Source organism: Manis pentadactyla, chromosome 7, assembly GCF_030020395.1.
Source record: "Manis pentadactyla isolate mManPen7 chromosome 7, mManPen7.hap1, whole genome shotgun sequence".
NCBI classification, from domain to species: Eukaryota; Metazoa; Chordata; class Mammalia; order Pholidota; family Manidae; genus Manis; species Manis pentadactyla.
Window position 1 is genome coordinate 125,625,361 of NC_080025.1, and position 144,179 is coordinate 125,769,539.

The window sequence follows — 144,179 nt, forward strand, 5'->3', positions numbered from 1 at the left end:
TTCCCTCTTATCCCCAGAGCAGTAAGCCTCAAGGCTCAGCTTCAAATGTGGAAGACGATAGAACTCATGATTTAGAGAAAATTAAAAATGTATGGATTTTAATGATTGCTAACTATAAGTGTCTTAAGCAGGGTAGGGGGTAACATAATCATATTTGGGTTCTATCAACTCCAACTGCTGTACAGATAATTGACTACAAGAGGCTCATGTATTGACTCGAGAGAAACACAGCATCCCTTCTGGTTTTCTCTGAAATCTAGAGCAAATGTGACTGGCATTCCCCCTAACTCCCCCAGGGGGGCAGGTATCATTAAATTAATCCTTTGTCACTAAAATTCATCTGGGACCTTAAGGGATTAACAGCATAATAGTATAATACCAAGACATGAAACACATAATGGACAAGTGGCTTAATGATGTTAAGAATCTAACGCCCTTACATTCTAACTTCGTGTATTGATTATCTCCAAATAATGCAGTTAACGCAGCTGAGGCCTGGGGCTCTACAGCTTCCAGCTAATAAAGGCAGGTCTCAGAATGGGAGCCCAGTTGCTGCTGCAAGAACTAGAAAGTAGGGAGGCTTCATGCATTCTTGCTTTCTCAATCTGAATCCTCCCATTTTATTTTAGCTATAATATGATTTAATGAAGTTGAATTAGATTCAATATCAAGACATTTCTATATAACCATCACATGGCATTATAGCAATGAGTCACACTGGTTCATTGTATTATTTAATGAACATTAAATTACTGATCCAGCCACCAATATGGCTATGACATTTCAGAATAGATATAAGGAAAGAGTCATAACTACCTCAAATTATTCTGGGGAGGAGGTGGGTATAAATCATAAATGATGAAATACCTAAGTCAAGATGGACAAGAAGAAAAGATTTCTGAGAAGGATTATAGAATATTTTCATGGGAACTATTCCATAAGAAAAATATATATCTATTTCTATTGTAATAGATATATATTTTTCAGATAGAAGATTCTGTGATTCATTAAGAATTGTTAACTATAATAAAACTATTTAAGGTTTCTTTGATGATTTGCTAGCTGATTACTTGATTCAAATTGCTGGTTCACTCTGTGTACCTTAGTAACACATGCTTTCTGTTTTTTTTGTCTTGTTTGAAGAAAAGACCCACACTTCTTAATAAAATGGAGAACCTTTATGAAATATGACTTCTGACCTCATGGATTCAGGAATCCTCTCACTCACTGGATTAGTTTTCTAGGGCTGCCATACCAAGCGCCACACACTGAGTGAACTTCAACAACAGAACTTCATTATCTCATAGTTCTGGAAGCCAGAAGTACAAGATCAGTTGTCAGCCAGGACTCTTGGCTCCTCTGAAGGTGCTACAGAAGGATCTGTTTCAGCATAACAGTCTCCACGTGGCATTCTCCCTGTGCACACGTCTCTGTGTCTGATTTTCCCCTTTTTATAAGGAAGCCAGCGATATGGGATTAGGGACCCGCCCTACTCCAGTGTGACTTTTATCTCAACCAATTAGTCCACAGAAACCCTATTTCCAAATAAAGCCACATTCTAAAGCACTAGGACTTCAACATATAACTTTCTGCAGGTGGGGGGATACAATCCAACCCATAACATTTACCTTTTTGCTTCAAGCAATAATGCTTTGTCTGATATTATGGCTGTGAGAAAGGAAGTAAAATAGTGGTTTTGAATAGTGGTATGGTAACCACGACTTCTAGTTTCAATTTCTAGTCCTCCTGCTTATTTTTCTTCTTGATTTTGAGGAAGACAAGTATCAGAAGTCTTAGATGATTAAAAGCATCCATAAGTACCGCTGAGTATGAGACAATATAATAGCAATAGAGATAACAACTACTTGTCATAGAAGAATATGTAAAATTACCAGCCAACCTTCAAATCATCAAGAAGTTGTAACTCTAAGCATTTAAACACCTTGGCTTCCTGCTGCTGTTTTCCAAGATTAAAAATCTTCAAAGCAAAATTATGAGGTTAAGGAGAACTGCCTTTTTGCTGTTTCCTTCTCTTCCTTCTCTTGCATAGTCTGCCTCGGGCCCTTCACTGTGTCCTATTTGTCTTTCACAGCCAGGATCCTCTGGGTCCTGCAGACATTCAGCCTGAGTCTGTCAACCTTGTTGTTTGGCCCATCCTGCCACTACCTCTCAGGATTTGTTATTATGAATTTACTGGCAGAAATCTGCCAGTTCTGGATATCCCCAGGTTCAGACTTTCTAAGATGTGATCTTTGATCATAATTTGCAAAACTAAAGAATTTGATCCATGATAATGTGAAAGACAGAGGATCTTTCCATCTCTTATAGGTAAATAAGTGTTGGAAGGAAAAAAGAAAACTTCTGAAACAATGGCAGATGCCTCTGTTGGATAATTCAGCAGTGGTGGCTTTTACTAGGATTCTCAGGCTAGGATAGATCCATAATTTGCAGGGTCCAGTGCAAAACAAAAATGCAGGGCCCTGGAACCAGTGCCCCAACCCACAGGAGTGGGCAACCCCCAAAGGACTGAAACCCCCATGCCAGTACACACTTAGTGCCTGGACTGGGGATGTTCAAGAGGGGCCCCTCTGAGTCAGCTGCCAAATGTGTAGGGGTGTTGCCACCCTGAGACAACATAGGGCATGCCCCTGTCTCTGACCCTCCTTGCACCTGCACCAGGTCCATTGCCAGGGACAAAAGGAGGCAACAGAATGTGAGTTTCTCCCCTTTACTGAAGCAACCTGGTTGCTGGGCCAGGCAGAGGGTGGCAGTGGTCTTAGGGCAAGAGTGGGGAGGAGGAAGCAAGGCAGTCCCACGGGACCAGGGACAGATGGCAGGCAGCCAAGAGCCTGTCTAGGGAACAGGGGTGAGGGTGGCCCTGCATGTGAACCAAGGCTCCAAGTCCCCAGAGAAAGCTCCATTGTCCCATCAGACTTCGCTTACAAAACATAAATTCAAAGATAAAATTATTGAGTTTCAAGACAGTAGTCACAGAACATTAAACCCCAAGCGCAGTGGCCCCATAGAAAAGAGAGCAATATTTTCATGCAAGAAGATCCCTGTAGTGTAGTGGTCCTTCAATCACATGGCAAAGAACACCAAGATATAGTGCAGATCTTACTACGCTGATGGACAGTGACTGTAATGGGGTACGTGGTGGGGACTTGATGATGGGGGGAGTCTAGTAACCATAATGTTACTCATGTAATTGATATAGTGCAGACTGTGTAGGATTTGGAACAAGAAGATCCAGACTTGTGCCCCAAGTTTCTAATTCACTAATAAATGATGCTATCATTAAACTTTACAAAACCATGCTTTGATCAGTTATGATGGCATCATAGAAGGTGGTATCCTACAAGGGATACCTTAAATCAAATTAGGTTAGTGTGCCAGAGACTGCAAGGTAGCACCAAAATCCACTCACTTCCTCTTTGGGTACACAGCCAGCCTATGCTTCCTTGTCTTTCTTACATATGACTTACAGATGGAGCCATGTGACTAAGTTCTCTCCCATAGAATGTGAGCAGAAGTGACATATGCCAGTTCCAGAAAAGGCCCACAAAAATCTTCTGCAGCTGTTTCTCTATTCCATTCCCTTCTGCATTTTAGCTGTAAATAATAATGAGGCTCTAGAAACAGGAATCCTTAATTTGGGGTACATGGAGCCCCAAAGGACCTATGGGTAGAATTCAGGGAGTCTGTGATTTAGATGAGGAAAACCTTCAAATCTTAATTTTCATTAACCTCTATTTGAACTGTTGCATTTCCTTTAATTATTAATGTAGGCAACAAAACACAGTTCTATGAGCCATAACTGACTCTTTCACCAATAAAAACTACCAATATTGTCATATTTTATTACAGTTGTTATGGACATCTCAAAATACAATGTATGTTCATCACTAAGGCATTAATAAAAAGCACATATATTATTAGATCACAAATTAGCTCTTTTAAAACTTTAAAAACTATATTTCTACACAATTCGTTTATAAACATTATTCTACAAAAGAAGTTTAGAGGCTCAACCAGACTCCTAAGTGGCCATGACACAAAAAGTTTAGGACCCCTGGTAGGATTATGCTAAGAAGAAAAAAAAAAATCTAGCCACAAAAGGCTGTTATCTATACGATCCCATCTCTATGACATTCTGGAAATAGCAGACTTATAGGGACAGAAATCATTGTGGGAGGGAAGGAGACTGGCTGCCGAGGGGCACAAGGATATTCTTTGGGCTGATAGAAATGTTCTGTATCTCAAGTATGAAGGTGGTTACACAATTATACATATTCATCAAAATTCATTGATCTGTAGACCTAAAAAGGGAGAACTTCACTATATGTCATATTATATCTAAATGAACCTGACTTCTTAAAAAAAACACAAAACCCTGCTAAGGGTTAGCAGAGTCAGAAGAAAGAAGCCTGCCTGACGACATGGAGGAAATCCACCCACTGACCAGAAGAACTGCCTGGGCTGTTGTTATGTGAGAGAGAAATACTGAATGACATCCAGGCTTGGGCCTGTTTGTTACCATGCTGTAGACCACCCTAACCCATTTAGGAAAATGTAAAGCATAATATAAATGTTGGAATGAGAATGTTCATGTTCATGTCTTGACGTGGTTATTTTGGAGGTTTACCTAATTTGAACAACCATTTAACTTCTCTGAACTTCAATTCCTCAACCATAGAGTGATTGAAATTGATAATACTCCCTCACAATATGTTACCAAGATGAGAAATTCTATAATAATCTCAGGCTAAAGCACCCAATAAATAAAGAACTGTTTTTTTTAAGGAGTCACCTACTCTGATGGTATTTGGGGCATTGCCTCATGCATTTGTCATCCCCACCCTCTACAATGTAGTACTACACTTCCTTACCAAAACTAGTTCTTGAGATGTAAGCCTCCTTTATCAAGTGACTTTCAAATCTTATAGTGAGATAGGATATTCAAGACCGTATAACCTAACCTTTCATTTTCTATTTCTGCTTAGGGGAACCAAACTAAAGCAATAGTATGGCTTTAGGTTCTGAGTGACAGAATTGGCAACTAGGACCCAGAGATGAAAGAAAATCCCCACATTCTGTGTCAAAGCCACAGCTGCTGAGGGCAAGCCACCATCCCCTGGGCTTGTGGAGAGCTGCCATCCTGGAAGACCAAAGGAGGGAAGACCTGGAAGAGAAGAGGTCACAGTTTGGAAGGCTGGTTTTATTCAAAGAGGCTATTCTCTTCCTTGAAAGCCAAAGATAGGTAATCAGAAAGATTAAGGAATTCCCAGCTTTCTCCCTTAATTAACCTGGGGGCTAGAGATAAGTATTTTATTTAAGAGTAGATATAGGACTAGGTTGGCTAAGTGCCTGATGCCCCTTCAAAGAACGGTGATAGATCTGAGAGATTTGCCTGAGAGAGGCAACCTCCATTTCCACTATTTGAAGCAACAAGAATTCTTGTGTGTCTGTGGGTCAAAATGACATTGCTGAAGGAGTCCATGAGCTTGAGCCATCTTACTTTCACTGCACTGAGCAATCACCCAACAGCTGATGGAACTCCAAGTGGCAGGGACTTTGGAGCCCAAACCAAATCCCCCATATTAGGTAAGTCCTATTAGCACCCTGTAGAGAACCAACAAATACACCTCAGAGAGAAGAGCATTTGGTTGTCACCATAAAATGCAGATGTACAAACGCCAGTCACAATCCACAGAGTAGTGTAACTGCTGCTTCACTAGACACCATTCTATAGGAGACCTCTGCCTTTCCTACTTGCTCCCCATACCAGCCAAAGAGGAAGCAGTGAAAAGGCAGGGGGAAGGAGAGGTGCCTTGGATAGTGTCCACTATTCTGTCCCCACTCCAGTCAGCCAGGCCACCATCGCCTTTATCACCAGCACCGACCCCACCACCACCATTCCCCATGCCCCCTCCCTGCCCACCACCACTACCTTCACTCTCAGTACAAAGCAGCTGGAGCAAAGTTCTGGCCTGTCTGGACAGGAGGATGGATGAGGATCCGGCCAAGTGTGAGTTTAATATCTTTAAAGGAACAGTACTGAGCCTTAAAATATGGTTGAGAAACTATTTTAAAAACTGTACACCTTCAGAATTGTGGAACTATACTGCCTTGAAAAAGCCCATTACCCAAGAGCACAGTATAAGTTGAGAAAATAAAATCATTTCATGTTTATACCTACAATGAATTGAGACTTTTTGATAGAGTGACTAATAAATTGGCATTCATTGAGCACCAAGTACATCCCAAGCACTAAGCTTGGCACTTATTTAAACATGATCTCTTTCACACCTAGAAGAACTTCCTCAGTGAAATAGCTCCTGAGCCAAGGTAAGCTGCTGTATTATTTCCAACTCCAATGGCAAAAGTATTGGTTTTCCAATAGATTGTTTAAATACATCTTAACAGGTACACTTACTAGTCTGGAAATCATTAGTACCTCATGAATGAAGAGCATGAGGCAGAAACAAGAGGTCCAGTGGATCTCAGGGCCTTCCAAGCAACTGCACACAAGGGCATTTTCTTGTTGGTTAATGGTTACCCACATAGCAGAAAATGTGGATGTGCAAATCGTCACTTGGCACTGGTATATTTAATGTATGGATGATCAGTAGTCATTTGCAGAAAGTGAGGACTGCAGTTTGAGACATATTATTACTACCGAAAACATAGTCACAACTAATATTAACACCACTGAAAAAGCCAGATTTTATGGGGCCTTGCAGTAATTCTTAGAGAACAAGACATGATTACATAAATCTGTTAGCACTTAAAGTATATGTGCTGAAGTCAAATGGTGGTTTCATTATTATTTTGTTTGACATTATTGAGGCCACAACTTTCTTCTGGGATTGGTTGGTTTTTATTTTTGGCTAGTCAAAGGTTCACTGTGAAATGACTTATCAAAACAGAACTGAAAACCCATAATTCTTCAGTAGGATAAAAAAGCAAAGGCTCAAATTGCATGCTTAGCCATTGTTATGAGCTGAATTGTGTCCCCTCAAAATTCATATATTGATAGGCAAAAATCTCTTGAATATAAACATGAGCAACTTTTTCCTGAACACATCTCCTCGGACAAGGGAAACAAAAACAAAAATGAACAAATGGGACTACATCAAATTAAAAAGCTACTGTACAGCAAAGGAAACCATCAGCAGAACAATACGGGAGAATATATTCATAAATGGCATATCTGATAAGGGGTTAACATCCAAAATATATAAAGAGTTCAAATTCCTCAACACCCAAAAAACAAATAACCCAATTAAAAAATGGGCAGAGGATCTGAACAGACATTTCTCCAAAGAAGAAATTCTGATGGCCAACAGGCATGCTCCACACATCACTAATTATGAGGGAAATGCAAATTAAAACCACAAAGAGATATCACCTCACACCTGTTAGGATGGCCAACATCTGAAAGACAAGAAAAAAACAAATGCTGGTGAGGATGTGGAGAAAGGGGAGCCCTCCTACACTGCTGGTGGGAATGTAAGCTAGTTCAACCATTGTGGAAAGCAGTATGGAGGTTCCTCAAAAAACTAAAATTAGAAATACCATTTGACCCAGGAATTCCACTCCTAGGAATTTACCCTTAGAAAACAAAAGCCCAGATTCAAAAAGACATATGCACCACCTCTATGTAGAGAAGACAATGACTCTATAGCATCTTACTACGCTGATGGACAGTGACTGCAATGGGGAGGGTGAGTGCTTGATAATATGGGTTCATGTTGAAACCACAATGTTGTTCATGTGAAACCTCCATAAGATCGTATATCAGTGATACCTTAGTTTAAAAAAATTCATATGTTGAGGCCCCACCCCCAATACCTCAGAATGTGACTGTATTTGGAGACATGATCTTTAAAGAGGTAATTAAATTAAAATGAGGCCCCCCCTAGGGTGGGTCCTAACCCAACGTGACTGGTTTCCTTATAAGAAGAGAATATTTGGATGCAAATGCACACAGAGAAAAAGCCATGTGAAGACACAGAGAGAGGATGGCCATCTACAAAACAAAGACAGAGGCCTCAGAAGAAACCAACACCACTGACAACCCTGATCTTGAACTTGTGGCCTCCAGAACTGTGAGAAAATTAATTTTTGTTGTTGAAGCCACCCAGTCTGGGCTACTTTGTTATGGCAGCCGTACAGATTAACTCAGCCATCATTATTCTTTAAGACTCTATTTCACTTAAAAGCATAGCTCTGTAAAGCTGGGACATGCACAAGCATTAATTATCCAGCCCAATCCTGTCACTTTACATATAGTAACAATAACCAGCAGTACAGACTGCCTACTGTGTGGCAGACACCTTGAGGGGCATATTCTCATGTTTACATTAACCCTTCTGTTAATTGTCACTAGTCCCATTATTACGGAGTCCCAGAGCCAGTGAGTACCAGAAGCTGAGATGCAAGCCCAGGTCTCCTAGACACCAACATGCTGAACTCCTGAGCACCACAGCAGGTGGAGTTAGGCCATGTGTCTGAATCTAATAACTGAGTCACAGCAGAACTAGAGTTGGAATGGAGGTCACCTGACTCCCAAACCAGAATTCTGATTCAACGGCTGTGAAGATGTTTTGAAATACAAAGTTTCAGACTTCCTGCACTGGTATGTGGTTGCCTGGCAAAGGTCTGAGACCTGCTGGAACTCATTCCTGTCTTATGCTCTACAGACTTTTTAATAAAGCATGAGAGGACTTGCATACTTTAGGAAATGTGTGAGGCTTCTGGACAAGAAACATTCGATAGGTAAGAGAAGAGGAAGAATTCATGCTGATAAGGTTGAGGGTTTCAGAAGGAAAACTCACATGGTAGGGTTTAAACCATGAGAAACAGAAGTTCTCACCATACATGCAGATTCATAAGGTGGCACACACCCTAAATGTTTTTATAGACAATCTGAACATAAATAGGAAATTCTAGGATTTAGGAGGTTTTCTTTTGAAGGATTTGCTTTTCCTCTCTCATGTCTATAAAGAGTTCAATTGAACTCATAATTTATACTTGTTTCTGACATCCTCATTAAAATCAGACTACAAAGTCTCATTTAAAAAATCCTAAATAAAACCTAGAGCTCATCACTGTGATGTGAAATATCCCAAATGGAAGATGCATGTTTGGGGAAATTGCCTCTTGTAAGCTGCCTTCATAGAATTATGCCCTATATTAGTGGTTCTCAAAATGTGGTCTCTAGGCCATCTGCACTAGCTGAGGATGGGGACTTCTTAGAAATGCAGTCCCAAGCCCCATGCAGACATACTCAATGAGAAACTCAGCGATTTGTGTTATAATAAGCTCCCCAGGTGATTTGGGCACATAGGTTTTTTTCAGTTCTTTGTATTGAGATACATAAAATAAAATGCACAAATCTTAGTGTACAGCTTGGTGCATTTGACATGTCTATACACTCATGTAACCAACACCCAGATCAAGATAGCAAACTTTTTAATTTTTTTCCCCCTTCACCTATTTCACCCCTCCCCTCCACCCCCTTCTTTATGGCAACCACCAGTCTGTTCTCTATCATTATGAGTATATTTCAGTATAGTTTGTTTGTTTTGTTTTTTTAGAATCCACATAAAAGTGAAATCATATGGTAGTTGTCTTTCTCTGGCTTATTTCACTTAGTATGATATGCTCTAGGTCCATCCATGTTGCAAATTTAGAACCAATGCCTTAAAATAAATATTTTTAAAATTTTGAAAAGTCTTTAAATACTGTACTCCAAAATCTTGAATAAGTAAAATGATTTGAAAAGGTAAGTTGTCAGAATGACCCAAGCCAATTACTAAATCATGTTTTGTCAAAGAATCAATACCACACGCCAAATGGATCCCTGTATTTTGGCCTCTTGGGTACCTTTCACTACCCAAGCATCTCCTGAGTGTTGAAAGAGAACAATCTCCTGACTGAATAATTGTGTAATTACAAATAATTGGCACTTTAATTTTTCTAAAGTTTCTATTTTCCATTCTCCTTTTTTAAAAAGTGCCATTTCTAGGAAAATATCCTGAAGCATGGCTACATTTAGCATACCAAAATCTAAATAAAGAATATACCAAAATGTTAACGGTGATTAGTTATGGCCAGAATTGTGGATGAATTTTATTCCTGTCTTTACATTTTTGTAATACTTTTTGTCTTAAAAATATTAAAGTAAGGTTAGATAAGCACAGAGTTTCCATTAAACTCAAAAGAATTTTATCATTCATAATTACTATAGCCAGACTCACCATTCAGAAGAGAAGATAGGTTTTTTTAAATAAATTAACTTAGGAAACACTGTCAATAAACAAGATGGAGCAAACTTTTCTCCCCCGTTATTTTTCTTTTACTTCTAACATATCACAGATGAACTGTGGGAATTAGAGAGGAAACATTCTAGGAATGAAGTTCAAATAGATTTTAATTATAACAGAGTTTTTTTAAATGTTGAAATGTTACCTACTGTAAACAAAGCATACACTTTGGAATCTACAGAAAAATTATTTTTATAATAAAACACACAGTCATTGTATGTAACCCCTGTCATACCTAATCGTCCTTAATTCTATGGGCTGTTATTCTCTTTGGTTGATTGGCAGTTACATTGTAATGAAAAGGGATTCATATTTTAGCTAAACACTCTTTATTGTAGTAACTGAAATTGAAATTTTATTTCCTGACTTTGATTCTTTAAGATGTATTTCATTCACATAGATCTACTGTTTTCATTTTTAAATGTTTTTCATTTAGATTTCCTTTCGGAATCCTCTCTGAATTTTATGGGCCTCCATCTGATTATTGCTGTAGCTGTCATTTCTAAATTCAGTGACGTATAGCCCTTTACAGAATTGGCTTGTACAAATCTAGGAGCTAGCAGAAATTTTGGCTTTCTATTTCTCTGCAATTTCCTACCCAAACATGACTCTGTGTGTAATGTTGTTAGACTAATTTTTGAAATCTTAAATGTGATCTATTTTTGTTATCTTCATTTTTATCATGTCCCATATACTATGCTATTGTCTTTGCAGTATGGTTTAGTAAAGGAAACACAGAGCTAGAGTCAGAAGCCCTGGATTAAGTCTTTTTGCCACTTACTCATTCTAAGAATCACTTAACTTCTTTGAACTCCACTTTTTTCAGTTGTAAAATGGGAGTAATATTAAGTACATCACAGGGGTTATAAAAAAGAAATAATATCGTAGTGAGGCCATAAAATTTTATAATAATTGCTTTTATTGTTTTCTATTCTGACTCAAGTGCCTCAGGTAGCATGCAGAAACTAAAGATGGAAATGGAAAGAGTGTAATTCAAAGGAATAAAAATTTTCCTTCAGAATTAAGTCTAGAACTTGCCCTTGTCACATTCTCTCTGCTATATACACACCCTCCACTGACATATCCCACGTCGTCAGCTCACAATTTTTTTCAGGTGGTATGACTATGAAGGTTTTTAACCAGGGCCAGGAGTTTCTGGATTGAAAGAGTTTCTATGGTGGGGTTGGAGTCTTGTATTAAAAAAAAAAAAAATCCTATAATGAAACAAAATGTAAATACTCCCCTAGCACTTCAAACATCTGTTCAACCCATACAGTTTCCCTCCAGAAATCACTGCCATATCCTTCCCTTCAGGCAATCTAAGGAAAGATAGGGGCTCTGAGACAGAGATTTGAAAAAGCTGGATAGCTGTGCAGGTGTGCACTACAGTGTATACAGGGTCACTTCACTTCACAGGCCTGCATGGAATGCGGGAAGGGAAGGAAGACAAAGACTTTGTGGTATGGATGAAGTGCAGTTCCAGAGAAGCTAGAGGAGTCTGACAAGTCAGACAGGACCATCTGCAGGGAGGTCTGAATCTTAGGGTGACTAGAGAAGGGAAACAAAAGTCATAGCGCCAGGCCACTGATATTTGAAAAGCAACACTAATGCACTGGTTGATGATATGTAGAAACACAAGAAGGATTGCCATTTAGTGTTTAATCTCTCTTATTTCACTGTGCTTCTTGCTCTGTTAAAATATTTGTCCAATTAAAATGAAAGCAAAGGATTGGCTTAAAGATGGCGGCATGGGAGGTGAGACAGAAACCTCCTCCCCAAACCACAGATAATATGAAAATATAGCAAATACAACTAATCCTGAAAGAGCAACAGGAAAGAAGGCTGCTACAGATTGCCTCCATGTGGGGAAAAGAACAGACCTCACAGAAAAGGGTAAAGTACCAAAGCCGTGACCCAGCAGGACCCAAGCCCTTCCCCTGCCCCAGCTCACCAGCAGGAGGAAGAGAAATGGAGCAGGGGAGGGGGTATAAGCCTAGGACTGCTGGATACCCAGCCCTGGAGGTCTGCTCTGGGAGCACGAACCTACATTACAGGGTTCTCTGGAGATTAGTAGGGTTGAAAAGCTAAGACAGGCAGAATACTTGGAGAGACTGAGATTCCAGCAGCTTGTGGAGAACAGGTACCCACAAACAGCCACTCTGGGACAAAAGAAAGGCAGGCACTCTGAGAGACTTCCTAACAGCAAGGGGGCCGCTAAAAGGACCAGGATTGCACAGAGCTTGCTGCTAAGGAGAAAGGACAGGTGGACAAAGTTGTCCCAGCACACTGGGAATTTTCAGGAGCTTCAGGCACTCCATCCCCCTCACTGGCAATGCAACTGTGAGCATCCCAATGTGATACGAAGCCTACCACTCCTTCCTCCTGGCTGGCACCAGTTCATAAACCTCCTACTCCCGCCTTGCATGAGGCTGGCCACAGAGTGGCCTGGTCCACAGCAGATACAAGGATGTAGCATAGAGGCTACTCCCTGCCTGCTCTACCCACTGGCTCTGGCAGTGGAGGCAGGACCTGTAGCTGGGAAGCAGGAAAGAGCTCTTTATTCCTGGAAGGCACCAGCACCAGTTGCCTGAAAACCGTGCCATCGCTCCAGGGGCTGAGCAGCTCCAGAGAGTAGAGGTTCTGAGCAATAGAGGGCACAGCCTACAAAAAACTTATAAACATGAAACATCAAAAGAACCTGGTACAAACTAAAATTCCAAAAACACCAGAAAGAGGTTCAAGTGAAACTGAACTCACCAATCCCCCAGAAAGAGATTCCAAAATAAAAACCATAAACATGCCCATGGAGCTACAGAAAAATACTCAGGGACAAATTCAAGAAAGAGATAGAAACTTTGAAAAATACAGTATCTGAAAAGAAATATACAATGGAGATAATTAAAAGCATATTAAATGAAGTAGAGGAGACAGTAAATAAAATAGAACAGGAATACAAAGAAGCTGAGGCACAGAGAGAAAAAGGATCTCGAGGAATGAAAGAATATTAAGAGAACTGTGTGACCAATCCAAATGGACCAATATTAACATTATAGGGGTACCAGAAAAAGAAGAAGAGAGAAAAAGGAATAGAAAGTGTCTTTGAGGAGGTAATTGTTGAAAACTTCCCCAATCTGGGGAAGAAGATAGTTGCTTGAGCCGTGGAGGTGCACATATTTCCCAACACAAGGGACCAAGGAAGACAACACCAGGACGTAATAATTAAAATGGCAAAGATGAAGGATAAGGACAAACTATTAAAAAGAGCCAGAGAGAGAAAAAAGATCACATACAAAGGAAAACCCATCAGGCTTCTCAACAGAAACATTACAGCCTGAAGGGAGTGGCATGATATATTTACTGCAATGAAACACAAGGACCACAAACCAAGAAAACTCTACCCAGCAAGATTATCATTTAAATTTGAAAGAGGGATTAAACAACTTCCAGATAAGCAAAAGTTAAGAAAATTTACCTCCCACAAACCATCTCTACAGTGTATTTTGGAGGTACTGTTATAGGAGGAAGTGTTCCTAAGGCTAAATAACTGTCACCAGAGAAGACAAAACCAAATTAAAGGAAGTAGAACAATTAATTAATAAGAAAATTAATTAATAAGCCAAGGTCAGTCAAGGGATACACAAAGAGTACAGAATATGATTAATATATAAAGAATGGTGGAGGATGAAGGAAAATGAGGAAAAAAGAAAACAAACTTTGAATTGTGTTTATAATAGTGAGGTAAGTCATACTGTTAGATAGAAAGAAGCTACCCATGAACCTTTGGTAACCATGAATCTAAAGCCTGCAATGGCAGTAAGTACATATCCATTGATAATCACCCTAAATGTAAATGGTATGAATGCACCAATCAAAAGACATACAGTCACTAAATAGATTAAAAAACAAGACTTTTCTATATGCTACCTGCAAGAGACTCACTTCAAACCCAAAGACACACACAGACTGAAAGTGAAGGGATGGAAAAAGATATTTCATGCAACTACTGGGAGAAAAAAACAGGAGTTGCAGTACTTGTATCAGATAAAACAGACTTCAAAACAAAGAAAGTAATAAGAGACAAAGAAGGACATTATATAATGATAAAGAGGTCATTCCAACAAGAGGATATGATCACTATGAATATATATGCATCCAACACAGCAGTACCTACATATGTGAAACAAATATGAATAGAATTAAAGGGAAAAATAGAATGCACTGCATTCATTTTAGGAGACTTCAACTTACCACTCACTCCAGAGGACAAATCAACTGGATAGAAAGTAAGTAAGGAGACAGAAACACTGAAAAACACATTAGAACAGATGGACCTAACAGACATCTACAGAACACTCTACCCAAAAGCAGCAGGATACACATTCTTCTCAAGTGCACATGGAATATTTTCAAGAATAGATCATATAGTAGGCCACAAAAAGAGCCTCAGTGAATTCAGAAGGATTGAAATTATCCCAACCAGCTTCTCAGACCACAAAGGTATGAAACTAGAAATGAATTATGCAAAGAAAACATAAAAGCCCACAAACACATGGAGGCTTAACAATATGCTCGTAAAATAATCAATGGATCAATGACCAAATAAAAACAGAGATCAAGCAATATATGGAGACAAATAAAAACAATAACTCAACACCACAAAAAAAAAATCTGTGGGACGCAGTGAAGGCCGTGCTAAGAGGGAAGTATATTGCAATACACACTTATCTTAAGAAAGAAGAACAACCCCATATGAACAGTCTAAGCTCACAATTAATGAAACTAGAAAAAGAAGAACAAATGAGGCCCAAAGTCAGTAGAAGGAGAGCTATAATAAATATCAGAGCAGAAATAAATAGAATCGAGAAGAATAAAACAATAAAAAGAATCAATGAAAGCAGGAGCTGGTTCTCCAAGACAAAATAGATAAACCACTAGCCAGACTTATGAGAAAAAAAGAAAGTCTACACACATAAACAAAATCAGAAATGAGAAAGGAAAAATCACTACAGACATTACAGCAATACAAAGAATTATTAGAGAATACTATGAAAAATTGTATGCTAACAAACTGGATAACCTAGAAGAAATGGACAACTTTCTAGAAAAATACAACCTTCTAAGACTGAGGCAGGGAGAAACATAAAATCTGAACAGGCCAATTACCAGCAACAAAATTGAATTGCTAATAAAAAAACTTCCTAAGAACAAAACACCTGTACCAGATGGCTTCACCACTGAATTTTACCAAACATTTAGTGAGGACCTAGTAGCCAGCCTCCTTCAAGATTTTCAGGAAGTAGAAGAGGAGGAAGTACTTCCACACTCATTCTATGAGGCCAGCATCACTCTAATACCAAAACTAGGCAATGACACCAAAAAAAGGAAACTACAGACCAATATCACCGATGAATAAATACACTGATGAATAAATAGATGCAAAAATACTCAACAAAATATTAGCAAACCAAATTCGAAAATACATCAAAAAGGTCATCCATCATGATCAAGTAGGATTTATTCCAGGGATGCAAGGATGGTACAACATTTGAAAATCCATCAACATCATCCACCACATCAATAAAAAGAAGGACAAAAACCACATGATCATCTCCATAGATGCTGAAAGAGCATTTGACAAAATTAAACATCCACTCATAAAGAAAACTCTCAACAAAATGGGTACAGAAGGCAAAAACCTCAACTTAATAAAGACCATATATGACAAACCCACAGCCAACATCATACTTAATAGCAAAAGGCTGAAAGCTTTTCCTTTAAGACTGGTAACAAGACAAGGATGCCCACTCTCTCAAGTTATTCAACATAGTACTGGAGATCCTAGCCATGGCAATCAGACAACACAAAGAAATAAAAGGCATCCAGACTGGTAAGGAAGAAGTGAAATTGTCACTGTTTGCAGATGGCATGATATTGGACATTAAAACCCCAAACTAGGAGGGGCGGAAGATGGCGGCGTGAGTAGAGCAGCGGAAATCTCCTCCCAAAATCACATATATCTATGAAAATATAACAAAGACAACCCTTCCTAGAATAAAGACCAGAGGACACAGGACAATACCCAGACAACATCCGCACCTGAGAGAACCCAGCGCCTCGCGAAGGGGGTAAGATACAAGCCCCGGCCCGGCGGGAGCCGAGCACCCATCCCCCCAACTCCATGTGGGAGAAGAACAGGCAGAGCGGGAGGGAGACGGAGCCCAGGGCTGCCGAGCACCCAGCCCCAGCCATCCGGGCCAGAGAGCAGGGCGCTCGATACTAGGAAAACAGGGCAGCAAGAACAGTGAGCGGGCACCGGAGGCCGGGCGCCTGAGGACATAAGAAAAGCGCGCGACCAATTTTTTTCTTTTTTTCTTTTCTGTTTTGTTTTGGCGAGCGCTTTTTGGAAGTCTTAAAGGGATAGGGACCCCAATACTAGGGAAACAGGGCAGCAAGACCGGTGAGCAGATGCCTGAGGCTGGCGCTGGAGAATAAAGAAAAACGAGCGGCCAACTTTTTTTTTTTTTTTGGTGGTCGTTGTTTTGTTTTGGCAGGTGCTTTTTGGAAGTCTTAAAGGGGCAGGGTGGGACACTTAATCCAGAGGTAGGGAATCCGGGGATCTCTGGGCACCCTAAACCCTGGGCTGCAGGGAGCAGGAAGGCCCCTTATGGAGATAAATAGCCTCCCAGCCGCTCCCCCTCCAACGCGACTCCACCACTTTGGAGTAGCTGCCCAAGCCAGGCCACGCCCACAGCAACAGCGGAGATAAACTCCATAGCAGCCGGGCAGGAAGCAGAAACCCTGTCTGCGCGCAGCTGCGCAGCACAAGCCACTAGAGGTCACTGTTCTCCCAGGAGAGGAGGGCCACAAACCAACAAGAAGGGAAATTCTTCCAGCCGTCACTCGTCCCAGTTCTGCAGACTATTCCTATCACCATGAAAAGGCAAAGCTACAGGCAGACAAAGATCACAGAGACAACACCAGAGAAGGAGACAGACCTAACCAGTCTTCCTGAAAAAGAATTCAAAATAAGAATCATAAACATGCTGACAGAGATGCAGAGAAATACGCAAGAGAAATGGGATGAAGTCCAGAGGGAGATCACAGAAGCCAGAAAGGAGATCACAGAAATGAAACAAACTCTGGAAGGGTTTATAAGCAGAATGGATAGAATGCAAGAGGCCATTGATGGTATTGAAACCAGAGAACAGGAACTCATAGAAGCTGACATAGAGAGAGATAAAAGGATCTCCAGGAATGAAACAATATTAAGAGAACTGTGTGACCAATCAAAAAGGAACAATATCCATATTATAGGGGTTCCAGAAGAAGAAGAGAGAGGAAAAGAGATGGAAAGTATCTTAGAAGAAATGATTGCTGAAAACTTCCCCAAACTGGGGGAGGAAATAATCGAACAGACCACGGAAATACACAGAACCCCCAACAGAAAGGATCCAAGAAGGACAACACCAAGACACATAATAATTAAAATGGGAAAGATCAAGGACAAGGAAAGAGTTTTAAAGGCAGCTAGAGAGAAAAAGGCCACCTATAAAGGAAAACCCATCAGGCTAACATCAGATTTCTCGACAGAAACCCTACAGGCCAGAAGAGAATGGCATGATATATTTAATACAATGAAACAGAAGGGCCTTGAACCAAGGATACTGTATCCAGCACGACTATCATTCAAATATGACGGTGGGATTAAACAATTCCCAGAGAAGCAAAAGCTGAGGGAATTTTGCTTCCCACAAACCACCTCTACAGAACATCTTACAGGGACTGCTCTAGATGGAAGCACTCCTAGAAAGAGCACAGCACAAAACACCCAACATATGAAGAATCGAGGAGGAGGAATAAGAAGGGAGAGAAGAAAAGAATCTCCAGACAGTGTATATAACAGCTCAATAAGCGAGCTAAGTTAGGCAGTAAGATACTAAAGAGGCTAACCTTGAACCTTTGGTAACCATGAATTTAAAGCCTGCAATGGCAATAACTACATATCTTTCAATAGTCACCCTAAATGTTAATGGGCTGAATGCACCAATCAAAAGACACAGAGTAACAGAATGGATAAAAAAGCAAGACCCATCTATATGCTGCTTACAAGAAACTCACCTCAAACCCAAAGACATGTACAGACTAAAACTCAAGGGATAGAAAAACATATTTCAAGCAAACAACAACGAGAAGAAAGCAGGGGTTGCAGTACTAATATCAGACAAAATAGACTTCAAAACAAAGAAAGTAACAAGAGATAAAGAAGGACACTACATAATGATAAAGGGCTCAGTCCAACAAGAGGATATGACCATTCTAAATATATATGCACCCAACACAGGAGCACCAGCATATGTGAAACAAATACTAACAGAACTAAAGGGGGAAATAGACTGCAATGCATTCATTCTAGGAGACTTCAACACACCACTCACCCCAAAGGATAGATCCAATGGGCAGAAAATAAGTAAGGACACGGAAGCAGTGAATAACACAGTAAAGCAGATGGACCTAATAGACATCTATAGAACTATACATCCAAAAGCAACAGGATATACATTGTTCTCAAGTGCACATGGAACATTCTCCAGAATAGACCACATACTAGGACACAAAAAGAGCCTCAGAAAATTCCAAAAGATTGAAATCCTACCAACCAACTTTTCAGACCACAAAGGCATAAAACTAGAAATAAACTGTACAAAGAAAGAAAAGAGGCTCACAAACACATGGAGGCTTAACAACACGCTCCTAAATAATCAATGGATCAATGACCAAATCAAAATGGAGATCCAGCAATATATGGAAACAAATGACAACAACAACACTAAGCCCCAACTTCTGTGGGACACAGCAAAAGCAGTCTTAAGAGGAAACTATATAGCAATCCAAGCATATTTAAAAAAGGAAGAGCAATCCCAAATGAATGGTCTAATGTCACAATTATCGAAATTGGAAAAAGAAGAACAGATGAGGCCTAAGGTCAGCAGAAGGAGGGACATAATAAAGATCAGAGAAGAAATAAATAAAATTGAGAAGAATAAAACAATAGCAAAAATCAATGAAACCAAGAGCTGGTTCTTTGAGAAAATAAACAAAATAGATAAGCCTCTAGCCAGACTTATTAAAAAGAAAAGAGAATCAACACAAATCAACAGTACCAGAAACGAGAAAGGAAAAATCACGACGGACTCTACAGAAATACAAAGAATTATTAGAGAATACTATGAAAATCTATATGCTATCAAGCTGGGAAACCTAGGAGAAATGGACAACTTCCTAGAAAAATACAACCTTCCAAGATTGACCCAGAAAGAAACAGAAAATCTAAACAGACCAATTACCAGCAATGAAATTGAAGCGGTAATCAAAAAACTACCAAAGAACAAAACCCCCGGGCCAGATGGATTTACCTCGGAATTTTATCAGACACACAGGGAAGACATAATACCCATTCTCCTTAAAGTTTTCCAAAAAATAGAGGATGAGGGGATACTCCCTAACTCATTCTATGAAGCTAACATCACCCTAAAGGATAATACCAAAACCAGGCAAAGACCCCACCAAAAAAGAAAACTACAGACCAATATCCCTGATGAACGTAGATGCAAAAATACTCAACAAAATACTAGCAAACCGAATTCAAAAATACATCAAAAGGATCATACACCATGACCAAGTGGGATTCATCCCAGGGATGCAAGGATGGTACAACATTCGAAAATCCATCAACATCATCCACCACATCAACAAAAAGAAAGACAAAAACCACATGATCATCTCCATAGATGCTGAAAAAGCATTTGATAAAATTCAACATCCATTCATGATAAAAACTCTCAACAAAATGGGTATAGAGGGCAAGTACCTCAACATAATAAAGGCCATATATGATAAACCCACAGCCAACATCATACTGAACAGCGAGAAGCTGAAAGCTTTCCCTCTGCGATCGGGAACAAGACAGGGATGCCCACTCTCCCCACTGTTATTCAACATAGTACTGGAGGTCCTAGCCACAGCAATTAGACAAAACAAAGAAATACAAGGAATCCAGATTGGTAAAGAAGAAGTTAAACTGTCACTATTTGCAGATGACATGATATTGTACATAAAAAACCCTAAAGACTCTGAAACTACTAGAGCTAATATCAGAATTCAGCAAAGTTGCAGGATACAAAATCAACACACAGAAATCTGTGGCTTTCCTATACACTAACAATGAACCAACAGAAAGAGAAATCAGGTAAACAACTCCATTCACAATTGCATCAAAAAAAATAAAATACCTAGGAATAAACCTAACCAAAGAAGTGAAAGACTTATACTCTGAAAACTACAAGTCACTCTTAAGAGAAATTAAAGGGGACACTAAAAGATGGAAACTCATCCCATGCTCGTGGCTAGGAAGAATGAATATCGTCAAAATGGCTTTCCTGCCCGAAGCAATATACAGATTTGATGCAATCCCTATGACACTACCAGCAACATTCTTCAATGAACTGGAATAAATAATTCAAAAATTCATATGGAAACACCAAAAACCCCAAATAGCCAAAGCAATCCTGAGAAAGAAGAATAAAGTAGGGGGAATCTCACTCCCCAACTTCAAGCTCTACTATAAAGCCATAGTAATCAAGACAATCTGGTACTGGCACAAGAACAGAGCCACAGACCAATGGAACAGATTAGAGACTCCAGACATTAACCCAGACATATATGGTCAATTAATATTTGATAAAGGAGCCATGGACATACAATGGCGAAATGACAGTCTCTTCAACAGATGGTGCTGGCAAAACTGGACAGCTACATGTAGGAGAATGAAACTGGACCATTGTCTAACCCCATATACAAAAGTAAACTCAAAATGGATCAAAGACCTGAATGTAAGTCATGAAACCATTAAACTCTTGGAAGAAAACATAGGCAAAAACCTCTTAGACATAAACATGAGTGAACTCTTCCTGAACATATCTCCCCGGGCAAGGAAAACAACACCAAAAATGAGTAAGTGGGACTATATAAAGCTGAAAAGCTTCTGTACAGCAAAAGACACCATCAATAGAACAAAAAGGAACCCTACAGTATGGGAGAATATATTTGAAAATGACACATCCGATAAAGGCTTCATGTCCAGAATATATAAAGAGCTCACATGCCTCAACAAACAAAAAACAAATAACCCAATTAAAAAATGGGCAGAGGAACTGAACAGACAGTTCTCCATAAAAGAAATACAGATGGCCAACAGACACATGAAAAGATGCTCCACATCACTAATTATCAGAGAAATGCAAATTAAAACTACAGTGAGGTATCACCTCACACCAGTAAGGATGGCTGCCATCCAAAAGACAAACAACAACAAATGTTGGTGAGGCTGTGGAGAAAGGGGAACCCTCCTACACTGCTGGTGGGAATGTAAGTTAGTTCAACCATTGTGGAAAGCAGTATGGAGGTACATCAAAATGCTCAAAACAGACTTACCATTTGACCCAGGAATTGCACTCCTAGGAATTTACCCTAAGAATGCAGCAATCAAGTATGAGAAAGATCAGTGCACCCCTATGTTTATCACAGCACTATTTACAATAGCCAAGAATTGGAAGCAACCTAAATGTCCATCAATAGATGAATGGATAAAGAAGATGTGGTACATATACACAATGGAATACTACTCAGCCATAAGAAAAGGGCAAATCCAACCATTTGCAGCAACATGGATGGAGCTAGAGAGTATTATGCTCAGTGAAACAAGCCAAGCAGAGAAAGAGAAATACCAAATGATTTCACTCATCTGTGGAATATAAGAACAAAGGAAAAACTGACGGAACAAAACAGCAGCAGAATCACAGAACTCAAGAATGGACTAACAGGTACCAAAGGGAAAGGGACTGGGGAGGGTGGGTGGGTAGGGAGGGATAAGGGGGGGCAGAAAAAGAGGGGTATTAAGATTAGCATCCATAGCGGGGTGGGAGAAAGGGGAGGGCTGTACAACACAGAGAAGCCAAGTAGTGATTCTACAACATTTTGCTATGCTGATGGACAGTGACTGTAAAGGGGTTTATAGGGGAGACCTGGTATAGGGGAGAGCCTAGTAAACATAATATTCGTCATGTAAGTGTAGATTAGTGATACCAAAATCGAAACAAAACAAAAAAAAAAGGGCAGTTCCTGTGTGGTAACCTCCAATGAGTTCTACACAAGGGTATAAAGGGCATATAAAAGTATAGGCAAAGGGTCTGTTTGTGTTTATACAGAGGATCAAAGCCTAATTGGGCTACCCCAAAAATGAACTAAGATATGATATGAAAAAGAACTTCCAACATCAGCACTCTCTGGAAGACTCATGACAGAAGATGATCATCAAAAAACCCCAACAAAGATCCACGCACTGCTACAGCTGTAGATGCACTCATCCCACCAGTTCCTGGACTTGCCATGGGAATGAGGAAGGAGATATCTAAGCTGGCCTGTGCATACAGTAAAACAACAAATTTGACTGGATCTATACTGTTGGAACTCAATCAAGAATTAGGAGAAGTGCAAATTGCAGCGCTCCAAAATCTTACAACTACAGACTATTTACTGTTAAAAGAACATAAGGGATGTGAACATTCCCCAGGAATGGGTTGTTTTAATTTGTCTGATTTCTCTCAGACTGTTCAAGTTCAGTTGGACAATATCCACCATGTCATAGATAAGTTTTCACAAATGCCTAAGGTGCCTAACTGGTTTTCTTGGTTTCACTGGAGATGGCTGGTAATTACAGATATGCTTTGGTTATGTGACTATACTCCTATTATGTTAATGTGTGTCACAATTTAAGTAGTAGCTTAAAACCTATACATGCTGAAGTTACTCTACAAGAAGATATGTCAAAGAAATAATCAATCTTCCCATGTTTTCTGCCACCTTCTACTTCTATAGCTTTTCTTCTTCCTTCCTAATTACAACCCTTAAATAGAATTCGTGCCTCATATCAAATTTACTGAGTATCATAATTCTTCCAAGTGGTAAAGATATCTCAAGACAAATGCTGGGCATAGAAGCTACAGGGCATAAATATGCAAAGAAATAAAAAGCTAACCATTTCAAACAATAAGGCTTCTCTCTCACTTACCAACTTCACATTTCCCTGTATGGCCCCGGAAGATGACTGGTTAGCCAGAGACGGGTAAGATTCCTCAAGGGAGGAACAACCTAAGACAGGCACAGTCACAGGGGGGCCATCAGGTGAGAAATTGGGGATCAACAGAGTTGAGGCTTAGAACCTTACCCCCCCTGTTCTGAGAGAAATCTTCTGCATACGTGGATGTTTTATTGCCCTTGTCTAGCTTGGATTAACACATAGTCTACAGGCACACACCTGATGTCTACATTTGCTCCCTTACAACACTAAACTATGTTTTCTACCTTTATCTTGTATCTACGTACCACTTCAGCATTTTATTAAAAATAATAATAATAAAGAGAGAAATGTGGTATCCACATATAAATCAAGTATAAAAATCAAATGAGTATTCATATTTGAACTGACTGTTTATAGTTCATAATGTATGAGCAAATCCGAAAGTTTCTGTGATGACTGCCCTTGTCCTGTTCAGTATGTAACTTATTCACTATGTAAGAATTTGTTCTCCATGTAAGAACTTGTTTGTTATGCCTCAGAAGATTGGAGACTGACGAAAATTAGGCTTGGCGTGGATTAATGATTGTGCATTGAGCATTGACTCCCCTATACAGAATGTTATTGTTGTTAACAACCATTTGATCAATAAATATGAGAGATGCCCTCACACACAAAAAAAAAGTACATACTTCCAATGGTAAAATTAATAAGTAACCGGGATGTAATGTATAGCATAAGGAATATAGTCAAGATATTGTAACAGCTTGGTATGGTGATAGCTGGTACCTAGAATTGTTGTGTATATAAATGTTGAATCACTATGTTGTACACCTGAAACTAATGTAATGTAATACTGTGTGTCAACTACCCTTCAATAAAAAATAATTATCTACAAAAAAAAAAAACCCAAACTACTAGAACTAGTATCTGAATTCAGCAAAGTTGCAGTATACAAAATTAATACACAGAAATCTGTTGCATTTCTATATACTAATGATGAACTAGCAGAAAGAGAAATCAGGAAAACAATTCCATTCACAATTGCATCAAAATGAATAAAATACCTAGGAATAAACCTAACCAAGGAGGTGAAAGACCTATACCCTGAAAACTACAAGACACTCATGAGAGAAATTAAAGAAGACAGCAATAAATGGAAATATATCCCATGCTCATGGATAGGAAGAATTAATATTGTCAAAATGGCCATCTGGCCTAAAGCAATCTACACATTCAATGCAATCTCTATCAAAATACAAATGGCATTATTCAATGACTAAGACAAATAGTTCTAAAATTCATATGGAACCACAAAAGACCCTGAATAGCCAAAGCAATCCTGAGAAGGAAGAATAAAGCTGGGGGGATTATGCTCCCCTACTTCAAGTTTTACACAAAGCCATAGTAATCAAGACAATTTGGTACTGGCACAAGAACAGACTCATAGACCAATGAAACAGAATTGAGAGACCAGATATAAACCCACACGTATATGGCCAATTAATATACAATGGATATACAATGGAATAATGACAGCCTCTTCAACAACTGGTGTTGGCAAAACTGGACAGCTACATCTAAGAGAATGAAACTGGATTATTGTCCAACTCCATAAACAAAAGTAAACTTGAAATAAATCAAAGACCTGAATGTAAGTCATGAAACCATAAAACTCTTAGAAGAAAACATAGGCAAAAATCTCTTGAATATAAACATGAGCAACTTTGTCCTGAACACATCTCCTCAGGCAAGGGAAACAAAAGCAAAAATGAACAAATGGGACTACATCAAACTAAAATGTTTCTGTACAGCAATGGATACCATCAACAGAACACAAAGGCATCCTACAGTGTAGGAGAATATATTTGTAAACAACATATCCAACAAGGGTTAACATCCAAAATATATAAAGAACTCACACACCTGAACACCCATAAAGAAAGCAACCTGATTAAAAAATGAGCAGAGAACCTGAACAGACAATTCTCTGAAGAAGAAATTCTGATGGGCAACAGGCACATGAAACGATGCTCCACATCATTAATTATCAGGGAAATGCAAATTAAAATCACAATGAGGTATCACCTCACATCAGTCAGGATGGCCAACATCCAAAAGACAGGGAACAACAAATGCTGGCGAGGATGCGGAGAACAGGCAACCCTCCTATGCTGTTGGTGAGAATATAAATTAGTTCAACCATTGTTGAAAGCAATATGGATGTACCTCAAAAAAACCTAAAAATAGAAATACCATTTCATCCTGGATTTCCACTCCTAGGAATTTACCTAAAGAAAACAAGATCCCAGATTCAAAAAGACATATGCACCCTTATGTTTATCACAGCACTATTTATCATAGCTGAGAAATGGAAGCAAGCTAAGTGTCCATCAGTGGATGAATAGATAAAGAAGATGTGGTACATATACACAACGGAATATTAATCAACATAAGAAGGAACCAAATCCTACCATTTGCAACAACATGGATGGAGCTAGAGGGTATTATGCTCAGTGAAATAAGCCAGGCGGAGAAAGACAAGTGCCAAATGACTTCACTCATTTGTGGAGTATAGCAATGAAGCAAAACAAGGAACAAAACAGCAGCAGATTCACAGACTCCAAAAATGGACTAGTGGTTACCAAAGGGGATGGGTGGGGAAGGGTGGGTGGGAAGGGAGGGAGAAGGGGATTTAGGGGTATTATGACTGGCACACATGGTGTAGAGGGGGTCACAGAGAAGACGGTGTAGCTCAGAGAAGGCAAGTAGTGGCTCTGTGGCATCTTCCTACACTGATGGACAGTGACTGCAATGGAGTATGGGGGGGACTTGATAATATGGGTGAATGTAGTGACCACAATGTTTTTCATGTGAAACCTTCATAAGTGTATATCAATGATACCTTAATAAAACTAAAATAAAATAAAATAAAGAGGTTTTCATAAATCATTATCAGTATGACATCATGGTCACTCTAGTATTCTAGCATACAACTAAAAAGTATAGACACTGTATATGCATTGTGATCTCAACTTTGTACCTTAAAAAACTAGGAAATATTACACAAATAGTTTACTCTGAAAATTAGTAAATAAAGGGAAATTACAGAACATTTACCTTGCTTTTTACAGAGGAACCAAAGTTTATGAAGCAAAGCTCTTCTTTACAGAATACTCCTAGTTAATAAATATGGAAGGAATAGAATTAGAAAATCATTCTGCAACACCCAATAAAAGTATTTATTCAGGCAAGCATCTCATGAATGCCAAAACCATTAGGTGAAATGATGATGAAGGACTAGATATTCGAAAGTGCTAGAATTTTATACCACAGATTATTTGCCACTCACAAAGGGGAAAAAATGGAGGGATGTGGCTGGGCCACTTTAGTCAGGGAAGCAAACAGCACCACTCCTAGTGAGATGACCTGATATTCCATGCCTCTTGACATGAACCAGTACGAACTTCACAGCACCACCTATGAAATACTCTTGCCAAAAATGTTAGCCTAAATCTACCCAGGGTCTAAGATCTAACTTCCAGTGTGTTGGAAACACAGGGAAAGAACAAGTCAAATGCCACTTTAAGGAAACAATCATCCACCAGAATGTCAGACATTCTACAAGACTAGTGTCTTCAAAACACAACATCATGAAAAGGAGCTGAAGAAACTTAGTTATCCAATAGCCATCCTTCATTCTACCCTGGCTTGAAAAAACAAGCAATTATAAGACATTTGGGGGACATTAAGGACATTTCAGACATAAAATGAGTATCAAGTTATATTTGGGAGTTATTAACTTTGCTGAATAATATTATCACTCTAACGCAAGAGAATGTCTCATTTTGGGAAAAGTAAAGAGGCATGGCTCCCTCTCCTAAAATAGAGACAGAGACAGAGAAAGACAAACTGAGACAGAAGAAATGAGAAAGATGAATCATCTTGCAAAATCCTAGTAACTGCTGCATCTAGGTGGTAGGTATATGAGAATTCCTAATTCCGGTCTTTCAATTTGTCTAACATATTTAAATTTTTTATCATTATAAAAGCTTGAATATATACATATATAGAAAAAAGATTAAGAAGAAACATACCAAAATATTGACTGTAGTTATATCAGCATAATTATAGGACCATTCCACATGGTTTCTCCAGAAGAGTAGTTAGACTTCTTATTTCATGGCTGACTTATGATCAGAGCGTCAAAGGGCAAAGGAGAAAGCTATCAGACCTCTTAAAGTGTAGGCCCAGACCTGACAGTGTGCCACTTACACTGTGCTCTATTGATCAAAGCAATCCAGGCCACCTGACTCAAGGGCAGGAGAAATGGGCCTGTCGATGGGAGGCGTGTCAAAGAACTTGAGGTGATCTTTAATCCACCACAGATGCCCTTGGAAAACTGTCAGGAATGGAAAAATATCCCTGTCTGCTTTAAGGAAAGCCAGAAAGGAATTTTCCTGGATTAAGTGTTTATTCAATAAAAAAGATAAATAATTCTATATTTCTCAGTATTCCTGCTCTTAGCCAAACAGAATATTCTCAATCACATATGGAAGGGTTTTGTTCCTCAGTTTGCTTGTGTGTGGGTGTGTATAAAATATTGTATCATATTGTATAGGCATTCATCAAATGACATTATTGAAAAGCTGAGGTTGTTCTAGATAACATGATAGAGAATGTATGTCTTCATCTTTAATTTCCTTTAAAAGTCTTAAATTATGAGACCATATAATATATAATATAAATATATAAGAATTATAAGAATAGCACTAATAATAATGGTTACTGGTGCTAAGATGTGAAAGCATCCTTTAATATATTTCATCATTTAATCATTACAAGAACTTGCAAGATGATATTGTTAGCACAAGTTCATATGCCATAACTGATTTGAACCCAGGTTCACTATAGCACTAAAGCTTATAGTCACATTACAAATGTAGTAGAGAAATAACAAGTGTTGGCAAAGATGTGACAATAAGAATTTTCATCACAGCTGGTGGGACTGTAAGTTGTCACAGTTATTTCAGCCAATTAAGAAAACACTTACTTGAAAGCATATATTGTGTGACCCAATATTCCCACCACTAGTTAAATTCCCTAGAGAAACTCATGGACTTGTATATGAGGAGGCTTACTTTATGGCCTTACTGTTAGTAATGTCAAAGAATCAGTAAACAACACAAGTGTCAACCAATAGTAGAACAGATAGCTAAGTGGTCATGTGTTCATCTCATGGAAAAATGCACTAGTGAAAATGAATGGCCTGGAGTAAGGTACATCAACAAGGATGAATCTCAGAAATCTAAAACTCAGGCAAAGGAGCAAGTCAAAGATAAATACCTATGTATGATTCCATCTGTATAAAGCAGAAAACACTGCACAATATGTTTGTTAAGATCACAGAGAGAGGTAAAACTATGATCAAATAAGGCAATACTGCACAAAATTCAGCTAGGAGGGAGAGGAATATGATCTGACAAGAACACACAAGGGGCATCTGTTTATAATATGGCAAAGTTTATTTCTTGGCCTGGGTAGGAGTTCATTTTGTTATTTATCTTTTAACTAAAATGCATTCTTTACACATCTAGCCATATCAGTTGTCCTCCTACACATTCCAGTACCTGAAGCTAGTTTGCCACACTGCAGTTATCTGTTGACAGCTTTTCTATCATCCATCCCAACATGAATGGGCAAGGTGAACTAAGCTAATTGATACACCTGCCCCCACACTGACCAGCTAACAGTAAAGCCCGCTGGTACACCTAGGCAATTGCTTTATTTTTTTCAAATGGTTTATCATCAAATTTCCTTTTATTTTTTTTAATTGAGGTACATATAGTAAAATGCACAAATTCTAGTATATGGCTCAATGAATTTTGTTATGTGTATACAATTGTGTAACCATCTCCCAGATCAAGATATTGAGCATTCTCACTAATTTTCCCATTTCATCTATTTCATCAATTTCCCCTCCACTATGGCAAACACCAGCCTGTTCTCTATGAATCTACTTCTGTTTTTTGTGTTGGTTCATTTGTTTTTTGTTTTAGATTCTACATATAAGTGAAATCGTATGGTATTTGTCTTTCTCTGACTTATTTCGCTTAGCATAATACCCTCTAGGTCCAGCCATGTTGTCACAAATGGTAAGGTTTCATTCTTTTTCCTGACTAATTAATATTCCTTATATATATGTACCACCACTTTTTTTTAATGTGAAAAATCTGTTACACAAAATAGAGATTATTGCTTTTCTAACAAATTTATGTGAAACAACATTTTTTAACCTATTAAGGTGAAATATGTGAGTCTCCAGTTTTCCTTTGCATTTCATTTTTTAAATCACCCCCACAGATCAACTATACAGTATAGTGCCTATTGTTAACAATATTGTATTGTATATTTAAAAATTTGCTATAAGGGTATATTTATATTAAGTGTTCCTATAAAAAAATAATAACTATATAAATAAGTAGAATAGGAGGAAAATTTGGAGGTGATAGATAAGTTTATGGCATAGATTCTGGCAATGGATTCATATTTATCCCCAAACCCATCAAGTTGTATACATTAAATACATACAGCTTTTTGTATATTAATCACACCCCAATAAAGTGGCTCCTCAAAAATCACCAGCACATGCCACTGTGAGATATATTGCTTTAGAAGCAGAAGACTCATTATATCTGTATAAAAAGGGTAACCATAGTTTCTATTATGAGCAAATTTGTCTATATTTGTTGTGCACAAAGGACAGCAAAAATGTGTTTGTAGCTTCATAATGAAGATAGATGTAATGAAAAGGAAGGAAAATGTCCTTGCTCCAGTATAAAAAGATGAAATCATTAGAAAAGTAAACAGTGTTTATATGCAATATATTCTATTTTGTAATATAGATATTCTAGAGTAGAAGGGAATCAAAATTTTTTTAATTATCAAAGTTTTCCACCTTCACAAAAAATAAATAAATACAATAATAAAAATCTGAGTGAAATATATTTCATTTCTACCTGTTGGCATAAATGTAAAGCAGAAAAACCTCTTAGGGTTTTTTGTTTCCTTTAACAATAGGTTAACGTCAAAAAGTAACTAAAGAAAAAGAATGTCAAGTTATAATCCTTTCTCCCTCATATCAAAGCAAAGGTTTTACTCCCAGTTATTTTAACAGATAACATATTAAGTCAAAACAAAGCAAATTAAAATTCATTCTCTAGAGGGTACATTTTTACAGATTAAAATGAGACAGTAAGTTATGCATCAGGTAAGAAAAATCATGCTTTCAGGGCAATTTGAAAGGGAAATATTTTTCACCAGTTGTGAGACTTTATAACTATTCATTTTAAAAATTGCTAGTTTGACATATTCTATTTCTTTTCAATTTTATGAGTAATACACTCCAGAATCATGTGATCTTCTATTACAGATGCTTAAAATAACTATCTTCAAGGCAAAGAATGAAATTAAGATTATACAACATGGGTTCATGTTTGCTTTTAGTAATATTAATAGGAATTCCTAGTAACACTCATTATCAAAATTAATATAATACTAGATTCCCTAAATCTTTCCTGGGCAAGAATAAAAATAAGTAATAAAAAGTCAATTCTACCATCTTTGTGTCAAGCATCAAATATTATCTCTAATCCTTACAATATCCATGCAAGTTGTTTTTATTCCCATCTTATACAGGAGGACAGCAAGGCTTGGAGAAGTTGAGCCACTTGTGCAGCCCTGCATTACTGGTAAATGGCCAAATGTAGGTTGGCATCTAGATCTTCCAATACTTCCATATTACTATGCATATTTATACTCATGTCAGTTAAAATATGGCCTTTGGATTACAACTTTAATACAGCAATATCTACTATGAAATGGAAAGTTTGTCATGTTCCCAAAACACTAGGATTTTTAAAAGGGAGTGGTTTTCTGTATTTGAAACTTAATTAGAACATAAATTAATTCTGAATTATATAGGTACTATCCTCACATTATTCAAAGGTTGTTAGAAGTGAATGTTCTGTAATAGCAGGCACTTAAAAATATTATTGTTTATAATTAGCTGGAAATGAAGTATTCAATAAAGATATTATATTCATTAGGAGTCAAAGCAATCTTGAAAAAGAAAAACAAGGCTGGAGACATCACACTTCCTGATTTCAAACTATATTTCAAAGTTACAGTAATAAAAGTATGATGTTGGCATAAAAACAGAAACATGGATCAATGGAACACAATAGACAGCCCAGAAATAAACCCATGAATAAATGATCAATTATCACAGCAAAAGAGCCAAAAATATCCAATGGGGAAAAGATAGTCTCTTTAATAAATGGTGTTGGGAAAACTGAACAGCTACATGCAAAGGAATGAAACTCGACACCTCTCTTACGCCACATGCAAAAATCAAGTCAAAATGGATTAAACACCTAAACAAAAACCCAAAACCATAAAACTGCTAGAGGAAAATGTAGGAGGTATACTCCTTGACACTGGTCTTGGCAATGATTTTTTAGATTTGACAGCAAAAGTTAAAGCAAAAATAAACACATGGGACTATATCAGTTACATCAAAAGGCTCTGCTCAGCAAAGAAAACCATTGACAAAATGAAAAGGCTACCAATGTAATGGGAGAAAACATTTGTGAACCACATATAAGAACTTATTACCTAAAATATATAAGGAACTCATACAACTCAATAGCAAAAAAACAAGTTAAAAAATTTTTGAAAACCCAATTTAAAAATGGACAAAGGAAATCAATAGACATTTTTCCAAAAAAGATATACAAATGGCCCAAAAGTATTGAAAAGATGCTTAACATTCCTAATCACCAGGGAAATGCAAATCAAGACCACAGTGAAATAATACTTCATACCTGTTAGGATGGCTATTATCAAAATAATAAATGCTAGTAGGATGTGGAAAAAGAGAACCCTTATACACTGTTGGTGGGAATGTAAACTGATATAGCCACCATGGAAAATAGCATGAAAGTTCCTAAAGAAATAAAAATAGAACTACCATATGATCCAGCAATCCCACCACTTCTGGGCATTTACCCAAAGGAAATGAAACCATTACCTCAAAGAGATATCTGTACTCCCATTTTCATTGCAGCATTATTCACAATAGCCAAGATATGGAAACCATATACACATAATGGAATATTACTCAGCCTTTAAAAAGAGGGAAATCCTGTCATTGGTGACAACGTGGATGAACAGGAGGGCATTATGCTAAGTGAAGTAAGTCAGAGAAAGACAGACTTTATGTTGTGCCTTAGTTGTGGAATCTAAAAAAAAAAAAAATTTGAACTCATAGAACTCACAAAATAAAGAAGTGGTTGCCAGGGGATTGGGGTGGGGGAAATAGGGGGAGAGATTGGTACAATGGTACAAACTTTCAGTATGATCCATAAAAGGATATGATACATAACATAGTGACTATAGCTGATAACACTGTCTTGTATCATCAAAATTTGCTAAGAAAGTGAAAGTTAAATGTTCTCACCAAAAAAAAGGTGGGGAATAAACATATGAGGTGATGGATGTGTTAATTAACTAGATGGGGACATTCTTACACAGTTATATCAAATCTTTACATTGTACACTTTAAATATCTTACAATTTTATTTGTTAATCATACCTCAATAAAGCTAAGAAAAATATATAAACTGATCTCTGCTTGGTGAGTTTAAACCCCATCAGATCCTATGTCAAAGAGATATCTTTGGGAACTGAGAGGACCATTTATGTTCTCTCAAATAGATCAGCACACTGCAGTTTGAAATTCTGAATTGCATTCAAATTCTCAGTCATAATATAAATTAGTCTCAGGGATGAAAGTATATCATAGAGAATATAGTCAATAATTCTGTAACATCTTTCTCTGTTGACAGATAGTAACTACAGTAGCTGGGAAGAGCATTTAGTAATAGATACAACTATTGAATCACTATGTCGTAAATTGAAACCAACATTGTATATCAACTATACTTCAATAAAAAATTATAAATAAGTAAATAAAATTTAAACCCTGCATCAACAAAACTCACTAGCTCCAGGAAATAACAAGCTTAGGATTTTGTTCATGCTGCACTTCTCATAGCAGCAGCAGAGGAAGGAGAAGTAAATAGAGAAAAAGGATAAAGGACAAAGAGGGAAAAGAAGAGAAAAAGTAAGAAGGAAGGAGAAGAGGAGAAGACATACAAGGAAGGAGAAGGAAAATAAAGAGGAAGAGGTGAAGGAAGGAGAGGAAAAGGGAAGGGAGGAGGAAGAGGCTCTGCTACAATATTCTAACTCCAGATCATTATTTGAAATCCTGTTCACAGGTATTTCAGACCCTCCAAGCTTTTCCTACATGGAAATAGACCAAAGAAGATGATTTACCAAGTCATCCCGTCCCTAAATTTAGACACCTCCAACAAAGAGTAGAGATTCTGTACCATAAACTGGGGCCCGCCATGTAAGGGAGTATAAAGTTCAATTTACCAAGAGGGGAAACATTAATATTTATTGAATGCCTACTATATGCTAGGTGTCATACTAGGTGCATTACATATATTTCATCATTTGATAACATTAATATTACTACAGCCATTACAGATGGGAAAACTGAGAGTTTAAGTAACATTCCCATGGCTACACAAGTGGCAACCCAGATTGTAATCCTGCTGGAATCTTTCTAAGTTTATTTTATACTTCACTGTCATACATCAGTATATATGATGCTTGTTAGTAATATATTCTAAATAGCAGCTCAAGGCTTCCTTCCCCCTGCCTCTCTTGAAAAGAGCTGATATGGCCAGAAGCCAGTCATTACCACTGAGCTAAGGAATTATGGACTGAAGTTTTCAGTATGGATCAAAGACTCTTCTGTCAACACGGCTTGCTGCCTTGGATCCTTTACTTTAGCCTCCCATTCTTACCTTCTAACCTGCTTAGACTTAACAGCACAACTGTTTTAGGAGGGATGGCCACGTGTGCTGTTGTCCATGGTCCTGAAACACTGTGCATGAGAGGGTTGCTCCTCTGGGAAGAAACTGTGGTTATGGATGTGGGATGGGGCACAAAACCAGGAAGGCCTAGCAGAACTAGATGTGGTCCAAAGAAAAAAAAGCATGGAGTAGATGGCTTAATCAACACCCATCCATTAGAATTTTCTGCAGCAATGGTAATGTTCTAATTCTGCACTGTTTGATATAGTAACCATTACCAACATGTGGCTATTGGGTACTTGAAATGTGGCTAGTAGATGAGTAATCAAATTTTTTATTTTATTTAATTTTAACTATTTAAATTTAAATAGCAACATGTATACCATATTGGACAGCACAAGTTAGACCATCACTAAGCTGTTTCCTGAAAATGCAAATTCCTGGGCACCAGAACAGACATACTGAGTCATAATCTGATGAGTCGAGGGATGTGCACTTTTAACCAAAAAATTCCTGTGCTCATTGACATTTGAGACCCACTATCTCACAGGGCATTTGTGTAAGCCTTCTAAAGCTTTTCCTCTGATGCCTTCCACTTTAATTTCAATTCCTGAGCTAGTCCTGATTGAGGAAGTTTTAAAAGCCTCAGCCCAACTGTAGCCCTGACTTTACACCTGAGACCCAGTAGTTCAAGACAGTTGCTGAACTTCCACATCATCTTTCTACATCAAAAGATTACTTAAGGACACACTTTAAAGACGCTCATGATACCTAAACTATAAGCACTTAGCTGTCCCTGCTCTGGATCACAGTACTTCTATATTCATATGTTATTTGACCTTTATCCCCATGTATTTTTGTCTAGTCCAGAAATGTACACATTTGCTTTGGTTTCTGCCTCCTTAGGTCCCCTGTCCTTCCCCTAATTCCCTGTAGGTGTAGAGATGGCACTTTCCTAGTTCCCACCTGTCTATCTCAAATGAATCCTCGTCTTCACAATCTCCATCCACAGTCAGGATGTGTGGAGAGCTCTCATGACATTGACCCATTCACTACCCTTCTGACTTTCAAGTTAAACTCACTTAGAATGGACCTCCAGATTCTGATGAATGACTAATTCATCCATTAATTTGATATCTCTTTGAAACACTGAGACTTGGACTGCCAGCTCTCTTTAGCTGAATCCATTCTTCCAAACTTCCTACATTGATCACATTATACAGATTCCAGCGTGCCACACCTCTGAGCCCATATGAATTAAATATGTCTAACAGTAGAAGTCAGAGATAAAATTATTTTCAGGACTGAAAATCTAATATCTGTTAAAGTTTTCATATCTTCTCCCAGTCACCACCACCATCACTCATATACACACATAAACACCACACAAAACTTATACTAATACAACACTTAAAACTAGTCAAACTCCCACATCACTGTAGCTATGTGAGACCCAAGGAAAGACCAACAGAAGAACTGCCCAGCTGAACCCAGCCCACACTGTGAACAAACGTATTATCATGTTTTAAGCCACTGAGTTTTTAGATAGTTTGTTAATTAGCAACAGATAACTGATAGAATGACCCTAGGAAATATAATTATTTTTATTTTTATTTTATAAATTAATACTGGGAAGTTCATAGAGATTAGATAATTTATTCCAAGACCTTAGAACTAGAAAGCAGCAGAAACAGGTCTAGAACATCAGTCTGTCCACAAGTTCAGCACCTCTGCACTACAATAGGCTGCATCTATACAAATTCTATTCTTCTAGTAACAGGTCAATGACCAGCCCAGTGCTTGCAGACCCCATTGCTGATCTAGTCATCAAACTCCAGCATGGCTTTATTGAGGACAGAAGTTCTTAACTGTCTGTGATGACCTCACCTTGATACTTTCATTCTGAAAAATTAAGGCCAGGAATTATTTTAAGGGTACCACTTGAAAATAGGTAGTGGAAACATTAAAAAGTGAGGTCTACTTTATAGGCAAAATTAGTATGGCCTCCAGTCTTGACAAAGGTCATCATAATGGAAGAAAAGGGAAACAAGCTTATATAGTCTGGAGGAAAGCAATGAACATTATCTATGGATCAAAAGAAATTCTTTAGTGAAAAACAGATTTTGGAATCAAAGATCTTATTCATAGAGAACATTACAGTTATATTAATTCTTTAATGCGCACTGAAGAATGAAATGGATTTAAATGACAAAACTGAAAACGTGCCACAAAACTGAATAAAATTTTTAAATGGAAATCTTGGGGTAAATAGAGCCCTGATAAATGTATCATTAAAAAAAATACACCTTTTGAAAAGTCTGCAGATAGAAACAGGTTTATCCTTCATTTCTTCTACAGATTCTCAAGTAACATTATCATGCCCATTGGCCTAATAATTTGAAAGCAGTCCCTGCTTCTCAGCTGGAGATGGGTTCATTTCTATACTATCAAAAGACAAGTAAAGTTTTTGTCCTGGAAAATTTAATTCAAAAAGTAGAATTTTCGTATCAGAATGTAGTTATTTTGCAGATGGTGATAAAAGAGTAAGAAAGCAATCTGGCATAAATTAAGTGAACTGATCTCCAAATAATTTGAAGAATAACTCTTATTGTGATGATATGAGGTCACTGGGAAAACTGGCTCAGGGTTTTTCCTAATGGGTTCAAACAACAGAGGAGATAAAACATGTGATCTCATAAACAAGCTTTCACAGAACACATCCATCTACCCTGCAGCCCTCTGTGCACACAAGGAAATGAGCAATCATGCAGGTGTGTCAAGCAGCTCTATGTGGCCCAGCTCTCTTTGTTCCAGTAGACCATGTGTGCCCACATAATTTCATTCCGGAAAGGAAAGTGTGGGCTAGTGGGGAGGCACCACTTGCCTTCAGCCCTTCATTTAACCTCTCTGTGCCTCATTGATCCTGTCTATAAAAAGAGGGTAGAAAAATCCATGCTTCTACTTAAGAGAGTTGCAAGCATAAAAACTGTAAACAAGCTTTGAAAAAGCTAAAAATGCTGTGCAAATACAAAGGGCTTTATATCTGGTGAAGAGCATAAAGAGGCAGAACCGCTGGGACAGAGCAGCAGTGGCTCCACCATCAGGCCATGAAATGCTGGTGATGTCTCACAGGAATGCAAAGGCATTTTAAAACACAAAGACCTAACAGGGATCAGAAATAAAGATGTGCTATTTGCAAAAAATGATAGTGTTTATTCTTGGGTCCTCACATAAGAAAATAATATTTTGAAAAACTGTCATGTTAAATTTAAGCTACCCTTGGGTGACTTCAAGCTATACAATCTGCATTTAGCCCATGCTTAATTATACCCTAGAAGAATTTCTCCACTTCTCATTCATGACAATAATCCTGCAAAACTGAACTTAGATCCACTTATGAAGACTTATGCACAAGGTTCATAAGAATAAATAAATCATTTTTTCTTTCTGAATAATGATTCCCTTTTTTCTGCCTAGTACAAGGGTTCCAAATCCTGTTTACATACAAGCCACACATTTTCCATACCATTTTATTAACTCCATACATAATTTCACATGCACTAACACTGAAAGAAGAATGCTCTGTTGTTCAAGCTGGACTATTTAACTCAATTAAATAGATTTTTTTATATTATATTTCACCTAGTACTTTTCTTGTACCTGCACTACATACATTTGACATTGTTTTTGGCATTTGCAGGGCGAACACACTTATGACAACATCTGAGTCTCTGCATCAGAGAAGCTTACATTCTAACAAAGAAGGTTTAAAAAGAGCAAAAAGATAATGTGTGGCAAAGTAGAAGACCTTTAAGAGAGGTTTAAAGACCCTCAGTGGCAAATAAAGAGATCACATCTTGTCAGGGTGAGGTTTCAAAAGGATGCTTTCTAAATAAACCTCAGAGCAGAAATGGAGATAGAAAAGAAAAGATGTATTATTTGCAAAAAAAAAAAAAAAGCATGTTATTTGCAAAAATAATCAAGGCTTGGGTGGGAGAAGGAGGAAGGACAAGGGCAAAGGCTTTGAGGTGGCAAAGATTAGAGCATGGTCAGGGTCTAATGGTGACAAAATCTCAGTGGAGTTCAGGGTACCAGCCTCTGTAAGGGCAGGAGTGAAAGATGAAGCAAAATTAGCTCTTCTTATTTTGAACAGCCTTGATTGCCAGGCCAGCATTCAGTATGCTAGAGGGTCTTTAAAGAGTGGAGAGCAGGAAAATATGATTATCTCTACAAAACTCTGACTCTTTCTATTACACAATCATTAATGCAAACAATGCATTAAATGATAAAATCAAATATACATGTTTGCATTAAAATCCTGATCAAATGCTGCTTTACTTGTGTATTTATAAATATCATCCTGTATTATTGTATTTTACAATATTATTGTAGCTTTGCTTATAATTAGTGTTCTATAGAAAGCATTCTCATATGTTTCACTTTGTGATCATCAAATGCTACCCAGTTCTTCAGTATTTAGAAAGTTTTCCCCCAATATAATTTCCAATTGATAATCTGGACTTCTATTTCTATCAGTATGGTTAACAAAGTACCCTGTTTGGCCCTTCCGCAGAAAAAAAAAAGACTGGATAAAGTAAAAAAAAATTTTTCTGAATACATCAATTATCTGGCTGTTTAGTAAGGGGAACTCATTGAAAATGGGAACCCAGAGAAGTAATCAGAGAAACGGAGTCACCTTTTGTTCTGGGGGCATTTGCCAAACTAAATGAACTTGCTCTCTGGTTTTTCCAGTCCCATAAAGCCACAGATTAGAGGTCACAAAGCCCAGGATTCACCCAACATGAGAGGTTTAACAGGCAACCATAAAAATGAGACTGCAAAGTACCATTCGTCCAGTGTGAGAAGGAACTAGGGAAAACTTCTGCCACTCAAGGGACTGAAAGCAAAATTTCCTATCCAGAAATTTAGCCTTGGAGAAGATGGGATTCTTCTCTAAACATTCTTTCTTAACCACAAGCCAGATTTCAGGCAATTTGGCTGGCCAAATCCATACTACCTGGGAGGTCCAATAAATCACAAGCTAAGGAATCAGAGGTCACACAGAAAAAAAAGAAAAAAAAAAACCCCACAAAACACACCAGGAGAAAACATTATTAAAATAACAGAAATTAAGTATATACTAAATGAGGAAAATGTAATGAGAAAAAAATACTCAATTCAAAAGAATGCAAAGAAAAAGAAACACAGAGAAAGTAGAACAAAAAACTCATAATAAAATGGTAGGAATAAATCCAAATATATCAATAACTACAATCATAAATGTAAATAGGCTAAATATTCAGAAGAAGATAGGTTTTCCAACTGGATAAAAAAATAAATCTACTTGCAAAATCTACCACTTTAAAAAAAACACTAAATATTTAAAATACAAAGATATCTATGACTGTTGCACACGGCATGGGCAGCGGGGGGGGGGGTCACAGGGAAGACAGTGTGGCACAGAGAAGACAAGTAGGGACTCTGTGGCATCTTATTACACTGATGGACAGTGACTGCAAAGGGGTATTGGGGGGGACTCGATAATAAGAGTGAATATAGTAACCACATTGTTTTTCTTGTAAAACCCTCATAAGATTGTATATCAATGATACCTTAATAACAAAAATGGAAAAAATAAATAAAATAAAATACAAAGATATCTACAAAGAAAAAAATGGTCTTTACCCTTCATAAATATCAACAACATGAAAGAAAGACTGAAGAAATGTTTCTGTCCAAAAAGCTAAAGAAATACAAGTAAATGCAATGTGTGGTCCTGAACTGGATCCTGGCACAGAAAATTTTTTTCTCCTTAGCTCTACAGGATATTAGTGACACAAATGGTGATATTTGAAGTCCATAGATGGGATAACAGTATTGGATCAGTGTTAATTTCCTGATAATGCCTCTACCATGCCTTGGGAAGCACACACACTGTGCAGTCTGCTGATCCAAGAATGGGGAGGGACATGCAGAGCACAGTTGTCCTAACCCAACCACAATCCTCACTAAGAGAATGAGCTGTCCCGACTTCTCCAGCACAAAACAAAGCCATTCAGCATAGATCAGCCAAAACCCAGATGACCTAAGATTCCTGGTAATAAGTGCTTATTGTTATATGCCACTGAGATTTGGGGGTGTTTGTTTTGCTACAGTAGGTAACTTATCCAATGGAAAATCATATTATTTCAGGAAGACAAGTTATTTTAACATAAGAAAAATCAATCAGAATAATTCACTATAAACAGAGTAAAGGAAACAATGTGACCATCTCAGTAGGTATAGATAAAAGCATTTCATTAAACTTAACATCCACTCATGACTGTTACAAAAAATTGGGTATGTAAGAACATGCTCTGACAGTGCTTGACATATTATGAAGCTACAGCAAATAAGATTGTGTGTGTTTTTGTATAGAAATAGTCGAGTATAACATAAGAAAGTCCAGAAAAGGATACATATACTCAAATCTGGATGGGTTATAGTTAAGAGATGTAGCAAGGCAGACCGATTAGAAAAAGACAAATAGGTTTTCAATAAATGGCTCTGGGAAAGTTAGGTATTCAAATGAAAAAACAATTGTACTCCTATATCACATCATACATAAGAATCAACTCTAGATGGATTAAAGATCTAAATGTAACAGAAAAAAAATAAAACCTTTAAAAATAATAAAGGAGAACATATTTGTATCCTGAAGCTAGGGAAATAATTTCTTAAACAAGACTAAAAAACATAAACTGTAACAGTAAAGATTGATAATTTAACAATAAACAACCTTAATATAGCTTGTTTTGCAAGACTAATTTGACCTGGGTCATTCTTGCTTATGCCTCTGAAAATCATAAGCAAAACTTAAACTGATTCCTAAGGTTGATACGAGGTAACCACTGACCAATTTTTTTTATCATTTATGAAAATTCTATTATAACCAATCACAGTGAAGAATAAACAGTCACTACTTCCTCACTATATAAGCTGCTTCATAACTATATACCTTGGGCCTCATTCCCTGTTTTGGTCTGAGTGTACCCAATTTACAAACTGTCCTTTCTGTGTGTGGACAATAAACTGTTCCTAATTACTACTTTGGTGATCTGTTGGTTTTCCTTTGGCTCTTTTGGAACTTTTGACACATCTCTCCTGCAGTCCTTTTTTCTAACCAAAACTTCTGCACTTCAAGAAGAGGTGAGCATGGATAAAGAAGAAGATAAACTGTCACTGTTTGCAGATGACATGATAGTGTACATAAGAAACCCTAAAGAATCCACTCCAAAACTACTAGATCTAATATCTGAATTAAGCAAAGTTGCAGGATACAAAATTAATACACAGAAATCTGTTGCTTTCCTATACATTAATGATGAACTAGCAGAAAGAGAAATCAGGAAAACAACTCCATTCACAATTGCATCAAAAAGAACAAAATATCTAGGAATAAACCTAACTAAGGAAGTGAAAGACCTACACTCTGAAAACTACAAGACACTCATGAGAGAAATTAAAGAAGATAGCAATAAATGGAAACACATCCCATGCTCATGGATAGGAAGAATTTATATTGTCAAAATGGCCATCCTTCCTAAAGCAACCTACAGATTCAATGCAATCCCTATCAAAATACCAATAGCATTCTTCAACAAACTAGAGAAAATAGTTCTAAACTTCACATGGAACCACAAAAGACCCCGAATAGCCAAAGCAACCCTGAGAAGGAAGAATAAAGCTGAGGGGGTTATACTCCCTGACTTCAAGCTCTACTACAAAGCCACAGTAATCAAGACAATTTGGTACTGGCACAAGGACAGACCCATACACCAATGGAACAGACTAAAGAGCCCAGATATAAACCCAAGCATATATGATCAATTAATATACGATAAAGGAGCCATGGATATACAATGGACAAGTAACAGTCTCTTCAACATCTGGTGTTGGCAAAACTGGACAGCTACATGCAAGAGAATGAAACTGGATTATTGTCTATCCCTATACACAAAAGTAAACTCAAAATGGATCAAAGACCTGAATGTAAGTCATGAAACCATAAAACTCTTAGAAGAAAACATAGGCAAAAAAACTCCTGCATATAAACATGAGCAACTTTTTTCTGACTGCACCTCCTTGGGCAAGGGAAACTAAAGCAAAAATAAACACATGGGACTACATCAAACTAAAAAGCTTCTGTACAGCAAAGGACACCATCAGCAGAACAAAAAGACATCCTACAGTATAGGAGAATATGTTTGTCAAAGACATATCTGACAAGGGGTTAACATCCAAAATATATAGAGAACTCACATGCCTCAACACCCAAAAAGCAAATAACCCAATTAAAAAATGGGCAGAGGATATGAACTTCTCCTAAGAAGAAATTCATATGGCCATCAGGCACATGAAAAGATGCTCCACATCACTCATTATCAGGGAAATGCAAATAAAAACCACAATGAGACATCACCTCAAGCCAGTTAGGATGGCCAACATAGAAGAGACTAGGAACAACAAATGCTGGGAAGGATGTGGAGAAAGGGGAACCCTCCTACACTGCTGGTGAAAATGTAAACTAGTTCAACCATGTGGAAAGCAAAACTAAAAATAGAGATACCATTTGACCCAGGAATTTCACTCCTAGGAATTTACCCAAAGAATACAAGTTATCAGATTCAAAAAGACATATGCAGCCCTATTTTTATCACAGCACTATTTACAATAGTCAAGATATGGAAACAACCTAAGTGTCCATCAGTAGATGAATGGATAAAGAAGCTATGGTACATATACACAATGGAATACTATTCAGCCATAAGAGAGAAACAAATCTTACCATTTACAACAACATGGATAGAGCTGGAGGATATTATGCTCAGTGAAATAAGCCAGGCAGAGAAAGACAAGTACCAAATGATTTCCCTCATTTGTGGAGTATAACAATGAAGCAAAACTGAAGGAACAAAACAACAACAGACTCACAGACTCCAAGAAGGAAATAGTGTTTACCAAAGGGAAGGCGGGTGAGGAGGGAGGGAGAAGGGGATTGAGGGGTATTATGATTGGCACACATGGTGTGGGGGAGATCATGGGGAAGACAGTGTAGCACAGAGAAGGCAAATAGTGACTCTGTGGTGTCTTACTACACTGATGGACAGTGAGTGCAGTGGGGCATGGGGGGGGACATGATAGTATGGGTGAATATAGTAACCACATTGTTTTTTCATGTGAAACCTTCATAAGAGTATATATCAATACCTTAATTGAAAAAAAAGAAGAGGTGAGCATGCTTTGTGGCAAGAGAGTCAGTCTAGTTAACGACAGCATCCACCTAGTATATTTTAAAATATCTTTCCACATAAAGCCAAAGAAATACCCACTGACTCCAGCCACTGGATGTTGTCCTGAACTCCTTACGTTCTCCAGAGAGAAGCTGCTTTGGGGTCTCATTATTTTTCTCCCCTCTTTATGGGCCACATTCAATTTGTCACTTCTTGGATATTGAACACTTTTCACAAATTAAAGAGAAAGTCACCTCAGGCATTTCTCAAATACAGACATATTGGAGAGTTGATGATACTGCAAATCATTAAAGAGCTTAGGTTCTGTACCACTGCCCTCACTGATCAAATAGAGGGCACTGCTTTGAAGCCACTAGGACCCCTGGGATTGACTTAATGCTTTTTGCCTTCAGCTTCTGAAGTTTATCACATTGCTAATGTTTGAGCCTCTGAATTCTGCTGGCTACTTTAATCATCTTGAAGTACAATAATACCATTAACACTGTCAGAAATGATTCTTTGTACTAACTGTTTCCCTCTGCTTGATTCATTCATTTTACTTATAATTGTGCAATTATAAGTTTTCTCCTGATAATCCTTCTATTTCTGGTCATTAAAGACCATACTATCCTTTGTTTTGTGTTAATCTGTTGCTTTTGAGATAGAGTTTCCAGTAAGGGATTAAATGATCCAGGAGTAATAAATAAAAAATATTTTCCAAGAGAATATTTGTGTTCAAATATTATCCCTTTAAACTAAGCTGCCATATAAACATTACACAATTATCAATTGAGCACTAAATATCTAGCAAAGTGCTAGGTCCTAAGTGGTACAGAGAAACCTAAAGTTCATAAAATTGTGTTCCAGTTGAAGAAAGGAGACACATGACACAACATACAAGCATGTAGGACTATATATAATTCAAGTGTAAAAAAGACATGTTTGGGATCATAAAAGCAGTAAAAACAAAAACCAGAATAACTAACAAATAAAGGCAGATGGGCTTAATGTGGATAAGCCACTGGAATAAGGCTTTAAAGCAAAAATCAGGAATTTTAAACTCATAACTAGAAGTTAGGTTTAGAAAGTATAATATAATCAACATGCTGCCCAATGTAGATGACTTCATTTGTTCAATCAGTGAACAGTTTCTGAAGGTCCTATTGGCATTGAGCCCTGGGCTAAGCATCAGGGCATGAGACTATAGAAAATACTGAAACAACATGTCTTGGACCAGTTTCTGAGAAGCAGAGCCTGACACAGGGATTTGGGTGCACGTGATTTATTAAGGGAGGCTCTAAGGAGAAGAGAATATGAGAAACAGAATAGGGCTGGGGAAGGAACTGAGCTAAGATGTGTGTCAGCAGGAGTTGGGCTTCAGCTTGATCCCTTGGAGAGTCCAGGAGTTCAGTCAGGCATAATTTGGAGGTGCTTTAGAATACTCGAGTGGAGATGCTCCTTAGACACTAAGCTGGAGACAGACATAAGTAATCAGTACCCAAGCGACAACTGAAGCTATGGGTCTAGACGAGATCCCCTGGGAACTGCCCATAGACTGAGAAGAGTAGGAATCCAAGCTGGAAGGTGTTCCTGAGAGAAAGATTCTTGACTTTATGGAATTAGACAGCAATGGGAGAGAGTTCCTCCATTACATTCTCAGAAATTTGTCTGTAAGCACTACACCTCCTGCAGTGTATGTAGCCCAGACTCCCCATTCTCCAATTTTCCCTAGCCCAGAGCCCATTTCCTACACTTCTGGTGTCCTATAACATCCTCTGTAAAAGCAGCCCCTTCTCGAAATGGAGTTTATTCAAATCTTAAAAGAGTTCTAACTATAGTCAGAAGGCTTCTGTAACAGCAGTGCAAGTAGCCATCCATGTAATTCTCTTGCTCCATCTCAGAGTTCCACTCTGTTAAATGTGTGATCAGATGAGACAACTACACCAAGCAGTGCAGAATTCACAAAAGGTCACTTGCACTTACACAATTTGTACTAATTTTCAGCCTGTTATGCCTTGACATTTACTAGGACTACACAATTTAAGAAAGAAACCTCACACTAAATCACAGGGAGAACCATAGAATTACAAAACTACACCATTCTCTAAACATTAACATAGTGCAAATCAATGAGCTTGGAACACTGAATTTCTCCTTTACTTTATACCCAGGAGCCAGCCTAATACTCAGGATCCTGGTTCTCTGCCTCTTCCCCACTACTACCTGATTTTTGGTAATTTGGCTATTGATTACTCAAAAAGAAACAAGAGGAAAGAAAGACAAGAGATTAAAATTAATAAACAGTGTGCTGTATGATATAAACAGATTTTGTAAAATTTTAATGGTGCTTAAGGGGTGGAGCTTAAAATTGATGACTGCAAGGATTGTTTCTTTCCCCATTAGTGGAATTTCAAACCTTAAGTGCTAGAAGTTTTTAAACTATTTGACAGGCCTGGGTAATAGCTGTACTCCAAATCATGTGGCTCCCGACAGTTACGGAACTGAGTTCTTTCTTTCCATTGTCTTTCCTCTTGTTTCAAAACACATTTGGAAAAGTCTGTATCTCCATGTCTATAACTCTGTGCATGTACCTTTGCCTTCTCCTCCCCCAGCAGCACAGATGGCCAAGATCAAGCATGAATGATGCCACCTTTCAGAACACTGCTCCCACGTCCTGTACAGTTTGTCCTTCAGCCTCCTTGCTCTGACAGCACCCTATTTGGTATCTACTATCCCCTAGCAGTTGGCATACAATATTTGAATATTTGCCAGGTGTGTCTTGCCCTCTAGTCTGTGAGTATCTTATACCCAAGAGATCTGTCTGGTGCATCTTTATGTCTCTTAGACACAGTGTTTGATACATAGGTGATAGGTAGAGTTTTCTTGAATGAATGAATGAAATGACTTTCATTCAGCAGGTTATCCCTTTTGACCAACCTTTGCTTTGTCCATGAAACAAGCGTCTTCTGCCATCCAAGGAGTCCAAGTTTATGCCTTTTCATTTTGGTTCCTAGCATTCTGGATACTGCTTCTTACCTCCTTAGTCCATTGCAGATAGACATTGTCCCAACACACTACTTTTCCATTTAGACTCAAGGGAGAGGAGGAAGCAGGCAGGAGACACAACAGAAAGAAGGAACTCAGTTCCGTAACTGTCGGGAGCCACATGATTTGGAGTACAGCTATTACCCAGGCCTGTCAAATAGTTTAAAAACTTCTAGCACTTAAGGTTTGAAATTCCACTAATGGGGAAAGAAACAATCCTTGCAAAGGATTATTGCAAAAGAAATAAACATTGAAATGCAGAAATGATGCAATAATAATAACTAACATTCATTGAGCACTTACTCTGGGTCAACTACTGTTTTAAATCATTTAATTTCACTGTAGCTCTAAAAACGGTCCTGATATCTGGTAGGACAAGTCCTCCATCTTGCTATTCTCCAAGAGTAATGTAGCTATTTTTGGTTTCTCTCTCTTCCATATAAATTTTACAATCAGTATTTCAAAGTTCCATCAAAAAAAATCCCTATTGAGATTTTAATTGGAATTGCATTGAATTTATAAATTAATTTGGAGTGAATCAATGTCTCACAATGTTGACTCTTGTAATATATCAACATAACACATCTCTCCATTTATTTAAATCTTATTAACTTCTATAAAGTCTTATAGTCTAGTTCATAAAGATCATGTATATCTTTCAGTAATTCATTCATACGTACCATATTTCTGTTGCTTTGTAAATGGAATAATCTTTCTTCTCTAACATTATCTATTTGTTGATGACAAATGGTTTATATAACATTATATCTAAGAACCTTCTTAATAATTGTCTAAGACATTTATAGATTCTTTGCTTTCTGGGCAGAGAATCATATTATCTGCAAATAATGACTAATTTACTTCCTACTCATATCTTGTCTTACTAGAAATCCAATAAAATGTTGATGGGAAATGACAATAGAGGGTGCCCCTGCCTTTGCCTAGTCTTATAAAGAATGCTTCTAAGATTTCACCATTAAGAATAATGTTCACTGTCAAATATTGGGATTTTTATAGTATCTTTTATCTGGTTAAGGGAATATCCTTCAATATTTAGTGTCATGAGATTTTTAAAAATCATAAATAGGTTTTGAATTTGTCAAACTTTTTTCCTGCATCTATTTAATTTTTTTTCATTTACTCTCCTAATATGATGAGTGACATTTATAACTATTTGAATGTTAGAGCACCCTTGCATTCCTAGGGTAAGCCCAATGTAATCATAATGCATTATTTTTTTTTATACACAGCTGGACTTTGGCTTGTTAATATGTAGTCTAGAATTTGTGCACCAATGTTCAATAGTAAGATTAGCCTGTAATTTTCGTTCTTATACTATCCTTGCCAAAATTGGGTGTTAAATTTATAGAAGGTTCACAGAATGAGTGTGTAAGTATTGTCTCTTTTTCTATATTCTGGAAGCATAGTATAAGATTGAAATAATTTATTCATTAAAGTTCAGCAAATATATCTGGGTGTGGTATTTTTTTGTGGGAAGATTTTAATTACATGTTTAGTTTTTATGTTTTCTGTTTTCCTCTCATGAGTTTGAAATTATAGAATCTATTTCTGTTCTTTTAGTAACTACCTTTGTGATTTTAAATTTTCATTCTTATTTTTCTCAAAAGTACAGGTGGACATAGAGTGAAATAGATCTATGAATTTGTTATATAAAACAACACTTCCCTGACCCCAATCTGCAGCCCCATTTCCTGATCCCCAGAAGTACTTTTAATTTTTTTAATTGATTCTTGTGCTACTTATCTCCATATCTCTGCATAATATGTTTATACTACTGCTTGGTTTTTTTTGTTTCAGGCATTACCTATTGCCTTTCCAGGTTGGAAAACAAGGACTTAACACACTTTCACGAGTACCCCATATCCTCTCATAACCCTGCCATACACATACAAACACCATTCCCCCAATCCTCACAATGTACTAATTATTTGAAGTCTAGATAGGGGCTGCTGTTTTACAGACATTCAGTATCCACACTTCAGTATATAAAGGTTAACTACACTCCATTCCCAAACGTGTCTACCACACCCCAACCCAGAAGTCATATGAATTATCATATCCATAGAAACCTGCAGGGGGTGAAAGGAAAGCTGGGAAGCCAGCCACTAGGTAGTAAACTTTCCCCTGACACTTCCTTTCGTATTGCAGCCTCACCTTACTGCCACTTCCAGGAGGCACCTAATGACACCTGGGCCATTCAGGGATTCCTCAGCATAAAGAAACTGCTCCTCAGCTCTCCATCTGGATGCACATGATGCCATTATTTCTTCCAGGTACACATTGTATGTCTGATAGTCTCTTGTTGCTCTCCATTTTATGTGAGTACATGCAGATTTCTTTAACAATTTCATACATAATCAGTTTATGTTCTCATCTGGTAATTCTAAAATCTGAAATCCTTAAGAATCTAAATCATTTTCTATTGTTTCTTCTGACTCCTTGTGCAGCTTGGAACTTGGCTTTCCTAGGTTGTCTAAGACAGTTACTGCTCATCCACTTGCTCTCTGCCTTCCTAAGTTTGACTGCTATTTCACCTAATTTGTTCCTATAGGTGCATATATATATATATTTAAAACATCCCTTTATTATCATACTTGAGACTTTGGGAAGAGAGTGAAAATAATGCATACACTTACTTTTTATTGGACATACTTAAAATGTTTTTCCTTCATGTTTAAGTTAAATTCTAAAGTTATTTGGCACCATAACCCTCCCTCCCAAACACCCTTCCCAACTTATTCCCAATGCTATTTCACCCCTCCCAGTTTATATACTACTATTGCCTACAATTTAACTCTAGTATTTCAGTCCCCATGAATAAGCGGTATTCTCTCATATAGATACGATTAGTTAGAGCACCAGGTCCTTGCTCACTAGTCCTTCTTTCCGACCTTGGTCCCAGAGACATTTTTCTCATTCTTTTAGGACAGTAGTCTCAAGGTGTGTTTCACAGACTTATAAGGGTCCTCAAGATCCTTTTACGAGGGTCCACAAAAACTACTTTCATAATAATACCCAGGTATTAATTGTCTTTTTCACTTCATTGACACATACGCTGATGGCAACAGCCATGGGGGGCAAAAAAGCTGGTGTCTTAGCACAAATTAAGGCAGGGACACCAAACTGCTAGGAATCACGGTGTTCTTCCCTGTCACCCACTCACCGTGAATTTTTTAAAATGCTAGATTCACTTAACAGTATGCTTGGTGAAGCAGGAAAATAAAAACATACTAATTTTATTAAATCTTGACCCTTAAGCAATATCTTCTTAATACTCTCTGTGACCAAATGGGGTTACAAAAAACACTTTTACTGAACACCAAAGTATGACTGCTGTCGCAAGGAAAGCACTTGTGTGATTGAGTTGCAAGCTGACGTAACCGGTTTTTTCATGGAACAACATCTTTACTTAATAGCATGACTGACAGATGAACTATGGCTATTCAGACTTGGCTAATTGGCAGACATTTTCTTAAAATCCAATGAAGTGAGCCTGTTATTTCAAGGAAAACAACTCACAGAATTTGTTGCCAATGATAAAATTCAAGTTTTCAAGCAAAAATTAAAATTTTAGAAAACTTGTATTTCCCTCTATGAGCTTAACAGCTTCTCAGTACATGGACTCCTCTAGAAAGATCAGCAGTGATATTAATGAATGAGATTTTTCATCAATGTTTGGAAGGTCTACATCACTCAATGAATATTTTCCAAATCACTAGTCCATTGTGTTATGAAATCATACATAGGTAAAAGGTCCATTTAAAGATTAAGATAGGCAAATGAATTTTAATGTAACAGAATATGAAAAGTTTATTAATATGGCTTTCAGATTCCACATTGCAGCTAACCATTAGGAAGCTCCCATGTGTTGAGTTTTGGTATAATATCAAGAATAATTGATATTCACCATTATCTGAAAAGGCTATTAAATTACTTCTCCCTTGTCCAGCTGCATATCTGTATGATGACACATTTTCTTCACACATCTCAACCAAAACATAGTGACAGAATGAATGCAGAAGCAGATGAGAATCTAGCTCCTTGTATTTACTCAAACAATAAAGACTTTCAAAAACATAACAGATTCTCACTAATGTTTTTGTGTGTGAACCTAAGTCACCTATTCTTGAGATATGTGATTTATGTTAACATCAAATGGGCTTATTATTCTTTTTAAATGAATAAAAACTTGTTTTAATTTTGATTTTAACCTCTGAAATGATAAATACAAATAGATAGAAAAATAAACTAAAGTTCTTTGGGGTCCTCAGTAATTTTTTAAGACTCTAAAGGGGTTTTGAGACTAAAACATTTGCTTTCGGAGTTCCTTCACGGAGGGCCTGTGCTGATAAAATCTCATATTTCCCATCTGCTTGTCTTTCTGTGCTATATTCTGGGCAATGCCTTGCAATCCACCTATCAGTAATTCTCTCTTCGATTGTTGAATCTGCTGTTTGACCAACTCATTAATATTTAAAATATCAACAACTATATTTTTCCATTTTGAAATTTCTATTTTGTTTCTTTTCAGGTCTTCCTGCTTATTTTGGAGCATTCCTTATTGCTTTCTCATATCTGTGAGATACCAGGTTATTTCTTTAAATATTTCACACATAATCATTTAATACTCTCCATCTGATATTTGCAAAATCCGACCTCATTAGGGCTCTAAATCCTTGGTTGATTGCTCCTGCTGACTTTGCTCATGGTGAGACAGAGGCTTTTTCTTCTGGCATTCTGGTGACTTTGTGAGTTTATATTGGTAGATCTTAATCTATAGGACTTCTGCAGGCCTACTTTGGTTGCCTTCCTCAAGAGCAGACTTTTGCTAGCTTCTGCTGACAGCCAGGGTGCCCTAGACCAGAGCTGCCCAATCTGCCTTCCAAGGCCTGAACTAACATAGGAGTCTCAGGATTCATTCACTCACCTTGCACAGAGCACGAAGATTAATCTCCTGGTCATATCTGCTTACTATTCACAGCATCTCTTACTCAAATTTCAACAAGCTAGTCTTATTTTTTTTCACACCATTAGGCATTTCCCCCTCAAACTTAGCACTGCATTTGAAATTGTGATGTTACTCAAGCTCACCTGTATCACAATGTAATCTAAACACTTTATTTTGGCCTCTCACTGCTCCATTAGGCTTTATTTAGCAGGGGCAATGTTTCCCTGTGCCTAGATGAAACACAGCCTTTATTCAGAAACTAGAATGTCCAATTCTGGATAATGATTATAACTCTGGGCTTGATTTAATAAATCTCCTCCTCTCCCAGCTTGCTTCTGCTCCAGGTTGAAAGCTGCAGGGAGGAGGGAATGATTGGCTTCTTCCCCAGTTCCTGCCCTGGGTTCCTCTCCTTCTTCCCTCTCCGGAGCTGATGTTTTATGTCCTCGGGGTCATGTCAGGAAGAAGGCGAAGAGGAATGGGACTAAACGTTTTTACTTGACCTGATATCCTCATGAACTGAAGGTTAATGAGCTCTTCTTAGCATCAGTGGACATCTTGCTCTTGTAACTTCAAGCCCGAGGTGGGTACATGTCCAACCCGAGTGGTCATTCATAACTCCCCCCTTAGTCTTGGCACACCAGTAGTCATCCCCAGCCTCTGTCTCCTGAGGTCTCCTCACCCTTGCAGATGGCAGGCTCTGAAACAAATCCCACTGGCTCTTTCTCCCAAGTGTCCACATCTAATTTATTTGACACAAGGAGACATCCTTTGGAAAAGAAAAAGTTAAAAATAAACCTCAGAGCCAATCGCTCCCAAAGTCTGCCTGGAGAGTGGTTAGTCAACCGTTCTCTTGCCTTCTAGATTTCCAACCTCAGAATCAGACTCCAGCCCATAAGCTCAAAGCTCTCCAGAAGGCACCATGAGTTCTCCTGAGATTAAGAAGTATCTCCTTCCCACTGTGGGGAGAAGCTGGGGTATTTATCACACATTTTTCTCCAAAGATATCTCCTTCACTAACCCTTTCCCCTCCCATGAAATGACCCCTTTTCATATCCTTGACCTCTGCCCTCACGGACATGGTTCTCAGAATTTTCACTCTCTCTTTGGTATCTACCATTCTGGTGTTTCAATCAAAATTCAGGGGGAAGACTTCAGTCCAACATCCTGCTACTCATCAATACTGTGGTTCATCCAGGGACTAGATGAGTATTTAGTCCACCTATTGAAGGACACAGAAGCATGTTCTAGTAAACTTAATTCACTCACTTAAATTTTATACATGTATGATAAGAAGCCTTAGTAATAAAGCTACAGAATCTTGTCAGAGGCTGAAAGCCCTGAGCTGTGAAGAGCGTAGTCACACCCACAAATCAGTGTCATTTCTGGAAAACAGTGATCAAGTATGCCACCGCAAAGGACCTGCCTTCCTCAGAATGCATCGTGCTCCATGTGCCCTGTTACATGAGTATGGCTCAGCCCACTTTTACCTCATTTGGATGCACATGAGGCTGTCTATGCCTCCAGATACACATTGCATAATTATTTTCCGCTCTAGTAAATGAACAACTTAATTAGCTCTTTAATTTGATTTTAAGAGCTGAAAAATATAAGTAATAGTGCATTCTTTTTTAAAAAAATCCCCAATTATCACACTTCGTGACTAGTTCTTGAATATGTAAACTGCACAAAAAGAACAGCAAAAAAGAGCAAAAGCAGCATCTACTAAAAGCTATTTTTGACAATTAAGAGTATTTCTCTTGTTTACATTGGAGGAGAAATAGTACAAAAGTAACTGAACACATGCCAGAATAATTAGCAGCTCTTGGCTCATTTAAATTGTGTGCACATTGCCATTTTAATGCATTTTTTAAACACCCACTTGGAATCCTATTTTATTCCTGGAAGAAAATTAGTAGCTTTCTACTAAGTATGACTGGTAAAACCAAATTTGTTTCCTGTTTTCTTGTATCTTCCTGGCTTTATAGACCAACCTACTTATAATAATAATTAAAAACATAAAATAATAATAATTGTAATTTGTTTTTATATGATACTTCTGCATGAAAACTGGAGGTATTCTTTTATGGAAGATAATTCCTCCATAAGAATCATTGTTGTTTCTTCATGCTCACTATATAACATGTTGATTCTAAGGAGCATCTAATATTAATAATAAGAGGATTAAGAGTGTGATTTTATTTTTCAGGAGAATACTCCAGTGGCTCCCTAAAAACAAATTCAAGGCATGAATTTCACACATTTTCTTCCAAACGTAAGGTCCCTGATGATTAGTCTCAAAGTAGTGATTCACAAGAAGTGCATGTATAAGCATGTTTCACATCCTAGGAGATAAAAAGAGGGGGCAAAGAGAAGAGATAGCTGTTCTTCTTTTTGAAGACATAAATGGAGAGGATTTGGTCATAAGCACAGCAGCAGACTCACTGATCTCAAAGCTATAATCCAGACCAACAAAAGTTTTGCCATTACATGTTACAACATACAACATAAGTATGGTGATATGCCTCACTCAGACTTCAGAATACATAGAAAACATTGACACAACCTGTGCACTGTTATCCTGTGCCCAACTAATATCCTACAGGCCCCAACCAGATGCCATGTGAAACCACAAAAGTAGCTATAACAAGACCTGAGCCCTCCAGAGGATTCCAGTCTACAGAGAAGTATGACCAGTGCACAGGTATTTATTGTATCAAGATAAAGAGTTAGAAATTCTCTAGGATAGAATCAGATAGAGCACTGAGGAAATTCACAGAGGGGAGCTATTACTACTGCGCAGAGGGACCAGAGAAGGCAAACACAGCCCTCAACCACAGAGCCAAATAAAGCCATGAAAACGTATGGACATCAAGAGGGGCCCTTCAGGCTCACGTGAACATTTGTCCCACTTGATCATTGGGAAGGAATGTAGCCCCACTTGATTCATACCAAGGTTTGCATAAGCTATACAAAATAAAATAAGGGCATACCTATCACAGAATTGTCAATAAGCAAGAGAATGAAGCAAGGTCAGAAAGTATGACGAGGTGATCCAAAGAGACAAAAGCAGGGCCTATTTGAGCAATTAGCCTGACATATGATGTTTTACACTGGGTCTCTTTAGCTCTGGGTTCAAGTCTTAAATAGGATCTTTTAGATGTGATTTGCTCCTGCAGTGTTCGGCAGCTGTCACATGAGGGAGGAGTACCCAGGCCAAATGACATTTCCATGGTCTCTCCAGTGCTAAGCATGAGGAAAAAGCACAGGAGTTGAGCCAAATATGGAGGAAACTATACTGTTAGCCCAATAAGACCATGGTTTTCTGACTTCCATTAGTATATTCACTTCCTTCTTTGCTTTGAAAGAAAAAGAAAACTAATTATAAAAATGGCATCTTTATTTTTGGAAGCTTATTCTCTTCATTTGATGATCTACAATCAAGATACAATTGTGAAGACCAGACACATCACCAAGGTCCTTGAAATTATGCATTCATTGTTTTCAAGATATGTGTGCAATAATAACATTCATATTATTTTATCACACTTTTGACAAAATAATGTATAAAATATGCTCTTTTAAAACTAATAATTTTTGCAAAACCATGAAGATCTGATTACATATTTTAAAATAGCTCTTCTAGCACATGTAAGAACTAGTTTGTGAGCTGATTTAATTTGACAGGTGAAAATGAATCAACATTCCATCTTTGATCCATGCATGTAATTTCATTGATTTCAATGGAATCTAACTTCAAGGGCCAAGGGTAGAATCACTCCATAATTATTTTTACCAATCCAGTTGCTGTATTCATTACAAACGCCACTTCACTTTCTACACTCTGAGTTTTGAAACTCAGAGTACATACATTATATTCTATTGAATTTGTTTTTTCCACATGCAGACTGTGAAATCCATCATGAAATTTATAATATGAAATTACCAGAACAAGGATTTGTCTGAATTGATGACAGGGAGCACTGGACTATTTCAGAGGGAGATACAAGTTTACATTTACTTCTTTAGTGTACAACGGGGGGTGGAGGGAAAGAGCCTCCATGGGTCTCTTATTACCATCCAGTAATAATACTGATAACCCTTATGTTTGTGTCCCATCCTTCAAGACACTGATTCTAAGCTTTTATAAATTTCTCCCTAATCCCTTTCCAAATTTGCCCTATAACTTGCCTCAGCAGGGCCTTCCAGCCATAATCCAGCAATATAACATGGAGCTTAATTAGATGCTTCACCACTGAAAAAGTCACTTCCCACTTCTGAAACTAGAAGAACAGATAATGAAACAACTAGTAATGAGAAAATTGAACCGGTTCATAGAGCTCTCTTCTAATAAGGTATCAGCTAAAATTACTTGAACCCATAGCAAAAGCAATTGAGCAGGAGTCATAGAATCTTTTTTCATTAATTTTCTTCAGAAAGGAACTACAAAGTCAGGTATTCCTTTTTTTTTTTTTTTTAATTTTGAAGTAAGGTATTCCTTTCCTGATGGACACATGAAAAAGAGCTCAAGGCTATGCCCAGGGAAATCTGAAATGTTCTTAAACTTATTTTTCTATTAAAATCTGCCAACAGGCACAGTTTATCTGCAGAGGAGATGTCTATTTTGGCACCGACTGACAGCCTCACTAAACTAGTGACACCATGAATACAATCTTCAGGAGCCAAAAGAGTCTGAAATCAGCTCCTATCACCTTGTTTTCTTCTATTAAAAGAATTTATTCCTCCTACACAAGTAAACTCACAAGATCGTGGACTTAAATGTAAAACTTAGAACTATAAAACTTTTAGAAAGAAAAAATAGGAGAAAAACTCTAGATCTAGGGATAGGCAAAAACTTCCTAGACTTCACACAAAAAGCATAATCCATAAAAGGAAAACTTGATAAATGGAACTCATCAAATTGAGAGGTTTTGCTTTGCAAAAGATCGTGTGAGGAGAATGAAAAGCAAGCTAAAGACTGGGAGAAAATATTTATAACCCACATGTCCAACAAAAGACTAGTTTCTAAAAAATAGTAAAAAAACTAACAACCCACTAGAAAAATGGGCAAGAGATATGAACAGATATCTGAATGAAAAACAAAAGGATAGACAGTTGGCAAATAAGCATGTGAAAAGGCGTTCAACATCATTAGCCATCAGGAAAATATAAATTTAAACCAACCACAATGACACATCAGTGCACACCTATCAGAACAACTAAAATGAAAAATAGTGGCAACATCAAATGCTGGTGAGGATGCAGGAGAAAAAGGATCACGTACATATTACTGGAGGGAACGTAAAATGGTAGTCATTCTAGAAAACATTTTGGCAGTGTGGCAGGCTGATGATGGCCCCCAAATGGTGCCCATATTGTAATCTTCAGAACCTTTGAAAATGTCACCTTATATGACAAAAGAAACTTTGCAGGTATGATTATATTAAAATCTTGAGATGAGACGATTATCCTGGGGTATCTAGTGGATGTAATGTAATCACAAAGGTTCTTAAAGAGGAAGGCAGGATGTCAGAGAGAAAGAAGATGCTACAAAGCTGGCTTAAAACCTGGTGGAAGGGACTCCAGCGGCCTCTAAAGCTGGGGGAGGCAAGAAATAGATTCTCCTCTGGAGCATCCAGAAGGAATCAGCCCTGCTGACTGTTAGATTCATTTCAGACTTCTGATCTCCAAAACTATAAGAGAATAATTTGTGTTGTTTTAAGGCACTAAACTTGCAGTGGCAATAGAAAACTAATACAGGCAATCTTTCATAAATAGAAGTAGACACACCATTACCATATGACATCATAATTGCCTCTTGAGCATTTATTCCAGAGAAACAGAAAACTTGGTTCACACCAAAACCTGTACATAAATGGTCATAGCAGCCTTATTCATAATAGTCAAAAACTAGAATCAGCACTTGTGGATTAAACAGAGGAACACACATACTACAGTTCACCACACAGCCGTACAAAGGAGTGAACTACTGATACACAAAACAACTTGGATGACTCTCAAAGGAATCATGTTGAGTGAAAAAAAAACATTCCCAGAAGGTTACAAACTGTATGATTGCTTTTGTCATTCTTGAAATGACAAAATTATAGAAGTGGAAAACAGGAATAGAAGATGTGGCAAGAAGGAAGGAGGATGTACTTATAAAAGGACTTCACAAAGGATCCTTGTGATAGAATTGTTCAGGATCTTGAGTGTAGGGATAGATACACAAACCTACAGGTGTGATACAACTGTACCAGACCAAACACACACACACACACACACATACACACACACAAGTGCAAATAAAACAGGAAATCTGAACAGTAAGAGGTAGTTCATATCAAGGCAAACATCTTGGTTGCGATATCATGCTACAGTTTTGTAAGATGCTACCAGTGGGGAAATGAGAGTTAATGGTACATGGGAATTCTCTGTATTATTTCTTGCAACTCCATTTGAATCTACAATTATCTCAATAAAATTTCAATTAAAAATGGTGTTTATTACTATCAATCAGCATGCTAAAATAATATCTTCCTCTTTAATAGGCATTTTATATCCTTCATACAACCAAATATTACTAACATTTTAGTAAAACTACTTTTGTATCTCTTACAGATAGTTTATATTGGCATATAAACTTAGTCATAAAGAAACACTATTCATAAGTCAGTACAATTCAATACTCTAAACATTTGTTTTTATTTTTGCCATGTGTACATTTTGAATGCCCTCCTCTACTAAATCTTTCATATCTATTACCTCTGGTAGAATGATGGTTAAGGCCTCAGGCTCTAAATGAGATTATCTGGGTCAAATCCAAGCAGCACTATTTATGATGTATGCCCTTCAGTTCTCCATGACTCAAGTTCCTCAACTGAGGAATGGAGTGAAAACTACTACTTCCCAGAAGGGTCACAATGATAATTAAATGAGTTAATATGTGTATGCAAAAACTTGACAGAGCATTACACAGAGAAAACACTCAATCAGTATTACTTATTATTCTAGTACATGCCATTATTTGTGCTATTTTACCACCATAGGCGTATATACTATGACTGCACAGACAGGATCTACAAATCTAAGTAGGGAACCTGTAGAGCGCAGGCTATTCCGTGATGGGGGAGCAGCCATCCTTGTGAGGGCATGAAGGGACACTTTGTCGCCAGCCAAACGACTAATGCCTGGAAATCTCTTTATGCTCCAGATGGAAAAGCCCCTTTGCTCTCTCCCTTCCTTTCCTAATACCCCTACGTTACTATGATACAAACAAATATCTCTGATTAAATTGAATTCAGGGTACCCCCGAGTAATAACAGATTGTGTTCTGTTTCCTTTATAACTTGATTTTTGAAACTTAGAAGAGATGGCTTAGGTTTATAATAACAGAAAAGGCAAAAAGTTGTAACTTTCTAAGAAATTGTGGTAAAAAATACATAAGATAAAATTTGCCATTTTAATCATTTTTAAGTGTACCATTCAGTGGTGCATTGTTGTACAACAGATATCCAGAACTTTTCACCTTGCAAAACTACAATGCCATGCCCATTTAAAAAAAAGAAAAAAACTTCATTTCCCCTCCCGCCCCTGGCAACCACCATTCTACTTCTGTGTCTGTGAGTTTGAGTAATTTAGATACCTCATGTAAGTGGAATCAGGCAGTATTTGTCTATTTGTGACTGGTTTATTTCACTTAGCAGAATGTCCTCAAGGTTTGTCCATATTGTTCCTTCCTTTGTAAAGCTGAAAAATATTCCATTGTAGTATACATTTCCTTTATCCATTTCGTTCATCTACTGATGAACATGTGGATTGCTCCCACCTCTTGGACTATTGTGATAATGCTGTATGTATGCACATACCTCTTTGAGACCCTGCTTTAAATTCTTTTGGATATATATACACAAAAGTGAAATCACTAGATCATATGGTAATTCTATTTTTAATTGTTTTGAGGAACTGCCAGACTGTTTTCCATAGCAATTGCACCATTTTACAATCCCAACAGTACACAAAGAAGCAGCTATTTGATGTTTCTATAAAAATATCAAAATGACTATCATAGGGAAAATCAGATATTTATTAGATTTTGTTACATTTATTTTATAATTCCATGTTATTTTTATTTTGAGCAACATAGGAGGACTCGGAGAGATGCCAGGAGCTTGTCCATGCTTAGGGTCTCCAAACTTCTTAATCCAACCCTAATTTTACCCAAAAGTATCCTCCATGCCTCACTGTTCTCCATCAAACTATCACTACCCAAGTTCAGGCCCTGCATTTCTCCTTACATGACCTGCTCCTTTTAAACTGGAGCCCTTGGCTCATGTCTCTCCTCCTTACAATCAGGTCTCTGCTGCCCAGACTATCTTGTTGAAAGACAGCTCTGTGCACATCATTCCTCTGCCGGAAATGACTTCCCACCATCTACAGCCAAGCCTAGGTTCCTTAGCATCACTTTCAAGGCTCCCTGAGATGGGAACCCAAAGTACCTTTTCAGCATTGTTTCCTACTGTCCTCTCAGGAACCTTGCCAGGCTAGGCAGCCTGCCTCCTCCTATCCCACTTGTGCACCTTTAGAGCCCTCCTTTACTCTAGCTGTTCCCTTGGTCTGGAATTCCTGTCCCCCACGCCCAGCATTTTCCACCCAATGATCTTGGTCATTGTTTAGATCAACAGAAAGTTTGTGGGTTGAATTCAATTAAAAATGGACCTCAGGCAACCAAGAGCCGTCCACTGTGACCCAAGCCTGGCCAGGATGCTCAAAAACACAACAGCAAGAGCTTGTCAGTATTTTTCTCAGGTCTACCTCCCCCTTCATGATATGCAAAACTTGATTACTCCATCTGCCTCACAGAACAGCCCCACCCCAGCTGCTGGCTATTGCTCAAAAGGGAACAGGGCAATGCAGATATCTTGGCCACCCACAGCTGGCCTTTGTCCCCTGGAAACCAATCAGAGCTCTCTTTACTTTGTGTCTCCTGGTTTGGGCTGAGTCATAATCAAATCCGGGTACTTCTTACACAACTTCTGGCATGTTCCTGGACTTTCTAACAGTATCCTAGCAAAATTCCTGGTACCAAATATGTGCAATTGTAAATTTAAGATACAACTTCATTATCTAGCTGCCAGGTTTCTGGTTTCTATCCTAGTTTCAGCCATTAAGAATGAGAATGACACAGTGTGAATGTGCCACATCCAGTAAAATACCTCAGAATGCAATATGGTTCATTAGCATCTACCTTGTGTGCTAATAGAATTAGCTTCTTTACACTCTAAGGTTGAATCCTCCTACTACATTAAGCAATTTTATAGTCCTCGTGATTAAGTCACTACCATGTGCAAGTCCTTCTCTTTTAAGTTCCTGGACCCAACTGCAATGTGGTGGGGAGTGGGATTTTCTTTCCACACCAACAAGCAATTCTCAGGACACCAGGTGGGTGTCCTATAATTCAACTCAGTTCTGATACTATGTATCCTGAGGCAGCATCAGATCGCATAGGGTTGATGACTCAGTCCCACACCATTGTCCCATCCCACACCTCAGACTCCAGTTACAAGTCCAATTTTTACTGTGCTTCTGACCCACCAGCTACAGTTTGAGGTTTCCATGACCCCCACCTTGTACTTCAGACTCCAGCTATCCTAATAGATTGCAAACACAGGTTGTTACTGTACTTCTGACCAGCGACTATAAATCAGAGGTTCCCATGACCCAACCCCTGCCTTAGGTTTGATTAATTTTCCAGAACAGTTCACAGAACTCAGGTTTACTCACTAGATTACCAATATAATAAAACGATACAACTCAGGAACAGACAGGTGGAAGAGATACACAGGGAAATGTACGTGGGAAGAGGCACAGAACTTCCGTGCCCTCTCCAGGTGCACCACTCTTCCCAAATCTCTGTATGTTCACCAGCCAGGAAGCTCTCTGATGTTGGGTTTTTATGGAGGCTTCATTACATAAGCAAGGTTGATTAAATCATTAGCCATTAGTGATTGAACTCAATCTCCAGACACTTCCCCTCCCTGGAGGTCAGGAGGTGGGGCTCAAAGTTCCAACCCTCTAAATCATCTGGTTGGTTATCCCAGCAACCAGCCCCCATCCTTAGGTGCTTTAACATAACAAGACATATCTGTTGCTCTCATCACTTCGGAAACTGCAAGGTTATTAGCTCTGTGCCAGAAATGGGGATGAAGACCAAATATATATTTCTTATTATAAATCACAAGATCACACCTTTCAACTGTTGACAATCCAATCTTTTCTCTATATTATAATTGAATAAACAAGTCCTGGAAATCAAGAATATTTTCTCTTGTACAGTCAGAGTCAAAATTCCTTCTTTTCAGATAGAATGTTGTTCAAAAGAGCAGTTGGTTGTATCTAGGAAGCCAGACAACAAAGAAGGCCAAATTCTTGAATAAACTTGAGAACACAGGATGGCTAGCAGCTGCAGGTGCTCAGGAGTATAACTTCTCTTTCTTTGACCTTGACCCCTATGTTATCTCTTCTCCTTCCCTGTGTTTTCAGCAGATGGTTGCTTACATTGTCAGCAACTCTGTCATACCCACAAAGAAAAAACACATTAAACTAGACCGAAAAGAACTCAGTCTGCAAACTCATCCCCATTCGATTACAAGTTTAACATCCAAATCACCGCTTTAGGTAATACTCTAAAAAAACAGCATCCTGGTGAGATGTGTAACTCTATTCAGCCCTAATAACATGTCCTTTTGGTCACAGTACAAGGCTTTCCAAAGAACAAGAAGGAATCAACTGCTTACTGCACTGTTAGTCCTCTCAGGGTTGCGCAGACCCCACAAAATAAATGGATGCCAGCCTCTAGCAAGCAGACATGAAGTGAGAAGGGCTGAACATACTATAGCATTGCCTCTTTTAAATGAGCATAACTTTCAAAGGATGCGACAGAGCCTAATGAATGAATAAATACGGCACTCTTCAGTGTCAGTGACTGTGCCAAAAAAAGATTTGTGTTAACACTTAGTCCAACACTTTCCTCACCACTGACCGTTTCCCCTGTGCATTCCTAGACATTCATTATCAGATACGTTTTCCACCAAGTGATAGCGTTTTGCTGTTTGCTGCAAAGAGATGCCGTGATATGACATCAACTATTGTCCCTTCTTAAGATTAGATAAAACTTCTAGGATGTGAGAAACAGTTCTGTGCATATAGAAAAACTGTCATTACAATGTGCTTCCTCTGACATTTTTTTAAGGCAGGGGAGGCAGCTGACAATACTCACACATTAAATCCAAGCCTACCGTAAGGAAGGAGAGGAGACTCCCCAACTCTGCTGTACATCGCTTCACAACACTGACATCTGTTGGCTGAAGTGTCCCTTCTCCCTCTGCAGCTGCAGAGCCCCTCCTTCTAAACCACATCTCTTCCTGGCCCTGAACAATTAACGTTATGTCCTTCGTTCCTAATAGATTGCAAAGTCATGTTCATAGCTTCTTATGTTAGCCTTCAACTTTTTTATGAAACAAGACTTTATGGCATTTTAATTCTTCTCTAAAACAAAAATCAAACACCTGTGTATACAACAGCCCCATTAATCCAAGCACAAGCTACATAAATAAGAACTGTCATTTTACTGATACAATTTTTAAATGTCAATTATGAGGAAGATTACACAAACATGTTTATTGACACGTCCCAGGTCCCACATACAAATGCCTCCTTCCTTTCAGCCCGTAAGGCTTCCCTCCTCCTTGGCTCTCCTATTTAATCCTCCTTTCCTGACCCCATCCTCCAATGTGTGCTTCCCTTCACTGTGAACCTAAACTCTTTTTCTTCCTCTGCTCGCTATGAGGATCCACAAAGACCCCCATTCAGTCCTCCAGAAGCCTTCTAACACTCGGTAGCTAGGGGACTGTTTCTAAAAACATGGGTGGGTTAATATCCCATAGAACAAGAATTCCCTGACCCTTCCTCTCCTGATGTTTCAGACTTAGAATAAGAGGGATTACCTCCACAGTCCCTCCTTTCATGCAATGATTTTATACTCTATCAACATCTGTGGCTTTAACATTATAGAGATTGTGCCCACTTCTGAACCACCATCCCTTTCCGACTCCCTCATTTCTATCTCAGGCAGCATGACCTGCACAGCCCCCGAGCTGAAATCAGATGTGGTACTGCGGCTGCCCCCTCTCACTCCTTTCCCACAACAGTCCCTGCCCAGCCTCATTCCCCGATCCCACGGCCTCTTCCCGACAAACACAACAGCATGCTGATCCTCTTCCATGGCACCGATTACCATCTATGCACTGCTGACTCCCACATCCCCTTCTCCAGCCTAGATTCTCTCTTAAACCTCAAATCCCATGTGATCCACATAATCCATAATTGGTCATCTTCACTTGGATATCCCCAGGTGCCTGAAACTATATCTGAAATCAAATTTCTGTTCTTTCCTTTCTCCCACACAACCTGCCTGCCTCTCCTCTGTTTCTTAGCTCTCTAAATAAGGAGATCATTGACTTTGTTGTCCAAGCCAAAAACCTGGGTGTCTTCCACAACTTCTACCTGTCCTCTGATATCTTATCCAGCCAATTACAGAAGCTTAATTAATTTGCCTATTGACTCCAGCTCATAGGTTACTCCTGATTTCATTCCTGTCTCACCAATCCAACTGCAGCAGAGACTATCTCTGACCACCCAAAAATCATGCTCCTCTCCTGTACTGCGGAATTGTCACAGGGTAACAGCTGTCCAGCCAGAAACTACATTTTCTATGCCTCTACTATCTGGGGTGGGGAAGAGGCATTGATTAGTTGTCACCCATGGAATGTAAGCTGATGTAACTTGTACTACTTAGTATTTATGAAGCAGATGTACATTCACCAGATCTTTCCTCATCCACCACCTGAATGGAGCAGACTCCTAGGTCTTAAAGGATGGTGGCCATGAGATCAAAGGAGCCCAGGTCTTGAAATGAGCTCTTGGAAGACCACCTACCAGGAATGGGCTATGACACAGCATGAAAACACTTTGTGTGGAGCCTCTGAGCATTTCAGGCTTATCTGTTACAGTACCTAAAGCACCCTCTGACGCTGCATGGGTGAGGCTACCATCATTTCTCCCCCGGATGATCGCAGGTCACTCTCAGCTGATGTCTGTGACTTTAGTTTTGTCTGTGTGCCCCTCTCAACTACAAGCCCCAGTGAAGGCAGAGGCAGCCTCCGCTTGCTCACAGCGTGTACCCATCATGTAGCACAACGCCTTGTATGCAGTAAAGTAACTAGGATCTTTCTTCCCAGTTACTCCCTAGCTATACCCTCCACTCTTGGTTTTTATTATCTAATGGTCTTCTCCCTACCCCTCTGCCAACATGTGTGTGCGTGCACACACACGCACGCACACTCACACATTCCCTAGAGTTGACTTGAGTCCCCCTCACGCTGACAACTGCTTCATGTCCCAACCCCTCCCATTCCTTTCCAGTGCCCTCCCCCTTTTCACGTTACTTATACCTCAGGTTCTGTGGAGATATTTCCCACTTTATCTAGGAAAGATTATTCTAATATTTAGTTATCCCATTGTTGTATGCACCTTGTCCTAGACCCCTGCTTACATTTGCAATAAATCCTTTATGTCTAGCATGTATTCTTTCCTAGCTCCAGTACTATATTCTCTCATACAGAGCTCTTACACAGAGCTTTTCGGTGAATGCTCAATAAATGCCCACACTAAATACAATAATTTGCTTTGTAGAATACTCTACTAGCATCTTCTGGGATGCCTCTGGGTCCAATCTTTTTTTTTTCATATACTACTTCAATTTTAGGAATTTTACTGAAAATTACACATAAATCTAAAGCAAAACCCAGAATCTACAAAGAAAAGTATCCATTACCTTCTTTGTGACTATGTAGTTTTCCACAAAGGGGGAATAGATTGTTGGAATATGAAATAAGCAGTTAGGTCCAGTGTATAATTACCATTAATAACAATTAATAGAAAAAAATAATTTGATGTCTATTAAACCAGTGTCTGGCACATTGTAAATGCTCTATAAACACCTCATTTAAATCTAACAACAACCTATAAAATGGTTTTCTTGCTACCGTTTCTGAATTTCGTAAGGTGCCTCCTGAGCTTCCTCTCCTGAAAGAGCCCATAGGTGAGGAAGGGAGCTCTCCTTGGGAATCTGAGAGGCTCACTGCTGAGGGCTTTCAAAAGACAAGGGTGAGCGTGCCAGAAGACAGCTGAAGATGCAACGCCTCAGAGAAGACTCTTCCGTCTTTAGAGGCTGACTGTTGGGAAGTTACAGGGAAATCCTGAAGGTACAGTGCCCATTCCTAATATGGACGCATTACCACCACTGTAACCCATCCGTTCTATGTGCTCCACTCTTCACACTGACATTCGGTCCACCAATTATGCTGGGTCATCTTAAGCACAAGGAGGCTGTGCACCCATCCTGGGATGCTGACACACAGGCCAGCCCAAGATCAAAACCTCTTCAAACCATTCAACTTAGCACTCCTCAAAGACGTGTAACCTAGCTCTCAAGTAAATTTGTTAAAGCTTTCAGGCATGCTTCACCATGCTTTTGAAAAATTATTTTCCATTTATGTGCTGTTCATTATCACTTTGTGTGAAGGCATCACATATATTGTGCTGCACAAAAAAAAATTGATTATTCATGAGTGACAGAGTAATTGGCACTACCCTGGTTATTCAGCTATTTTTATGCATTATAATTACCAGCTTCAGTACACTAGACAGAATTTAATGTTCTTGAAAATTAATATTATTGAAGGACTTGATACAAAAGAATGCAATGTTCTTAAATTAAAAACTTGTCACACACTGATAGAATCTCACATCATTGGCTATTTATCAACATTTGTTTTAATCATTTCAAACCCCTTTATCAAGGTACAGAGCCTGGAGCTCATGTCAGTTCAGTACAACTGAATTCTAGTAAGTTTACAACCTGAATTAAAGTTTGCAATAGTAATATTAATATTTAATGGTGTGTTGAAGACCTAGAATCTTTTACCTACTGACCTGCATTATAACTGTGAGCTCCTTGGAAGAAAATAACCAAGAAGTCATTTACATGTGACCCTAACAAGTGCCTGGTGTGCTCAGGCTGCGTGAGATATATTAAATAAGCAAAATAATATGCAACAGTGATGCCTATGAACTCACTAGGGGAAATTCCACCTTCTGCACTGTGTTCCACTGTGACACAAGAGAGATATGCACCCAGGATAAAAGATGTGTTCATAAAGCAGAATCAGCTCTTACCTTGCTGTCATCCTACCCAGGGTGACAGATAGAATAAAGATAGGATATCTGCCATTATGCTTTTGATTGCTTACAGGAAACCCCCTTTAAAATGACTTAATCCCAATCTCTCAAAATGCTTATTACTTCATGAAAACTGGTTTTCTCTTCACTGATGTCAATATTTCCTAGGTTTGCTTCAGTCTTTTTCTTTCCTCTTTTATTCTGTCTACCTTTGTATTTTTAACATCACGGGAACATTTGTAAATTGAGTGCCATTCATCCAGGTGGGTCTCCATTCACCACAGTCGCCCCAACTCCCTGTTGCCTACACACCCCACATGAGCCACCAGGCCATACTAGCCATCTGGGTGTGGCTTTCCTGGTTTTTCATCTCTCTCCCATCTCCATTTCCCTCATCCTTCTTTCCCAATCTCATCTCTTGTTTTCTCTTCCTCAGCAGTTGGCCAATGTATAGAACTACAGCATATTGAAGTACTTAGTACTTAAGTGCTTGAAAAGTACTTTCAGTTGCCTCTTCCTAATGTATTGACTCTTTTTTTAATATTTAATATTTTAAAATATTATTTTTTAAATAATAAAACTTATGTTTTACTCCCATGGCTCATGAACTGCTTCTTTTTTTTTCTGTGAGTTAGCAAAAGTCCCTTAACAGAAAATGATTTTCCATCCCAACCACAATGGCTTAACAAACAGGAATCAAAGAATCATAGAACATTGTATTGTTATTAGAAAATTAAAGTTAGAAAAGACAGGGGTAGAATCAATCTCAAATTTGAAGCTAAAATTCTAATATTTCTTCACAGTCAGATTAATAGAATAACATCAATTAAAGTAATTGACTATATTGTTCTAATTTACATCAGTTTAATAATCAAAGTGGTGTCTGCCAACTCAATGAACTCCCGTAAGTTTTCATAGGAAAAAATGCTTACTGCCTTGTACTGCATACAAAAATCAAAGAGGATTGTAGACCTAAGCTTATAGTTCTTATATAGTTTGTAACAATTGAAACTACAAAACTCTTAGAAGAAAACATAGGAGTAAATCTTTCTGACCTTGGATTAGGCAATGATTTCTTGAATATGACACAAAAAGCACAAGTGACAAAAAAGAAAAAAATAGATTTTATTTTTATAAATAGTAAACATTCATGGACATCATCAATATTTAAAACTTTGTACTTTAGTGACACTATCAAGAAAGCAAAAAGACAACCCACAGAATGGGAAAAATATTTGCAAATTTTATATCTGGTAAGAATCTAGCATCCAGAATACATAAAGAACTCTTACCACTAAACCCAATTAAAAGTGGGCAAAGGGTTTGAATAGTTATTTCTCCAAAGATGATATATAAATGATCAATAAGCACATGAAAAGATGCTGAACATTATTAGTCATTAAGGAAATACAAATCAAAACCACCATGAGATATGACTTTACGCCTACTAGGATGGCTACAATCAAAAAGATAGATAATAACAAGTATTGTCAAGATTTGGAAAAAAAACATTGCTGGTGGGAATGTAAAATGGCACAGCCACTTTGGAAAACAGTTGGGCAGTTCCTCAAGTTAAACATAGAGTTACCATATGACTCAGCAATCTTACTCCTAGGTATAAATCCCCAAAATTTGAAAACATAGCTTCCACACAAAATCTTATATGTGAATGTTCATAGCAGCACCATTCCTATTAACTAAAAAGTGAATCAACCCAAATGTCTATAGATTGATGAATAAATAAAACATGGTATATTCATACAATAGATTATTCAGCCATAAAAAGCAACTGACTCATACTACAACATGCATGAACTTGAAAACATTATGCTAAGTGAAAGAAGCCAGATACACACACAAAAAAAAAGTTATCTTTCAGAGAGCTTGCACCTTCGACCATAAAAGAATACTCTGCCCAAAAAAAAGAAGCCAGACAGAAAAGGCCACATTATTGTATGAATCTATTTATATGAAATGTTTAGAACAGGCAAATCCATAGAGACAGAAAACAGATTAGGGTTGCCAAGGGCTGGGGAAGCAGGGAATGTGGGGTGGGAGTAATGGGTATGGGATTTTTTTTGTGGAATGATTAAAATACTCTGGAATTAGATAGTGGTGATGGTTGTATAACTCTATGAATACCTAAAAGCCATGGAAGTGTGTATTTTAAAAGGGTGAACATTATTATATGTAAATGATATCTCAAGCTTTTCTTTTTGTAGGTGTTTATTGATAGGGAGTGTTTTGTGCTCTGCTGGGTAAAAGAGTTTCCAGAGATGGAGCTGGGAAGTGTCTAAGACCTAGAAGGGACAGAGTTCCACCCCAGAACCCTGCGTTCTTCACCCTGGCCTTGTTTTCTTTACTTAATTCAGAAAATCAGTTGTGTGCCAAAACCACTTTATGTAAACTAACTTCTCCTGACTTGTTTTATTTTCTAAGGTTTTCACCCAAAGGAGTCAGAACCTAGACATTAAGAGCACACACTGGAGTCAGCACAGTTACTATTTTAATCCCAGATCTGCCAGATGAGAGACTTTACATTCAACTCACAGACTGCAGAGAATGAACAATATTCACACAATTTATTGGGGGTCCTTGACAGGGAGCAAGCACTCTGTAATTGCACCCTTCCAGTTCTAAAATTCCCTGCGATACCTAGTAGAATTATAATTAAAGTAGAATGTATAATGAAAATAACAATGAACACAGAATATAGCTTAAGTTGACTTGACAGAGAACTTCAAATAATAAGAAAATGTTGAAGTCCTCTTGTCATTCTCTACAAGCACTCCCATTACAACGGTGTATACTCAAATGCTTTTTTCCATCTTCTGCCAATTGCCTGATTTCTCAGGTGAAACGGAGAGTCCAGTGAGATCTGATGTGGTAGTTCAGTTGATCCTGAATACACAAACATTTCCTTTCAAGAATCTGGCTCGATTCTTGGCCATGACTTTATCATAATTAAGATCACCCTGGCTAAGTCACAACATTGATGGTCATGCAAGTGTAAGTCTGAGTGTAGTAAGTCACAGTGATAACTGTTTTCTCTGCCTCTTATGTTCTGAATCAGAGAGGATGCTTTGATGATGACTTGGGGTTTTTTCCCTATGTTGGTGCCTGTGTGCTTGCGATGCTATTTCTTTTATTGCCAAGCAAACGTTACTGGCATCATTTGCAAAATGAAAAAATTACAGGGACATCTCCACTGTTTTGAAAGACTGACATTTAGCTCTCAAGGTGTCTTCCCTTCTCTTAAAGCAGTAATTTATCTCAAACTTAATTGCCAACCATTAGTTCCCCCACTGTGCTGACCCAGCAGTCTAAGTTGAGAGTGAAGAAAAGTGGGAAATCATGTAACACCCTTAGTGCAGCCACAGTTATTCTTCTCTGAAAATAAGGAAACAGAAATAATACTAAAGGAAAGTCTCAGTAATACAATAATAATAATAATAGCAACAAATTCCTGCAAAAAAAAATCCCTTAGACCTAGTTTCAAGATAATGGGCTCTCATTTCATTTTTAAATGAATACATGCTACACAGAAAAACAACCTTTGATTAAATCTAGAGCTATTCAAATCCTCTGAGCCTGTGAACATACCATAAGGTGAAAAAACACCCTGGTGTTCACAGGTTGGCCCATCTGTAGTAAATTTGCCAATGTGAGAGAGGAAGAGAAGGAGAGCAGATATACACTTCAAATAGTCCCTCTCAAACTTACCAGGGCTTCTACAACAAGCTTGTCCTTCATCTTCAGAGCACCCATGGGGAAATAACAACCCGAACACAATATGTTGAATTGTAATTTTGAATAAATGAAAATGGTATCATTCCACAAATTATTCCATAGTACCAGTAATTGGTAAATTATGCAGGCCTCATCAAAACAGTTGACATGCACAATGACATTTAGAATAACATTACTCCATCTTGATCTTGCTTCCATCTGTGAGACTCCACGATTAATGCATCTTACCATAACTTAGCGTGTTGTCACCCTGCAATAGTGCAAGTAGGTCCACAGGTGTGGGGAAAATTGAAATTCCTGTGGCCAGGATCCTCACCTGAACCTAAACTACTTGATGATGTAACTGGCCTGCTGCTAGGCTACTGCTTCCACACCTGTAGGCAATAAGCTATTAAATGAGTCACTGTATAAAGAGTTCAGCCCAGTGCTCTGGATGGAGGCAGAGACAAGGAGGATTACAGGTCTGCAGACTGTTGAATGCAGATGTAATTCTAGTGCTCGAGCTATCCTGGGAGAACAAGCTGGGTAATAAACCCTTTCACCCCAAGAACATTCCATTAGCATTCCTTGGTCTCAATGAATCCATAGTGAACTTGCCCTGGGGCTGAACTTTCATTTTATCCACACTCCACCCCTCCAGGATTCTCACCTCTCAATCTATGTGCCCTCAATCCTCTGCAATGGTCCCTGTGCAAGAAAGCTGGAGCATTGTAACCAAATTGCATAATAACAACAGAGGCTACAACAATATACAAATAACAAAAATTACAACAAATAACCCTCAAGCCTGAGGAGATTCATTGCCAGCAAGTGGTCATCCTGGCTGTATTCAAATCAGTTCTACTCAAAGGAGTTAACCAAAAGGACTATGGGTGGGCCTTACAATACCCACCTTCTCCAGCCTCTCCAGCAAAAAGTCTTGCAGACACACAGGCCCATCTTGAGGCTTTATCTCTGCCTTCTGCTTTGTCCTCAGCAGCCAGAACCGCTGCTCCAGTCTCAGTTGTTGCCACAGCTCCAGTCCAATTTCTTTCCGTCTGCTCCTGCCTTTTCAACCAACCCACATCTGGGTCCTCACAACCTTCACGGGGCCCTTTAAATTCTTCCTTCGAGAAGCAGACCGTATTTCCTTTTGCGCTTGAGCCTGAGGATAGAAGCAGAGCATGGAGTGCTCCGTGACCTGGGGAGGGGGCTGCACCTCTCCTGGAGGAACCCGTGGATGCCGAGTCCTTCTGGCTTTCCACTAGCTTTCAACCACGTGGGGTCTCAACCAAGGAGGGCCCGATGCCTCCAGCACCAGCAGGGCCTCCACCCCCACCTGTTCGTCCAACCTCCGCTCCTCCATTTCTGGGGCTGACGGCTCCACTACATCCTTCACCTGCCCCATGGCACCCAGCAGCCTGCACTCCCATACTGCTGCTTCTCATGCCGCTCCTTTTTGGGCCACTGCTCCTTCTCTGCTGCTTCCTCTCGGGCCACCACGACATCCTTTACTATTTCCACAGCACTTCGTAGTGATGCCATTTCAGTCAGCAGCAAATTTTCTCTCTTTTGGGGTGGACCCCAGTCCTCCACCCCTTCACAGTATCACATGTCCATAGGGGGACAACAGAATGTCTCCCCGTCCATAGGTGCAGCCTGCTGAAACACTCCTTCCATGAGGGCAGTTTTTCCTTTTCCTTGGTCACCAATTAATCCTGCCAACTGTCACCAATTGTCTTGCCAATGGGTTTCAGCCCTGGTCAAGTTCACTATGGATTCAGTGTGACCAAAGAAATGACAGTAGAATGTCATTCTTGGGGTGAAAGGATTATACTCAACTTTATTTAGGTCAATCACTAAAATCCCATTCAATCAGAGTGAGTTGTATGCAGCAAGCTGGTCTCTGCCTCTGGGATTCTCAGCCCCACAGCTGTCCCCTGGGCCTCTGTCCTCAGCGCTGCCACCACTCCAGCCTTAGCTCTGCTCTCCTGCAACCTTGCAGCTGTGCCACCATGTCACCCAGAGCACTGGGCGGAGCTCTTTACATAGAGTCAATAATGACATATTGCCCACACATGTGCAGTGAGCTAGCCAACCAGGGCCAGGTGAGAATCCTGGACATAGGAACTTTCATTTTATCCACAGCAAGATAACAGGCTTTGTGATATAGTGATTCAGAATAGGGAACCAAAACAAATTCTTGAATGTTTTGGACATATTAAAATTGAAATATTTGGCATTCAAACAGATAACTATCATAAGGCCTATGAAATTGCTTACTCTTTTGAAAGGAATGACTGAACTCCAGAGCCAGATGAGCTGGGTTTGAACTTTTGTTCTGCTAAACTGCATCATGCTGTTGGGCAATTTAACTTCTCTGTGCTACAGTTTTCTCATCAGTAAAATGGAGATAGGAATTGTGGGGAAGTTGAGGTTCCTATGGCCAGGATCCTCACTGAACTTAAACCACCTGATGATGTAACTGGCCTGTTGCTACACTACCACTTCCACACCTTTAGGCAATAAGCTATTATTGTGCTCTATAGAGAGCTTGGTTCAGTGCTCTGGGCGGAGGTGGAGACTCTAGTGCTTGACCTACCGCCAGGAGAACAAGCTGGGTAATAAGCCCTTTCACCCCAAAGAATGTTTTGTTGTCAATTTCCTTGGTCACATTGAATCCATAGCAAACTTGCCTGGGGCTGAAACCCGTTGGCAAGAGAATTGGTGAAGGATGGCAGACTTCATTATTGACCAAGGAAAAAGACAGGCTGCCCTTATGGGAGGGGTGCTTCAGCAGGCTGCCCCTGTGAATGGGGAGACAGTGGATTGTCCCACAATGGGTATGTGGTCTGAGGTGGGTATGTGGTCTGAGGTGGCTTTCCTCCTAGAGGGCTGGGCCCCACCCCAGGACTGGAGGCAAGTGGAGGTGATACCTGAGGGAGTGGGGGTGGCCCTTGGTATACTAAGTAGGTCTTTTGAGAGACAGAGTGTCCATGAGGGAGCAGGGACTGTGGGTTGGCAGCTTCTCACAGTTTTAAAAAAGTCTACAGAAAAGAAGGACATGCTTCTGAAAAAGACCCAAGAAACGGTGGCACGAGAACATGAACTGCAAACTTTGGTGGATTCCCTTAAGAAGGAAATGGCATTGATGCAAGAGGAGGCAGCACGAAAACGCTGGCAGCAAGGTGCCATTGAAGAGGTAAGAGATTGCTTACAGAACGAGAGGGCAGCACTGCCAGGTGCTCTGAAGGAGGAAGAGGCCATCAAGGAAAAATATGAACTCCCGAGGGAAGCACAGGCAGCGGTGGCACGAGAACGCCAGCTGCGAAGCATTGAGGCGAAGGTAAGAGAGCTGCTGAAGACAGCTGGCATTGCTGTGAGGCACAGTAGAAAAGATAAAGGTTGTAGCAGAGGAGGCACTCAGGGGAGGGGAGAGAAAGGTGCCATCAACCCCAGAAATGGAGGAGCTGGGGAAGGATGAAGGGGTGGTGCCGGAGGCACTGACCCCTCCTGTATTGAAAGCATGCCCAGTGGTTGTAAAGAAAATAAAGACCCAGCAGCTGAAAGTTCCCCAAGGAGAGGAGCAGCCCCCTCCCCAGGTCGTGGAGCACTCTATGGTCCGCCCCTACACTCAGGCTGAGCTGGTGGATTTGGGATCCCGCTTCAGGCAGAAGCCCTCCGAGTCAATATCAGCTTGGCTCCTGCGTCTGTGGGACTTAGGGGTGGATGGAATTGTTCTGTCGGGATCAGAGATGGGAAAGCTGCCTTCCCTGACAGTGTGGCCCGCCTTGAGGCAGCGATTACAAAATGCACATCAGACAGCAGGGAGTCACTCCTTCCTCGATTGGCTTATGGATGCACGTCGTGCTGTGTGGCCCAATCAGGGTGATCTGCCATCCTCTCCTGTTAGATGGCAGATGTATGCTGAGCTCCAACAGGTGTTACAAGAATTAGGCATAAGAAATGCCATCTATAGTCCAGAGATTTTCACTACAGGGATGAGAAATACTGTGCTTTAAATGGCTCCCACATCCCTCTTTGGGTCTCTAGTGGCCATTCTTTCCCCCTCACTTAGGGCATCCCATAAGCGAGGTGACACATACAGTAGCAGACTTAGGAGGGGCTGAAGCAATGAGAACATAGAAAGAAAGAAGGTCTGCTACTCACAAGAAGAATTTAAAGGGTCCCATGAAGGTTACAAGGACACAGATGTGGGTTGATTTAATACGGGCAGGACCAGATGGAAGGAAATTAGATGGGAAGTAAATAGGATCTTACTAGAGCTATGGCAACAGCTGAAACCAGAGCAGCAGTCCCAGCCATTAAGACCAAAGAGGCAGAGGTCAGAGACAGAGCCACAGTTCTGGCCTGTGTGTTTGCAAGAATTCCTGCTGGAGAACGAGCCAACCTCACTTGAGCCCACACAGGAAGATGATTGGGGATCACAGTTTGACTGAGGGGAAGGTCAAGGTATCTGCCCTGAGGGACCAGGAGGGAAGCAGAGGCCACATGTTGAAATAGCCATCCATTAGTCCCCAGTGAACATACGACGTGTTCCGGCTCTGGTGGACACTGGGGCTGAATGTTCACTGATTCATGGTAACCCTGAGTGGTTCCCCAGGAACCCCACTATCATAGATGGATACGGGGGTAAGGCTATCAGAGTTAGAAAAGCCCAAATCCCTTTGGGAGTAGGGCATCTACCCCCAAAAGAGTATACTGTGTATATATCTCCCATCCCTGAGTATATTTTGGGTATTGATATCCTGCAGGGTCTATGGTTGCAGACCACTGCAGGTGAGTTCAGACTGAGAGAACGTGTGGTGAAGGCAGTTCTGAGGGGACATGCTAGGCACCTGCCCATAGCTTTGCCTGTGCCTCAGCTGGTGACTAATACCAAATAATACAAACTGCTTGGAGGGCATACAGAGATTGGAGAAACTCTCCAGGAGCTGTAAAAGGTGGGTATTATAAAGCCCACCCATAGTCCTTTCAATTCCCCAGTGTGGCCAGTAAAAAAGACAGATGGCTCCTGGCATATGACTTGGATTACAGAGAACTGGATAAAGTCATACCCCATATGCATGCTGCTGTCCCCTCTCTTGCAGGCCTGATGGATACCCTCAGCTATGAACTAGGAACATTCCATATGTGGTAGATCTTGCTAATGCCTTCTTTTCCATTGACATTGAGCAAGAAAGTCAGGAACAGTTTGCCTTCACGTGGAAAGGACAGCAATGGACTTTCACCGTCCTTCCACAGGGATACCTCCACAGCCCCACCATCTGTCATGGACTTGTAGTCCAGGACTTGGCTACATGGGAGAAACCACCAACGGTGCTGCTGTACCGTTATATTGATGATGTCATGCTCACATCCGATTCTCTTTCAGATCTAGAAGGTGCAGCACCTAGACTGCTACAACATTTACAGGAGAAGGGACAGGCTGTGAACAGTACCAAGGTTCAGGGGTCTGGTTTGTCTGTCAAACTCTTGGGGGTCATCTGGTCCAGTAAGACCAAAGTTATACCAGAAGCAGTTATAGATAAAGTCCAGGCCTTTCCTACCCCTACAAGTGTAGCATTGCTACAGGAGTTTTTGGGTCTTCTAGGCTACTGGAGAATGTTTATCCTGCACTTGGCACAAATTCTGAAGCCCTTATACCAGTTGTACGAAAGGGCATCAGGTGAGACTGGGATGAGACATGTGCATCTGCCTTTATTACAGCAAAACAGGCAGTCAAGGTCATGCAGGCCTTGAGTGTGATAGACCCATCAAGGTCCTGTGAGCTGGATATTCATGTGACTGAAGATGGTTATGGCTTCATCTTTAACCATATGGGGTCTCTGGCAGCAGCTTGAATGAACTCTCCAACCTATTGGATTCTGGTCACAACTCTGGAAAGGGGCAGAGGTATGATATACTTTGATGGAAAAACAACTGGCTGCCATATATCACGCCTTGCTGGCTACAGAACCCATCACTGGAATGGCCCCAATAAAGGTAATAACCACTTATACCATCTTGGGGTGGGTACAAGACTGTACCCAAAAGCCAAGGAGTGGTGTGGTGCAAAAGCCCACACTGGCCAAGTGGGGTACTTACCTACAGCAGTGTAGTGCCCTCTTTAGTAGCCCCTTGAGTGAAGAACTCCAACACTTATTGGAGCCGGTGACATATACTAGTGAAAAACAGGAAGAACTTGCTTTTGAACCATTAGTAGCAGAGAGTCTCTATCGGGAGGGAAGAGCCCCTATACCCAAAGATGCTTGGTACACAGACTGCTCCAGCCATGGGCAGCCCCCCAAATGGAGGGCCATAGCTTTCCATCCTAAGATTGAGACAATATGGATGGAAGATGGTGAGGGGAGGAGCAGCCAATGGGCAGAGTTGTGGGCTGTGTAGCTTGTGATCAGCCAGGAGCCCTCCCCTATAGTTATCTGCACTGACAGCTGGGCTGTCTATCTGGGCTTGATCCTGTGGCTACCAACCTGGTACCATGCCAATTGGCTGGTTCATCACTGACCCCTTTGGTGGCAAGAATTGTGGCAAGACTTATGGGCCTGTGGTCAGACCAAAATAATTACAGTATACCATGTGACAGGTCACTTGCCACTGGCATCCCCAGGAAGTGATGAAGCAGATAAATTGGCCCAGATATGTTGGTTAGAAGGAAAGCCTGCCTCTGATGTAGTCTAATGGTTACATTAATATTTGTTGCATGTGGAGCAAAAGACAATATGGGCTGTAGCCCACCGGTGGGGCTTGCCTTTGACCTTTGAAGAAGTTATTAGGCCTGGCAGAAGTGTGTCGTGTGCTCCAAAAGGGACTTTCACCAAGTTCCACAGCAACATGGGACAATAGCTAAGGGGCCTATACCCCTCGTCAAGTGGCAGATAGACTATATTGGGCCTCTACCTGTGTCAGAAGCATATCGGTATGCGATGACTTGTGTGGACACAGCTACTGGACTTCTGGGTGCTTTTCCTGCCTGTTGTGCAGACCAGCAGACAACCAAAAGAGGCCTGGAGTGTCTTTTTTCTGCCTATGGCCAACCACAGGTGATTGAGAGTGATCAGGGCACCCATTTTACTGGACATACACTGCAAGAATGGGTGCAACAGCTGGGAATCAAATGGAAGTTTCATGTGCCATACAATCCTACCGCAGCAGGCATGACAGGGGCACAAAGGCTTGTTAAAATCCGAACTAAAGTCAGATACCAATAGTCTGCGGGGATGGTCATTCCGCTTATGGACGGTGCTACAGCGTTTGAATGAGAAACCCCGAAAGGGAGCCCTGAGCCCTGTAGACATGTTAACACATATGGCTGCCTTCCCTATACAACTGCAAGTACAAACAAAGGAAGAATCACTGAAGCCAAGGTTCAGCCACCAGAATAATATCTTGCTGCCAGTACTAACTGCACTGAACCCTGGAGTGGACGTGGCCTTGGACCTTTCGACACATGGACCAACAATGGCTGGCTCTCCTGGTACCTTGGGGACAAGGCCTGGAAGCTGACCTCCTGTGTATTCCTGGAATAACAGCAGAGTGGCCTCCAAAGGTCACAGTGGTATACCCTGAATGGCCAGAAGGTAGGAGCATCTTACCAGGGAGTTTTGTTTTATCATTATGGCCAGTGCATGCACCTCTAGAAGCACTATATATAGACCCTTCAGTAACCCCCATGGGGAAAGGAGTGAAAGTATGGTATACTAGACCTGGAAGGGACCCCCTTCCTGCTACAGTCCTATCACAGGATCACTCTCTTGCATGCATCCTACCTGATGGACAAGATTTGCCTATGTTGGTATCGTTAAAACATGTTTCTTATCACCCGTACGGTCTTTGTGGATTGGGAACTTCCTCTGGCTTGAAGATTATTATAATTTTTGTTACCTGTATCAAAATCTTGCTGTATCTTAATTTTTGTTGTTATCTCTAAGTTGTTGTTATCCTCTGTTGCTGTTGTGGAATCTGGTTACAGTGCTCCAGCTTTCTCGCACAGGGACCATTGCAGAAGACTGAAAGTGTATAGATTGTAAGGCAAGAATCCTGGAGGGGTGGAGTGTGGGGAAGTTGGGGTTCCTATGGCCAGGATCCTCACTGAACTTAAACCACCTGATAATGTAACTGGCCTGTTGCTAGGCTACCGCTTCCACACCTTTAGGCAATAAGCTATTATTGCGCTGTATAGAGAGCTCGGCCCAGTTCTCTGGGCGGAGGCAGAGACGCTGCTGCTCAACCTACCGCCAGGAGAACAAACCGGGTAATAAACCTTTTCACCCCAAAGAACGTTTTGCTGTCAATTTCTTTGGTCACATTGAATCCATAGGGAAACTGCCCGGGGCTGAAACCCAATGGCAAAACAGGAATAGTCCCTATTTAATTGGGTTATAAAGAGAATTAAGCAAGTTAACATGTGTATAACACTTAGAACAGCATCTGGTGCATAAGATGTACTCTGTAGGAATCAGTTGTCATTATTTATATAGTACTGTGGTCAGGGGAGCCTCCAGTAGGGTGCCATTTTAGCATGCCCAACATAAAATAAGCCCTTGGCTAGGTACTTCTGGATGCTTGGACCCAAAAAATCCAACCTGACTGATGATCTAGACCAACAGATGAGCCCTTCTGTTGCAGTGTTAAGGAGGTGCATATGTTCTCTTTTGTCCAGGTTCCTTCAGCTCCTGAACAAGTGTGCTCTAGATTAGTGTGAATAAAATGAAGGTTCCTGTGGCCAGGATTCTCACCTGGCTATGGTTGACTAGCTCACTACACACGTGTGGGCAATATGTTGCTGTTGACTCTATATAAAGAGCTCTGCCCAGTACTCTGGGTGACACGGTGGCATGGCTGCAAGGTTGCAGGAGAGCAGCAGAGGCTGGAGTGGTGGCAGCACCGCGGACAGAGACCTAGTGGATGGACATGCGGGCAGAGAGGCCCAGAGGACCGCCGTGCGTGTAAAGAGGCCCAGAGGTAGGGACTGGCTTGCTGCATGCAGACTTGCTCTGAGTGAACGGGATTTTAGTGATTGACCTGTCACCATGGAAAAAAAGTTGTGCATAACCCTTTCACCCCAAGAACGTTCTACTGTCATTTCTTTGACCACACTGAATCCATAGTGAACTTGCCCAGGGCTGAAACCCATTGGCAAGACAATCAGCAAACATTAATAAACTAAGAGATGCCATAACAAGACCATCCAAGCATCACCACTTTGCAGAATATGGTCATACAGTAAAGTTCACCTATACTAACATTTATAGAACTGTTTGGATAACTCAGCACTTCAAGATCCAGTATTTCAGAATCAGCATTACAAGCATTTGTTATCACTGTACCATAGAGATGGAGACATACAAGAGTAAGTTAAACCTGCATCATTATATCCTACAAGTAGTCTTTTTTTTCTTTTCTTTTTTACTAAATGTCCCTGATGTTAAGTATGCTTATGTAACATTTTGTTTTTCTTCTTTTTTGAGTCTCCTGTTGCTTGGACTCCAGGCAATAAGGACTGTATCAAGTCCTCTTTTATTGTGTTCTTTACCCAGCCCCCTACCACAGACCGATTACCCTTGGAATGTAAAACAAAAAAATCAAATATCCAGACCTAATATGCACTGTAACAGTAGTTCCTAAACATTTTCACCCCCTTGTATTTTCTTTCCCCACAAACAATGTTTTGAAAGATTTTATTTACTGAAATACAATCATTGGCTAGCCATTTATTTGTTGAAGGATATCTAGGTTGTTTCCAATTTTTAGTTATTACAAATGATATTATGAACATTTGTGTACAGGTTTTTGTGTAAACATAAGCTTTCATTTCTCTGGTATGAATATCCAAGAGTGCATTGCTTGGGTGTATGGGAGATGCATGTTTAGTTTTATAAGAAACTTCCAACATTTTCTGGGGTGGCTGCACCATTTTACCTTCCCACCAGCCATGTAGGAATGATCCATTTTACCTACATCCTCATCAGCATTTGCTGGGGTCATTAGTTTCACTGCAGTGCTTCTGGTAAGCATGTAGTAATATCTCATGGTGGTTTCAATTTGCATGTTTCTAATGACTAGCAATGTTGAGCTTTTCATGTGCTTATTTGCCATCTGTATACCCTCTTCAGGGAAATGTCTGTGTGTTTTTTACTCATTTTCTAATTGCATTGTTTGGTTTTTACTGTTGAGTTTTGAAAATTCTTTATATATTCTAGACATTAGTCCTTTATGGATATGTAGTTTGCAAATATTTTCTCGCAGTCTGTAGCTCATCTTTCCATCCTCTTCACATAGTCTTTCACAAAGCAAACATTTTTAATTTGGTGAGATCAAGTTTATCAGTTTTTCCTGTTATAAATCATGCTTTTTGTATCAAGCTTGAGAACCCCAGAGCAGGAATCATTACACCAGAACTAGGGTGACCACTTCATCCAGGATTGTTGGGGACTTTTCTGGTTTGAGCACTGAAAGTCCCATATCTTGGGAAATACCCTCAGTCCTGAGGACACACACCCTCAGGACAAACCAGGACAGCCGGTCACTCTTCACTAGAACCAAGGGAACCCACCCCTCTTTTGCACCAAAGCAGCCTCAGCTGAACAGTAGAGCCAGGGAGACACCACGTCTTATGGCTTAGAATCAGTACACGATGTCATTGACCCATGAGTAGTTGTGATGCTACAAAGTTCTGAAGGGCACACGTGGTAACTGATGTTTCCTCTCGCACCACGATAGGCATGATGCTCAGGAAAGGCAGCCTGGCAGGGAAAGAGAGTTCCACTGGCATAGTCATCCCACTGTCGCCCCCAGCTTTGGAGTCTTCATATGAGGCAGCTCTTCTCACCATTCCCCTCCCCGCATCCTCCCTCATCTAGTTCAACTCTTCGGGTGGGGCTCCTCAGTCCTGGGTGCACACTATTTTCCTGTGAGGAGTGCTTCAAAACTGCAACTGACTGGGCTCCACCCCAGACCAATTAAATGTGACTCTCTGAAAGCCGGAGTGGGGCCCAGATATCTATTAATTATAAAATCTCCCCCGGTGATTCCCATGTGCAGCGAGGGTAAGACCCTCTGCTATGGACTCTGGGAGTGCAAACCACCTAAGGATAGGAACAAGCCCCAGTGTACCTGCAGCTCCTAGCACTATGCCTGCATGTAATCAGCATCCAATATATATTTAGTAATTTTTTAAATGAGCAAATAATATAGAAATGATCAAAGATTGGAACCAAATATTTACTTTGTTTCTCCTGCTTGGAATTTTAAGAATCAAATCAGGTGCAAGATAAACTGCAATATAAGCCTTCCTAAAACTAGATTGTGCCCAAGCCCTTCCTAATCTCCCAAACAGCTACTGGAGTTGAAAAGTCAAGAAATGCCTGATTGCATCCATGGGCACTTTTGTTCCCATGATTGTACAGATAAATACTTGGCTCTGGGACAGTGAGAGCTATTCCTCAGCTCCAGGTGGGTTAGAATCTAGAGCCCTGCAGCATCAGCACCACCAAGGAGCTTCGTGCAGATTTTCAGGCTGATCCCAGAGCAACATAACCAGAATGTGCATTTTAACATGATCCCAGATCCCTCCCATGCTCATTAAAATTTGAGAAGCACCAGTTTAACCCTAGTGGCTGAGAAGTTACTGTGGGAGAAGTCAGCCGGCTCCTCGGCACTGTGGGAGGGTCCTTAGCACCTGGGAGGGTGTAGGAAGGGAAGAGACCCTCAGATGAAGTTGAAGAGGTGAAGCCACACCCAGAGGTCAAATCACAGAGCTTTTTGACCTTCATAAACCCCTCAAAGCATCTAAGGATTGAATCCTTAGCTTTATCAAGTCTAAGCCTTGAGCTTGAAAGATTAATGAGCAAGCAAACTGACATAGCAGCTTAATCTATAGGTACCATAGAGTGGTATGGTAAAATATCGTAAAAATAAATTTATTTTTACTTCCTGAAGGATCTGGCTGAAGTCAGGGCATGAACAGATAGTATCATCCTGAGATGGCTCAAAGAAGGCAGCCATGTCTCCAATTCCCCAGCAGCTGAGGCCACTCATGGAGGTTCGCTCAGGAGGCAGAGTGGGTGGGCCTCCTCGCTCCCTCCCCCACGTGGCCAGAGTTCATAATTCCCACATGACGTCCACCGTGCTGGGCAATCTCCTCAGAGCGCCAAGATCCCTTAGAAACCCTTGCTGATCTCTCGCCCTGTTGGTGGTTTAGATTGGTTGTCAGCACCCTCACCAGCATTTACAATTCGTGGCTCTTATTTTCATGATTACTTGATCCCTAAAAGCAGCCTTCTGTGGGGTTTGCAGACAGATAAAGGTGGTGTGGTCATCTTTTCTTTTGTATAATAGGGGAACGTGTACCCACGAGGAAATAATTTATATTTTGCAAATTTTAAATACTTGATTGTACCCCTTTATGCAATTTTCTCCAGATTCTGGTATCACCTACACATCCTTTCCTGCAGAGATGATAGCTGAAGTCCATGGAGAACAGCTCCTAAACTAGGGTGAACATCAAGGGAAGGGGGAAATCCTCTACTCATTCCATCCAAAGCACCTCTCTGCCCTCAATGTAGCTACAGACACAGAAGCACAGAATGGAAGATCTCAGCTAGAAACTGTGTTGAAACAACTATGCTTTGCCCTGGATGAAATTGTTTAAAACTATTTTCTGCTTTACAACATCATACACAGAAAACATTTTTCATGTCTGGGCTGTGGCTCCAGGCAGTTTTTGCATTCTGCATTGGGAGGAAATTGATTAATGTGAATGTTTTAGCTGTGGTTGTTGTTTGTGTATAAACTTTTGTTAAAACAAGTACGGCAGAATAAATGACCTTTATGTAGACACCTATTAAGGCACTAAAAGGCTTGGCTACATTCATCTGAGACGCGTACACATAACGAGTGGAACAATGAGGGGATCAGCAGCTGCAAGGGGTTGAATTGAATTCTTCAACAATGGAAAAGTTTTTCAGACCCAAATACCAGCAATCAAAGAGAATTTTTTGCAGATAATCCAAGAGAAAGAAAATAATAAAATAAAAAAAATGCTAGCCAACTTTGCACCAGTTAGCATAAGGTTGCCATCTGAAACATGTCAGCTTAAGAACTGACCATACCACCATTCTTTTGCCCAACTGCAGTATTCAGAACTGTTTCCCCAAATAATCCCAGATGGCATGCCACAAAATTTCAATTCATTTTAAAAGCTTTCTTTGCCGTTATTATGTGATTGAAAGTGCAAAAGCAAGTTGCCATTCTCATAGCACTATTTGCATTGACTATTATCCCCTAAAATCCCCTTTAAACAGCTACATTGTCAGCCCATAGGCCTCATTTAGAACTACAAAAAAGCCCAGATTAATTCGATCAAAGAAAGAGCCAAGTACAAAATGCACTTTTCAAACTGTATCAGAGTGGGTCCGCTTTACAGATCGCTTCGGGGCAAGAACCGCAGGGGAAAGAAAGCCCTGAAATAAAGCTTGGTTACGAAGCGAAATAACTAGGTTTGGCTCCTTCTCTGATTTATTCGAGCACCTCAAGGTGAAACCTCCAATTAAAAATTCTTCGCGGGAAATGTATTTAAATATAAATGTGGAAACACCCCCCACCCCCGCCCCAACGAGTCTCTGCATCACACTGTACCCTTGGCCTCCAGCCACCATTCTTGGCGGCAGTTCGAAGCCTTGCGTGGGGAACTTGCCGGTAAGGGGCATTCGGAAGTCTCAGGCTCTGAATTAAGCCAAGGGACTCTGCCCTTGTGAACATTTATATCCGACTCTTTCATCCCATCCCCAGAGGAAATGTTTTAAGTCACCACAAAGAAATAAGTCGCTGGAAAGCAAAGGAAAACGGTGATGACAGCATTTCTTTTCGCAGAACAAAACATGCTAAGATTCAGGTCGAATTCCGCGGTTACAAGCCTGCCGCAAGCCCACCTTCTGCCGGCGGGCTGACGCGGCGGGCGGGAGGTCGCGGGGCTTATTGGTCGGTTTTAGTCTCACCTGGGGGTCTGGAGGTGGGGGAGGAAGCTGGGGTGAGCCAGGCTGGAGTCTGGGTTCTTAGGGATGCTCCATTAGTTTCCTAGGCGGGGTGAGCCGCGTCCGTTTCCACTGGAGATGGTGCCGCGGCGCTGCAGCCGGCAAGCTCCCTCCCTCTCTTCCCGAAGCCGTTCCCTTCAGCGGCTGCTTTTGTGCACTGAGAACATTTTACTGAGGAGGGAACAGGCTGCACAAAGGTAGGGCTACAGGACGTGTGCAGCAAGATGTGCGACCGCCTTTGAGAGACCAAGCAGGGCCAGGAGAGAGCTGAAAACGCAGGCAGCTGCAATAAATAGGAAAGTCACTTGCAGGAGGGAAGAATCAGGGACCATATCAGTCGGTTGTTTTCGTGCAATCTGTTGCTCTGGGAGAGATGGGCTCAAAGTCTTGAGCTGTCTGCTGTGCTGTTCCCCCAGCCCACCCTGGAAACAAAAGAACATCATGCTGCTGTAATCACATTGCATATAATGTTTAGAAAGGGCATGCTTACCAAGAGGCTCCAGTCGTAAAACAGAGGTGTTGAACTTCTTGGTCCCATGCTTAGCTAGAAATGCACAGGGCTATTTATTAAGTTATTCAGTTCACCAACCCCAATAACCAAATCCTCATAATCATCCTGAGGAATATCTAGAGAAAATGAATGTGGATACAACTGGGCAAACGGGATTTATTACTCCACCTCCCACCTGTGAAGCCAGGAAGACAGGAAAGAAGCAAATGGTGAACAGATATACAAGAAATAGAGTGGTTTTCAGTGAAGGAAAACATTCCTTTTCCCAAAAAAATCTTCCAGAAAAATTATTTGGAGTCTTTCCCTGATAGTCCCAACTTTTATCTACAGCAACCAGTACAAAGAAAAATGGTTCTGGTTTTTTGAGACCTAGATAAACTTTCTAAAATTCTGCAAACCTAAACCTGTATGGGAAAGGGGAAAACAACCACATCTATTGATTTATTATGAGACAAAAGTCTCTGTGAGAAAACATATATGCATGGTAATTTCTGTCTAGTGAGTTTTAACAGACTGTTAGCTAGTTGGAATGGGAAGGTTTCCTACAATTTTTTGTCGGTCTCGCTGGAGCCCTAAATGAAAACACGATTACTTCCCTTGATGGTAAATACTTGTTTGATCAATCAGGAATATTCCGAGCAAAATAAGAGAGGAAGATTACCACCTTCATGGTTTAGCACCACTGCCAGGATTCAGAGACCCATGGTGATCCCTCCAGGGTTCACAAGGACATTGTTTAGAGCAAATCCTTTGAGTATTCGGTTTGTTTATTTGTTTGTTTTAGTTGGGAAGGAGGATAAAGGGAAAAGTGTCTGGTGTATTGTGAAAGCCTCAACTCTTTGATAAAGGGTTTGAATCCTGATCCTGGCTCTGCCTCCATCAGAATGACCTCGGGCTGGTCACTTTCCCTCTCCAGGCCTTACTTTCCTCATCTATAAAACAAGAAGGCTAAACTACACCATTCCAAGGGCCATCCCAGAAGAAATACCAAAGAGTGATGACAGTTCCTCCTGAGAATGCAGACAATGGTAATACAATGAATCTAAAATAAGTTTCTTATGTGCTCTTCTATGTAACAGAATAGGTCCATTGGTACAGAGTGAGGCTTGAAAGGTTTTCTGTGGGCCTCCCAGAGGCTCTGGTCATCTCTGTGATTAACCTATGAATTAACTTCAATGAGGTCAATTTGAAATTAGCCACAAAGTTTCTGGCAGTTAGCAGCACCAGTGGATCCCAAATCTGAATCCTCCATAGGAAAGCTTACTTTATGTATCTGATCCCAACTATTAGTCCTCTAGAAGTAGCCTCTATGTTTTTTCTTCAGTCAAATGGGAAAACAGGATGCCATTTTTTTAAAGTTATTTGGCAAATATCTTTTAGGCTTTCTGTATTTATAAAGAGGAATTCTTGGTTTAGTCCTAAGTACTTCTATTACAAGCATTAGTATCCATACATTCATTCAAGAAGTATTTATTGAGTGCCTACTTTGTGCCAAGCACTATATTAGATGTAATAAATACAAGAGTGAAAAATAATGACCAGTTCTCTGTTCTCAGGGTGCTCACGCTATAGTGGAGGCCAGGAAGAGACAATAAACAAGCAAAAGGAAAATTAGAAATAGGAGGGTGGGCTACACCAGATTGGGTGGATTCCTTAGGAAGAACTAGCCATGCATAGCTCAAGGATGAGAGCACTCTCAGCAGAGGGAACACCTAGGGACAGAAAGAAAGCCACTGTGGCTAGAATGCAGTGGTAGAGGAAGTAAGTGGTGTGAAATAAAGTCAGAGAGGTAAACCAGAGCCAGACCTTGTACAACATTGGATTTTATGCTAATAGGAGGGAGTTTGAAGCACGTAGTGACATGATTTACTTTCCATTTTTAAAAAATACTCCTGCTGTGTGAAGAATGGATTCTAGGTAGTACTGGTGTAGAAGGGAGAACTATTAGTAGGTTATTACAGCAGTACAAATAGAGGTACAGGTAGCTTCAGTTGGGAAGTACTGGTGAAGAAAAATGAGCATATTCAAGATATGTCTTGGAAGACTTGGTAACTGAAGCAAATGGGGATGAGTCAAGGGGGAGGATACCGAGGGAAAGAGAGGAACAAGCTGTGGAAGAAGCGAGTCTAATCAGGTGGGTGGAACTGAGAGTTCAGTATGACAATGTTAAGGCCAAGTGACCTATTAAGCATCTATGTGCAAGACCAAGTGGGCGGTTGAACACATGAGTTGGAGCTGCAGGGAAAGGTCCGGGCTGCAGACAAGGTGTGTGAGTCATTGCAACAGGGCAAAAGATAGCCACAGTGAATCCTTCTGATAAAGACATTTCATCTCAGAATTTAGTGGAGCAGAAGCCCTGCCCCCCAGTTCATCAGGGATCTGTAGTTGGTGGATAAACCAGACACACCTGTGTGCTGCCTGAGGGCTCTCGGTCTCAGCTGAGACTAGGGATTTGGGACACTTGGTCTGGATCAGCTGCCACAGTCCAGTTGTGCCTATCTTTGTGCCCACACCCCACATCTCTCACATTTGACCTCCAGGTTTTTCCTGAGAACCCTTGAGGCACATCTGCTCCCACATATGTGAGGAAATGAATGCCCCATGGGGCGAGTCTTTGACCAAGGCAGGATGGTAGCTGACAGATAAATTCTTCTCCCTTCCACCTCCATATGGACAGCCCTGAAAAAATACCAAGCCTGTCAGAAAATGATCTCACAATGAGAAATCAGTCATTCTTAATCCAGGGGGTGGCCAGTTGAATAATGCATGCTCATATTTACTCACTCTCCTCTTCTGCCTTACTCCCCCTTTTACATCACTCTTCTAGGATTGCATTCAAATGGCAGGTGTCCAGGCAGAGGTGCCAGCTCAGATCTGGTGGTGCTAGGAGTACCTGTGGTGGATAAGAATACTGTGTGGAGCCTCTGGAAAGCCTCAGTAGAAGAGTTTATGCAAAACGCTAGATTAGGGTACAAGGCCACACCTTTTAGGCCAAGAACTATTTTCCACTTGAAAAACAGTTCTTGGTGTACCACTGAGACCTGACACCTAGTAGAGACTGACTTGAGATACCAATTGACTGTGCAAATGACTATAAGAATTGCTCATCCAGCTGAATATGATTCCATTCACTGAATCATGAGGTCAAGGAAAGCCCAGCAATCCATTAAATGATGGAAAATGGTATATTCAGGATTGGGTCTGAACAAGTCCAGAAGTCATGAGAACAAGTAGTCCAACTTCCCACCCACCTACTCTATTGTATTAACACCTCTTTGTCAACTCACTCCCACAACATCACAGAGGATTCTTAAACCAAGTAATTGAGGAAGACAGAACTCAAGCCTGGTCCATAAATGGGTCAGTAACAACATAAGAGCACAAAACCAAAATAAAACAAAACAAAATTTTAAAAACAGAATGAGTGACTGCTACTGCATTACTCAAGAATAGGCCCAAAGGACAGTGATGAAGGGAGATTCTCCCTGCAGGCAGAGCTCTGGGCTATATACTTGGTCCTCTACTCTATATAGAATGGCCTGAAGTTCGGATATGTATAGATTTCCGAGCAATGGCAAAAAAAATGGCTTACTTGTTTGGCCAAATCCTGAAAGGAACAAGATGTGAATATCGGGAATAAGGAGGTCTGGGGAAGAAGTATGGGGATGTATCTATGGAAGTAGATACAAAGTGCTTAGATCATTCTGTCTTATGTTAGTGTCCACAGGAGTTGTGCCTCCCAGATAAGTCTGTCACCAACCAGATGGACAGGATGACTTGTCTTATGGGCATGAGCCAGCCTTTCTTTCTTGGGCACCACAGTGCTTGTGCAATGGACCCATGCTGTATCCCTAGCCTCCATCCTTGTCACCATGCTACAGACAGCCTAAATAGCATGAATCATTTCTCCCTAAGACTGAAGCAGCTAGCATCACTGCTGAGTGCCCAACCTGCCCACAGACGGCCAATAGACTGACCCTGATATAGTGGCATGGCACTATTCCTTAAGGAATTACTTATATCATCTTCCATCCTAGATGGAATAGTAGTTGTTCTTTCCAGATTTGACATGTGCTTGAGATAAGGTTTGCCTATCCTCACCACAAAGCCTCCAATAGCACAACCATCCAAGGTTTACAGATGCCCCTGCTATTGACACTGTATCACACATATGATTGACTTGGTCCATTTTGCAGCAGAGGAAGTATGAGAAGGAACATATGCCCACAGACTCCACTGCCTTACCAGTTGCCGCATTGCCCTGAAACAGTCAGGCTGACAGACCGTAATTGCCTTTTAGGACCCATTTAAGTGCTGGAATCATTGAGTTCTCTTCCAGTACATGGCACAGACACTGAACCCACAGGCAGCACACAGTTCTGTATCTCCAAAGCTGGAATACCCAAATCCAAGGCCCAGGGGTGGAAGTGTCATTAGTCCTTCTCACTATCATTCCCAGTAACTCAGTCACAGAATTTGTGCTTTCCATTCCTTTAGCCTTACACTCTGAGGGGTTAGGAGTCCTGATCTTGGGTGAGGATACTTTTACAGGGAACACAGTTAAGACGTCTACTAACCTTGACCCCTCCATTCCTATTTGGTCATTTTATCTCCTCATTTCACTAGACCAATAGACAATTAATTACATGAGCTTATTTCTAATTACCATGAGAAGCTAGGATGGATGCTACGCAGTGGGGTCAGGAAGGGGTGTGTCTGAAACCCAAGGGGCTTACCAGGGTACCTCTTGGTGCTTCCATGCCCAGTAATAACAAGGGGCTGGACAATGAGGCAACCAGTGCCTGACCAAGCTAAGGCAACTAAGCTTAGTTCCAGAGCAACAATTCTTTCTTCAACTACTTTTTCACAGGCTTATGTTTAATTACATAAAAATCACAAGTACATTACATGTAAACAGGTTATATCTTTACAGTTATAAAGACAATCACAAATACAATACATATAAACAGGTTTCAGGACAAATACAATTGATTCCTGGTAACATTCAGTCCACTAATAAGGACAGAAAACTGTGGCATCCTTTGATCAGTGGTTCTCAAAGTGTATCCCCATCAGCAGTGTTCCCTGGGAACTGGATAGAAATGCAAAATTCTCAAGCCCTACCCCAGACCAACCAAATCAAAAACTCAGGGAGTGAAGTCCAGTAATATCTGTCTTAACAAGCCCCCCAGGCAATTCTGAGGCACATGCGAGTTTAAGAACCACTGTCCTAGGGAACAGCTCAGTAACCAAGAGCATTCACGTGATGGACAATGACTAGTGCATTTTACAGTGGAAAGGGAGGGTGTCCTTATTTAAGTAGTTGACTGGAATTCAGGTAAAAGAGCTTCTATTGTGTTTTAGTTAGGATGAGGTTTGGCTTTGTATAAACAAAAACTCCAAAACAGCAGTAGTATGTAAATAAACTTAACACTACAAAAATATACACTTAAAAATGGTTAGGATGGTAAATTTATGTTGCTTTTTTACCACAATTTAAAGATCAATTAATTAAATTTAAATTTAAGTACCAGTGGCTTAAACAAATTCAAAATTTATTTTTCTTTCATTTAGAAACCCAGGAGTAGGCAACCCATTACTTGTATGGCACTCCACTAAGTGACCAAGGACCCAAGTGCCCTCCAGCTCACTCCACTATCCCATCAGGGCCTTCATCCTCATGGTCTAACAGGGCTGCTAAAGGTCCAACCACTCAACTGCATCCCCAGCAGCAGAATGGAGCAAAGGAAAAGACAAGAGTCTTTTAAAAAGACCTTAAAAAGAGCCTTCACATAAATTCCACACAACACTTCCATTTAGCATCTTGTTGTCTAGTAATCCCATGGTTTTGCACAGCTGCAAGGAAACTTGGCAAAAGTCTTTTAGCTTGAGACACAACATGCCCACTTAAATATTGAGATACAATCACTAAAGGAAAAGAGAAGAATAAACATTGTAAGATAATTAGTAGGCTCTATCACTTATTGAACTATAAAATCGTACCTGCCATTATCCAACTCTCGAATAAAGAAATCTAAGTATTTCTAGACACTGCACTAAGTAGAAATACACATGGATTCAGCTGTCTTTTGAGAAATAATAATTCACATTTTTCATGAGATTTTTAAAGGGAAAAGGGGAATAAAAATAACCTTCACCAAGGCCTATTGAACTGAGTGCCAAGCACTAGACCTTTGCATCTGTCATCTCATTGTCCACCACCAAACATGGTAGGAAGTCTAACTTACTGTAATAGGATGGGCTAGATTTGATGCAGTTAAAAAGAAAACTCACTGGTCATTCATCAGGAGGCATATAGGGAAGTGGAAGAATCACACAAGAATTCCTCTAGGTCAAAGAAAGGGACATGGCCACACCTAACTTCTACCAAGTGACCAAATGCCTGGGAGAACTAGAAATGCCAGGACTAATGGACCAGGGTTAGAAAGCAAGCTCCTTGAGGCCAGGAACAGTCTCACTGCCTTTGTACCTAGCATCTGGCCCACATCCTCACACATCCAAGGAGAATGATCAATACATGTTTAAGTTGAATTGCTTGCCTAATGGAAGTTTCAAAATCTCCCCCAATCTTTCACATGAACTCCAATCATCTTTCTAGAACCACTCCTTTCCCAAAAGAATTACCTTCTGCAGTATTTATTCCTAGAAGTCACCCAGGTAATGAAAAAGTAAGAACTTGCTGAAAATTAGGCTTGTCCCAACTCTGTCCACACTGCCTGACACCCAGGGGAACGACTCCCCGACACAGCGCGGACACCAGCCCTCCAGCTGGGGAAGCACTTATTTTGGCTTTCATGCTGCTGTATAATTTTATGTGTCAAAATCCTGCCTTTAATCTGCCCTCTTACGAGGCAGTAATAACAAATGTTGTTATGGGAATTACATTTTTCCAATAATTTGGTTATACAGCAAACTAATCAGTTTTGCTTTTATGAAGAATAAAGTGCACCACACTGCTGAAATTGTTATTAGGGATTGTCAACTAAATAATTTAAGCCAGGCTGTTTACAAAAGTCCCTAATTACTGCTGGGATTTGTACAGTAAGATAGAGTTAATGGTCTTTTCTGTCATATCTCTTCTGTAATGTGATGACTTTGGTGAGCTTCCTCCTTCTAATTGTATAAAACAACTAAAGCACTCTGTTAAGTAAAAATGGCTAACAAAATAATGATGAGTCAAAACCCACCTAATTAAGACATGAGTGCCAGAGCTGAGCACAGAGCTGCTTAGGGACACACTCCTAGTCATTACTGGATGTCTCAAACACAAGTTGTGCATTAATATACTGAAGGAAACAGCCAATATTAACCATCCAAGCATTTTCTTCAGTACATTCTTAAGCCTCTAGAGTCAGGATTTTAACATCATTAGCAATGGGATGCTGGAACTAAATAACTTGACACCACATTTGAAAATAAATCTTATTATGTGGATTCTCATCCTACCTTTCAACTCCCCAGCCCACTTCTGGCTCCATAAACACTTTGTTTTTCTTTTTTAAATGGCCTTTTGCCCATTGCAGGCCTTTGATCTTTCTTATGAAGTCATGGAGGCATTTGCTGGCCTGGACTCTGACCCAATGCAGTCAGTGCAAGCAGCAAGGGAGCTGAGACAGAACTGCCCTGGCCTCAAGGCTCAAGAGCGCAGCCGACAAAGAGGTTCCCACGACGGTACCCTGGATCCCATATTACTTTTAGTCATCAAGTTTCCTTGCATTTTTCCTGGATATGACAGCTGGGACACTATCTTTTGCAATGGCTTTACCATCTCAGACTCAACCTCCATGCGTCTCCGTACTACCTAGGCCTCCAGAATCCATGAACATGGGGAAGGAGGTCATAGGAGCAGATATGAGTCACTAGGGGTCATGCCTGGAGCCTGATCCAATCTGTACTTGGTAAAGGTCTATTAGCACAAGTGGAAGAACTCTTACAGTGATGTGAAGAGTGGCATCTTGTCCTGTAAGAGACAGTACCTTAGTTGGTACAGCACAAGAGAAGGAATAGGAAACAGATAAAAAATAAAACCACTTGCCCATGAGGGTGACATCAAATGTGTCTCAATAAGGAACTGCTCTATCAACGGGGATGCGAGGAAGGATGAACAGGCTGAGGGCCCAGAGCAAAGACAGCCAGGAGAGCAGGGACAGACACTGCTAGCACACATCCCCTTTGGAGGTCAGGGACACAGGCCGCCCTGAGATTCTTTATCCTCCAAACAGATGCATAGGCCACAGGGATGTATGAGGCTCACAGAGCCCCTCCCCTGTGCCATCCTGGCCAGGGACTCCCAAAGGCATTTGTTTCCCAGAACCAGAGGTGCCTTTTATATGGGGACACCCTCAGGAGCCAGGGGGTGTGAATTCCAATCTGTTCTCTATTTCCATCAGCACATTCTCCATTTGATCTCCACAGGGATCAGAACTGCTGGCTGTCCCCTTGTCTGGGGCCAGATCAGCCTCACAGAGTGAACATTCTGCGGATTGTAGTAGGGGACAGGAAGGAAACCTAACACATGAGAAGAAAGAGGTGACCACTCAGAGTCCTAGTGAAGGAACTGGGGGGAGGGGAGAAAACTGAGAGGAGGTACTTTTCCAATCTCTTCTTCCTGTCCTCTAATTATTCATCACCCTTTTTGCCTCCTTGATCCTCCAAGCATTTTTCAGAAACTTGATTGCTATATAACTCACACACAAAATGATTCACCCACTTAAATATAATTCAATGATTCTTTTTGTAGGGTTTTTAGTATATGCACAAAGCTGTTCAACTCTTCACTGCAATCTAACTCCAGAATTCATCACCCCCGTCCCCAATATAAACCCTGTCCTCACTAACCATCACTCCCCTTCTGTCTCTGTACTCCCCAGCCCTGGCAACTACTAATCTGCCTTCAGTCTCTATGGATTTACCTGGTCTGCACATTTCATATGAATGGGATCGTTTCATAGGAATGCATCAGTACTTCATTCCTGTTTATGGTTGAGTATTATTCCATTGTGTGGCTGTACCACATTTTGTTTATCCATCTATCAGTTCACAGATATTTAGGTTGTTTCCCCTTTGTGACTATTGTGAATAATACTATTAAGAACATAAGTTTACAAGTTTTTTTTGTGGGAACATATTTTCAATTCTCTTGGATAATATTCTCGGGAATAAAATTGCTGAGTCAGATGATAACTGTGTTTAATTTACTGAGGAAATGCCAGACTGTGGCTGCAACGATTCTTTCACAAGAGCAAGAATGGACCTTCTCTGCCATTTAACCCCATGTTCTTTCAGGTTTTGATATATGTACAACTGAGCCTAATTATTACTGGCACACTTGGCCATTAAGTCTTTAGTGTTTTGTAAATGGGAACATATGTTTTAATTGCCAGGGTGTGTCTCTTATGCCCAATTAAGACTGGAGGCAATTTGAGGATGGGAATCTGGTCTTATCTTTCTACATCTAGATCTCAGAGACCTGTATGGTGCCATGCCCAAAACAGAATTAAATACTTCTGGATGTATAAATGGGCATGGGAGCTCACACTAAGCCTAAAGAATATAAAGAAGACAGGTCAGACTCACTGGCCTTCTCCCTCTGTGAGAAGTAAGAATTTCCTTTGTCCACCTTCAGTCACTGAACTGCACCTCCTACTCTACCTTTTTAATTACAGGACACTGTATGTTTTCTCCTGAAATTTATTTAGAGAGACACTAGGTGTTGCTGGTTTCCCATGAAAAAGAATATTGCTAAGAATTAATCAGTACCCAGGAGGCTTTATACCAAGAAGTTAGGAAGAATTTTGATGTCCTATTTTTGCTTTTGCCAAAGTTCTTTCCAGATATTTACAAAACATACAGTGGCAGGCAGAATAATAATCCCCTATAGATGTGCATGTCTTAATCTCCAAAACCTGTTAGGTTACATGGCAAAGGGATATTCAAGTTGCTAATCAGCTGACCTTAAAATACGGAGAGAATTATCCTGTATTATCTGGGTGGGCCTAAGGTAATCACAAGGGTCCTTAAGAGTGGAAGAGAGAGGCAGAAGAGAAGCAGAGGAAGAGGTGACTATAGCAGAGAGAGATGGAACATTGCTGGCTTTGAAGATGGAGGAAGGGTACCATTCCACTTGGGAGGTGGGTAATAAGCAAACAAATCCCAAGGCCAAAGGGGCTATGAGATCAAAGAAAGGTAGACAAATCCAGCTTGAATTCCATAGCGCTTTATTGAGGGGCGCTTACCTACAAAGCTTGTCCTGGGAGGCCCCAGGACTCAAAGATCTTCACTCCAGAGTCTACATGCAGGACAGGCACTTCTGTGCATGACGGAACAGAGGCTGACATGGAGTATTATCGCTGGAATTCAGAGCAAGAAGTCCTGCCCCAGGGAACAATGTTGATTGTCAAAAGCTGGATATCATGTAAGAATAGTTGTGTTCAAGGAAAGGGAGTGTAAGGCAGTCAGACCGTCAGTCTAACAAGATGGCATTACTCCTGCTTTACAGACAGGGACCATGAGAAAAGAAATGCAGGCAGCTTATGGAAGCTGGAAAAGGCTAGGAAACAGATCCTCCCCTTGAGCCTACAGAATGGAACACAGCCCTGCAGACACCTTGATTTTAGCCCAGTGAGACCCCTCTCAGACTTCTGACCTCCAGAACTGTAAGATAATAAATTTGTGTGGTCTCACAGTCACTAAGTTCAAAAACAGAAACAGACTTATCAAGGCAGAGAACAAACTGCTGGTGGCCAGAGGGGAGCAGGGTGGGGGGGATAGTGAAATAGGTGAAGGGGATTCAGAAGTTAAAACTTCCATTTATAAAATAAATAAGTGCATAAGGAATGTAGTCAATAATATCTTAACTTTGTATGGTGATAGGTGGTAACACAGTTATCATGGTGAGCTTTTTGTAATGTATATGGATGTTGAATCACTGTGTAGTACATCTGAAACTAATATAATATTGTACATCAACTGTACTTCAATACACAGATGAATAAATAACTAAATTCACTAAGCTTGTGGTAATTTGTTATGGCAGCAGCAGAAAATCAATACATATACTAATATTATTCCCCACTTCACCCTTTCAAAAGTATGAATCTACTTAAGAAGATAAGTGGGATGGGGGTACCAGGGGGTACTAGGTGACAGTTCACCAACATACAGTTACTTTATCATTTTATTATGTCATCTAGTATATATGATGTCAAACATGAATAATTAATTTGAAGTAATTTATACTTTTGCAAGACCTTTCAATACATAGTTTGATTTAATCATCACAATAACTTTGAGAAGCTATGTAAATACATTTCTTCCCTTTTTGACAGATTAAAAACAAGGTCCCGGGGACAGGTAATGACAGAATCAGCTCCTTGTTGTATCTCTTTCAGGAGTGGTCTTCAACCTTTTATATGGTTCTCTTTCAAAGACCTTGGGTCTCAGGGGACTGGAACCCATCTTTCTAAGGGCACATCTATGTTTGCAGGCATTCTGCCACCATATATAGAATTTACAGAAAGAGTTCAAAGACATTAAGTTCACTGAAAGTTTCCACTGTTGGGCCTATAAACCTGAAGTCCGGTAGGCAGACAGATCCAGGTATTCCAGAACCACCATTGTAGCACACATGGTTCCCAGGGTAAAGGGAGCTCTCAGATGCTACAGGCTCCTTCCCTCAAGGGTTTATTCCTCACTGGCTCTCGCCTCCCACCCAGCCTCAACCTTCTCCTAAACCCTGGTAGCCACAGCCCTGCTAGCACGGGTTCGCCATTTGACTAACACTTAAGAGTCCCTGACTTGAACACACCCCTCCTGCCCATCCTACTCTGGACACCAGAAAACCAGCCTGTTTGTGGCCCCTCAAAGCCCAACACCCACCCAAGTCAGACACACTCTAGTTTCTCTCACCTGCATTCCCTGACTCCAACGATGCCCCCCACCTTGCACCTTCCACCCTCCCTTCCTTCCTCTGTCCTTCAATCCATGTTAAGAGCCTATCTATTCACTGTGCTACAGAAGGCACTAGGGAGGGAGTTGTGAAGAGCAGGCCTGCTCCTTGGCCTCCAGGCGCTGACATCTGTTGGAGAATGTACACCTACACTAAATAGTAAATTCTAAAAATGGGGAAACACCGGGAAATTGCACTCATTTATCAGGAAAACTGGCTCCAGCTCTCTTAATAGCCTTGGATTTGACTACTTTAAGCACAGTGATGCCATTCCAGGGAGGCTTTGTAGTATAATGATTAAGAACCTGAGCCCAAATCTCCACCTACTGCTTGCTAGCTAGGTGATCTGGAGCAAGTTATTTAACCTTTTTTGTCTCAGTTTCCTCATATGTAACGAGGATGATAAAATACCTGATAGTTGTTTTAATGGTTAATTAATGATGATTAAATTAATAGCATGGAGAAGTTCTTAAATCAGGTCTTTTAATACATGTAAATACAGGATCTGGCATACATTATATTGCGAGCATATGAAATTGCTGTTGTTATGGATTCCATGTCAGCAACCCCGTATGTTTTAATCTTAACACTATATAAGTGTAGTCACTGTCCTTTCAGCAGAGTGGTGGGGGAGATGCAGGGGCAAAGAAGGGAGTGGCTAGGGAAGCCTCTTCCCTCTCTAATCAGTACAATCATTAAAGCAGGTCAGCACGAACGGGGAGGAAGACACATAGAAAATGAACATGTGTTACAAGACAATCTCAAGGTAAAAGCAAAACACCAAATTATAATTCATAATTTAATACTGTGCATAAAGGAGAGTATTCCTGTGGACAGACATTAGACAGGAGCATCAAAATGAAAAGTTGCTGAATTACATAGCAGAATGTGTGTGAATGTTTAAAAGCTTCTTAAAATCCTGTTATGAAGTGAGTTAAAATGTAACAGGGCTGAGTACTGTCTCCCTGATGAAACTCATTTCTCCCTTGAGTCCAGACATCTCCTCCAGCTTTCTCCTCCTTTCCTGGCTGTGCCTCCCGTGTCTCCTTGTGCTCTTTAAGGTCTGCCTTTTAAATGTTAATGAAACATTTAATATTAATGAAACACTAACAGGCTCCATTCTAGGCTTCTTGCTATAGAAGAAAGGAAATACAACTATGGAACAGGGATGGGTAGGAAAACCTGCGTGGAAGTGAATTGGATTTGGAGATATTGGTGTGAACTCATGATTTCTAAAATGGGGATATGTATGTATGTTACATATATAGCTACATATGTACCTATATATATGTATATACCATATATGCATATTTCCTAACTCTGTTGCTGTTAGAACCTAAAAGCAAAGACCCTAATAGCAATGAGCTCACAAAATGAGGTTTGGAAAATGTAAACTGACCAAGTTTATATTAGGTAAGCATTCAAAACCAACACAAAAAAGTATGGCCTCCAGACTCCTTCAGATCTCATCTCAGCTGACTAATGGCCCAACTTGGGCAGATGGCCATGGAGTACACAGAATGCCAGGGCAGGATGCCCCATAATGGCCCTGTGAAATTCCCTAGGCTGAGGCTTCATCATAAGAGACCAGACAACTCTTGAACTAAGGGAAAGACAGCGCACCCTATCGTATGTACTAACACCCAAAATACTTTGACAGTAGACGGCTCAACGTGTTAATAAAAATTGTATTTTTAATCTACATTTAAAAACTCATATTCGTCATTCCGGCGGCTGCAGGAGGAGCAGACGGATGCCCCCAGGTGTGAGCACAGACAGCAGGCAAGCCCACGGCGCAGTAACGGACTGCTCTGCAGTTGGCCTATGCCAACAGCCATGCAGAAGTGGTAACTGTCCTGGTACAGAGAAAATGTGAGCTTAACCTCCATGACAACCTAGAGAGGACACCCCTGATCAAGGCCGTGCAATGCCAGCAAGAGGACTGCGCATGTATTCTTTTAAACCATGGTGCTGATCCCAATGTGAGTGACATCTATGGCAACACTGCTTTACACTATGCAGCTTGTGGTGAGTGTGTAACAATACTGACACAGCTCCTTTCGCACAACGCAGACATCAAGGCGAACAAGGAAGGCTTCACACCGCTTTTGCTTGCTATAAGGCAAAGAAAGTATGAAATGACAAAGTATTTACTAACTAAAGGAACAAATGTACATGCTGTTGATAAGAAAAAAATAACAACACTCATGCTTGCTATAGATAATGGATCAACAGTTATAGCCAGGCTGCTTCTTCGGCAAGATATTGATGTCCTTTCGGAAGATACTCTTGGATGGACTGCAGAAAATTATGCTCGTAATAGAGGTTTGAATACGTTCGGACTCTCCTGGTATCACTGTCAGTGGTGTGCCCAGTCAAACCTGGGGATCTGAAAACTGAAGGTTCTCATGAAAAATATCATCACATCAAGCCTGCCACAGAAGCAAAAGACTGTCGGCTATATAAGAGTATCAGAGAAGGCAACACAAACATCCGGAGCAGGTTCGGACTCTCCTGGTATCACTGTCAGTGATGTGTCCAGTCAAACATCTGGGGATCTGAAAACTGAAGAACAAGACTTCATAATGATGTCAAAGAAAGAAGAACAGCCTGATGGAAGTGACTATAACTACCCACCGGTACTTGTGAGACACCAACTCCAACAAGAATTGGCTGACGCTGAAATACAATGATTTGCGTCAGAGACTTTGCTAGCAGCTACCTCATACTATACTAATGAGAGACAGGACTTAGAGAAGAAATTAAATCAAGCCCTAAGTCAAGCTGTTGGTCTTTCAAGAAAACTGGAAGTTTCATCTTCAGAAGTCAGAAACCTTAAAACTCACATGGCAAGGATTTCACTGGAACACAATAAGACAGAACAGTACAGACAGGACACTGAAGAAAGAGCAAGACAGAAAACAGTAGAAAAATTAAAAGAAGTCGATTGGTTTTTACAGGATGAATCACAAAAGAGATTACAGCAGTGGAGAGAGAAGGATAATTCTTCATTTAGAATGCAAATGGGACTCAGAATTAAAGATCTGGAATTTCAACTCTCCAGAAAAATTTCTCAAGAAGATTCTATTAAAGCTGAATTGGATAAATAAAAATTTTAAAAAACTCATATTCAATCTTCTGCATACGTGGATGTTTATTGCCCTTGTCTAGCTTGGATTAACACATAGTCTACAGGCACACACCTGATCATCTACATTTGCTCTCTTACAACACTAAACTATGTTTTCTACCTTTATCTTGTATCTACCTACCACTTCAGCATTTTATTAAAAATAATAATAATAAAGAGAGAAATGTGGTATCCACATATAAATCAAGTATAAAAAATGAGTATTCATATTTGAACTGTTTATAGTTCATAATGCATGAGCAAAACCCAAAGTTTCTGTGATGACTGCCCTTGTACTGTTCACCATGTAACTTATTCACTATGTAAGAATTTGTTCTCCACGTAAGAACTTGTTCGTTATGCTTCAGAAGATTGGAGACTGACGAAAATTAGGCTTGGGGTGGATTAATGATTGTGCATTGAGCATTGACTCCCCTATACAGAATTTTATTGTTGTTAACAACCATTTGATCAATAAATATGAGAGATGCCCTCACAAAAAAAAAAAAAAAGTACACACTTCCAATTGTAAAATAAATAAGTAACGGGGATGTAATGTATAGCATAAGGAATATAGTCAAAATATTGTAACAGCTTGGTATGGTGATAGCTGGCACCTAGAATTATCATGTATATAAATGTTGAATCACTGTGTTGTACACCTGAAACTAATGTAATACTGTGTGTCAACTACCCTTCAATAAAAAATAATTATCTACAAAAACAAAAACAAAAAAAACAAAACAAAAAAAACTCATATTCGTGTGAAGTGGAAACAGTCTTCAGATACATTCTCTCAGATACTCCCTCAGCAGTAGCCCAAAGGGACAAATTTACGCTGAAACAGAGATGGTCTCCTTGCTAGTCAAAGGACAGGGTGTGCCTCCTTCTGAGGGTCTTTGGCCTCCCAGGGCCTGCAGGAAAGCAGAGTAGAGGACAGAGGCCAAGACCGGCTTGCGGCATGCAGACTCGCTCTGAGTGAATGGGATTTTAGTGATTGACCTGCCACCATGGAAATAAAGTTGGGTATAACCCTTTCGCCCCAAGAACATTCTACTGTCATTTCTTTGGTCACATTGAATCCATAGTGAACTTGCCCAGGGTTGAAGCCCATTGGCAAAGACAACTGCACTGTAACAAGAGTCTGTTTCATAATTTTCAGTGTGCCAGAGCTCTGCTGCTTGTTAAGAATGAGGCTTTTGAGAAATAGTTAAGGCCATCAGTTGCCACTGAAAAGAGAGACCTACCTAGACAGGGACCCCTTCTTCCTGCCCATGCCAGAAACACAGCTCCCTACATTTCCCAGAGAGCCACACATTTTCAATATTCCTCATTGCTCTCTGCCGGGACACAGCACAGAAATCAAAAAGCACCTGGGCCACTTGGTTCAGATAAACGTGTTTGAATCCTGGTTCTGCCATTACTGGCTCTGGACCTTGGGCAATTCACATCATTTTGCCAAGTCTCCATTTCCTCATCGGCAGAATAGATACGCTTCATGATTCATGAGATTGTCATGAGAATTAAGTAAAATAATGTAGGGAAAATGCTAGCAGTCTGCTTCATAGCAGGCACTTGATAAAAGACATTATTTTTCCTTTTTCCTTAATTACAGCAATATTTGTGGCTAAGAAACACTGGACTTAAATCCAGAAGAGCTGTCTGACTTCCAGTTCTGCTACCTAACATTCTTAGAAAAAAAGAAACTAATGTGGTTTAGCACATTAGTGCTATGCTGGTTCTTTATGTACTTAAATTTTCAATGGGAGGATATAACCCTGAAATATGTACTATTATTCCCATTATATTAAGTTCAGAGAGATTAATTTATCAAGGTCACACAGCTGGTAGGAGATTGGACTGATATTTCAACCTAGAATGTGAGTATAGTTCCTTGCTCCAAAAACCATAAATCTGAGGTAACCAGGCTGTCTGAAGGAGGCAGGGAAAGACAATGGAGTGGAGGGAGTAAAGGTGGTTGAAGATTTGGTAAAGTGACCCACTCATTAGGGTTCTATTTCCAAATCCCAAACACACCATACCAATAGCGGGTACCCAGCCCTCCTTTTATTTCATTAAAATGATCTGAGTTCTAAAATGAGTGGTTATCTGGAACCTGGGGGACAGAATAGCTCTAGGGCTCTTGGGAAGAACCAGTTACCTGTTCAACCCTATAGTGTAGCAGCTTAGCGTGGCTGTAATTTATAGCTGGAAATGCTATTTGAATCAGCCCAGTTCAGCCTAGACTGTCTCCCCATCCCTAGCAATTATATGTGGAGACAAGCCCTGACCCTCCCAAGTCCTGAGAAGATAGGAGCACCCCCAAATTAAGCAGGCTTTGCGGTTAATCTGACCTGGTTCAGACATCTAGTAGTTACATGACCTTGGGTAAATCTGACATCTTAGCCTGTTTCTTCATTGCTAATAGGGGATAACAACCTGAGAGGAGTAAATGTTATAATTGGCGTAAATGGCTCAACATGGTTCTGGCACCCTCAAGCAGCTTCTCAAGACAAAGCGCAGGGCCTTAGAGTTCTGAGTAACAGGTGGGGACTTAAGGCATTCAGGGCATGATTATAAGGATATTTCTTTGGAAGTGCCCAACAGGAGGGGCGGGAGGGAAGCAGAAAGCCTTAGAGTTATCAACTTGCCTTCCCACCCCTCTCCCTCATCTCTTCTCTGCAATTCTCCTCTGATTTGCACAGTAGTAGTTAAACATGAAAGGTTCATTCTCATAACCCTACTGACACCTTGTCTACTGTTGATATCATTCTGGGACAAGGGCCCAAGGAAAATTTATTTTTCCATGTCTATTTCAATTATCTTTTTCCCCCTTTCCTTTCTTAGGGTATCGAACACAGGCAAACCAAATAACTGAAAATTTCATTCATAACAAGGAAGTGGGGAGACAGGACCTTGTGTCCTTAAAGGTAGGAAGGGACCAAGTTAGTTCGCTTCAGCTGGGAATATTCATAGCCTCATGTGTATCAACACTTAAACTTACTCATCAGAAATTAACTTTCTTCTTGGCCCATTTGGTGTCTTCTCAAAAGTCAAAAGCATATGAACTATTATTAATCCTAGGAAAGCAGTTGTGACAATGGAGCTTTCTATTCTACCCAAAGCCAAAAAAACAATTATAATAAATACAGTTGACCCTCAAACAACATGGATTTGAACTGCAAGTGTCCACTTAAACATGGATTTTTTTCAATACATTGTAAAACTTTGTGGGAATCTGAGAAAATATTTTCTTTTCTCTAGCTGACTTCATTGTAAAAATACAATATATAATACATGTAACATACAAAATATGTGTCAACCCATTGTCGTCAACAGTAGGCTACTAGTTAAGTTTTGGGGAGTCAAAAGTTATAGGCAAATATTTTACTATGTCGGGGGAGGGGGTCAGTGCCCCTGAACCCCATGCTGTTCAAGAGTCAACTGTATATCCAACATTTAAAGGAATCAGGTAGAAAATTAAGAGATTACTATTATTACTCCTAGTTTAGCTCCATGTCCTGAGAAACCTTTCCAGAATACCATGAATCCTAATTTGAAGCATAAGAAAACATTTATAAACAGATGATTTCTAAAGTTTGAAACAGTCATTATGGAATTTTCAAGCCCACCCACTAAACCCCTGACAGAACTTTCTCCAGTGTAACTGCCTACAAAGAACCACATACTTCCAGGCTAAAAAATTTGTGTTGTAATGAGGTGCTTAAAGTACTGAGGTATTCCTCCCTTGATTCAAACTCATGGATTAACAACATTTCAATACATCCTTTTCATTCACATACTATTTGTGTCCAGAGATAGACAGATCATTAAGGAAACACATAGGCCAAGCTGTTCAGGTGTAACGATTCCATGGTTTATGTTATCATTTGAACAAATCATTGCTGTTCCATTAAGTCCGCTCACTGTTTGTAGATAGCCAGGTCACCCAATCTCCTGATCAGAACATTTAATCTGTCTTCTGCACCCCAAACCCTCACAGAACAGATCCCTAACCATGAAATAATAGAAAGAAACATATTAGTCCACTTGGTGGCAAAGTATTGGTCTTTAGGGCCCAAAGATCTCTATAATGAGCAAGAGCCAAAGGGGGAAAGGAAAAAATAGGGGAACTGATAGTTTGAACATGACTTTTCTGAGTCTCTCAGAATTTCCAAACTGTCTGAAAAATAAGCCTCCTTTCTGTAAGTGCTGAAATAATTTACTTAGAAAAGACCAAATCTAAGGAACCCTAGGGAAGGAGAAAAAGTTATAGTAACAGTAGGGAAGATGAAGATTGTGGATTGAAACAATTACCTCCTGAGAGTCCTGACTAAAAAGTCTGGGCATAAGCTACTCCATTTTTTCAATGACTTCGTTTTGTGGGAAACAGGTCACACCCACTCTGCACGCAGCCTGCTCTGTGCACAGCCCATTTTGCGCACGGCCCGCTCTGTGCACGGCCCGCTTTGCACATGGCCCATTTTGCGCACAGCCCGCTCTGTGCACGGTCCGCTCTGTGCATGCCTGCTCTGGTATAAAAGAAGAATAAACTTGTACTTTGGGGGTTTCCACCTGCGCTTGCGAGACCCCAGCATGCTGGCTACCCAATAAATGCTCTTGCTTTTGCATCCACGTGTCTCCCGGTTATTTGGAGGTCGATTACACGGACCCAACACTCCCTAAGGTGGCAAGCAAAACACCCTGTGACAGAAACCCATGAACACGCTGGTTGTAGGGCCATGGAGATTTCAGTGTAGATAGAATGCTATCCACAGCAGCAAGTACCCTAGCCAGGCCTTGGCTCAACTTCCATCACTTGCCTATGAGGGTCACAGCAGTCATCTGGAATCCTCTGCAGCAAATCCTCCCTCTTTCCTGTCTCTATAAAGGCAGAAACAGCTTGGGGGTAGGGATGGTGGGGAGGTGGCAGGGCAGTAGTTGTCTGTAAATCTCTTATACAAGCTAATTCCTTGTATCCAGACAGCAGGATCAGAGCTTCCCAATAGGACTCCTCTCTGTAAGAAGTTAGGACTTTTTCTTAACGGAAATTAACATTAAGAAACACCAAAGTCATCAGTCCTTAGACTCTATAAGTTCCAGTTCAGAGGAAGTTTTGAAAAAGATCAAAACCCTAAAGACTGAAGATATTCAGAAAGGCAATGCTTTAAATTGCAGGTGGCTTTTTGAAAATCAACAAATTGATATGATAAAAGAAAGCTAAGATGGTGAGGAATTAGTTAAGACAGTGACAGACATACAAGGTGGAGATGTAAGAAAGGGGTGCTTTATTTTTGAGACTTTTTCTTTAGATGAGATTAAAGAAGAAGCTGACTGTATTAGCACCAAAGAAACAATCACTGAAGAAGTAATAAAGGGTGATGTAAAAAGCTATAGGATGCTCTTTGAAACCCAGCCACTCTATGCAATTCAAGACCGAGAAGGGCATTATCATGAAGTGACAACAGTTAAAAAGGAAGAAGTAATTCATGGAGATGTACGAGGGATGAAGTGGCTTTTTGAAACAAAACCATTAGACCTAATTAATCAATCAGAGACTGTGTATGCTATTAAATCTGTCACACAAGAAGACATTCCAAAGGGAGATGTTAGTTCTGTCAGATACAGATTTGAAACCCAGCCACTGGATCAGATTTCAGAAGAATGACGTGATATTGTGCCCACTGTAGACTATATTCAAGGTGTAAAGACAAGTAAAAACTCTTTGAGTCTTACAATTTTGATAACAATACTTATATAAGAACAGTGTCAATGAAATACAAAAGGGCAATGTTAAAACATCTACCTGGCTGTTTGAAACCCATACGATAGATGAGCTGAGTAGAGAAGGGTCAGAATATAAAAATATCAAAACAGTCACCCAGGAAGATATGGAGAAAGGTGATGTTAAGCAGGCAGTATGGCTTTTTGAAAATCAAACTTTGGATTCTATTAAGGAAGTAGATGAAAGCATTACAAAAATTATCAAGGAAGAAATCCCTCTTTCTGATGTGAAGACAACTACATGGCTCTTTGAAACTACACCCCTTCAAGAATTTTATGAGACTAGAGTTGAAAAGGTGGAAATGATTGGCAAGAGCATTAAAGAAACCTTAGAAGAACTCTGCTCCCAAGAAGTTATTGAGGCTCCTGGAATCATTATTGAAGCTGATGAAGTTGGGGATGTTCAAATGGCAAAATATAAGCTAATGAATCCAGCCTCTCCTGAGATACAGAAAGAAGAAATTATCAGGGTTGATCTCAAAAATATAATGGTGAACTTACTTTCCAGAAGAGACCATACAAAAAGAGAGATTTTGGTTAGTGAAGAAGAGAGGGGAAATGTTAATTTGACCAAAATGCAATTATAAATAGATCAACAGAATTCAATGCTGAGATAGAAGACATAGTGAGTGGTGATGTACAACAAGCAATAAAAAATCTGTTCTCTGAGGAAACATCTGTAAAGAAAGGCATTTTAATTCATGAGGAAAGAGGAGATACTAACATGATTATCTATTGTCTTCTTCATGAAAATGCTGGTAACACCATTAAATGGGATTCACATCAATAGGCGGTGATGTGAAACGTACCATTCATAGTTTGCTATCCTCTCTCTCAGACAATAAAATATCTGAAGGGGCTAAAACTGATGCCTCTGAGAGAGGGAATGTACAGTTTTTCACAAGATGGATAGAAACTGGAGCTTTGGATTATCTCAAACAACTCCAGACAGAGTCAAATGAAACACTAACAATGAGGAAACAAGAAGGAGAGGAAGAAATCATTGGTGGTGATGTAGAGGGCACAAAGCTGTTGTTAAAGAAAAGGCAGTCGCAGGTTGAACGTACTGTTAATGAAACGGACAGAGATGTGCAAAATGCGGTTAGGGTTTTCATGACAGAGCCTCAGAGTACATCTTGTAAGACAACCAAAGAAGAAATTATAAAAGGTGATTTGAAATCAACCCTAAATTCCCTCAGCCAGGCCATAAATCAAAAAACAGTAGCTAAAACAGAATAAATTATAAAAGGTGACATGCTGGCCACCCTCAAAACACTAAAGGAATCAAACCACCCATGGAAAGAATCTAAACAGCCCAATGCCATCCTTGGTGACATTGAGAATGAATGCCTTGAGACTACAAACACCAGGACAGAAATCCTGAAAAAAGGAGCTCATCTGAGATGACCTTGAAACGTCATTCAGGAATCTGAAAGAGACACAAAGAGCTTTCAAAGAGGTAGATAAAAAAGCTGTAATCAAAAAAGATGTGCAAACTGTGAAGGCAGGATCCTCCGAAGAGCAGAAGACAGAGATTCATCAGGTGGCTCTCCAAAGGGACAAAAAAAGTGTTTTTCAGCCAAGACCAGGACCACTGGAGCCGGCAGCCAGGTGGCAAGGGGGAACAGACACTCTTAATCAAATGAGAGGCAAATCTGATCATGGGAATTTAATAGAAGAAAGAAGTGAGTTTAATCTTCCAAAAGCTCCCAAAGAGAAAACAGTAACAGTAAAATTACCTATAGAACCCATGGAGAAAAGCCACAAACATAAGCTCAGTACAGTTCATGAGAAGCAAAGAGAATTCATAGAATCAGATGGTGAGCAACTTCCAGAAAGTAAAGAAACAATTCAGGGACCACTGATGACTGGTCCAAAGGAAGAGAGACTGACAGCTGAAAGAAAACAAGACCAATTGAATAAATCAGCACAGAAGGTGGTCGAGCAAATGGTTACTGATACACATCTTGATTACCAGACTCAGAGTATTCAGCAAACACAGACTTCTGAAGATCAAGTTGAGCGTAAAAAATTGCCCCAGCTGTATAATAATCTGCAGGAAGAAAAATGTCTTGGAGTCAAGGGTCCACAACATAAACAAATCTTTTCTAATACTAAAGATTCAAAGCAAGAGATTACACAGAACAAAACTTTATTTTCCTCTGTGAAAGAATCCCAGGATAATGTAAAATATGCTGTGAACATATTGGAATTCTTGAGAAAATGTGAAGAAATACACCAGATTTTGTCTAGAGTAAAGCAGTTTGAAGCGGAGCCAGATAAAAATGGCCTTAAGACATTTCAGACACTGTTAAGTATTATTCCAGTATGGCTATTAAGTGAAGAAAAAAGAAAATATGGAGTTTGCATTGCTGTGGAGAATAACATAGAGAAAATCAAAGAAGAAATCACGCATATTAAAGCTAGAGCAGAGGACATGCTTGTGTCCTGTGAGAGTATGATTCATACAGCCATGACATCCTCCAAGGCTGAAAAACAGAGAAACAAACCTACTAGGTTCAATGAAACATCATCTAAAGTATCTAGTGTTAATGTCAGCTGTAACAAAAACACTGAACAGAAAGAAAATACAATCGTAGTAGAAACAGAGCACCATCAAAGAGCAACACATCATGAAGCAACTGTTCAGAATCAAGTGAAAACCCATCAGATTAAACTAGGTGATAGTAAGATTTCTCCTCCCTCCTTAAAAACACGCCAAGTGGACAGGATTCTAGTGATTGACTTGTGGGAATAAAGTTGGGTATAAACCCTTTCACCCAAAAAAAAATAAAAAGAAACACCAAAATCATTCACTCACAGTCTCAGGCCAACCTCAGGCAAGCAGGTTAAGGCAGGGACAAGTGTAAGAGGTCTATTATAACCCTATCCAGGCCAAAGGCAGGTCATTCAGGACATCCCTAAGGCTGAACTGGTGTTCAGGCTCTCTTTCGAATGGTCACAAGTGGTGTGTTTTTGTCCAGAATGATTAGGTCATACCCAGTCCTAATTAGACCAAGCTTCCCAGTTCCAGGATGAACCCACTATTCCTTGGCCTATGGACTAGTGGACAATCTGTCACTATTTTAAACTATTTGGGTCCTCTCCATCCCAATTTATGTCCCCAGAGAATTGGGGCAGCAGTGGACCAGATTCACATTGGTGATGAGATAGAGTAAATAGCTGGTCCGTGTGTTTAAAAATTAACTGAACTCCCTTTGGAGTCATATTTACTCCCAGCTGTAGGCTAGGACAATAACATTAAAAAGTCTTTTCTTAAAAGATTCTCACTTCCCCATCTCTTGCACCTCTCAATCTTAATCTTGCCCCTGCTTTTCCCCTCATGCACACACCACCAGAAGATGCTGTTGGGACACTTCAGTTTCTCTAGGGCCCAAGGAAAAAGTGAAATTAATGGCATATGGCAGAAAATCCCATTGAAGACTCCTCCTAGTTCAACACAGTGAAGAAGTAAATGATAATGTAAGAGAAGAGGCAGTAGAAACCAAAGCCTGTCCCCTCCCATGTAAGAGGCACAGAAATTTCAGGAGTTAGTGAAAAGAGCATCATCTCTTGCCAGAAGGCCACCAGCTGCCACTGGTTGGGAGCCGCATTATCACTTGTTTCTCCTCTGGACTGAAATGCAGGATAGTCAGGATAGCGATGAGTGTCTGCTGGCGGCCCAGGGCATCAGGCAAGGTCAGGAAGCGGTAGATGATGTTTTTGAGGTACTCCAAGTTGGCTCCCTCCCTACTCTGGTCCCTGATGCTCTTTTCAATGTGGCTCTGCAGGGCTCCAACCTCCTCTCGATGCCGCTCCCCCTCCTCCAGCAGCCGATCCTGTAGCTGATGCACCTCTACTTCCAGCCTATATTTCTGCTTCCTCAGTGATGTGATCTCCACCTCCTTGCGGGCCAACTGCTCGGCATACAAGAAGAAAGTGGGCTCGTTGGCCGCAGCAAGCTGCAGTGCTTGGGTCAGGCTATCTGGGGAAGATGGGTCAGCTGGGTCCCCAGGACCCCCGCCTCCAACTGGGCTTCTGCGTCCTGGCAGCCCAGAGATCAAGGCCACAGAACGCAGTTGCTCCAGCTCCAAGTCCTTCTCAGCCAGCACGGCCAAGGCACGGTCCCGCTGCTTGTGCAGCTCCTCCTCCAGTTTCAGCGTGCGGTCCCTGAAGTCCAGCTGGCTCCGCTCCAGCTCCTGCCTGTGGAGATGCTGCAGCCGGGCCAGCTCCTGCTTCCAGTCATCAGCCTCCTGCTGGTGCTGGCGCTCGAGCTCCTCGCAGGACAGCCGCAGGGAGATATACTTCTCCTTCAGCTCCGCAAGCTGTTCCTGGGCTTCCTCCAGCTCCTTGGCTAAGTTACCGTCTTTGGTGTTCCTGCTCTTGAGGACGACCTGGGCCCTCACCTTGTACCTCTCAAACTCTTCCTTCAGCTGTTTCAGCTCCTGTTGGTAGTAGAGCGCAGTAGCCTTCTCCCCATCCGCAGCCTCAGAGCTTGGCATTATCTCCAGGTTGCACAGCTTCTCCACATCCAAGGTCACTTGGCTTTTCCTGACTGCAACCTGCAGCAGCCTCTTCAGCTTCTCCATCTTATCTTTTAGGACATTAACATCCAGATTGGAATCCTCTCCATGGCTGTCTAGAGGGGACCGGTTGGAGGCTGCTAGAGCCAGCGTCTTGTTCTCCAGGTCCAGCTGGAGAATGCGCTCCTTCAGCTTCTGGATGGCCAGCTGGTCCTTCTGCTTGGCTTTCTCATAGGTGCCCAACAGTTCCGACACCTCAGATATTTGATTCTCCAGGGCTGCCACCCTCTGCTCTTCCACCTGAGATTGCTGGCGAAGTTGATCCTCTACAAGGGCAGTCTGTAAAACAAGGGAACAGATGGGAATGCATCCAGAACAGCCACAAAGCTCTATGGCAAACTTTGAGAACAGGGAGGGGAGCAAAAGGGTCACAGGAATGATCTGGCAAAGATGAGAACTGGGAATTTTTCTGTTGATTTGGTTGCTAACAAAAGTTCCTGTAACCTGCTTGGGTTCTGCTTCCAAACACACATTATGCTAAACAAATTAAGAGACTTCATGTACCTGCTGTTGTTGTGATTTAGTGCCTCCACTTCCTCCTATCATACACCAAGCCCATAGATGAAGTGTTACCTTTGTCACGTGCTTCCTCAGCCCGATAAAAAAAAATGACATTCTTTTCCTCTTCCAGTATTCCTGGAAGTTCAAAAGTGAGTCGGATTGCTCTCCACACTGCACGGAGCATGATAAATTGTATGCCTTTCCAGAACAGGCCAATAGTGACTAAAAGCAATGACAAGAAGCTATTTCTTCTGAGAAAATTCTTTTTGCCCCCTTCAGCCACCTTACTTATAGGCATACAGTGCTACCTATATATAGGCATATACCTATGGGCATACACACCTTTCACTGCACACCTCCCACTATACTGCTTCACAGATCACAGCTGGTAAATTGCCAATGCCCAGAAGCTCACAGCTGTCTGGCTCCAATCCAGCCTAAACTGAGGAACTCCACATCCTGTTGAAAGCACACTCTGCGGATACTGTCAACACCACACAGAACAGGATTTCCCAGGACTCACAAGTGGCACTATGAAATTGACAGTGCAGCCACTTAGTTCTAACTACCAAAGAGAAAAAAACCTTAATATTTCCCACTTCAGGCCAAATGACTAATGTATAAAGGAGATGAAGATAATTTACCTTCCTCATTTCCTGCTGCAACTGAGCCTGGAAATGGCTCTTAAGACAGGCGGCCTCTTCCTGAAGCTCCTGCAACCGGGGGTCTGGCCGATTCTTCTGTTCTCGAAGAGCCTGCAGCTCACCTTTCAGCTCCTCCACCTCAAGGGTCAGCTGCTTGGTCTGCAGTTCAAACCCTTCCATCTGACCAGCTACATACGTCCGCCCCGCCAGGGCTTCCCGGGTCTCTTCCAATCGAAGTTCCAAATCCTGGCGCTGGGTCCTCTCCTCCTGCAGCAGTTTCTGGAGCTCACGCAGCATCAAGGCATGGTCACTCTGCTCTTGGGCCCGATCGTGCTGCTGTGTGATAAGTCTAGCTTTGGTTTCTGCTATCTGCTCCTGCAGCCCCTTCAATTCTCCTTCCAGACGGCACCTCTCCTCCTCTGCCTTTTTACTGGCATCCTCTAAGTCCTGTTTCATCTTCTTCTTGTCAGACAGGTAAGAAGCTTCCATGCGGGACTTCTCCTGGGTGACCGTAGCCAAAGAGCTGGTCAAAGTAGCCAACTGAGTCTTCAGCTGGTGCAGCCGTTTGTCCACTTCCCCACCCCCAGATAGTCCATCCCCACTGCTACTGCTAACGCCACTCTCCGACCCACTGGCCTCTTCGGACTTTGGAGGTGGTGGTCCACGGGCCAGTCTGTCATCTTCTACCCCAAACTCACCCTTGGTGCTGGTAAGACTGGCTGCAGTATCCAGGCTGGTGGCGGTCCCAGTGCTATCCTCGCTGTGAGTGGAGCATCGGTCTTCCACGGACTCAGGAAAGGTGAGGCCTGGAGGCTGGACACCTGCAAGGTCCACATCTGCCTCGTGAGATACCGACAAGACCTTAATGCTGGCCTCTAGCGCCTCTTTCTCTTTCAGTAGACTTTTATAAGCGCGGACCACATCCTTGAGACGGGCCTGGTACTGGAGGAGCTGCTTCTTCTGCGTCTCAATGGTCTCCAGCAGCTCCTTCTTGCTCGGGCCGGCCCCGAAATTCATCCCAAACTTCTCCATGAGGATTCAGAACAGGCTGCTAATAGTTTCGGGCAGCACGAGTGAGGGTCGCGCTGACGCTGGCGGAGGCTGCAAACAACTGGGAGGGAGCTGTCCCCGCGGCCGCACAGCCGCTCCTAACGACTGTCCGGTACCGGATGCGGGACGGTTGGGCGGCCCGGCAGAAGCGCGCGCCGGGTCGCAGGCAGTGAGAGAGGGGGCGGGTCCTATCCTAGAGGCGGGGCGACGCCGGCACGAGAGGAGCACACTGCCAGGGTTCGCCCGCCCTGTTCCAGATGCCGCTCCGCGCTTGCTGCTGGCCAAGGCCACAGCGGCTTCGGCCGGCCTCGGCCCGCCGTCAGCCCAGGAATTTAGTTGCGCGAAGCTCCAACACGATGTCCTAACTACCACGGCCGACAACAGCGCTTCCGGGTCCGCTGGAAGTGACGACAGCACGACGCCACACGCCCCGCCTTCAGGGGGCTCGAGGAGGACGGGGCTACTTCAGCCGGGGAAGGGGCCGCGGCCTGTCGAGAGCCAAGTGGAGCTACGAGCTCACCAATCTCGGCAACAAGAGCAAAGTCGAAGATACAGGAAAGACGTTGGTTTGGTGAGGGCGCCTGAGCTTGTCTTCGGGCTTCGATCAGCGAGGGACAAGGGACAACGTTCCACTGAATACTTACTAAACACCTGGGTGAGCAACGCATACCATTTGTAGGCTCAATACCTTTGTCCCTAAAAAGCAATAATTAAGATACCCATTTAGACCACGAAAACTGCAACCCTTTCTAGGACAGTGTTTGAGACCTAGAAGGCATATAATTTAATTATTAGCACCTTTCCTGAGTTCTGCTGAGTTGATTCAATAAATATATATAGAGGGCACCATATATCCATGTCGTCCATCCTAAGTACCAGCTATATTCCAAGAGCTTCACAAGAGTTTTACTATTTAGTCTTTACAATAATTCTGTGTAGTATTATTAGCATTACTTTACAGATAGGGAAGCATGAGGCACAAAGAGGTTAAGTAAGGTGCCCAAGGTCACACAGCTGGTAAGTTTAAGAATCCCATCCAGATAAGTATGACTCCAGACATTCCACGTGCTGTTCCAGGTGGTCACCATAAAGGGAGAAGTCTCCCTCAAGGGGCTCACATGTAGTGAGGAACCAGACATGCAAACACAAGTCCTGCTATCATACCAATATTTATGAGTAAATTTAAAGTAAAGGGGAGACAGGCCTGTCTAGGGGAGGTAGAGAACACTCTCAGGGAAAATACTTTTGAGAATTGAAGGATGAATAGTGATTGTCCATCTAACTATAAATGAAGAAAACAAGCATTCTAGGCAGAAGGAAGAGATTTCAAGGACTTCTGGAGCATCAGAGAGCCTAGCTCACATAAAGTATGGACAATCATCTCAAGTCAGTAGCTTAGAATATGTGAAGGAGGTGGCAACAAATGGGGTGGCACAATAGGTAGAAACCCGAATTAAGGCATTTAGATTTTTCTCTTGAGTAATAAAAAGACACTAAATGATTTTAATATTTTAAGACTGGATCAGGACTTGTATGACAGCATGAAAATATCAGGGGGCTGGAGACCTGTGAGGAGTCTATTTTAGTCAAGGGGAAGAGAATGGCAGTGAAATAGGGCAGGAATGAAAAGAAAATGACTAATTAAAAAAGCTAAAAATGTAGACTGGCCTGACTTGTCACTACTAGTTGTGTTATATTGGGACTCTTAAATGTACACTTCAATCTTGTAAAAGCCTTCTTAGGAATGCAAGTCTATAACTTTAGAATAAAAGGAAGTCATGCATTCACTCATACCTAATGCCCAAAGTCTTTTCTCTTTACCGACTTTGCAGGTCAGGATAGGGCAGATCCTGGGGGTCTGTTCAGACCCACTTTCTTAGTGGCAGATAACAGCCAGCTACATTATACAAAACATTTAGATACAGTATCTCACATTTTAATCTTCATAACATGAGGTTGTTAGGGCAGTTGTTAGTCTCCTTTCATAGATAAGAAAATGACAGGTTGTAAGGATTGTTGAAGCCAAACCCTAAAAAAACTATTTTTTTTTAAGGCAAACCATTTGACCTGAGGTCTGGAACAATGGCATCTAGTGAACACTCAATAAGTATTTGTTGAATGAGTGAATGAATGAATAAAGGTTCTCTGATTCCCAGCTCACTTCACCATGTCTAGTCCATAAGCAATTGATCTTGGAAACCAAATGGGAATCCAGAATAGGCAAAAAGTCTGCCTTTGCTCCACTGGACAACCTATTACTCCATTCAACCTGGCAAGCATTTGTCATGTATGCAATGAGGGCCCTGGCATTGACCCAGTCTCCGACAAAGAAGAAATTTGAATTGATTTCCACTTAGCTTTTTCCCCTCAGGTGCTGAATAGGGAAAATACTTGTGAAGCTCTTTGGGTGTAGGACTGCAAGAGCCTCACAAAATCTTAAATAGAAGTGCATTAAAAATACAGGCTCCCAGGTCTGTGGCCTAGTGAAAGAGCTTCAGAAAAGGCTGCCTGGGTCGGCCGAAAAGCATTGGTTCCAGTGCCGTGGAGGCGAAGACGGAGTTCTCCGTTGTGCAGGAGTAGGGTCTTTGACCGCGCCAACCAGAGCTGGGAATCTCCCCCCGGTGCTGACTGAGGATCTATGAAGCAAGCGGTTTAAGGAACCATGAAGGCCAGCTAGTCCTTGGCAGGCATCTTCTATCTCCAGAGCACCCCTCTACGGTCACTGAACCTCTTACTGCACTCAAAGACCCTCGCTGGGAGCCCAGGGGGCAAAAGGGAGGACTAAGACACTTGCACAGAGCCTCCGCTCCACTAGTTGGGCGGTGCAAACAATCGACGATGCTAGTTACCAAGAGCTAAACCGGAGCCCAGAGTGGGCTAGATGCAGCAAACCAAAGCCCAGCCTGCCACTGAAGATGGGGGTTGGGAGCCGTGGAGCGTTGCAGGCTTCCCTCGGCCCTCCTCGGGCCGCCGGTTCAGCAGCCACAGACCTGACAGTTCTGGAAACGAGGAGACCCAGGTCCTTTCTCTCTTTAAAGCCTTCACGGCACCTGAAAAAACCGGCCGACACGGGCTCAGCTTCGGTTTCTCCCTAAGCCCGAGCCTGGGGGCGGAGGAGGCGGGGCCTGGGCGGGGGCGGGCCCACAGTGACGTAGGGCGGGCCGGGACGCGCGGAGGCGGTGGCGGAGCCTCCTCCTGCTGCTGCTGCGCCCCATCCCCCCGCGGCCGGCCGGTTCCAGCCCGCACCCCGCGTCTGTGCCCGCGCCCCCTTCCCCGGGCCCCGCCATGGGCCTCACCGTGTCCGCGCTCTTTTCGCGGATCTTCGGGAAGAAGCAGATGCGGATCCTCATGGGTGAGGCAGATCAAGCGCATGGCCCGAACCGGAGCGCCGGCCCCCGCTCAGCTCACCCGCCCCCGCGTCCCTCCAGCCCAGCTCACCCGGGTCTCTGACCCCCGAGTCACCCACTTCCTAAATCCCCGGAGCCACTGCTCTTTGCGGGTCGCGGTCTGCAGCATCGCCCCCGGGGCCTGAGACCGGGAGCTGCGGGCCTGGGTGGGGTGAAGCTCCTTCCGTCCCAACCCGGCTGCTAAGAAGGGAGGATTCCGCCCTTGGAAACGACTTTTAAAAGGAGCGCGGCCCTCCTCCGATGCTCCTTACTCGCCAGTCCTCTCCCGCCCCTCTCCAGCTTTGGAGGCAGGAGTTGGCACTCACCACCTAGACTGCCTTCAAGGCCTCGAAGGTAGATAACAGCGCGCACCTGGTGGCGCTTGGGCTCTTCGCCCCCGTCACCCGCAGCTGTCCTGGCCTCTCCCCTTCCCTGGTCTCTAGGGGGCTCCCTTGCTCCCGTCTCCATTCCTATGCCCCCTCCTTTGCAGTTGGCTTGGATGCAGCTGGTAAGACCACAATCCTGTACAAACTGAAGTTGGGGGAGATTGTCACCACCATCCCCACCATAGGTGAGTCCAGAGGCGAGGCCGGGAGGAGCGGGCGCGCAGCGGCAGGCCTTGTGTTCCCCATTCTGCTCAAGGCCCTTGTCCCTGTGCCAGGAACTGACCCTGACACCAGATAGGGTTGCCTGAGAAGTGGGTCACCATATCTTTATCCTGGATGGTGCTGAGGCTGGGTGGATGTGACCTAGGCCCTCCCGATCTGTGGACTGCCAGCCCTCTGGGTTTCTGTTCCCTTGGGACTCAATCATTACTTTCTGGGTTTTTGTCCCCGCAGAATCCACGTAGTTTCAGTGAGTTCCTTCCTTTTAGGACTATTTCCTCAAATTTTTTTCATTTATCTGCAGGCTTCAATGTGGAAACAGTGGAATACAAGAACATTTGTTTCACAGTCTGGGACGTGGGAGGCCAGGACAAGATTCGGCCCCTGTGGCGGCACTACTTCCAGAACACTCAGGTGGGGGTGGGGCTCCCCAGGCCCAGGGGAAGAGGTGTTAGGGTCAGGGAAGACTGAGATGTTGGCCTAGGCTGGGCCCCCAGGCCTGGAAATAAAAACCCTTAACCTCCTTCAATCCCTCCTTTTGTAGGCTAGCCTCTACTCATCCTTCAGAACTGACCTTAGTCTTCTGAGACTTAGCCACCTTAGGCTTCTCTCCGGAAGTAGGGTTCGGGGTCCACACCACCTGATTTAGCTCTCATCATATGCATATATCTTTTAGCTCAACGTCTTCAACAGACGCTATTATTTGCAGGATGTCTCCAGTGTGTGCCAGGAGGTCTGCAGAACCTTAGTGGAAGTTTACTAGATGGGAGGGATTTAGACACAGTTTAAGATGTGAAGAAGAGAGAAAGAAACTAGGGATACCCCAGGTGGGGTGATTGCACCTCCTTTCTTCCTTCATATCCAGGGCCTCATCTTCGTGGTGGACAGTAATGACCGAGAGCGGGTCCAGGAATCTGCTGATGAACTCCAGAAGATGGTGAGCACCCAAAGGCCTGGGAACAGAGCCTTTGGTTTGGAGACGAAGAAGCCTTTGTGCTGATGTGGAAGTCAGGAAATGCCTCACAGGCCTTGAATATGCATTTCTCTGTGTGGACATAGACATAGGAATATCTCACCCTGTTTTGAACTTGGGTCAGGTAAAAAGTATAGGACTGACTTTTCCCTTGAATTTTCGTGTCTTCACATCTGAGTCTTGAGAAGTTGGTGGGGAGAGGGGAATTATGTGTGGTTGAGAGAAACATGATCTCACATTCTTGGTTTAACATTAGAAAATTTTGTCCTTTTATCTAGGACAAGTACTCAAATTAGAAAAAGGCCCTTTATGGACTTAAGGTCAAAATGGCCTCAAGCTGACTTGTAATTCTGTGTCTTCTGTTTACCAGTAGACTACACAATGCTATATTTTCCCAAAATATGCTAAGAGGTAGAAAGGGGGGCTCTCCTCCACAGCAGTGAAGAGGGAGCCAGAAGACCCTGCTCGGACCCCAGATTTCACCCCTTTTGCCTCTCAGCTGCAGGAGGATGAGCTGCGGGATGCAGTGCTGCTAGTGTTTGCCAACAAACAGGACATGCCCAACGCCATGCCCGTGAGTGAGCTGACGGACAAGCTGGGGCTGCAGCACTTGCGAGGGCGCACGGTAAAGGTCCCCCCTCTTCCAAGGGAGCAGCAGGCTGGGGCAGAAAGTGAAGGCATTCCCTTTCCTGCCCTGCTACTGACTCTCCTTCTCCCCACAGTGGTATGTTCAGGCCACCTGTGCCACCCAAGGCACAGGCCTGTACGACGGGCTGGACTGGCTGTCCCACGAGCTGTCGAAGCGCTAACCAACCAGGGGCCGGCCCCTGCTGCCCAGAAGCTCCCGCGTGCGTCCCGGGATGACCAGACTCCCGGACTCCTCAGGCAGTGCCCCTCACTCCCACTCCTCCCCCACAGACATGGCCTCTGCTCCTGCTCCCACCTGCATGTTCCCTGTTGTTGGAGCCTGGAGCCTCCTCGCTGGGCACGGAGGGGTCTGCCCTCCTGCCTGCTGGGACCTGTAGAGGGGATTCCAGGACCAAGGCCCCTTCTTCCAGAGGAGGAGCAGGGATCTGGGTTTATTTTTTGTTTTTTTCCATTTTGGGGGGGGTACCCTTAGGGCCAGGTGGGGGAGGAGGGAGGGCTCTGGGTGGTGCTATGATGTGGCACTGGATATTGAGTAATAAATTTGCTGTGGTTTGTACACGTGTTGTCTGTAGCCTAGAAGCCTGGGGGCTGGGTTACTGGGTGCAAAGAGACAGTGTCGGGGAGGCTCAAAAGCAAGTAGGTCTGCAGGGCCAACCCCTCTCCCACTGCATAGGCATTGCTAGCTTAGCTTCTCCCTGCTTATTCTTCATGCTGGAAGTACTTTAGGGGATCTGGTGGAGGGAATCCCATTCCTTCCCCAGTTCCAAGGAGCCTTAGCTGAGAGTAACAGGATCTACCTTCATGGTTCTCTAAACCGTGTAATTCCCATTCCTGCCAATCTAGCTGCTTAGAGCAGTGGTTCTTAATGATTATGCACATGAAAATTGAAGGGGAGGGAATATTCATTAAAAATCAGGGTCCTGAGGCACACTTCAGAAAATGTGTTTCATCAAGACTGGTCTGAGGCCTAAGAGTGCACATCTTTAAAATTATCCAGGCGATTCTCTCCCTTGTAGTCTTTCAGCCTTATTTTATAAAACCCTGATGGGGCCTTGGGGATTGTACTTCCTCACTGGGCACCACTGGAACTCATTCTGCCACCTGGAAAGACCCCATCTGTGGGGAATAGGAAAGTGTATGTATGGAACCAGGGCCACAGACTCTTCAAGTACGGTTCACTCTCCCCATCTCCCTTTGTGGTCCAGCAAAGCTTAAAACCCACCATCACCCCCACTATTAGTTTTTGCCTTTCTCCCTTGTTTCATGTTGTTAGTGTCTCCAGGTTCTGGTCTAGTTACCTCCATGAACTTCACAGGAACTAAGTTCCGGAGGCTCTTGGCCAGCAGAGCCTTTGGATGGGGAGGGCTGGTATCCACAGAGGCAGCAGTGCAGCTGGAGACTATAACCCAGGTTCCATGCCCTCCGGCACCTGGGCCATTCTTACCCTGCTCCTGAGCCAGCCCTTTCTAATGATTATGAGTAACTTGAGCCTTGATGATTATCTACCTAGGGTTTCCTCATACTCCCTGAAAAGTGTCTTCTGAGACATTCTGGCCTCGCCCTCTCAAGGGCCATAAAAAGTTAATAGATTTTTCTTGGGTATCTTGAACTCTAAAAACACTTGAGCCCCAAAGGAGACAGGCAGAACCCACTTCCTGGGGAGGAAAGAGGTTGATTTCTAGCCTTCGATTAATGTGAGAAACAGAAGTGGAGGAGAGACTTGCCTGAAGTCACAGGTGGCCGCCTGCCCAGGCTGAAGTTCTGATACCCTTCTTAGCCTACCTCGGTGTCTGAAGGAGTGTGGGGAGGCTAGTGCCAGAGGCCCTGGGCCTGCTGCGCCTGGACCCTGGACTGATGTCACTGGGCCAGTGCCCTTCCCCACTGTGGCAACCCCACAGTCACAATGCTCCTGGGTCACAGAGGCGCTGGGCCCTAGGCCAGCCCTGGGAAGTTCCCTCTGGGAACGTCTTCTGGCAGGAAGTATGAGCCTGATGTCAGGCCCTATGGCCTGTGGAACCTGACCACTGGGTAGAAGGCTGGGCCAGACAGAGTCATCACCTGTGGTGCTGGGCCCATGGATGAGGTGGAGTGGACACGAAAACTACCCAGACATGAGGACCTAAGGGTTGGGCTCATCAGCTGGGCGGGAGCCTACCTCACTTCTGAGCCATGTAAAAATACAGTCACTGCTACTGCAAAGGGTTTGGGCCACAGACAGGTAACAAAGCAAACCTGTACTTCAGCCATTTTTCCCATTGTCTTAAGTTCACACTTGCGTGTGTATGTGTGTGTGTTTGTGTGTGTGGAGTGGCACACTCTCAACCTGATCATTTCCTGGCCTCTGCCATTGCCAAGCCAAGACCCTTCTACCCCAGGCTTTTGCTCACAGATCCCCATTGCTCCATCTTCCCCTCTCCAAACCTATGCCAGGAGGTGCAGCCTCAGCCCTAGCCTTGTGCCTTGTCTTGCTCTGGCTGCCCCCTGCCCTCCATCCCAGCTCAGAGTGGTTGTTTCATCAAAGGGGTGAAGGCAGATTTGTGGGCATCCAGGGGAAGTTGGACCAGTGGAGTAACTTCAAGGCTTATGTTTCTCTTCTGGTTGTAGTTTGAGAATAAGATACTCTAGAAGTACTAGGAGCAATCATCATTTTAGAGAGGGCTATAGGCACCTCTGGGGTGGCACTACAGAATGAGGCAGTGGGAGTTCCTCTCACAAAGGAGCTGATCGCAGCTGAACCAGACAATTGAATCTCAACTGTCTGTGCTCCCATCCTTGTCCCTGGAGTCTGGGCCTACTTGAAAGAGGTCTTGCTTTTCTCCTGTCATGTTGGAGAAGTGGTCCTTGGGGATGGAAGTGCTATCCAGGCAACAGTGAGGAAGAGAGAAATAAGACTTAAAGCATTTCTTGGAAATCAGATACTGAAAGAAGTGGCCAAGGAAGAGAGTGAGGTTAACCTTCTGTTAGCTGGAAAGGGTGAATGTCTGTGACCTCTCTTGAGATCTTGAGAAGCCCTATGGCTACATTGGTAGAGGTGCCCTGAGATCTTCTCATACCTTAGATAAGAGGGTAGAAGGGCTGACAGCAAGGAGGCCAGCTTGGAGGGGAAGGTGTTTGGTCTCTACAAAGGGGTGATGCCAGGAGTGAAGACTGTAGGGCTCCTTGGTCTAGTTACTTGGCCGTAATGATTTGCCTCTTCTCCCTCCTCATGCTCCAGACCTGGGAGGTCTTGTTGAGCAACAAACATGATACACAAGCTGTGGTACGACTTCGGAGTTTGCAGGGCCTCTACCTTCTCTGTGAGGCAAATTGCTCTCTGTGCTACGGCCAGCCAAGGGGCAGTCACCACGGATGCTTCCTACTCTGTTTCCATTGCAATGGCAAGTGGACCCTCCAGTGCTTAATCGGTGGTTGTTATATGGAGTCTGATGGCGAGGATGTGTTCTGCAACTCCCGGGTCCTCTCAGCTTACCACATGTGGACTCCCCGGCCAGCCCTGCATGTCCATGTGATCCTCTACAGTCCCCTCAACCACTGCTATGCCCGGGCCGACCCCACCAAGGGCCGTGTCTGGGTGGATGCACCAGTTCCCTGCCTGGAGGAATGTGACTTTCTGTTGCATTTCTGAGATGGTTGCTACCACCTGGAGACCTCTACACACTACTTCTTATCCCACTTAGACCAGCTGGTCTCCCAACCCTCAGCACAGACCGCTTTTCACATGCAAGTGCAGCCTGGAGGGCTCGTGGCCCTGAGCGATGGAGAAGGAAGCATGTTATATCCTCAGGGTGCATGCCTGCTCCTGGGCTTGGGCTCCAGTCCTCACAGGGGCGAGGAGTGGTTCATCCTACAACACTGCCTGACCTGGGTCAGCCTCAGGTCAAAGACTCGGAAGTTCCTCTCTATCATCTATGGCAAGTATAAGGTCCAACACAGCCATGGAGGGAGGAAGGGCTGGCTGCTGAAAAGAGGAAAATTATTGGGATCAGCAAGGATTTCTGAACCTGGTGATAAGGGAGATCCTGGGGCTCCAAGAGGATCTCTTGGTGCCATTGAACACAAGAGATAAAGCAGGGGCTTGGGGAAAGTGGCCTGCGTTTTCTCCAGGCTGCTATGGTCCAAAAGAAGGTGATGAAGGCTAGAAGGGGAAGCAGAGGGAAGCCCAGCCATAAAGCATGAAGGAGGGACTGAGACCAAAGATGCCAGACTCAGGCATCTCCTGACATGTTCTTCCTCTGCAGATGAGCTGTGTGCTGCTTCTGAGCACTTAACCCCAATGTTCTTGTTCCAGTTTGAATATGATAGCAAGAGCTCCATCTTGCAGCTTCGTTCATCCAACGGTTGCTACCTAGCCCAGGTGAGCCCTTGGCTCTCTGAACAAAAGAACCCTAAAGCTCTCAGCGCTCCCTCTCTAGACAGCCTTTTTCCTTCAAGGCAGATGACCAGATAGCATGGTAAACTATGGAGGCCCTTGTCAATAAACATTCATTTTCAAACAGTAGGCCCATTTCCACCCAGTTTAAATGCAATTCAATACATTTTGACAAATGTGTATACCTACACAACCATGCCACAAGTTTATCACAATTTAGAGAGTATTTCCATTACCACAAAAATTCCCTCTTACCCTTTTTCAGTGAGTTCGCCTCCACCTTTGCCCTTCCCACTATCACTGAGATAGATTCTGTCACTATAGGTTAGATTTGCCTACTTTAGAATTTCACATAAATGGAATCATACAGTATTATGGTATCTATGCTTCTTTCACACAGCATATTTTTTAAACTCATCCAGAATATTGCATATCAGTACTTCATTCTTTTTTATTGCTGAGTAGTATTCCCTAATACTCCTCATAAACACAAACATAATTTGTTTATCCATTCACTTGTTTGATGAACACTTGAATTGTTTACAGTTTGGGCTATTATGTCTAAAATTGCTATGAACATTTGTGTACAAGTCTTTTTGTAAGCTTATATTCTCAGTTATCTCAGGCAAATTAGAGTGGAATTACTGGGTCACATGATAAATGTGTTTAATTGTCTAAGAAAATGTCCAACAGTTTTCTAAAGTGATTATATCCTTTTACATTCTCACCAGTAATGTATGACTGCTCTAATTGCTCCACACCCCTACCAACACTTGGCATTATCTGCCTTTTTTAATGTTAGCCACTCTAAAGGGTATGTAGTGGCATCTTATTATGGCTTTAATTTGCATTTCCCTTCTAATTAATAATGTTGAGCATCTTTTCAAGTGCTTTTTTGTCTTCTCTGTGAAGTGCCTATTCAAATTCTTTGCCCATTTGTTATAGATTGTTTGTCTTATTATTGAGTTAGAGTTCTTTGTATGTTCTAAAGTCAAGTCCTTTGCCATATATATGTATTACAATGTTTCTTCCCAATTTGCAGCTTGCCTTTTCATTTGCTTATTGGTGTCTTTTGAGCAGCAAGCTTTTAATTTTTATGAGGTCCCATTTCTCCATTTTATAAATGATTAGTGTTTTTTTGGTCCTGACAAATCATTAACAACCCCAAAGTTGCAAAGAATTTTTCCTATGTTTTCTTTTAATTGTTTTATAATTTAACTTTCACTTTTAAGTCTAAGATCCATTCAGAAGTGATGTCAGAGATGGGTCTCAGGTTCATTTCTCTCCATTTGGATATCCAGGTCCCTTTTGGATACTGGCTCTGGGATACAGCACAGACTGGGGAAGTAGAAGAACTGAGGCCACAGAATGTTTCCCAAAAGGAATCTGAAAGCATAAAAATACCCTGGGAGAATGAAAATGGCTAATGGGAAAGAGGATCTAGGAATAAAACTAATGGGAAGAAAGCTGAGAGTTTTGGTCATTACTTCCCTTCTCTGTTCTGGATATTCGCTCCAGCGGCACCATAGGACAGTAATGGCTGATGGGCACCAGCTGGAGTCTGACACCTTCTTTTGTATGCACTGGAATTGTGGCAGAATCATCCTGCAGTCGCCCAATGGACGTTTCTTGGGCATCATAGCCAATGGCCTGCTGATGGCCAATGCCAGCATTCCAGGTGAGTCATCCAGCCCCCTGCCCTGACAGGTTATTCCAGCCAGAGGTGTTTTCAGAGGTATCTGGAATATGACAGAAAGAGCACTGGAAGTTGAGGTCAGAAGATCTGGGTCTGTATACTTGCTGAGTCATTGAATTTTTTTCATCAATTGGGCAAACCACCACTTTGAGCCTCAGTTTCATTGTCTCCATTATCAGTGGAAGTGAGGTAAACCTGCCTGCCTCCCAGCATTATCGTGAGAATTAGATTCACACATCTCAAAGGAAAGAAAACTAGTAAAATTTCTTGGGCTCCAGACTATACTAAGTGCTTTCACAAACACCTGGCACATAGTAGGTATTTACTAGATGTTAAAATACTGGGAACAGCCTTTGGAAATTAGTCTCCCCCTTCCTGCTTCCGTCAGGGAAAGCATCTAGAGACAGACTGTCCAGATAACTTCTTCCTACTTCTTTCAGGCCCAAATGAGGAATTTGGAATTCAGTTAGCCAACCGTCCTTTCCTCTCATTGAGAGGTCAGTACAGGTACGTGGGCACCTCTGCAGAACACGACCTCATGCAGTGCAATATGGATCAGCCCCACTGTATTCACCTGTTGCCCTGTCACCAGGGCATCTACCACTTCCAGGGTGAGTAGGTCCTCTTCCTCACCCCTGGGTTCATAGGCTAGCCCCACCTTAGCCTCAACTCAGACTGCAGGGCCTGCTACTCAGAGCCCACTCAACATAAAAGGAAAACAAAGTTTCTATTTGTCTTCACACTTCAAGGCCCCCAGATTGGGTTGGCAGAAAAGAAACCAGCCTCCTGCATTTCCATGGAGAGACCTGCCAACGCAGGCAGGGTAGGGCAGTCAGGGAGGGGAACTCCCCTCCAGAATGCCTTACCAGCTTCAGCTCTTCCTCCCCAGCACAGGGTGGATCCTTCTGGTCAATAACATCCTTTGGCACCTTTCGCCCTTGGGGGAAGTTCGCCCTCAACTTCTGTATAGAGCTTCGGGGGAGCAACTTGCTCACAGTACTGGCACCCAATGGCTTCTACATGGCGATCCGACTGAAGTGGCACTCTTGGCAGACAGCGAAGACATTACCAAGGAATGTATTTGGGAATTTTAGGTAAGATAAAGTGGGGCAAGGTCCAGGGAGCCAGAGCTGGACATGAGGGGCAAGAGAAGAAGGGAGGCGAGTGGGGAGATATGAGAGTAAGACCAAAACACACACTCAGCCTGGCTGACTTCTGACCTATGACTTGATGGACTCAGGCATTTATTCCAAACATGTGCCTTTCATATCAGGGCTTCTAAACCTGGATTTACTGGGGAGAGGCGAAGAAGTCAGACCTAGGTTCCTCACTATTGTGCCACTGACACATGGGCTTGCACGCAAGCCTGGAGGGGACAGGATGAGGTAGTCATGCAGCCATCTCGCCTCATTAAGATGACGATACAGTTTTGCCCCATTTTTGGGAGAGACATTTAACTCTGAGGGTATACTTCCTACCCTCTTCACTTTCTATTCCTACACCCCTGGATTCCTGGGGTGCTGATGGCTCCCAGATATTTATCTGCAGCCCTAACCCTTCAGAACTCTAACCTCATCTATTTCCAACTTCCTGATTGACAGTTGACTTAACTTCATTCTGCCATCCCCTCAAAATGAGCCTTCTCCCCTTCCCTTCTGAAGGTGAGGCCTCCTGTCCTCTCCATGGCCATCCAGGACATTGCCATCCTCTCAAATGCTCTGGCTCAAGACCTCAGCACCATCTCTCCTTCCTTCATTTCCTTCTCTTCCCCAAACCCTGCAGATTATTGGGTGCTTCTTCAACACCTCTTGGGTGCTTTCTCCTTCTTAATTACCACTGTCCCCCATGGTTCCAGGCTTTTCACCAAAAGCCTGCACTGCGATAAGGGCCCCCAGCAGCTCTCCCTGCTGCCAGATCTGTCCCCATCCAATCTCTTCTCCACACCAAGGTCACTTTCCTAAACTCTGTCCCCATTCCATCATTCCCTGTTCACAATTCTTCAGGCCACCTTGCTGCTCTTAGCCCTGTCCTTTTACAACTGACCTCTTTCCTGACTTGGAAAGTCATAAGGATGTTGTAGAAAGTGCTTCAGTTTTGATATAACATAGACATGGAACCCAGAGCTAGTAGGGCTTGTCCTGGTTTCGTCCATATTAACACTGTGGCTTTGGGGGTGTTGCTTTAACATTTATAAGGGCTTGGTTTCCTTTTCTGTATAATGGGGGTAATATCTACCTCATAGAGTAGTGTAAAGGCTAAATGACAAAATGAATCTAGATATAGGCCTAAATATGTTCTTTAGAGACATGTAGAACAATGCAGGTTCACTCTTTTCCTCCATTTTCTATCAGTTTCCTACACAATTTTTCCTGTGGCCAAAGTTGGAAAAAGAAAATGAAATTCCACAGGGCCTGTTTTCTTATCTATTCCATGAGGTGTTTGGAATGTACTAAATTTCTCAGGCTTCTTACAGGCCTGACATTCTAATAGACCGTGTATCATAGTGATTAAGACTTCATTTCTGGACTCAGAACTGGGTTCTAATTAGGTTTTTTATCAGTTAAACTTGTGGTTTGACCTTGGGCAAATGATCCTTTCAAAGCCTGATTCTCATGGGCAAAATGGGAATATAGTATTTATCTCATAGGATTGTGGTGTGACACAAGATAATGATTGTAAAATGCTTATAAACAGGCTGGAACCTAGTACACTTTATCAGAAGTCTTCTCCAATCTAGTTTGAATTCTTAGTAAATCTTACCTGATAACTACAGTCTCCCTGTGAACACCAATGATATTTTTGTGCCATTAATTTGATTTTTAAAAATAATTTCTACTGCCTTTTCCTATAAATTAACTTCAATACATCTGTGATCCCTCAAGAATGGAACAATCACTTTATTCTCTGTCTTCCCACAGGATCTTACCAGATTTTTTCCTAAAAGCCAGAGATCAACAAATGACTGACTGAGGTTTCTATTTCCTCTCCTCTCCAATTCCAGGTCAATGCAATGCTGCCTACCAAGATCCAAACCCTCCAGGAGAAACTACTGCACAAAACAGAACAGAAACCCAAGTCAAGACCCATGAGAAGAACATCTGTTACACAGCTTGTCCTACCCAGTTTAGCAAAACACCTGTTTCCAGCAATAATACATCACAAAGGGCCACCCCCAAGTCCTGGTGTGCATCTGACTCAGTACAGATTAGGGGTCTGGATGTGGGTGGATACTGAGGCCCCAAGCCGCTCCAAGGTCTCTCCAGAAGAGGTGTGACCAGTGGTAGCCAGTTCTCCCACTGATCTCCCCATCCCCAGCCAGAACCACTGTGTCTTTTCCCGTGATCCTGTATGGAGCCAGCCCTGCCCTGAGGAATTCAGAGTCCACATATGACTAGGTGTCCTTTAGCTTTAGAAGGAATGAAGGATTATTGCTCCTATGGCACAGGAAAATGGTCATTACACATTATGCCCATAGAGCTCTCTCCCTCACCACCAAAGTTTACCAACCATCCCACTTTATCATTAACTTTGATCCAGTCAGTTGGGCACAACAGGTACTTTCCCCATCACTGCCCACCTTTAATAGGAGGCTGAAGTGATATGCCCAACGTCTCATGACTCAATTCTTTAATTAGAGTGGATTTGAATGTCTACTACTCTTTCCATCAAAACAGAGCTTCCAAAATGACTGTCATTCTTGCACTGTCTTCATAAGGTTGGCCTTTATCTACCTAACCAGCTGCCCTGTTAATGTTTTTATTGACATAGACTCTTAAGTATGTTTATTTGGAAAGGAATATTTTAATTACTATCATAAAATGAAAGACCAGAATTACTTGCCATAAATAGAAAGTGACCATAAAAATAAATACAATGAAAACAAAATAATGTTATCAAATCCTAATAAAATTTCCCTTCCAGGCCCAAGGCTCAGAGTCTGAGGCTCCCTTTCCCTCTGTTAAAAAAAAGGAGATTAGCAACTGTTACAGAAGAGCTGAAAACTAGGACCAAAATGAAAACTCTCTTTGATGCAATCAGAAATGAAAGGGAGTCCAAAGGGAAGTCATTTTCTCATCTCTGACTCAGTGTTATTTAAGGCAGCATCCACACACCTCCTAAAATATTCTCAAATACCAATAGTGACGCTTGCCCCCCACTTTTGGGAAACTGTTTTTTTAAGTCCAGAGAAGAGAAGCTGAAACTGGAACATGAGAGATTCCGCTGAATAGAGAAAAATGACCTTAGATTTTGTAAGAATGTTTCTCCTTAAGAGATCTAAAAGAATTTCATAAAAAATTTAATTCAGTAAGTGAAGGTTCAGAACACTAGAAACCAGGGCATATCCTTTCCTAGAGAACATGAAGAACAGGCCAAAAATGTGGAGTGGAATACATTTTCCAGAAAGATAGGACCTTGGAGGCCATTTAAAAGCAGAATGTTTCCTTAGCATTTCATAAATACGTATGCACACACAGATGTGCAGGCACACATATGCACAAGAACACACATGCACAAGGACACACACACACACACATTCTCTTATGCTGTGTTCCTACAAGTGCTGTCCACCCCCTTGAATGTGCTCAGCTGTAGGGCTTCAGCTGACAGCTCCCTCCATTGCTCACATCAGTCCTGTTGCTGAAGTGAATGCCTTAGCCTCATGTGCAGATTATCACCCCACAAAACCTCACCCATTTCCCTAGGCAGTCTGTCCAGCAGGGCCTCCAGCTTGAGTCTAGAGAAGGTAGGGCAGGAGCAGGTGCTCTCTATTATCCTTGGAATTTCATTCCAGAGCTGTGAGTCCCATAGAACTTTCTGTACTGATGGAAATGTTCTCTAATGTTTACTGCTCAATACAGCAGCCACAGGCCACATGTGATTATTGGGCATTTGATATGTAGCTAGTGTGAGAAGCTGAATTATTTTAATTACATTTAAACGGCCACAAGTGGTTAGTGGCTATTTATTGAGAAGCTCGGTTCTAGAGTATTTGATGATTAAAAAGATCTCTTGAAGGATAACTTCTGGACCAGAACCTATTCCAGATGGAAGTAAACGTGCCCACACACCCTGACACACACACCCTTCTTTGCACCATCATTTCATCCCCTGGAATTTGGGGAAAGAATCTGGAGGGATAAGCCCATCCCCCATTCCAAATATCCCCTTTACTACCCCTTTCCCTCATATTTCTCTCTTTCCCTACATCCCAAGTCTTCCCAAAAGGATCCTAGAGATTTTTCTATAGAGAGACTAAATTGAAAAGATTTGGAACTTATTGTCAAGAAGAAGAAAGCAAATATGCCCTGGGAGTATGGATAGAGGGACAAGCAGAATATGACAAATGGCATTTCTACTCTGTTTGCTGCTATGCAAAAAATGAATATACAGTTAAGGAATTCATATCTGTTTTCTTAGATTAAGTAATCATTGTACATTTTCTTAGATGTGGTAATGCTGCTGTGTTTATGTAAGAAAAGTTCCTTGTATTTTGGAGATGCATGCTAGAGAACTTAGGGCTACTATGCCATCACGTACTATCAGTGTGTATGAGCACTCGAACATCAAGATAGATACATACAAACATATACACATATGTAGATGCATAATAGATTGGATAGATAATGGTAGATACATTAGAGAGAAGATATATACATCACACGTTGCTAAATAGATAGATGACAGATAGATGATAGAGAGTCAGATGAAAGAGAGAGAGAGAGAAAAGAAAGAAAGAGAAAGGGAGGAAGGAAGGAAGGAAGGAAAATAGATGATAGTAGATAGGGCAAACTTTTTGTAATTGTTAATTGGACGGGTGGTAGTATGAGAGCTCATGAAAAAAAACTTGATGAGCAAGAAGAACTATGGTTAATTTAAAAAATATGTTTATTACTGTCAAGTGGAGGCCTTTTAAGGTGTGTGAGAAGTGGGAGGGCACGAGGCAAGGCCGGTGAGGAAGAGACACAGGAGGAAGGAGCGGTGATCTGCCTGGGCAGGGCGGCCTTAAACCCTCCCCACCCCACCTCCCTCGCCCGCTTGCCCTCCTCCCTCATTCCAGGCCGTGCAGCAGTGCGGAGTCGGGCCAGAGCAAGGCCTGCAGGGCACCAAGACCGGCGACGGGGGCAGTGGAAGGAAGGGCCAGGGCGGCAAAGCAGTGCCGGGTCCTGGGAGATCGGCGGTGGGGGGCAGGGGGCCTGCAGGGAAAAGAAAGGGTGAGGCGGGGCTTGTCGCCGCCAGCCGGACCCTGACAGCCTCTGACGGGGAGGAGCGGACTGCAGCTCTCCGCCTGGAGGCACACGCTCAAATCCCAGTCCCAACCCCTTTTCCTGCTCTTGGCTGTCAGGAGTACAAGAGCCCCAGGACACCAGTCTCTCCAACTTTGCGGGCCATGCCAGGGCTGAGAACAGCTGTACCCAGGTTCTTCTGATGACCCTACCGGAAAGCCACGCCCTTCCGGGGGGCAAGACGTCTTCAGCCCTCCCCACACCCTTCAGGAGTGAGGCCTGGCCTGGATTCTTACCCCAGAAGGGTTTGAGACAGGCTTGGGGTGGGGTGTCACTCAGACACCTGTCTGGTGCTGTCCCCCAGAACAGATGACAGCAGGAAGGACCCAAGGGCCCCAGGGCAGGCAGGGCTGCTGCGGACACACTGCCAGGGGACCGCTAGAAAAGGTAAGGAGAGAAGCTCAGCTGCCAGTGGTGCCCCCCGTTTAGGACTGGGACCCCAGGGCTGCAGGCGCCCAGGCTGTATCCTATATGACTCCAGAGGGCGCCATTCACATAGTAAACTGCGGGGATGGCGCTTTCTGGAAGTGTGCACTGTGGGGGCCTGGGCAGTCAGGATTCCAGCTCAGGCCTTCATGGGATGGGAGAAGCAGGGAGCCCTTCAGTTCTCCCAGTTCACAGATTCCGCTGTCCTCCCGGATACCTGTGCAGAGATGGTCCTCGGGGAAGCACTCGGTAGAGTTGGGGCAGCACCTGCAAGGTGAGGGGAGATCCGCTCAGGGAGGAGCAGGGGCCCCAGTACCAGTGACAGTGAGAGGCAGGGAGCTTCTGGGGAAGGCAGCGACTTCCAGCAGGGGTGGGAGGAGGTGGGTGCTGCAGCCCTACACTGCCCTCCTCCCCAGGCAGGGCCTTAGGAAGCTGGGGAAGAAGTATTAAATGCCAGAGGTGGGAAACTGGGGAAATGCAGCCCTAAAGAGTAGGACTGTATGTGTGCAGCATCTAATACAGGGCCTGGCACATGGGAGGTGCTGAGTAAATGCTTGGTGGATAGACAGACAGATGAACAGAGAAATCACCTGGAAGCTGCATTTCCCACTTGAGCTTCTCTTGTCGGCGCCATTTGGCTCTGCGGTTGGAAAACCAGACCTGAAATGGGCAGGAGCAATGGAGCTCATTATGCTGTCCACCACCTGGCTCTGACTGCTCTCACCACAGGCCCCTGGCCTGGACTCGGAGCGCACACCCTTCCTCAGGCCGCACCTCCTCCCTCCCTGCTCCAGCCTTTGCTGTCTGTCCACTTCCTCAGCTCAAAGGCTTGCCATGGGGAAGAGGAGAGCAGTTGGCAGAAGGGAAACAAGGAGGGTCTTGTCTCTGATTTCTGCTCCAAACAAATCTGTTTCCGTCTTCCTGCCCCATCCTCCACCTCAGAGAACCCAAACCCTTTCCAGCACAGACTCTCCGTCCTTGTGGTTTGTGCATTTTGTGTGGCAGTGCTCACTCACCCTCACAGTGTCCTCAGGCAGAGAGGTGGCAGCAGCCAGCTTCCCACGGGCCGCTGAGTCAGGATACTGCCCATGCTGGAACTCTGCAGAGATGGAGGGCACATAGCAAGGGCATGGGAGAGGAGCAAGTCCTGGGTTTCCCCTCAGGCCCTGCTCCTCACCAGCTACCACCCTAAACTACCCTCCTCGCCCATGCAGGATGATCCACAGCCTCCCCCTCAGCCTTTGCCCACAGGCCTTAGGGCCGTTGCCTCCAAGCGTTACACTGCCCACCCCAGCCCTGGAACCTTTCTCCAGTGCCTCTGCTTGTTCTGGGGAGAAGACAGTCCGATTCCTGTGGCCAGTCCCTGGGTGAGGACCCCGGGGCGCCTCAGAACCACTGTGGGGAGTGCCAGGCACCAGAGGCAAAGCTGCTGCATGAAGGGCCAACGGCTTATGGTGGTTTGTGATGGAAATTCCTCTTGTCAGATGGGGTCCCCGAGTCCCTGGGGCTGTGAATGGGGACAGCATGGGTATAAGAGCAGAGCTGTGCTGGGGGTGAGCATTCACAGCTACTTGGAGGCCACTGCAGGGGCACTTGGTAGGAGGCATGCTCAGTGCCACGATGGGTTGTGTGCTTAGTGTTTTGGGAAATAGCAGCAAGGTTGCATGAACCCACAGAACACAAAGGGTGCTCTGAGAAGCTGTGCGCAAGGCAAAAAAAGGGGTGTGGAGCCCAGGCCTGCCTCTTCCTCGGCAGATCCTATGAACCTACAGACTGGGGGACCTGGGTTATGTTCCAGGATGTGTCAGCAACTAGCTGGACACCTTGGGTAAGTCATTTCCCTTTTTTGAGCCTCAATTTTCTTCTGCCAGGACAGAATAAGGCTCCCTTCCAGGCCTTCCTTATTGTCTTATTGTGAGGGTGATTCAAGAAAGAACAAGAAAGGGTTTCGAGAACTATAAGAGCTTCAAAACCTGTAGGTTTGGTTCTGATCATCCCTGGGGACAGCTCCAAGACCCACCTGGTGCCCTGAGCTGTGCTGCCCAGGGTAGTCTCTGTTCCTCCTGTAGTGCCCGCAGGACTCGGTTGATGGAGGAGACCTGGGGTGTTGAGTGGAGAGATGGTGCACAGACCCAGGGTTGCATTCTGAGGATATTTCCCAAATATTCTCTCTCCTTTTGTCTCAGCCCACAAATCATTGCCATGGGCAGCCTCTTCTCTCTCCCCATGCTTTCTTCTTCTCACCTGTTCCACCACCACTTTTCTGAAGAGAGCCCAAGAGCCCTGCCCCTCAGCCTGGGATGGCCCCACTGCCAAGTAGAAGGTATCTTCTTCCCAGACAGCCTATTTACCAGCCCTGATGTGGGCAAGGGACACCACTTACACTGGGAATCTTGTCCTGGGTGCACAGCCCTTCGACACAGAGCTGGTGTTGGATCTCCCAGGCAAAGAGGGCTGGGCACTCACCCTTCAGCTGGGCTATTCGAGCCACCACGGGGGGTGTGGCCAGACGAGGCTTGCTTCCCCCAACCCCCTTGGGCTCCAAAACACCTGTGTGGTAGTAACGTCCTAGGATCTTGCTCACACAGCCATTAGATACCTGGGTCAGGTGAGAATCAGAGGCAGGTAAGTGTGAAGGACAGAGGCGACTATGCCTGAGACAGAAGGAGGCTACCAAGTAAAGTGAGACTTCTTGGACCACAGAGTCTAGAGTGATCCAGCCTCATCTTTGGGAGTCTGCAGCTCCCCATCCCAGCCCCAAAGATGGTCTTCTAGGACGTAGCCCAAGTCCCAAAGGCCCTCAGTCTGCAGACTCCCCTGAATAAAGGCCCCTTCTCCCTGCTTCTTGTCCCCACCACTGGGTGAAGTTCCCAGCATACTACCTTAAGTCTCCGTGAAATGTCGCAGGGCCGCATCCCACTGACTGCCAGCTGCACGATCTGTTGCCGGGTGTCCAGGGGGAGGGGCCGGCCATTCACAAAGAGACCCCCCAGCTGATTCACACTGCTGACCCCTGGGCATGAGAAGGAGGCACCCGCACACTATGTCTCCCCTCTCCCCCGCCCACCTTTGGCATGGAGGGTCCTACAGCCTGGCTTCCCACCATAGAGAAAGTCCTATCCCCAGGGCCTCTTCTGTTACCAAGGTCTCCAAACATGTCACTTTCTTTGGAACTGGCTCATGCGTGAGTCTTTGCTCCTTGGCCATATGCACTGACCCTGTGATCTAAGGGAAGCAGGGTGGAACAGGGAGGGGCAACTAGACAAAGCCCTCCCCCCCACCGAGACATTGGTCAAGGGCATGGAAACCATGTGGATGGAAGCAGAGCCCTGAGATATTCCCTCTCTCCTTATTCCACCCTGTTCTTCCCATGTCCCCCAGGCACCTTACCATCCTGTGGCATATTCCAGGTCCCCTTGTCACAGGAGAGCAGGAGCTGGAAAGACTGGGGGCAGGCTCCTCTGACAGTCCTTCTTTGGTCTTGGGGCTGAGCCTACAACAATCAGGGGTTATTTGGGTGAAGTCTCTTTCTGAGAATGGTCTTGAATGTAGTGTTCGTGACAGGTCAGGTTTTTTTAAATTTGCCAGTAGGTTGGCTATGAAAATTCAAATTCTCTTCACTTAATTCAAACTCTCTTTACTTAAACCCTTCTGTGGTCAACTAAAACATCACAAGGCCAACAGAGGACTGGATCTTTCTGGATGTCCTGATAAGAGCCTTGGAGGTGGGGTTACTCTCATTTCTCAAACATCTATTTTAAGAGGTCAGGGAGATAAAAAGGAGGAATGTTTCCAAATGCTCAGGCTTTCCCTTATTCCAAATGGACAACTGTCACCCCTGACCCCTCAAAAGATTCCTCAATCCTGGGTGATGCACTTGGGCTGGGCTCCTGCCTCCTAAGCTCAGATCCATAGGTCAAAAACCAAAACTTAGGATATTCTGCTCAGCCATGGGAGGTCTTCAGTAACTAAAGATCCCAAATGCCCTGATTTGAGACTGGAGACCAGGTTCAAGGCTCTGCCTTCACTGTCAGGCAGCTCCTGAGGTTAGATTCTCCAAACCACCAGGCAGAAAGCTTCCCTCAAAACTACTAAGGGGAGGGTTTGCTCCTGTCTTTTATACTCTCCAGGTTAACTTGGTTAACACGGGGACTCAGTTCTAACCCCAGGCACTGTAAACCTCTGCCCACACACTGAGAGAAGATATGAACAAGCCGAAAGTCCTGGCTTCTCCTGGGACACACATCTCTTGGCAGCTTCTGACCTGATGGGGCTGCTCATTCCTTATGGAGGTATCTTCTCCCCAGACAGCCTATTTACCAGCCCTGATGTGGACAAGGGACACCACTTACACTGGGAATCTTGTCCTGGATGCAAAGCCCTTCGACACAGAGCTGGTGTTGGATCTCCCAGGCAAAGAGGGCCGGGCACTCACCCTTTAGCTGGGCTATTTGAGCTCCAAATGTTAAATATGGAGCATTTTGGACCTCACAATGAAGATTTACTCTCAAAGCCCAATTCTCTGAGATCAGACACTCACTAATTCAACTAACACCAAAGGCATGTCAAAAGGAGGAAGGCAGAAGTTGGAGAGAGCTGTCTGCTAACTGGCACAGAAGCCACTGCGAGCACAAGAGAGTCTCTGGGCAGCAAGGACACCGGTCATGGGCCACCATGTCTTTCTTGCTTTCATCAGCAAGTAACTGGAGTTGATACCACCTGGAACCCTGGCAGTGCTGGAGGTCACCCCAGAGAATAGCTTGTGCATAGAACTTTCCTGTAATAACCATGCTATCTTGGCTCAATTAACTAATCTGCAATTATTTACTGAATAAAGGGTATTAATCATGAACATATTGCTGGTTACTCAGGATGAATGGAATAAAAAGAAAAGGGACAAGGTTTTTGCCCTCCAAGAGATTATTGTGCAACTGGGGAGAGACCAGCGCAGGTGAAGCAACAATGAACCTGCAAAGAAAATGGAAACCAGTGCAGCTTTTTAAATGCAATGAAGTCACTAAACTGGCTTTTACCCACTCTTCCCCAGGCAGTTAGAGACTCTTTCCCCTTAAAGCTCTCATCTTTCCAGAAAGTTAGGAAAGAAGGCAGAGGTTTTTCCAGAAGAAAATTTAAGGCATTGATTGGGGTTCCCACAAACCAGGAGCCACCCAAGGAGCAAGACTCAAGGAGATTTAGAAGCCAGCCCCTCACCAGAAGCCAAAATTTCCAGCTCCTAATCCTGGGATCCTTTCTCTACTTCATGTTTGTGTAATTGCCATCAAAGCAATGGAGAGAGGAGAGTAAAGCTGGGAATGTAAAGGGCTCTGCCCAGAGTGGGGTGGGAACTCAGAGTACCAGCCAAACCCTGAATCCTTGATGGGGCTATAGCCCCCTGCCTAAGTGACCAGACCTCAGAGGAGCTGTGGGGACTCAGGGCCAATTTGCAAACCTAAGTCATCTCCAAAATCATGCCCCAACTCCAAAACAGAAACCCCTCTCCTAATAGCCAGACCACACATTCCCAGCACCCATACTAGCTTGTCTGATAAAAGAACTGGTGCTCGCAGGTGAGAAAGCAGGATAGGGGGTTGAAGGGGCAGGAGAGTGGGTAGCTGCAAAGGCAGAGGAAGAGAGAAGTTGGCTTGTCCACACAAAGGCATGGAGACAGCATGGGAGGCAGAGCAGACAATGAGCCTGCAGGTGAGCTACCTGTGTGGAGGCAATGAGGTGGGAGCTTCAGTGAGAGGGTCTCATCTCAGTCTTCTACGCTGAGACCCCTGCAGGTTCCAGGGGGGCTGGTAGTCTGATCCTGTTAACAGCCTCCACTGTGCTCCAGCTTCAGTCCTGTCAGGGGGTCCAGAGCCACAGAAAGCCCGTGCTCAGGAGCAGAGGGCAGCCTTCTGGGAGCAGCCAGTGATGTCACAGGCCATGAGCAGAGGAGAGAGGAGGAGGGAGGTGTGAATGGGGATGACTGACACGGGCCCTGAGGCAGGACAAACCACAGCCGGTGACCCATTGTGTCCTTCCATGGGAAGTCCTCAGAGCCCACATTGTGTCAGCCTGCCACCCTGAAGCAGGTATAGAGCCACCGTCAGGCAGACCCCCACTCAGGGGCCAGTACTCCTGAAGGGAATGGGGAATATGGAAGTGGGGGAAATTCAGTCTGTATCTGCACAGTTTTGAATGCCCAGAAGCCCCAAAGTGACTTACAGAGCCACAGCCACAGCTTGCCAGTCAGAACATGTCTGGGTTTGGAGGCCAACTCCAGGATCCTGTATGTATTACCATAAAAGATAACTGGGTGTATAGACCGATATCTAAATACTGGCCAAGTTGGCTCCTAAATACCTGAGAGGATGAGGGTGCATGTGGAAGGGTGTGTGCTATGCAGCACCAGCAATCTCCAGTGTGTCTCACCAATGCTCCAATTGGCTTCTTGACCAAGGATGAGTTCTTGCCTGGAAATAGGGGGCTCCTGGATGGCAGGATACTGGCAATGGCGGTGGTGGTGGGAATGAGCCTCTGAGGGCTCCTGTGAAAACATATGCACCTGGTTTTCATTCCTCCATCTCTAGATGTCATCAGGCTCCACTAGGAACTTGGTCTTTGAGATTCTAAGTTATGAATGACACTCCTGTTCTCACAGAGGACACCACAAGACACGTGGCTCATTGCTGGGGTTGGGGGAACCAGTAGCTGGATGAGTGGTTCTTCAGAAGCAGGTTGTTGGCAGTGGAACACAGCCCTCCATGCATGGAAGCCTTGCCACCACTGTGGCCTCAGGCAGATCCCTTGTGAAAGAGCCAACATGGAAACGCTTGGGGCCCATCCCATGCCTTAGATTCTGTGAAACCCTCTCAGAAGTCAGGCTCAAAGTAAACAGGGTGTAGGGCAATAAGACTAGAACCAGACGGGGCAAGAATGGGTTTCCCTGGTAAACGCCTTGGTTTGTGAGGGAATAGGCGGGTGTTGTACGTTCAGCTTGATCCAAAGGTTGGGAATGCTTGTTCTTAAAACAGGGCCAAATGGATTACAGAAGTGGAGTTTCTACCTTCCCTCTGCACGTACTTCTCTTTCTCCAGCCCTGTCCAGCATCCTCAGGCTGGCCCAGAGCCCTGAGGCATGGCACTGACCACAGCACATGGTTTCAGCACCGTGGGCAGAACAGCATGTGTCCTACTGCCTCGTGGAGCCCATTCAGTTCCAGGGAAGTTGAGACTGCTGGTCAGTCTACTCAGCCATGCCTGGGTGGGAGAAGGTCCCAGGCAAGGCATGTGGGAGTCCTGCTCTTAGTCTTCCTTTCCCACCTCATCCCTTCCCCCAGATCTGCCCCTGCATCTGGGGGCACAAGGCTCTGTGTACTGACCCGCTATTCCCATAGACAGCTGCATGAGGCTGGAGATAGGCTATCAGGGAGAGAAGGGACAAGCCCTGGCAGATGGTGGTGGCAGCGATTTCCCCCATAAACTACTCTCTCCCCCCGCCTTTATGATGTGCTCTTGGGTCTGAACAAACACAGGCTTTTGACCCAGAGGGGATGGGGGAGGGAAAAGAGAGGATGGGCCTTGGCAGGGGGGCCTAGCAAGCCCAAAGACTCAGCCACACAGCCCTCTGCCCAGCATGCCAGACTGTTTGAGAAGCAAATATCTGCCTTCAGTGGCTGACTCTCTCAACCTCCCCCACCAGGTTTGGGGTTAATTGTCCCTCATTAGCTGGGCCCAGGCCCCAGGCTGCCGCCAGCCCCTGCCATCTGCTCACAATTATACATTAACTCAGAGGTCTTGCCACCCGCCAGCCAGGCTGTGCGCCCCTCTCCAGGACAGCCATGGCTATTCTAGCCTGCCCCTCACCCTGATGTAGAGCCCTGACCACTGGCTTCTTCTGTCCTTGGGAGCCCCTCGTATAAAGCCCAGTGGCCATGGAATACGATCTGTTCTTAGGAGAGGTGGTTGGAGTTCCCCTGTCCTCTTCAGGATGCTGTAAGACAAGACAAGCCCGTGCGTAAAGCTGGAGAGGGTGCCAGCGCAGCAGAGACAAGAGGCTTTGATCTGACATCTCACCTCGAGTTTTTGGCACTGTTGGGGTAGACAACACCAGTTGCAGGTTGTTTCCACCCCTCCCTGTGGCACATTTTAGTGAGCTGTGGGGTTCTGGCTCCATCTTTCCTCTTTCCAGGGAGCTCAATCCCTTGCCACCCCTCAGCTTTCCAGAGCGCACCAAGCCATCTCTCCAAAACCACTCTCTGACAGCCCGTGCCTCTTAGTTTAAAGTCACGGTAGTTTCCTCACTACAGAAACAAAGAATCTTCACGTTCTCTGGATATAAGCTTGGCCCCGAAGTTGCAACCCCCGAAGCCTTCTGCAGTCACCCTACTCACCCAGCCCAGCCCTTGCTCTAACGCCTGCAAATCCCTCCGCTTTTCTGCTTAACTTCCAGAACGCTAGCTAGCCGGCTCCCTCCCTCTGATTACGCCAGGAAGGGAGTGAAGAGCAAGACTTCCCGACTTTGGCTTTGAATGGGGGTCACAGAAATGCCCCCTTTCCCCGCTTCTTTTTAACCATGAGCCCTTAACCACTGAGCTCAATTCTGCCCATGTTTCTCTCCAGACGAGGCTTTGCCGGGTAGGGTAGGGTGGTGAGTCTGCACTCCCCTAGACAACCCCCGGTAGAGCTGGGGAGTTCAAGGGCTTGAGCCATGGGCCCAAGAGGTCAGGCAAGGAAACCATAAAAAATGTGAGGAGCGGGCTGGGAAGAGCCCAGCCCAGAGCCGCCAGGACCAGCCCTGTGCGCCTCCGATCACAACAGACCAGGGCGGTGAGATGATGCTCTGCAGCCATTCGGGGAGCGTGCCGTTGGATCCGCATGCGCACCAGCCTTGCCAGTGTGGGGCAAGTGCTGTGTCCTGCCTGGAGTTTCCAGACCCAGCCCAGAACCTGAAATTCAGTCTGTTCCCTGGGGACTGCCAGGTTCGTGCTCCCCCAAGTCTCCCCCACCCCATCCTGCCCCACTTTGCATGGGTTGGAGGATCTGGGGAGGCAGATGGTGGTCCATTTTTTCACACACTTTGTTTTAATAAACTTGTTTTTAAGACAGTGTTAGATTTACAGAGAAATTTCAGAGATAATACAGAGTTCCCAGATACCCTACACCCAGTTTCCCCTATTATTAACATCTTATTTAGCACTGTACATTTGTTATAATTAATAAACCAGCATTGATATGTTACTAACTAAAGACTACTCTGTATTGGGAGTGCCACAGTTTTCCCGCCTGTCCTCTTTCTGCAACGAGAGCCCACCCAGGACCCACTTTACATTCAGTCATCATACCCCTCTGCTCCTCTTGACTGGCAGTTTCTCAGACTTCTCTTGTTTTTGGTAACTGAAATTTCTGAAGAGCCAGGTACTTTGTAGAACCTCCCTCAATTGGGATTTGACTGACATTTTTCTTAAAATTAGACTGGGCTTATGGTTTTGAGGAAGAAGAAGAAAAAAGGTAAAGCACCACTCCCATCACAGGACATTAAGGGTACATGCGGTCCACACGACATCACTGTTGATGTTGACCCTGGTCACCTGACTGAGGTAGTATTTGTCTGGTTTCTCCCCTGCATGTACTTTTCCCCGCTCCTTTCCATACAGTACTTTTCTGAGGCAAGTCCTTGGGCACAACCCACACTGAACGGGTGGGAAATTGTCCTTCTCCTGCTGGAGGGTAGAGGATCTACATAAATCACTTGGATTTCTTCTGTCCAGATTTCTCTCTTCTCTCCCATTTATTTATTCAATAACTTATTTATATCAATATGGATTTATGAACTTATTTTGTTCTTTGGATTAGAATCCAGTATACTTCTTTATTTGTTTTATTGCTCAAATTGTTCCAGCTTCGACCACTGGAAGCTCCTTCAGTTGACTCCTGTCTCCCTTTGGCTACCCCCACCACACACACACCCCCACCACCCATTGCGGGTTTAGGTTTGGGAGGCACACAGTGTGTGTGTGTGTGTTGGAGCATTTCCCGGCTCTCTGGCACCGCAAGCTGCTCCAGGCTCCTCTTGTATACTTCCCACCCCAGTCCTAGAATCAGCCATTTTCCCACGGAGCCCTGGTACCGTTTGGTGGAGAATGGCATGAGAAAAGACGATCTGGACACTAGATCAGAGTGTCAGTGCTGCTAGGCTCTCTCAGCTGATGGAGCACAAAAATATCTGTGTGTACTAACCCTGTGTATAGACATATCAACAAATAATTCTACACGTAACCATTTGTGTTCAAACTATACATAACTTCATGCTGATGTCTGCATCTCTAATTCATTATTACACAGATCATTCCAGTTTCCTCCCTTGCTTGCTTATCTATAAACCCTGATAATCCTTGTGTACAATTTATTTTACCTTTAGTCTTACAAACTCCACTCGTTTCCAAAGTTACTTAAGTCAGCACATTTCCCCCATTCCCTTCACTGAAGCTGTTTCATACATTAGTAATACAGTTAGATTATTTTGTCACATTCCCCATTTCATTTTAGGATCCTCTGACCTTCACATAATTTTTAAAAATTTGCATACATTAAGGTTCATTCTTTGTGCTATGAAGTTCTATAGGGTTTGATGAATGCATAGTGTATCCACAAGAACAATATTATAGAGAATAATTCCACCATCCTAAGAAATCTCCGAAGGTTCACCTATTTAACCCTCCTTACCCCCCACAAACCCCTGGCAACCACTGATCTTTTTTATCATCGTTATAGTTTTCTCTTTTCCAAAATGTTATGTAATGGGCTCACACAGTATGTAGCCTTTTCAGACTGGCTTCTTTCACTTATTAATATGCATTTAAGATGCCTCCCTGTCTTTTCATAGCTCATTTCTTTTTAGCACCGAATAATATTCCATTATCTGGATGTACCACAGTTTATTTATTCATTCACCACTGAAAGACATCTTTGTTGCTTCCAAGTTTTGGCAATTATGATTAAAGCTGCTATAAACATCCATGTGTGGTTTTTTGTGCAGACATAAGTCTTCAGCTTCCTTGGTGAATACCAAGGAGCATGATCGCTGAATCCTATAGTAAGAATATGTTTTGTTCTGTAAGAAAGCACCAAACTGTCTTCCAAAGTGGCTGTACCATTTTGCATTCCCACTAGCAATGAATGAAAGTTCCTGTTGCTCCATGTCTTTTTCAGCATTTGATGTTGTCAGTGTTCCAGATTTTGGCAATTTTATTAGGTTTATGGTGGTATCTCATCATCATTTTAATTTTCATTTCCCTTATGACATATGATGTGGATAATCTTGTCATATGCTTATTTGTCATCTGTAAATCTTCCTTGGTGAGGTGTCTATTAAGGTCTTTGGCCCATTTTTTAATCAGGTTGTCTTCTTACTATTGAATTTTAAGAGTTCTTTGTATATTTTGAATAATAGTCCTTTATCAGATGTGTCTTACAAATATTTTCTCCCAGCCTGTGGCTTATCTTCTAATTCTCTTGACATTTTCTTCCAAAGAGCAGAAGTTTTTAATCATAATGAAGTCCAGCTTATCAATTATTCTTTCAGGGAGCATGTCGTAGGTGTTGTATCTAGAAAGGCATCACCATACCCACAGATATATATTTTTTAGAGCAGTTTTGGGTTCACAGCAAAATTGAGAGGAAGATACAGATATTTCCTGTATACCCCCTGCCCCTACACATGCATAGCTCCCCTATTTTCAATATCTCCCATTTATTATAACTGATGTACCTAAGCTGTAGGATTTATAGATGTTCTTTATCAAATTGAAGAAGTTCCCCTCTACACTTAGTCTGCTGAGAGTTTTTATCATGAATGGGGATTGGGTTTTGTTAAATGCTTTTTCTTCATCAATTGATAGTATTTTTTTCTTCTTTAGCCTGTTGATGTGGCAGATTATATTGATTAATTTGTAGATGTTGAACCAGCTTTCCATATCTGGAATAAACCCACTTGGTCATGGTGTGTGATTCTTTGTATACACTGGAATCAGTTTGCTGGTATTTTGTTGAAGAGTTTTTCATCTATGCTCATGAGCCATATCGGTCCTCAGTTTTCCTTTCTTGTAATGTCTTTATCTCTTTTGGTATTTGGGTGATTAATGTTGGTCCCATAAAAGGAGATGGCAAGTGTTCTGTCAGATAGCCAGCTTTGAGAGGGAGGGCAGGGTTTATCAAGCAGATGTAACTCAGGCTGAGAGACACATTAAGCTCATCTCGTGTAACTGCTTTCAGTACAGCAATTAACAGCAGAACCTTTAGAGCCATCAAACCTCAGTTCCTATCCCAGCCCTGCTCAGCCATCTACACGATCTTGGGCCAGTTAACTGTTAATTGAACAAATAATTACTGAACACCTACTATGTGCCAGGCATTGGGAGAATAACAGTGAATAAAGAAGACAAATTCAGGCTCTCTTGGAACTTACTTTTTTTTTTTTAAGGCTTATATTTTTAAACAACTATGCTTCACTTTTCCACATCTATAAAGTGGGACTATAATAGTACCTGCCTCAAAGGATTGTCAAATTATATGAGTTGATATATATGAAGAATATTATATTATTATTGTTGTTACTACTATTACTACCACCATTATGTGCCAGAAAGTAATACTATTGTCTGTTGACTGAGTTCAGGGGTTGGGGCCTAGGAGATTCCCAGGCCCGGCCTTGCTGCCTGAACTGCCCTCCTGTCATCTCTGTCTCTCTGATGCTTCAGTTGGCCCTCGTGATCTCTGGGCTTATTAAGCCTATTATATGAAATTTCTTCTCTGACTTAGACTTGTCTTACCTGGGAGATAGTTGGGTGGCTATCTTTCTGCT

At 42.1% G+C, this 144,179-nt stretch overlaps 5 protein-coding genes and 1 pseudogene across 5 annotated transcripts; 4 read left to right on the forward strand and 2 right to left on the reverse strand.

The window, feature by feature from the left end:
• Positions 1–8,024: 8,024 nt before the first annotated feature.
• LOC118924397 (putative ankyrin repeat domain-containing protein 19) lies at positions 8,025–99,884 on the forward strand. The gene is made up of 4 exons (XM_057504973.1): positions 8,025–8,111; positions 92,831–92,978; positions 99,055–99,589; positions 99,757–99,884. The coding sequence occupies exons 1-4, from the start codon at positions 8,025–8,027 to the stop codon at positions 99,785–99,787; spliced, it is 801 nt and encodes a 266-aa protein (XP_057360956.1). The 3' UTR covers positions 99,788–99,884.
• GCC1 (GRIP and coiled-coil domain containing 1) lies at positions 97,717–113,358 on the reverse strand. Its single transcript, XM_036909110.2, has 3 exons — positions 111,897–113,358; positions 101,130–111,030; positions 97,717–100,377 (listed from the first exon to the last, which is right to left on the reverse strand). Exons 1-2 carry the CDS (start codon positions 112,926–112,928, stop codon positions 109,735–109,737), a joined length of 2,328 nt encoding a protein of 775 aa, XP_036765005.2. The 5' UTR covers positions 112,929–113,358; the 3' UTR covers positions 97,717–100,377; positions 101,130–109,734.
• LOC118924396 (xin actin-binding repeat-containing protein 2-like) lies at positions 99,840–108,926 on the forward strand (annotated as a pseudogene).
• A 2,741-nt stretch (positions 113,359–116,099) lies between the features above and the next one.
• Positions 116,100–119,112, forward strand: ARF5 (ADP ribosylation factor 5). Its single transcript, XM_036909111.2, has 6 exons — positions 116,100–116,298; positions 116,823–116,903; positions 117,242–117,351; positions 117,803–117,874; positions 118,410–118,535; positions 118,633–119,112. Exons 1-6 carry the CDS (start codon positions 116,232–116,234, stop codon positions 118,717–118,719), a joined length of 543 nt encoding a protein of 180 aa, XP_036765006.1. The 5' UTR covers positions 116,100–116,231; the 3' UTR covers positions 118,720–119,112.
• A 1,520-nt stretch (positions 119,113–120,632) lies between these two features.
• On the forward strand, positions 120,633–125,717 carry FSCN3 (fascin actin-bundling protein 3). Its single transcript, XM_036909010.2, is given in 7 exon segments — positions 120,633–120,776; positions 121,773–122,469; positions 122,797–122,912; positions 124,446–124,605; positions 125,064–125,234; positions 125,513–125,647; positions 125,650–125,717. Coding segments are annotated over 7 exon segments (1,491 nt in total).
• A 4,808-nt stretch (positions 125,718–130,525) lies between these two features.
• Positions 130,526–134,540, reverse strand: PAX4 (paired box 4). The gene is given in 11 exon segments (XM_057504974.1): positions 130,526–130,744; positions 130,746–130,812; positions 131,140–131,285; positions 131,551–131,600; positions 131,924–131,993; positions 132,350–132,432; positions 132,637–132,762; positions 133,354–133,432; positions 133,717–133,932; positions 134,216–134,374; positions 134,475–134,540. Coding segments are annotated over 11 exon segments (1,134 nt in total). The 3' UTR covers positions 130,526–130,672.
• Positions 134,541–144,179: the final 9,639 nt, after the last annotated feature.

Bases quoted from the DNA above. Each gene is read 5' to 3' on its own strand.
- LOC118924397 (XM_057504973.1), top strand. From the start codon at position 8,025: ATGGCCATCTACAAAACAAAGACAGAGGCCTCAGAAGAAACCAACACC. The intron at 8,112-92,830 runs GTGAGAAAATTA...TGCCCATTGCAG, and splicing joins AACTTGTGGCCTCCAGAACT to GCCTTTGATCTTTCTTATGA. The intron at 99,590-99,756 runs GTTCGGACTCTC...CATCCGGAGCAG, and splicing joins CGTAATAGAGGTTTGAATAC to GTTCGGACTCTCCTGGTATC.
- GCC1 (XM_036909110.2), bottom strand. From the start codon at position 112,928: ATGGAGAAGTTTGGGATGAATTTCGGGGCCGGCCCGAGCAAGAAGGAG. The intron at 111,031-111,896 runs GTAAATTATCTT...CTTGTTTTACAG, and splicing joins TGCAGCAGGAAATGAGGAAG to ACTGCCCTTGTAGAGGATCA.
- ARF5 (XM_036909111.2), top strand. From the start codon at position 116,232: ATGGGCCTCACCGTGTCCGCGCTCTTTTCGCGGATCTTCGGGAAGAAG. The intron at 117,875-118,409 runs GTGAGCACCCAA...TTTGCCTCTCAG, and splicing joins CTGATGAACTCCAGAAGATG to CTGCAGGAGGATGAGCTGCG. The intron at 118,536-118,632 runs GTAAAGGTCCCC...TTCTCCCCACAG, and splicing joins AGCACTTGCGAGGGCGCACG to TGGTATGTTCAGGCCACCTG.